This window comes from Trifolium pratense, linkage group LG7 (genome assembly GCF_020283565.1).
Source record: "Trifolium pratense cultivar HEN17-A07 linkage group LG7, ARS_RC_1.1, whole genome shotgun sequence".
In the NCBI taxonomy this organism is placed as follows: domain Eukaryota; kingdom Viridiplantae; phylum Streptophyta; class Magnoliopsida; order Fabales; family Fabaceae; genus Trifolium; species Trifolium pratense.
The window spans coordinates 42,374,230-42,502,335 of NC_060065.1; the positions used below are offsets into that span (position 1 = coordinate 42,374,230).

Below are 128,106 nucleotides of genomic sequence, written 5' to 3' on the forward strand. Positions count from 1 at the left end.
ATGCTCTTTTGTAATAAAAATACCTAATGGATTTCATTTGAAAATGCATTGATTTCTTTTTATGTTTTTTTTACAATAGATGGTCAATATTTTTAAGTATTGATCATATTTGGCAAGTGATATTATGTATTTCTTTAACATTTAATTTCCTATTCTATTAATGGCTATTTTGGAAGAATGTTTTTGTTGACATGAATTGAGACAAAAAATTAAAAACGAAGAAACATGATAACTTTTGTACCAAATTTGAGTGAATTAACTAGTTTTGATTTTTTTCTAAAAGTCGGTATCCCTATTTTGTTTTTTTTTTTTAAACCAGTTTTGATTTGGTTTATGTATTTTTAATTAGTAAAAGGAATAAGCATATTTAGCCATTAATTCCCTTTATGCATTTGATTTTTATTTTGGTTTATGCAATTCATTTCAAATAACATCATGAAATCCATGAATTACACAAAGCGTAATCGATAAAAGCTGATTACCAACTCATGGATTAACTTAAAATCAGAAATTTAGGAATCTGTTTGTTCAACTCAGGGATAGGGATGGCAATGGGCGCCCATGGGTGCGGGTTTGATAATTACCAAACTCACACCCGAAATCATCACCCAAACCCAAACTCAAACCCAAGGCTGTTCGGGTGGCAAAACAACACCCACGCCCACACCCATTGGGTTCGGGTTTTTTCCACCCAAACCCAAACCCGCAACACATTTGAAAATAATTTGCAAATTTAAGAAAATTAAATTCCAACATAGACTTTGAATTAAATTACAACTAAAATCAAGGTCTTCCAAGGAAATTCAAACATAGACTTTCAAGAAATTACAACATAGACTTTCAAGAAATTAAATTACAACTAAAATTTAAGGTCTTCCAAGGAAATTGAGGGGAACTATGAGGGTAATTAGGTAATTATAAAATATTTCGGGTGGGTGTATGGGTTTCGGGTGTGGGTTTGACCGATACCAAACCCACACCCATATTATCGGGTGTCACCCGAACCCAAACCCAAACCCAGTCAAATCGGGTTTCGCCCGTTGACTTGGGTTTGGGTTCGGGTGGGTCTCTCGGGTTTGGGTTTTTTTGCCATCCCTACTCACGGATGCATCGGTGCAAGTTCAACTTTGTAGTCATAAGGGATCACTTTGTAGTTGATCCAGTACAAAGTGTTATAAAATCAAAAGTGTTGATCTTAATTAAAAAGTGTTAGTGTGTTACATTAAATTAGACTAGGTTTTGCAAATTGTATCTATTGAAAAATTTATAGATTTTTAAAGTACATAGATTTTTTTGACTTTTAAAGTACATAATTATCGCTCTTCAATAACTAGATACATATTAAATTTTCTTGTTTCTATATCAATTTTTACATTCATCAGTTTTATCTAGACATTTCAAATCAAATGATGATCACACAATTTTCATTCAAATATTATAGATATATTTTTTTATTGTATATTTTATATCTTGCAGATTTCTTATGTTTTATTTTTATATAATGGAAATAAAAATGGCCAAAGGTGAACTCTCATCATTTTTAGTAATATTAAAAATTACTTGGTAGGATGGAGTTCGATTATTGGTTTGGGCATGTAGCTAGGCATGACAACTGGGCGGAGCGGAAAAAAACTTATAAAGTCCGGGTATCCTATATCTGTCCCAATTCCTAACAATGAAAAGTAGAATTCTAAACTCATACCATATGGTGTTCTGGTATCCCCATGAGTATCGATATCCCCGCCAAGCCACCACACTCCCACAAAAACTTGAGTGACATTTTGGTATTTTTCTAAGAAAAAGTTAAAAGCGCAAATCTATTTTGGCAAGCTTAGGTTCTCCAAGGTTGAAAGTTCTCAAAAGAGGGTGAGTATGGTAGTTTAAAGGCTTTCTTTGGTTGTCGTGGATTTCTTTCAAGACTTATTGAATGAAATTAAAGATGTGTGTGCACTAAACTCTCACTCCATAATACACTTTGTATTGATTTTCCTTTTTCAGTATGCACTCGTTAGCATGAACCTATGATTTACCTTGTCTGTTACATAGAGAGTAGACTTGCAGAACGTTTTTCCCTCAGATCAGAGAAATGCTATCTTATATTATGTTTATGCTGTTTTGTACAGTATGTGCCCCATGCAGAGGATTCGGTTCTTGGAATGGTCGTCGACTCCAGATCAGATGTAAGAAAGTTTATATTATGACATTAACAATTATCATGGCTAGCTGTTGATGGATCTGGGAAGACATTAATGAATTAGGTGTTCGTAAATGTTATACCAAGGATAAGAAGATTGAGGTTAAAACTTGTGCCTTTGAGTAGTATGTTATTGTCAAAAACAAAGATTGACACCAGTTATGCACCTTCAATTCAAGTCATGAAGGAAGATACAAACGATGATAACTAGTCACAAGCAGTTAGTGCCAGCTCACGACAGTTAGCAACTGTTATTCAGTTAGTTAGAGCTCTTACTTGTACTATAAGTAATCATTGTGTGAATAATGCAAGGGAAATTTACTCTTTGCTTCTTATCTTCTATGCTTTTCCTATGATACGAGAAATTGTATGTTATTTGTAGGCTTCTCAGTTCACCTACATGTCTAGTACTTGATACTTTAGGGAAGAAACTCTCTTTCGAGATAGCAAAGTACAATACACAATCAGGACACAAATCAGGACTTGCCAAAATACAGAAGTAGCACAAGGCACAACAAAAGAAAACCAAAGAGCAGTGTTTCTTGAGTACAAAAAACTAAAGTGATAGCTTGTAGAATGGTGGCCAACCTCTGAGAACTTAATATATATATATATAAAAAAATAATAATAATAATAATAATAATAAAAAGAAAAGAGAAAGAGATATAAAGGAGGGGAGAATAAACAAAGCTTCCCCAAGATTTGTATAAAAGTAATTAAATATTTGAATTTTCGTATTGAATTGTGTAACTTAATTAATCCATAAAACTACGAATAGACAGCCGGAGTTGGTAACAGTTTAATTTGTATGAAATAGTTTCAAGTAAGATTCAGATACAGTTTCAAAAACGCAAATTGCAACATTAAAATCACACACAATACAGCTGAAGTTGTCATGTCTAGTCCCCATATATTTTGCATTTCATAGTTTGTGAACCATCATAGCCTAAAAATATATAATTTAAATTTATTTATAAACATTTAATAAAATATATTAAGTACTTATATTATACTTTTATTCATTAAACTTAATTCAACCACCCCTCCTTTTTTTTTTGGTCAAATTTACACTCTCTAGAACTTAATATAAGGAAAATTAAAAAATTTAGTCAAACTATTTTTAGATAATAAAATAAATTAAAAAACAAAGTAAACAGTAAAAAATAATAAATATGTAAAATATTAATCCATTTTTTGACCAATTATTAATTCTTATAAGTTATTATTTGACTGATTTAATGATATATTAATATAGTAATCATTTTTAAATAAAAAAAGTAATCATTTTTATTTTTTTACTGAAAAAAAAAGTAATCACGAACTTTTAACCAACCATATTAAACTTTTTGTCATAGTATATAACATGATAATTTTAATATTGTTACAATTATTTGCCTTTACAATGAGGGCTCACGTTTTACGCACGAATATCCTGGTTAAATAAAAAAAATATTTTATCTAAGGTATCCTTCAAATTTCAATTTTCATCGTCATTGCTGACTCAGCTGATATATCTTATACAGCGTCATATTTTTTTTTTTTTTTCACTTATGTCATTTTTCCTTGATTTCTGTAATATCCTTCAAAGTCTTCATAGACACTCGAGTTAAGTTTCAAGCTTTTTCTCAATTTCTCTTTTATTTTTTGAGATGTTCTTTGTTCTTTGACTAGTGGGTACATGAACATGATGCTCAAGAATGGTATGTTTCTTCTTATTTATTTTCTCCCTTTTGCTATTTTTTTATTGTGATCAACGATTGCAAATTTCGAATTTGAATTGGGTTTGAGTGTTGGAATAATTTAAGTTTATTTCTTAAAATTAAAGTGTTTTAATTTGGGTTCTTTTTGTGTTTAGGGTTTCATTATTAATTTGCAAATTGGGAGATTTTTATTGTACAAAAAAGTGGGGGATTTTTATTGGTGAATTTCTAGGTTTTCAAAAATGAAGAACATGGAAAAGCAAAATGTGAATTTGGTTGTAAACAAATCAGGGAAGAACATGAAAAAGAATCATTTGGAAAAGCAAAATGTGAATTTGGTTGTAAACAAATTAGGGAAGAACATGAAAAAGAATCATTTACAACATACAATTCATGTTCGCAACAATATTATACTTAGAAATAGATATCCTTATCCCCATCCAGAAGAATTTCACTTTGTTCACAAAGATGATTTCAAGGATTTTGTTCAACACATGACTAGTGGAACAAAAGTCAATCATTCAAAACCTCTAGTTGAGAATACAAGGTTGCAGAAAAATAGGCCTCAATCATTGTCCATAGTGAGGCCACAAGTTCCAGTCCAGGTTCCAGCTTGGGCGCCAGTAGCTCCACCATTGTCCATAATGAGGCCACATGTTCCAGTTCAGGTTCCATCTTTGGCGCCAATAGCTCCTCCATTAGCTTCAAAGAATGCACTGCCTACATATCCTTTGCAGCCTGATTCAGAACCTTCTTTTGCTGAAAATTCACAGACCAGTGTTGTGGAATCTTCGACTTCTGCTTTCTTGAGAAATTTCAAAGACTCGATGATGGAATTTGGTAATTCAAGTGGTAACCAGTTAAATCCTCTCGCATGTCAAACCCAAGTGGTTAACAATATTGAGCCTTATCAACTTTCGTCTTCTTTGTCTCTTGGTCCTGTATTGCCTATGATTGCTACCAACCAAAATTTGCCTATGAATAATGGTAACCAATCTATGAATGATTTCTCTTCCCCACAAACAAATGGTCCTCAATCACCAAGTTCTGAATTTTCCATACCATGGCCAACAAGTAACATGAATTTGGTATCCCCTCAATCGCCTTATAGCCCTCTATTGTCACCAAGCCTTTTTTCGCCACCATCACCTGAATTCCCTTTCCAACCATATCTACAAAATAATGGAATTTCAAGCTCTTATCCCGGGTCTCCAGTTTCTACAGAAAATTTTCCTTTCTAAAGTTCGAAGAAGCCAAATGATCAATAGCCTTCTCATGCTTCATTGAGGGATTCCGTTTAATTATGTTTATCTTAGTTCAGTATTTAAGAGTATTTTTGTTTTGTTATGTAGAGATACTCTTTTGAAATAAAAATATCTAATGGATTTCATTTCAAAATGCATTGAAGTGTTGATCTTATTCGGCAAGATGATATTACAATGATATTATGTATTTATTTAACATTTTATTTCTTATTTTATTAATGGTGTAATTCCTAAAGACAACCTAAGAGTGGGTGGGGTGGGGGTGGGGGTGGGGTGGGGTGGGGTGAATTAAGATTGTATGATTTTTTTGACTTTCTTGTAATATTTAATTTTATGGAAGCGAGGTTATGAATTGTTATGGAAGTTTAAAACTAGTGCACAAAATTAAAGAGAGTATGGAAAGAAAAATGACACAAATTTTTTTATATTTGTTCCCATTCTGATTTAAGGATAAATTCAGTCTCTCTGACTGCTTCAGAGAATTTTACTATGTTAATTTTTTTGTTATAAGAGAGTCTCTCCCCATAGTTTCCCTAACAACCTTCCTATACAAACAAGATATCATCTCATTATCTTTAACTGACCCCCAAATCAGATTATACTCATGATGAAGGCAAAAAAAAATCCTATCAAACAATGATGAGAATTTTACAAACAAACAATGAAGAAATATTGTATGGCCGTAATCAAGTCAATATCACTAATACCTACCAAAAAAATAAATCAATATTACTTTAACGATTGTATATGACTTAGTGCTCAGAAACTTCTCATGCTTCATTAAGCGATCCCTTTTTAGTTGTGTTGATCTTAGATCACAATTTAAGAGTTTTTTTTTTTTTTTTTACTTTCACCACCAGTTTAATCTGGTTCGGAGTTTAGTTCTGACATCAAGTGGTTCCAGCCTCTTCCCGATCGCAGTCATGGGGATCGAACCGTGGTCTCTCATACCAAGTTCAGCACCAATCACCACAAAACCAACAAACGATTGGTCAAAATGCATTGATTTCTTTTTATGTTTTTTGTACTATACATGGCCAATATTTTTAAGTATTGATCATATTTGGCAAGTGATATTACAATGGAAGATTTTTTGTATTTCTTTAACATTTTATTTTCTATTTTATTAATGGCTGTTTTGGAAGAATTTTTTTGTTGACATGAATTGAGACAAAAAAATAAAAACGAAGAAACATGATAACTTTTGTACCAAATTTGAGTGAATTAACTAGTTTTGATTTTTTTCTAAAACTCGGTATCCCTATTTTTTTTTTTTAAACCAGTTTTGATTTTATCTCGTAGTTTTGTGTGAAAAAACATTTGTAAACTATTTATCTTGTACATTTTTCTTTTTTATTATCTGCATCTCTATTATATTATCTCTATCTCTATTATATACATAGTGAGATTCCCACGAAGCTCTCTCGTGCATTCTCATATAAATTGCTTATGTGTCATTTAATTAAAAATATTGTTTACGTGACATTAAATTGAATCTTCTGTAACCCATTATTTATAAAAAGGATCTCGTATCTCACTTATTTGTTTGATTAATTGTTGGATTTTGGATATATACAAATTAATCCGTAAAAAAAACAATTAAATTAATCGGATATATACATGCTTTAATCGGATATTAATTAATTGGATATATACAAGCTTATACAAATTTATGTTCTATTATATATACGGAATTCATTCATTGTGTAGCCTCGGTGCACACCACAATTTTTAAATTTATTCCTTATAATCGTGCTTCAAAATCCGTTTCTCCTATTTTTCTATAATTTATGGTTTTGTGCTTATCTTTATTTGTTTTTGTTGGGTTTTTGTATGATTGGCTACATTTTGCAAAAACATATCTTAGCCAAGTGTTGAGACAAATGTGCTGACTCCAAGTGTTGTGACAAATGTTGTTACACTTTGGAACAACACCTGACTCTGTTCTGCGCGTGCCAGCTAGATGTTATTATTTTCTACTCAATCTTTTGAAGATCTGTTTGAAGAATTGTTTCAAGGTTTCTTACAGAGGAAGGCGCACGTGTTTAATGTGTTTCATGAGGCAGCCAAACCCTAGTTTTATTTTCCAAAGGAATTATATTTTTGGAAAATATATTTTTGCGTTTTCAAAAATATAACTATTGTTTTCAAAAATATATCATTGCTGCCGCAATTCTATAAGCCCTAATTTTGTCTTGAAGCCCAAGTCCACTAGTAAAAATATGACATATTACTTAAGAAGTTTACATCTGTGGAACATATGTCAGATGTAATAAGCTATATGGAGTAGGGTTTTCATCTGGTTTCAATATCCACAGAAGTGAAAAATACATAGACACAACTTTTTACATCTGGTCATAATATAACCAGAAGCAAAGCTGAATGCGGTGGCAATCCTGTAATTATGGTGAGAATTGTGTAACTCGCAGTACTATCATGATCTCACTCATCTCTCTCACGCACTGCTCACTCGATTTCTCTCACTTCTCACTCGAACCCTAGCGGCCTTATCTCTCTCACGATCGATCTCGTCTTCTCTCTCACTAATCTCACTCGAACTCGGCGGCGTCATCTCTCTCACCGACCTCACGTACTCGCTCATCTTTGTCGTCTCTCTGTCTCACTGAAACACGAATTGATGGCTGAATCGGAAATTCCAAAACCCAGTGAAACATGAATTGAAGGTTGAAGCACTCATATCTGTCTTCTCTCTCGTTTCATCTTCTCTAGCCCTAAACCCAGAGAAAAGGTCAAACCCTAATTTACTCATGGTTTTTTTGAGTTAATTACTTTGTTTGGTTTTTGATTTCAATGGTATTGAGGAGTGATATATTATGAATTATGAATAATTTTTTGTTTGATTATGAATAATTTTTTTAGTTGGGTTTTTGAATTTAGTGGTATTGTGTTCAAATTAGCTTCAATTTTATGGTTTTCATAATTAAATTAGGTCATTTGAGTGATTCAGTTTGTGTTCAACTTATTGTTCAATTGTTTTACTCTATAATCCTCTTATTGATAGTGTGTATGGAAAACATGGAAGATCAATCCCTTGAATCTACAGTTTTTATTCAGGAGGAAAATCATAATCACATGGCTGTATTTAAATTGCAGAAAGCATACAAGAGTTTTCGCACACGAAGAAAGCTACCTGAGTAAAAACTTCAAATTTGGAGCAGTTTCTCTCGGGTTCATTTTGTTATTGTACTAGTAAGCATTCTGCTTAGGTAAGATGACCTACATTCTATCAAAATATTTTGACAGATTCGGCAGTTTCGTGACTCTTATAACTTTTACAGTTGAATGATTGAAGAAGGGATCCAGACTATAAGAAACAATTGGGATATTGATGGAAGCAATTTGTTGGATATCTATGCAGGTATGTAGTGTAGGTTCTGATATTCAAAAAAAAAAGATGTAGTGCAGATTCTGGCCACAACCTATCATATAAACATGATCCAATTATGTATTGTATGTTTTGTTATTAAAATTATTTTAGCCTCTGATGTGACTTTTATTTTTGTTGGACTGCTTTGATATCCATGTGTGATGTCTTTCCATCTGCTGACCGTGATAATTTTTGCTCTCGGACAACGCTTTGGTGGTGGTCCTCTTGATCTAATCTCCGGATTCACCGTCATCATCAATGTTAGTCCATTGTGAGTCTTGAATAAGATTGAGATGGTTCTCTTTTCTAACACAGTCTTGAATAAATATCACTTTGTATTAATTTCATGTCCTGTTGGTAACTTAATTTAACATGTTAGCTATTACCATGTTCTTGATGTCACATGTAGGGAGTTATTATGCATGTATAAATATTCAATATGAATGTATTTATTTTGCAATAATACTTGATCATTATCCCTTACATTCCAATAATACAATTTATGCTTTTGAAAGTGAACTAAAATTTCACTTTGACTTTATTACATTTGTGTTTTAACTCATTTGATTGAAGTATTGAATTTGTAGAGTATAGAGAAGTATAGTTAAAAATAACATGATCCAGTCATTGACTAAGCATCTCTTCAACAAGGTTTGTCTTCTAAGTTTACTCTGGTATAATCAGCCACCATGACTCTTTTTTTCAGGTAGTAGTTTGATTTTGTTATGTCTCTTTGATTTCAGCTTGTAGGACTAGGTTTTGATGCAATTTTGGCTTTCATATTCACTAATGTATAACACTAAGGCTCTGCAGCTTTTTTCTATTTTTTTAGTTAGTTTTAGACTCTCTTTGTTTTTTTTTACAAAAGAGTTAGTTTTAGACTTTTAGTAGTCACAATTTGTTGAATTCTGTTTTTGGTGAGTTTATCATGAAATTCTGTTTGCATGTTCTTTGTTGAATTCATATGAGAATTCCATTCCAATATCAATTTCTACAGCTTCCTCATTGCTTATATTTTTCCTCTTTGATTGCTTCCTAGACAGTATATGGACTATGTAAATCTTAAATGATGTTTCAGGCAACTACAAGATACTGTGTTTTTATTTTACAAAATGAATTTATATGGACTTTCATTGATGTTGTTTTCAGGATTTTTAAACCTTGTTGAAGGAGAAAGACAAATTCAAACCTGGATGTTTTCAAGAAGGAGAAAGACAAATTCAAACCTGGATCTAAGGTAGAAGAAAATTAAGGGAGTGGCAGCAAAAGCTGCGTTTCTGTTACTGAACAGCTCGTCTAGCGAGAAGCATCATCGCCTAGCGAGGACAGCAGCGTGCTCTGCCTGTGTGTGTTGTTCTTTCCCCTATCCAACCATTCTTGATCATAGGTAAGCAAACTCAAGCTCTTTTCCTTCTCTCCAGGATTATTCTATTCTTTTGGTGTTAGAAATATCACTAATCTCATTCACTAATTTGTCTCTTTTGTCTGCAGCTTCACATTGAGTAGGGTACTGTGCTCCCCCCCCCCCCCCCCCAAAAAAAAGAGACTGCAGCTATTTAGGAGCGAGGCCGGGTTTCTCTCTTATTTGACGTTGTACATTGTTTAGCTTAAGTTTTGGTAAGTTGCTATATAGGAGCTCTTAGATCTTGCGAACTGTCTTGATTTTGATGACAATATTAGTGATGCAATTTAGGAAAGGGATGTATAGTATGGTGCTATTGTACATATGTGATTTGAATTTAATAAGTATTAGGCTTTGGCATTTTAGTGTGGTGAACTATCTTGATTTAGGAAGGGATCTAGGTATGTGTGAAGTTATTGTATGGTGAATTGTTTTGATATTAATTTTGGATGTTGAATGGTACATATTAGCATTGTTAACATTACTATTTGCCTTAATTCGAATGTAGTGTCATGTTCTTGATTTTTAATTTTGGATGTTTGTTGTGAAATTATGTTTATATATGCAAGTTATGTTATATATATATATATATATATATATATATATATATATATATAGTCTTGCTGGCTTGTGGGTTAGATTTTAAAAAAATCAGGATTTAAAATTAAAAAAAAAAGGTGAGGTTTTCACATCTGGTGGAAAGCTTGGCCAGATGTAAAAAGTCCAATTTAATTTAAAAAAATAATAATTGAAAAAATGGTCAACTGAAGCACGAGAACAGAGGTAAAAAGTGTTGATTTTACATCTGGCTAAGTCAGATGTAAAACGCGTAAACTTATTATATCTTGTGCGTCTACATCTGACAGGCTGCAGATGTAAAATGGGTTTTTGGCCAGATGTAAAAAGTGTTTTCTGTACTAGTGGTCGTTCAACTACTATAAATACGAAGGCAAGCATATGGTTTCAAGTATCTAAAATCGTGTATTACAAAGCGTGTGTTTTTAGGGATTTTAGAGTGTTAATTGTGAGCCTTTCTTGTATCTCATTGATGCATGCTTAGGACCTGAGTGTTATTGAGTTGTAAGTGTGAACTTCTCCTAAGCTTTGAAGTACGGAGATTGTTCTATTGTGTTGTGTGGTTTACTCGCAAGCTTTTAAGCAAGAGTGAATCCTAGTTTCTTAGGAGTGTGTCTCCACCTGTTGTGATTGTTGAATTGAATAACAACGCTGTCTGTGTTGTTAAGGTGGGAATTGAGACGGGGTCTCATATCTAGGAGTTCCTAGGTAGAAGTGTCATTGGGTAGTGATTAAGTGAGAAGTTGTAAACGGGTGAGTTTAGCTTCGAAGTAATACTGCTGATAGTGGACTTCATTCCTGGATTGGTATCCCCCAGAGTAGGCTTTAGGCTGAACTGGGTTAACAACTCTTGTGTGTTATTTACTTTACTGTTTGTATTGTTTTATGTTATTTGCTCTGTTTATAGACAAATTTTGGCGCACCAGTAACAACATCTGTCTACAACAGACAAGTGTTGCTACACCTTGAGCAACACCTGTCCACTGTGTGCCAGGAATTTCAGTTTTTTTTATTTCGATAGGATGAATATCACGGTGGATGTAGAGGTAGAGCGAATGACAAATAATTTTGTTGGCTAAGGTGAATGTTTATAGAACATTTTTTTTTACTCGTATGATGTTTAAATTATAGTTAAAATACTTTATATTGTTCAAAAACTGAGCTCATTCATAATAATTTTATGTTTCTTGATGACGTTAGTCATTACATGGAAATAAAGACCATTTTCAAGTGATTTTAGAGGTTTTTGACCTAAATCATGAAGAATAAGACATTGATTTGAAGCTACATGCGAAGGAAGAGAGCAAATGAAAATTGTTGGATTTTATAGCATTTTTACGCCTGGGGCGGAATTCTTTACGCCTGGGGCGGAAATTTCACTGAAGAACCAAGATTGCTCACTGTTTTGCCGTTTCAGGCGGAAAAAGCTGTGCCTGAAACGTAATTCTTTACGCCTGAGGCGGAAATTCTGTGCCTCAGGCGGAAAACGTTACTTTTGATCATTTTTATAAAAAGGAAACATCAGATCTGGATCATTATCGAATTTTTGAGACTGAGAACAACATTTGGAGCTATTTTGGAGGATCAAGAGCGACCAAGCAAGGATTCAAGTGTGGAAACACATCAAGATTCTTCTTGTAATTATGCTTTCTTTCATTTTATTTGATGTAATTTCTGAATTTGCAATGTCTAGCTAAATTCTCATGATTGGTCCTTAGGTGATTCTAATTACTTTTGATCTTGAACTATGTGATTGTCATATGATATGATTAATGAATTACGAAGTTAGTTTCTATTGATTGTTCTTTGTGCTTAATGCTTTGTATGAATTCGCGACTTATATGATGATTGCAATGATTTGTTTTACTATGACGATAGGAATAACTCATCGATCTAGGAACAATTGATCAATTAATTTTCACTTAAGAAATTTTGGATTGTTAATTGAGATTAAAAGATTAAAGGTTGTAAACCTCAATTGATCATAGATTACCTAAGACATTAGGAATCGATGATCAAGGGAGAGGATTATGTTACCAAGACATTGGGCATAATCATTTTTGATTTAATCTAATCATGAAACTAATTTGAATAATTCGTTATCATACATGGCGTTACCAAGAGAAATAGTAATTAGATGACCCAAAAAGGACCAATCGCTTTTCTTACATCAATCTAAACACCAAAGAAATTCTAAAGTTTTAAAATTTAAACTTGAAACCAAACAAGAACCCCCTTTTTACAATTTATGTCAATTTACATGAGTATGTCTTCAATTTACAATTGATTTACAACAATCCCTGCGGAGAGAACGATTTTATTATACTACTTGACGGCTATTTAGTACACTTGCTAAATTTCCATCAAGTTTTTGGCGCCGTTGCCGGGGATTGTTGATTAAATCAACAAGGCAATTGAGTCATACTTTTAAATTTTATTGTTTTATTGATTAAGTTTTTGTTTATTTTAATTATAAATATATATAAAAAAAAAATATAAGTTCTGAATTTTATTTTCATTTTCATTCTTGTGTAGTGCAGTTGCTTCTTAAGGTATTTTCTGGTTGTTTATGCAAGGTAGGAAAGTAGCAAGAGAACTTGTCTTTGATCCTGAAATAGAGAAAACAGCTAAAGCAAACAGGAAAGCAGTTCGGTTAGCCCGAGAGGCTGCCCGGTTAGCAGGTGTTGCACAAGAAAGTAGTGAAGAAGCGGTTTCTAGTCCAAACACAACGGACAACGAAGCCAACATCATGGCTGAAAATCCACCACCACCTCCACCAGTTGTGCCTGAGAGGATGTTAGGTGACTATGGGCAAAGAAACAATGGAGAGCTTGCCAATCTGGGTTTCCAACCGAGAAATCATGTGTCATTTGATATCAAGAATTCAGTGCTCAGCGCCCTCAAGGAGAATCAATACTCAGGGGCAGAAACACAATGTCCAAATCTCCACCTGGAGCATTTCTATGAAGCTTGTGACTATACAGACCCACCAGGAGTATCTGAATCAGATAAAAGATTAAGGCTTTTCAAGTACTCGTTAACTGGAAGAGCTAAAGACTGGCTGGACACAATACCACCTAACACCATCAATACTTGGCAAGAGCTAGAGATGAAGTTCATGGATAGGTACTTCCCAATTCATAAGTATCTTGAAAGAAGAGCTGACATTACAAGTTTTGAGCAAGGAGACTCCGAAACATTGTATGATGCCTGGGAAAGATTCAAACTGAGCCTGAAGAAGTGTCCTAAGCATGGGCTTGATAGTCATACTCAAATGCAGCATTTCACACAAGGATTGAGAGCTCAAACTAGAATGTTTCTAGATGCATCGGCAGGTGGATCTTTGAAAAATAAAAATCAAACTCAAGCTAGAGAGTTGGTGGAATCCATGGCTCAAAATGAGTACAGAGTTGAAAATGATCGTGGTGCAAAGAAGAAGGCAGGCATGATAGAGCTTGATACTCAAACTGCTCTTTTGGCCCAATCTACATTGATGAATTCTCAAATGGCAGCTGTGTTGAAACACCTCACTAGCACTCCTAATGCCCAAATGCCAGTCATGGCAGCTAATGAAGTGAAATGTGATTTTTGTGGACAAGGGCATGCTAATGGCCAATGTTTTCCTGAAGGGTCAGAAGAGGCAAAGTACCTAGCCAACTTCAAAAGAAACAACCCAAAGTATGATCCATATTCAAACACTTATAACCCAGGTTGGAGAGACCATCCAAACTTTGGTTGGGGAGGAAATCAAAACTCAAATCAATCTCAACAACAATCTTCTTCACAAAACTCTCAACAAAGGAGACCTTCTCAATTAGAGGATACACTTACTCAATTCATAAAGGTGACTCAAGGGAACTTCGAAGCTATGAAGGTTAGCCAAGATCAAATGAAAGCCAACCAAGATGTTGCCAACAAGAATCATGAAGCTTCAATTAAGAACTTGGAAACTCAAGTTGGGCAATTGTCAAGGCAATTCGCGGCTACTCAAAATAATGGTTTTGAAGGTTCTACAAAGGATAATCCGAGGAATGAAAGTTGCAAGGCGATTAATTTGAGAAATAGAGTGGTTCCTTCACCTGAGATTGTAACGAAGAAAAAGAGTGAGCCTAGTGTTGAGGGAGTGAAAGAAAAAAATAATGTTGAGGGAGAAGTTGAACATGAGAATGAGGGAGAAGTTGAGAATGATTTAGAGAAAATGATTGAGAGTGAGAAAGAGGAGTTAGTTGAAGATGAGAAAGAGAAAAAAATTGAAAAAGAGAATGATGAGAAGTTAGTTGAAAAGAAAGGCAAGGGTGTAGAGGAGAAAGAAAGTTCTGTCCATGCTAAATTGCCATATCCGCGCAAGAAGAAGGCAAAGGCTAATGATCATCAACAATTCAAAAAGTTTATGAAGATGCTTCATGATCTCCAAATTAACATTCCTTTTGCTGAAGTGTTGGAACAAATGCCTGTCTATGCCAAATTCATGAAAGATCTCTTGACAAAGAAAAGGAAACCTCTTGATGATGACACAGTTGATATGACAGAGGAATGTAGCGCCATAATTCAAAAGAAGCTTCCTCAAAAGAAGAAAGATCCGGGAAGTTTTACTATCCCATGTTCTATTGGCAACATTTCCGTTGGTCGAGCTCTATGTGATTTGGGAGCAAGCATAAATCTCATGCCATTGTCAATGATGAAAAAGATTCCGGGAGCCGTTGCTAAACCTACAAAAATGCAACTCTCTTTGGCTGATCGATCAATAGTACATCCATATGGCATACTACATGATGTTTTGGTAAGAGTTGCTGAATTTGTTTTTCCGGCTGATTTTGTAATTCTTGATATGGAAGATGATGCCGAGGTAGAGCCGTTGTTATTGGGTAGGCCATTCTTAGCTACCGGAAGAGCATTGATTGATGTTGAGATGGGAGAACTTATGTTGAGAACACATGGGGAACAAGTCATGTTTAACGTGTTCAAAGCTATGAAACACCATGAGGATGAGCCACAATGTTACAAGGTTGACGTGATTGAGGAAGTGGTAGAAGATGTCTTAGTGGAAGAAACACCATCCTTACCTTTAGAAAGAGTAATTGTTAATTCCATCGATGATTTGGAAGAGGAATGGGACAAGGAGATTGAAATTTGTCTCCGTCAGCTTGAATCATGTAAAGAAGAAGAAGCACAAAAAGATTTTGAAAATGTGTATGATGTGGAAGAGAAAGCTAGTGGTAAGGAGGACCTAAAAGTTACTATTCCGGAGTTGAAAGAGCTCCCACCTCACTTAAAATATGTTTTCTTAGGAGAAGATGCTTCACAACCGGCAATCATAAGCAGCAGGTTGAGTTCTTTGGAAGCAGAGAAGCTAACTAGAGTCTTGCGAGAAAATAAAGAAGCCATGGGTTGGAGCATCTCTGATTTGAAAGGGATTAGTCCCGGATTCTGTATGCATAAGATAAAAATGGAAGATGAATACAAACCTGTGGTGCAACCTCAAAGAAGACTAAATCCAACCATGAAAGAAGTGGTGAAGAAAGAGGTTCTTAAACTCCTAGAAGCTGGTATGATTTATCCAATCTCGGATAGTGCGTGGGTTAGTCCTGTCCATGTGGTCCCGAAAAAAGGTGGTATGACAGTTGTGAGAAATGAAAAAAATGAACTGATACCCACTCGAACCGTCACTGGGTGGCGGATGTGTATAGACTACAGGCGGTTGAACTCAGCAACAAGGAAGGACCATTTTCCTCTTCCATTCATGGACCAAATGTTGGAAAGGCTTGCAGGGCAGGCCTATTATTGCTTTTTGGATGGATATTCTGGGTACAATCAGATTGTGGTAGACCCAGAGGATCAGGAGAAAACAGCTTTTACTTGTCCTTTTGGAGTATTTGCTTACCGGAAGATGCCTTTCGGGTTGTGCAACGCACCGGCCACATTCCAGCGGTGTATGCTATCTATTTTTGCTGATATGATGGAGGACACAATCGAGGTATTTATGGATGATTTTTCTGTATTTGGTAAGTCTTTTGATAAATGTTTAGCCAATTTGAATGCCGTATTGAAGAGATGCATAAGTACCAATTTAGTTTTAAATTGGGAAAAATGTCATTTTATGGTTAAAGAAGGTATTGTGCTTGGACACAAAATCTCTTCAAAGGGCATTCAAGTTGACCAAGCAAAGATAGAGGTTATTAAGGAATTGCCCCCTCCCGTTAATGTTAAGGGAGTGAGAAGTTTTTTGGGTCATGCCGGTTTCTATCGGCGTTTCATCAAAGACTTTTCGAAAATAGCTAAGCCCTTAAGTAACCTCCTTGTGAAGGAAAATGAATTCAAATTTGATGATGAATGTTTGAATGCTTTTGTTGTGATTAAAGAAAAGTTGGTCACCGCGCCCATAATCGTTGCACCTAATTGGGATCTCCCTTTTGAATTAATGTGTGATGCAAGTGATTATGCGGTTGGAGCGGTGCTTGGTCAACGACATGCGAAATTTTTCCATGCTATATATTACGCAAGCAAGGTTTTGAATGAAAATCAAATCAATTATACAACTACTGAAAAAGAGTTGCTTGCAATAGTATTTGCTTTGGAAAAATTTCGCTCTTATCTGATTGGATCGAAAGTTGTTGTTTTTTCAGATCACTCGGCACTTAAGTACCTCCTCACAAAAGGCGACTCAAAGCCTAGACTCTTGAGGTGGGTACTACTTTTGCAGGAATTTGATTTGGAGATAAAAGACAAGAAAGGTGTGGAGAATGTGGTCGCTGACCATTTGTCAAGGTTAGAAAATCCAATGGTGACCACAAAAGAGAAGTGCATTAACGAAGAGTTCCCGGATGAAAAATTGCTGATGGTTTCTAAAAGGCCTTGGTTTGCTGACATGGCTAATTTCAAAGCAGGAAATGAAATTCCGGAGGACTATTCCTATCAACAAAAGAAGAAATTCTTTAGAGATGCTAACTTCTATTTTTGGGATGATCCATACCTATTTAAGGTGGGGCAAGATGGCTTGATCCGTAGATGTGTTGATGAAGAAGAGGCGCAAAGCATAATGTGGCATTGCCACAGTTCTCCATATGGTGGTCATCACAGTGGTCCACGAACAGCAGCAAAGGTGCTTCAAAGTGGTTTCTTTTGGCCGACACTGTTTGCAGATTGTGTAGAGTTTGCTAGAAGATGTGATAATTGCCAGAGGACCGGCAATGTTTCAAAGCGGGATGAGATGCCTCTAAACCAAATGCTCGAAGTAGAACCTTTTGATTGTTGGGGGATTGATTTTATGGGACCTTTTCCATCTTCACGGTCTAATCTTCATATATTGGTGTGTGTAGATTATGTTACAAAATGGGTGGAAGCTATTCCTTGCCAAGCGAATGATTCCCATACCGTGGTGAAGTTCCTTAAAGAAAATATTTTTACTCGGTTTGGGGTTCCTAGAATTCTCATTAGTGATGGAGGCAAACATTTTTGTAACAAATACTTGGAGAATGTCTTGGAGAAATACAATGTCAAGCACAAGGTGGCCACTCCATACCATCCTCAGACAAGTGGACAAGTTGAAGTATCTAACCGGCAATTGAAACAAATTCTGGAGAAAACGGTTTCTACTTCAAGGAAAGACTGGTCAATGAAGCTTAATGATACACTTTGGGCTTATAGAACCGCATTCAAGACACACTTGGGGTTCTCTCCATACCAACTAGTTTATGGCAAATCATGTCACCTACCGGTTGAGCTAGAACACAAGGCATATTGGGCTGTGAAATTTTTAAATTTTGATGCAGGTCTTGCGGGTGAGAAAAGATTGCTTAAGCTGAATGAACTTGAAGAATGGCGGATGCAAGCATATGAAAATGCCGTGATTTTTAAAGCAAGAACAAAGAAGTATCATGATAAAGGGCTGGTAAGAAAGGAGTTTAAGAAAGGACAGCAAGTCTTGTTATTCAATTCTCGTTTAAGGTTGTTCCCGGGTAAGCTGATGTCTCGGTGGTCTGGTCCGTTTGTCATTAAGGAAGTTTTTCCACACGGGGCTGTGGAAATTTTTACACCAGGAGAGGAGGAGAAATCTTTCAAAGTAAATGGACAAAGACTCAAGTTTTATAAGGGAGGAGATTTTAACCGCCACAAGGTGGCAGTACTTTTCGAAGACCCTTGAGGTTCCGAGACCGTCGAGCTAATGACGCTAAAAGTAGCGCTGCTTGGGAGGCAACCCAAGGTTTTATTTAATCGTAATAGTTTTTCTTGTGATTTTTTTTGTGTTGTGCAGGTCAAATTGAAAAAAAAAAAAAAGAGGAGTGTGAAAAGGGTCACAATCAGGAATTTACGCTTGGGACACAAAAATTGCACCTAAGGCGTAAGAAAGGAGCAGAAAAATTCAAATCCTGAGTGATTTACGTTTGGGGCGGAAGAAATTGCGCCTAAGGCGTAAAAATAATGATGAAAAATGGGTGCCCACTGTTTTGCCGTTTGGGGCGGAATAAATTACGTTTGGGGCGTAAAAATCCTGAAGAAATTGGGTTGTTCAATATTTTGCCGTTTGGGGCGGAATCCTTGCCGTTTGGGGCGGAAAATCATGCTGAAAAAGATGGTGCTCTCTGTTTTGCCGTTTCAGGCGTAAAAACTCACGTTCTAGGCGGAAAAATCACGTTTTAGGCGTAGAAACACATGAAACCCTCATTCTTTCTCTCAAATTTCATCTTCTTCAACAAACCTTATCCTTTCTCTCAAACTTCATCTCCTTCCTCACACAAATCCTCCATTAACAACCATCCAAACCTTCAAACCCAACACAAATCCTTCATTAAAACAACAACCACAACAAATTCACCCATTATCTTTCACCAATTCTTCCCTCAAATCCCAAACCCTTCTTGAACCAAAACTTTCCAAATCCTTCAAAACCCCATTAAAACAACAACCTCTCTCACACCCATAACACCAAACCCACGAAAATTTCTTCCATCCAACTCTATCCTTCAAAACCCATCATCAACAACAACCAATTCTTCAAATTTTTCCAAAACCCAAAATCAAAAACCCTTCAAAACCCTACACGAAAATTCATCCAAAAAAAAAAAAACCACCATAAATCTTCATCTTTTCCATCAATCACCCATAAACCATTACCCTTCTCAATCTTTACCTTTCTCACCATGAAGAACATATTCAAAAAATCCTCAAAAGACAAGGAAGTTGAAGTTGGGTCTTCAAAATCAAGGTCAAAAGTGGTGAAGAAAAGGAGAGTAGTCCGAACTCCTACACCGTCACCTTCGCCTTCTCCTCCACCATCACCGCCTAGAGAGCAATCACCACCTCCTCCACCACCGGTTGTGACTGAAATTCCTCGGTCACGTTTTGTTCGACAAACGGCCTACAATCGGTACCAGACTCTCAAAAGTAAGGACTTCAAACCTGAAAGGCGTCTCACGGATGAAGTATTAGCATTTCCCTTAATTGAAGCAGAATTCCGCAACAGGCATTGGTATGAGTTTAATTTCTGTCTTCGGTCTGGAAATCGTACTTTAGCATTAGAATTTTTGAGTAATGCATGGCGAGTGAAAAATTCGTCACCACGGATTGCTAAAGTACGCGGGGTAGATGTAGACTACTCCCCGGAAACTATAAATAGGATATTTCATTTTAATGTTCCTGAATTCTGTGTTCTGAATCATCGACGTGAGAATAGGGCAACCATGGCATCAGATAAGCGTGAGGCTTTAAAATCTCAGTTGACTGCACCCGGAAGTGTGTGGGTGAGACCTTCTAGGCAGCTCCCACCCCAGCGGTTTAAAACCGCTCATTTGTTGGATATTCCACGGATTTGGGCTGAATTTTGGATAAATAACGTGGAGCCAAGTGGGAACAATTCTGAGATTCCTATGGATGTAGGGCTAGCACTTCAAGCTATTTTGTTAGGTGAAGACATAGACTTGGGCACAATTCTGAGTGATGATTTGTCTGCAATTATCCAGAAAGATCCCGGGTCATATAGTCTAACACACCTCTGTTTGATCACTAAACTGTGTCTGGATCAAAATGTTGCTACTTTTGATGATGATCAAATGGAAGAGTCTAGAAAAGTCACTACGACTTTTGTGAGAGATGTGAGAAGAAAAACTTTCGGGAAGACATTCATTCCATTTGCTGATGTGGATGATGTGATGGATTACACGGTTGAGGGAGGAGGTGAAGAAAGGGAGGAGAATGTTGAAAATGTGATGCACCATGAAGTGCCACAGGCCCCGGAAATGGAGGGTTTTCCAGCTCCGCAATTTGATGTGAATGTTCTTGCTGACATGGTGTGGAAAATGGACATGAGCACCCAACAGGGCATTGATATGGCGGACCACTATGACACTTCATCCGCCTTATGGCAAGCATCCATGCGTTACCGGGAGCAAGTCCCGGCATATTTCTATCCGAGATATCCAACGATGCATGATTTTGATGAAGCTCACAATCAAAGAGTTAGGAGCATGGCGGCTACACATGAAATGAACCGTGCTACCTACATTCGCCAGAGGAGGGCAGCTGGCCTTCCAGATGAAGGAGGGTCCTCATCAATGCAATTTCCTGGAAATCTGCCTCGTTTTGATCATGATCATAACATGCCCGAGCAGGATTGAGGTTTTGTGCCATTCACCTTTACTGTCCTTCTCCTCTATAGATTCTTTTTGGCCTGTGTATTATGATTCCTTTGTTTAATTTGTTGCATGCTTGATGTTGGTCTATAATAAGTACTTGAGCTAGTCGTTTTGTTTTCTTTGAATGTCTTAGTCTTTTTGAAAACCTCACACTATTGAAATTTGTTTGGCTATCATTTTAGATTCAAAATTGTTGACCAAATGTGTGATATGAATTTGTGATGTTTTTGATTGTTTCGGATGCATCATAGTGATGATTTAGGCAAGGCTTAGGGACTCTCACAAATATTGACCATAGTCTAATTCAGCAAAAACTGTGAGATTTTGAGCCCAAACACTGATTTCTTTTGATGATTATGAGAATTCCACACTTAGCTATGTCTCTAGAATTTGCGCATGTTCTCTTTAATTGATTTATTGTTGTGATGTACACACGAGGCAAGTTGTTTGGTACCTTGAGCCTGTTCTAGCCACCCTTATCATTGCTTATCCGTTGTTTAACCCCTTTTGAGCTTAAAGAAAAATGTTTTGTTTGTATCTGACCCAAGTTATCAAAATAATATATAAAAAAAAAAAAAATGATTTTCTTGGAAAATTAGATACCTTTAGTGGTTTTTGCACAATGCATTTCACTAAGTTTGGGGTTGCTTTTGGAACTAGCAACAACTTAAGTTTGGGGTGGATATACTATACTAGAGAACTAAAAAAATTATGAAAGAAAAATTCCAAATTATGAAAGAAAAATTCAAAAGTTCACCAAGAAAAGAAGTATCGAAAAAAAAAAAAAACAAAAGAAAAATAATAATCATGGTGATCTTTTTGAAAACAAAAAGGAATTTTGTGAATTGTTCTCTAAGTATAAATTCTTACAAAGTAGGGTGGGGTGTTGTATCTATTCGACTCAGTGGTATCTAATTTCAAGTTTTTTTTTACTCACTTACCAGAAAAGCCACCATCCACCTTTTAACCAGGCCACGTTATAACCTTTAAAAGTCCTCTAATGTGTGTGCTCATGACATGGTGATTGATTTTTGAGAATGTCTGCAAATTTATAGTAGTCTAGTTATGATGTGTTGATTGAGTGATTATATTACCCTTAAACAGGAGAGTCGGTGAGGGTGTGAAGAAATTAAGTATGGTCAATCTTTGTTTGATGCTCTTTGTTTTGCCTAAATTTGAAACTGTGTGTACTTGAATCATGACGAAATTGATCATTGAAATATCATGCAAATTACGTCTAACTTGATTGGGTTTGAGTTTGTTTAGCCAGATGAATCGAGGTAGTGTTTTGTTTTCCTAGAGATTGAGATATTCCTTGAGGACAAGGAAAAGTTCAAGTTTGGGGTTGTGATGACGTTAGTCATTACATGGAAATAAAGACCATTTTCAAGTGATTTTAGAGGTTTTTGACCTAAATCATGAAGAATAAGACATTGATTTGAAGCTACATGCGAAGGAAGAGAGCAAATGAAAATTGTTGGATTTTATAGCATTTTTACGCCTGGGGCGGAATTCTTTACGCCTGGGGCGGAAATTTCACTGAAGAACCAAGATTGCTCACTGTTTTGCCGTTTCAGGCGGAAAAAGCTGTGCCTGAAACGTAATTCTTTACGCCTGAGGCGGAAATTCTGTGCCTCAGGCGGAAAACGTTACTTTTGATCATTTTTATAAAAAGGAAACATCAGATCTGGATCATTATCGAATTTTTGAGACTGAGAACAACATTTGGAGCTATTTTGGAGGATCAAGAGCGACCAAGCAAGGATTCAAGTGTGGAAACACATCAAGATTCTTCTTGTAATTATGCTTTCTTTCATTTTATTTGATGTAATTTCTGAATTTGCAATGTCTAGCTAAATTCTCATGATTGGTCCTTAGGTGATTCTAATTACTTTTGATCTTGAACTATGTGATTGTCATATGATATGATTAATGAATTACGAAGTTAGTTTCTATTGATTGTTCTTTGTGCTTAATGCTTTGTATGAATTCGCGACTTATATGATGATTGCAATGATTTGTTTTACTATGACGATAGGAATAACTCATCGATCTAGGAACAATTGATCAATTAATTTTCACTTAAGAAATTTTGGATTGTTAATTGAGATTAAAAGATTAAAGGTTGTAAACCTCAATTGATCATAGATTACCTAAGACATTAGGAATCGATGATCAAGGGAGAGGATTATGTTACCAAGACATTGGGCATAATCATTTTTGATTTAATCTAATCATGAAACTAATTTGAATAATTCGTTATCATACATGGCGTTACCAAGAGAAATAGTAATTAGATGACCCAAAAAGGACCAATCGCTTTTCTTACATCAATCTAAACACCAAAGAAATTCTAAAGTTTTAAAATTTAAACTTGAAACCAAACAAGAACCCCCTTTTTACAATTTATGTCAATTTACATGAGTATGTCTTCAATTTACAATTGATTTACAACAATCCCTGCGGAGAGAACGATTTTATTATACTACTTGACGGCTATTTAGTACACTTGCTAAATTTCTATCATTTCTCTCATATTTGCTTTACATGACATATTAATATTGATATGTTTTTGAATCTTCTCATTCATTATTTTTTATTGATGGAGTCCCTAAAGAATCCTAGGAAATAGAGATGAGAGAGAGAGGGGGGAGGTTGAGAGAATCTCTTCATTTGAAAAATAGTATAAAATTTACAATTATTTTTTATTGATGGAATCCCTAAAGAATCCTAAGAGATAGAGATGTGTGTGTGTGTGGAACAAGGAACGAGGGAGTACTTCCCACCCCACTATGCCTTTGTAACATTCTTAGACATATATCGTATTTTCATATTCAAGTAAATTAAATAAAAGCAATCTCATAAATAATTGAAAGAAAAATATATACAACATTCAAAATAAAATATAAAATGAAATAGACAACCATAAAAAATAAATAAATAAATATTATTAAAAAATTGAAATTATCCGATGGGAGAGATATAGAAATAGAGAGTGAGAGATAAACATAAAATTATTATGAATGAGCTCAGTGTAGAACGAGAAACGAAATAATAGTTTTCTTCTCGCTCTATCCTATAACATCGTTAAACCTATATCGTGCAAAATCTATCTTAATTTTATCGTAGAATTTTAAACCAAATTACTTAAATAATATAACAAAATAAACACATAAATAATATTAAAAAAGAAAATAATCACGTGCATGGCACGGGCTAACATACTAGTTATATACATAGCGAGATTCTCACAGAGCTCTCTCGTGCATTATCATAGAAATTGCTTATGTGTCATTTAATTAGAGAGATTGCTTACGTCGTATTCCATTGAATCTTCTTTAACTCATTATTAAGAAAATAATTCTCAAAAAAAGATTTAAATATAAAAAAAGATTAAAAAAAAAATCTTTGTATCTTGCTTATTTGTTGGATTGATTGTTGGATATATGCAAATTAATTTGTAACATAAAAAAACAAACTCAATTAATATCGGATATATATAAGCTTATACAAAGTTATGTTCTATTATATATTCAGAACTCATTCATTGTGCAGCCTCAGTGCAAACCACAGTTGTTAAATTCATTCCTTACCATTGTGCTTCAAAACACCGTTTCTCCCAATTTTCTATAATTTATGATTTTGTGCTTGTGTTTATTTGTTCTTTTTTTTCACGGAGTTCTCTCGTGCATTCTCATAGAAATTGTTTGTGTCATTTAATTAGAGAGATTGCTTATGTGACATTCAATTGAATCTTCTTTAATCCATTATTTAAAAAAAATATATATCTATCAATCGTTAGTTGGTTCGGTGGTAATTGACGCTGAACTTGGTAGGGAGGACCGCGGTTCGATCCTCTTCAACTACGATCGGGAGGGGCCTGTAACCACTTAATGTCATAACTGACCCCCGAACCAGATTCAATTTGTGGTGAAAGCAAAAAAAAAAAACTTCTCAAAAATATATTTTTTAAAAAATTTCTTCGTATCCAAAAAAAGATATTCGTATCTCGCTTATTTGTTGGATTGATTGTCGGATATATAAAAATTAATCTGTAAAAAAAAAAGACCACAAATAAGTTTGTTGGCTAAGGTGAATGTTTATAGAGCATGTTTTTTATTTTTATTTTGGTTTTTTACTCAATTATTTATTATTTTTTAATTTATTGTTGAAAGATTTTATTTGTTCAAAATCTAACCTCATTCATAATAATCTTCTCATTAATTATCGTATGTTTTAGTGTATTTTAATATATGATTTCTTTCAATCGTAAAACTTTTGCCCTGATATATATTTGGTTTAGAATCTCCTTTTGCTCTAATATATGGTTTATTTAGTGGATGACTAATTATGTGTTTAATAATAATTATGGAACCACTTGATGCCATAACTGGCCCCCAAACACACATATCTATATTACCAATTTTATCCAACTTTTATTTCTTTGCAACCTCTACGTAATACTAATCTTGACCTCCGTCTGAATGCTAAGATGCACCTGTGCAAGCACGAATTCAAGGGGAAAATTTGTGCATGGTTTTGTTTCGTTTTAAAGAAAAATTGTTCCTATTTTTATGGTTTTTTATTTTTGGCTTAATTGCATTTTGATCCCTTGCGTTTATTTTAGGTTTTAATTTTGTCTCTTACATTTAAAAAGTTTTGAATTTTTCCTTTTAGTCAAACTTTTGTTTATATCTTACACGTGAAGTCGTACTATGGTTGTGATACCACTTATTGGGGAGTTTAGGAAAAACAATAGGGACAATGCTCCAAGATCACAAGAAAACGAGACGTCACATCTCTATCCAAAACCTTAAAACATTAGGTTAATAGGTCATCTCTCTTATACATCCAACATTCTTTCTATTCATAATCGATGTGAGACTTAATCATTCACACTCGAAATTCAACATTTCCCAATATCAAAAATCCTCCTTATGGGAAATATGACATTATATCTACCACCCCGACAAAAATTGAGAGTGCTACATTGAGAGTGCTCCCTTCTAGTGAAGGAGAAACAAAAGAAAAGGGAGGTTCTACTTCTTTCTTTCTCTCTTACTATCAAAATATTTAGGGTCCGTTTGGTGCACAAGATAAGATACATGATATAATAATTGTATCATATTCTGTCTTAATCCAGTGTTTGGTGACACGGCAAGATATGATAAGTTAATTCTGATGGTTATCATATCATGTCTCTCTAGTTAAAATTATTATCCTGACTTTGAGCTGGGTTACCAGCAAGATAGGATAAGAAAATAATTTACTGATTTATTCTATAAATTATATTTTAAAATAAAAAATGGAAATTAATAAAATATAAATAATAAAATAATTTGATAGTAAATTAATACTAAAATAATTAATTTATGAGTCAGGATCCGTTGACACCAACTAGTTTGACACCAAATGTTACACCTCTCAATAACGTTTTAACCGATATAAATTTTATAAAATCCACCGTTGGATTGAAAGTTTACATCATATAGATCATTTGTGTAAAATTTCAAATAAATCCAAAATCATTTGATATGTTATTGAGATACATCAAAATTAACGGTTTTTGTATTTTTTTAAATGCCGTTAATTTTTATGTGTCTCAATAGCATATCAAATGATTTTAGATTTGTCTGAAATTTTACACAAATGATCTATATGATGTAAACTTTCAATCCAACGGTGGATTTTATAAAATTTATATCGGTTAAAACGTTATTGAGAGGTGTAACATTTGGTGTCAAACTAGTTGGTGTCAACGGATCCTGACTCTTAATTTATATATATATATATATATATATATATATATATATATATATATATATATATATATATATATATATATATATATATATATATATATATTTGATAGTAAAATAATTTTTAAAATTATATAAAGTTATTTGAATGCTTATTTATATTTTTTATTTATGAAATTCAAAGTATTGCAAAATAATTTTTAAAAAACAACAATTGTTTTCATAGTAATTTTGTCATTTATCATATTATTATTATGAGCAAGTATGTATTAAAAATATGATATAATAGTTATCATGTTTGGTATCCTATATGCACCAAACACATGATAGAATAATCGAGGATAACTATTATCCTACTGATATCATATCCTATCTTTATCCCGTTTTATATCATATCATGTTATTATCATATCGTGCGCATCAAACGGACCCTTAGGAGATTTGTAAACAGGTTGGTGTGTGCCGTATTTTTAGTGAAATGAATGAGCATATTTGGAATTATTTATGTTTTCATATAATATATTAAGAAAATAAGTGTTTTTTTTACATCAAGAAAATAAGTGTATATATATTAATATTCATGTTATAAAATCAAAAGTGTTGATATAACTGACTGAAATCACATATTTCCTTTGAATTTCAGAACAGATTAAACACATTTTTAAAGCATCATATCGATATATAACTAATGAAACTTTTTTTCTTGATTCAGTAAACCAATAAATTAAGGCATGAAATATTATCAAGTTGGATGCAGTTAACAAAATTCCAATCGTTAAGATTAAAGCTGATAAATATGAACAAAATAAGATTAAAGCTGATAAATTTGAAAAGTAGAATATTGAGAAATCAAAGTATAAGATAGTGTTGCCTGAGTAATAGTTTTTGATATAGCAATTTATATTCAAACACAACAAAAGCATATGCTTAACAAGTGTCCTAGGATACTAACTAAGAGTTGGAAATATCGGAACCGGATTTCCTGCAGTAATTTTTTCACGCAGTTTTACACTGTGTTTAAATCAGGACCGTCCGATCTAATCTGAATGGTTCAGATTGATTTGGACTGATTTTGTATAGATGCAATATGAACCGACCGATCTGAAATGGATGGATGAGATCTAAAACAGCATGTAACTTTGTGATTTACAACTGCAGGGCATCTTGATCCGGAAATATCAACCTCAAGGCAACTTGCAACTTCTAATCCAAATATCACTCCGGCATACTTTTGCACTTCATTGTTGGGGAAATATGTCTTCACCATCTTCTGAAAAGTCTGCCATGTCAACAAACTATCGGATCCAGCTTGATGAGCCTTTCCAACGACTCGATTAACATGGAGTGTATTGGCGATCCCCTCGAGACCACCAACTAATGCATTGGTGTATTGCATAATATATTTCATATCATACACATTACTTCCGAATAATTCTCTCACATTGCTCAGAAACTTTTCCAAACTAGTAGGCAGATGACTTCGTCTTAATATCTTCACTAAGTAGCCAAAATCATAAGTGCTATGAAAAGTCACCCAAGTTATCGATGAGTTGAATACAAGCCCGGACCTCAACATCAATTCAGAAAAACAGAATGAATCAACACCGTGAGAGACATTACGCTTGAAGTCAAATCCTTGACGATGAAGCATATCTATAGACTTTCTGTCATGAAGGTCACGCTCAACATCAAAGTCGCGGAAATTGAATTGCCAAATATAGCGATTGTTGGTTCCAAGATCAGGGAGGTTCCCGCTAGCATCAGATAAAGTGAGACCAAGTTGAACAAGTTTAAGAGCATCGACATTGGCCTTCATGCAATCGTAGTTGTCGGAGGGTTTAAGATGAAGGTAATCGACTTTTGGTGAATAAATAAAACCTGGAAACTCAGTGTCCATTGAGATGAAATTATACTTGCCATTGCCAATAAGTTGACGGATGAGATTGAATTCATCCTCTAAATTGTTTGCCCAAACTTCACGTATGATGATTGATTTTGAACTACGATCTTCCTTCATTCTGTGGGTTTGTGATTTCGAATGAAACAAGAGATGAAATGATCGTTGTTGTGTGTGATGAGAATAGATAGAGTAGTAGTTTTATAGCATAGAGATACTATTTTTATTGTTACTTGGAGAAGTGAGTAACATTTATTTGAGTGAGCGTGATTATTGCTTGGACTAGATTATGATGCCAGCTAATTGGCTAAAAGATTTGTCTTTTTTATTCACGTAACAAATAAAACAAAATTTTGATTTCATTTTTCACTTCGGTAACAAACAACTCTTTTTTTTCAAACTTTTTTTTTTTCATTGGTTTGAACTTTATGCAATTTTTTAAATCTTTTTTTTTATATTAACAGATAATTTAAGCAATTTTAAAAACTACATTTTAAAGATTTTTTTTTTACCGTAACTACATTTTAAAGATAAGATATAATAAACACAAAAAATATATCAAATTTTAGTTTGTTGAGATTTTTTTTTATATTAACAGATAATTTAAGCAATTTTAAAAACTACATTTTAAAGTTTTTTTTTTTACCGTAACTACATTTTAAAGATAAGATATAATAAACACAAAAAAAGATATCATATTTTAGTTTGTTGAGATATTTATGCTGCATAAAAATAATGAATAATTTTCTTTTATTTTTTACAATGGAGCTGAGGATCGAATTCACGACATCTAGCAATAGTAGCACCTTAAAAAAATATATTTATGCAAAATTGAATAAATATTATTTAAAATTTGAAGGAAAAAAAAAACGAAAGAACCTTTAAAAATTTGAAAATTTGTGATATATTTATACCATGATATCTTGTTTTCTATTTGGTTAACTTTTACAATCTTTATTTTCTGGTGTTGCTTTTATTTTCATGTTTGTTTTTGGGTACGGTTTAATCCCCCTATTTGCAAATATTTTTTACCCTTGTTTTAATATAGATGGGCACGTGGTAGAGGATTGAGAGCTACGAGATGTGTCACTTAGTTGAGTTATACTAGTTTATTACATTATTCTCTTAATTTAGTAGAAAATATTAATAAGCTATGTTTTTTTTTTTTGAAATATAATAAGCTATGTTATTATTACTCATTTTTAGACGTTAATAAGATCCTTTCATCTAGCCGCACCTTAGGATGACATAGACTTTCTTCTGACTCACACCTTTCTTCACTCACACCTTTCTTCTTCGATTAGGTTCTAATCTTCCTCTCTCTTATTGGCTTTGTAATTCAAACTTTGCATGCTATTTCAAATGCGGTAACATCTGTCAACACAGATGTTCTACCAGATGTTGTAGCATCTGTCCAATTCCTCTGTTTTGACAATTAGCAGTTAGTTAGTTGTTAGTTGTTGAGTGCAGTTGCACGTGTGTTAGTTAGTTGTTATGTACAGTTGTAATTCAGTTATTTTGATTTGTCTTAAATAGTTATGCAGTTGCTTGCATTTGAAGCAACAAACTCTTGTATATAAACTATTAGGCCCTTTGTGGATGAATAAGAATTTTTACTCTTTACCTTTAATCAATTTTTCTGCTTATTCAATAATTCATTTTCTCTCAATTTCATTCTTCATTCAGTTCATTCTTTATTCAGAAGGGTTAAGTGAATAATGATAGAAATTTAGCAAGTGTAATAAACAGCTGTCAAGTAGTATAAAAATTGTTCTTTCCACAGGGATTGTTGTAATTCAAACACGAATTGAATTCATACTTAAACATATAATTTTAAATAAAATAAAGGGGGGGTTTGTTTGGTTCAAGTTTGACCATAAACTGACAAAATAACTTAGGTTTTAAATCAAATGAAGAAAAGCGATTGATCCTATCGGTTCATCTAATTACTGCTTCTCTTGGTAATTTCATGTATGATTACGAATTTACTCAATTTAGTTTCACGATTAGATTAAATCAAAAATGATTATGTCCAATGTCTTGGTAACATAATCTTCTCCTTTGATCATCGATCCCTAATGTCTTAGGTAATCTATGATCAATTGAGGTTTACAACCTTTAATCTTTTAATCTCAATTAACGATCCGAAATGTCTTAAGTGAAAGTTAATTGATCAATCGTTCCTAGATCGATCATTCATTCATATCGTCATAGTAAAACAAATAATTGAGAACATTACACAATTGATCAAGTTATACAAAGCATTAAGAACAAGGAATGATTGAAGAAACTAACTTCGTAATTCATTAATCATAACATATGATAATCACATAGTTCAAGAGAAATAATAATAAGAATCCCCTAAGGATCAATCATGGTAATTTAGTTACACATAGTGATAAAAGACATTACAATCAAAGAAATGAAAGAAAGCATGATTACAAGATGATCTTGATGTGTTTCCACACTTGAATCCTTGTATCCAAGCTCCTATATCTTCAAAAATTCTTCAAAATGATGTTTTTTTGGTCAAATTTCGATCCCAACACTCAGATCTGCCTTTTCCTTTTATAACCGGGGTCAATAAATGAGAATTTCACCTCAGGCACCAACAATTTCGCCCCAGGCTGCAGGATTTTCGCCCCAGGCGGCAAAACAGTAGCAGAGGAGCCTTTCTGCTGAAATTTTTGCCTGAGGCACAGAAACTTTCGCCCCATGCGTGAAAACATAATGTGAGGCACATGATTTTTCGCCATATTAGCTGATTTTTCTTCATTCTTCAGCTACTTTCTTCCTTTGCAAATATCTTCAAACTAGTGCATTATTCTTCCATGAAATGGGTTACAATTTTTCTAAAAACACTTGAAATTGATCTTATTTTCATGTAATGACGCATGTCATCACAACCCCAAACTTATTTCATTCCTTGTCCTCAAGGAATATCTCAATCTCTAAGAAAACAAAACACTACCTCAATTCATTTGGCTACATAAACTCAAACCCAATCAAGTTAGACGCAATTTGCATAGTATTTCAACGATCAATTTCGTCATGACTCAAATACACACAGTTTCAAATTTAGGCAAAACAAAGAGCATCAAACAAAGATTGACCACACTTAATCTCTTCACGCCCTCACCGACTCTCCTGTTTAAGGGTAATATTCACTCAATCAACGCATCATAACTAGACTACTATAAATTTGCAGACATTCTCAAAAATCAACACACATTAGAGGACTTTATAGGTTATAACGTGGCCTGGTTAAAAGGTGGATGGTGGTATTTTGGTAAGTGAGTAAAAAAAACTTGAAATTAGATACCACTAGATTGAATAGATATAACACCCCACCCTACTTTTCAAGAATTGATACTAGAGAACAATTTTTTTTTTTCACAACATTTTTTCTTTGGATTAGACTATCCAATTAAACATAATTTCTTTTTTTTTTCAAGAAGATCACCATGATTTTTTTTTTCTTCTTTTTCTTTTTTTTTTTCGAACTTCTTTTCTCGGTGAACTTTTGAATTTTTCTTTCATAATTTTCTATATATTTTTTTTTAGTTCTCTAGTATACCCACCCCAAACTTAAGTTGTTGCTAATTCCAAAAGTAACCCCAAACTTAGTGACATGCATTGTGCAAAAACCACTAAAGGTATCTAATTCTCCAAGAAAATCATTTTTTTTTATTTTGATAACAAAACTTGGGTCAGATAACAAACAAAACATTTTTCTTTAAGCTCAAAGGGGTTAAACAAAAGATAAGCAATGATAAAGGTGGCTAGAACAGGCTCAAGGTACCAAACAACTTGCCTCGTGTGTGCATCACAGCAATAGATCAATTAAAGAGAACATGCGCAAATTCTAGACACATAGCTAAGTGTGGAATTTTCATAATCATCAAAAGAAATTAGTGTTTGGGCTCAAAATCTCACGGTTATATCGGATTAAAATATGGTCAATATTTGTGAGAGTCCCTAAGCTTTGCCTAAATTATCACTATGATGCATCAGAAACAATCAAAAACATCACACATTTATATCATGCATTTGGTCAACAATTTTGAATCTAACATGGTAGCCAAACAAATTTCAAATAGTGTGAGGTTTTCAAAAAGACTAAAACATTCAATGAAAACAACAAATAAAACAAGTATTTATTCATGACCAATAACAAGCAATTACAACGTAAAAAAAAAAAAAAAAAAAACTAAATAAGCAGGTCAACAAATTAACATAGAGGGGAGGATAAATAAGAGAAAAGAGGGATACAAAACCTCAATCCCGGTCTGGCCGAACATGATCATCATCAAATCTGGGCATACCTTCGGGGAATGGCACATAAGAGGGTCCTTCATCAGGAAGGCCAGCTGCCCTCCTTTGACGGATATAAGTTGCACGGTTTACTTCGTGCGTGGCATTCATCCTATCTATCCGTCGAATGTATGCCTCATCAAAGTCTTGCATAGTCTGGTACCGCGGAAAGAAATATGCAGGCCTTATCGAGCGATACGCCATAGTTTGTTGCCACAGTGCTGAGGAAGTATCATAGTTATCCTCCATATTGATGCCTGCTTGATTGCATAAGTCCATTCTGCATAGCATCTCCGAGAAGACATTCTCATCATATTGCGGTGCCGGGAATCCTTCCATATCGGGAGCATGTGGCAAATCTTCATTCACCACATTATGAACCGGTTCTTCGCCCGGTATCCCAGCATCCTCTTGTCCTTCCTCCATCATATCATTTATATCGACAAACGGAACAAACACCCGCCCCATGGTCTTCCGTCTCACTTCAGCTACAAAGGCTAGACTCTTTCTACTCGGTCCTTCCATCTGATCTTCTGGTTGTTCTGGCACTCTTCGAGCTTCACATAGAGCTGTGATTAAATTACAATGTGCCAGACTATAGGAACCTAGGTCTTTCTGTAGTAGTTCATCCAAGTCTTTACTCAGAAAATAACCCAAGTTAATTCCTTCACCTAGGAGAATAGCTTATATTGCTAAGGCTATATCAACAGTGATCTCAGAGTTGTTTCCGCAAGGTTCCACATTATTTATCCAGAATTTCGCCCAGATACGCGGAAGGTCTAATAATCTTGCTGTCTTGAAACGGACCGGTAAACTATTCTTTGCTAACTTTACCCATTCACTTCCTGGTAAAGAAAGCTGAGATTTTAAAGCCTCCCTTTTTGCCAAAGACATTGTAGTCCGACATGCTCTTCTTTCCTTCACCACACACACTTCAGGTACTTCAAAACCGAATATGCTATTGATTGCTTCCGGAGAATAATCTACATCAACTCCACCAACCTTTACCACTAATGGTAAATTACGGTTTTGAAGTGTTTTTACTCTCCAGCCATTACACAAAAATTACAACGCCACAGTTCTATTTCCAGTATTAAGAGAAGAATTAAACTTATACCAATTTCTGCGGTCGAATTCTTCCTTGATGATTGGAAATGCTAGCACCTCCTCAGTAAGGTACCTCTCCGGCTTAAATGTCTTTCCTCCTAATTGTTGATACCTTCTATAGGCCACGTTATGGATGAACCTATTCCTTGGAATCTCAGTGACGGCAACCGGTGGCGGAGGTGGTGGTGAGTCCTCTCTAGGTGGCGATGGTGTAGGAGAATGTGGCGGTGACGGTGTGGCGGCCCGTGTTGTTCTTTGCCTCTTCGACCCCTTTCCTCTCGAGCTTGATTCTCCAACTTCCTTTCCTTTCTTCTTTGAAAAAGGGTTTTTCATGGTGATGAGGGTGAATTTCGTGTAAGGTTAAGGGTGGTTTAGTGTTGTTTTATGGAGAAGAAGGTGGAAAGTGGTGGTTTTTGGGTGAAATTCGTATGGGTATGGTGGTGAAAATTGGGTTTTGGGTTTTGGGAAAAAGGTGAAGATTTGGTTGTTGTTGATGATGGGTTTTGGAAAATAATGAATGATGGAAAGAATTTTCGTTGGTTTGGTGTTATGGGTGGGGAAGGTTGTTGTTTCAATGGAGTTTTTGAGGGATTTGGAAGGTTTGAGTTCAAGAGAGGTTTGAGATTTGAGAGTGAGATTTGTGAAGAAAAGGGGTGAATTTGATGTGGTTGTTGTTTAAATGAAGGATTGGTATTGGGTTTGAAGGTTTTGTTGGTTGTTAATGGAGGAATTGGTGAGGAAGGAGATGAAGTTTTTGTGAGAAAGGATAAGGTTTGTTGAAGGAGATGATGTTTGAGAGAAAGGAAAAAGGGTTTCACGTTTTTTTAACACAATTTCGCCGAAAACGAAATTTTTCACGCCCCAAACGTGAAAACAGCAACTTGGACCCCCTTAACCTTACACGAAATTCACCCTCATCACCATGAAAAACCCTTTTTCAAAGAAGAAAGGAAAGGAAGTTGGAGAATCAAGCTCGAGAGGAAAGGGGTCGAAGAGGCAAAGAACAACACAGGCCGCCACACCGTCACCGCCACATCCTCCTACACCATCGCCACCTAGAGAGGACTCACCACCACCTCCGCCACCGGTTGTCGTCACTGAGATTCCAAGGAATAGGTTCATCCATAACGTGGCCTATAGAAGGTATCAACAATTAGGAGGAAATGCATTTAAGCCGGAGAGGTACCTTACTGAGGAGGTGCTAGCATTTCCAATCATCAAGGAAGAATTCGACCGCAGAAATTGGTATAAGTTTAATTCTTCTCTTAATACTGAAAATAGAACTGTGGCGTTGGAATTTTTGTGTAATGGCTGGAGAGTAAAAACACTTCAAAACCGTAATTTACCATTAGTGGTAAAGGTTGGTGGAGTTGATGTAGATTATTCTCCAGAAGCAATCAATAGCATATTCGATTTTGAAGTACCTGAAGTGTGTGTGGTGAAGGAAAGAAGAGCATGTCGGACTACAATGTCTTTGGCAAAAAGGGAGGCTTTAAAATCTCAGCTTTCTTTACCAGGAAGTGAATGGGTAAAGTTAGCAAAGAATAGTTTACCGGTCCGTTTCAAGACAGCAAGATTATTAGACCTTCCGCGTATCTGGGCGAAATTCTGGATAAATAATGTGGAACCTTGCGGAAACAACTCTGAGATCACTGTTGATATAGCCTTAGCAATATAAGCTATTCTCCTAGGTGAAGGAATTAACTTGGGTTATTTTCTGAGTAAAGACTTGGATGAACTACTACAGAAAGACCTAGGTTCCTATAGTCTGGCACATTATAATTTAATCACAGCTCTATGTGAAGCTCGAAGAGTGCCAGAACAACCAGAAGATCAGATGGAAGGACCGAGTAGAAAGAGTCTAGCCTTTGTAGCTGAAGTGAGACGAAAGACCATGGGGCGGGTGTTTGTTCCGTTTGTCGATATAAATGATATGATGGAGGAAGGACAAGAGGATGCTGGGATACCGGGCGAAGAACCGGTTCATAATGTGGTGAATGAAGATTTGCCACATGCTCCCGATATGGAAGGATTCCCGGCACCGCAATATGATGAGAATGTCCTCTTGGAGATGCTATGTAGAATGGACTTATGCAATCAAGCAGGCATCGATATGGAGGATAACTATGATACTTCCTTAGCACTGTGGCAACAAACCATGGCGTATCGCGCGATAAGGCCTGCATATTTCTTTTCGCGGTACCAGACTATGCAAGACTTTGATGAGGCATACATTCGACGGATAGATAGGATGAATGCCACGCACGAAGTAAATCGTGCAACTTATATCCGTCAAAGGAGGGCAGTTGGCCTTCCTGATGAAGGACCCTCTTATGTGCCATTCCTCGGAGGTATGCCCAGATTTGATGATGATCATGTTCGGCCAGACCGGGATTGAGGTTTTGTATCCCTCTTTTCTCTTATTTCTAGAGCAAAGTGGTATCTAGAGCAAGCACGATCCAAGGGATTTTTATTCAATCATTTCACCAAGAGAATCAAAGGTTGTAGTGATTCACCATGGCTGGGAAGAGCAATTTCCATCCAAATTTGCCCATTCTTGATGGAAAGAATTGGGATACATGGGTCAAACAGATGAAGGTGATATTCATTGTTCAAGAAGTGGATGAACAAGTGAATACGATTCTTGATCCATTACTAGCCAATCCAACAAATCAACAGAGAACAACATTCAAAGAGGCACAGAAGAAAGATAACAAGGCTCTATTTCTCATTCATCAATGTGTTGATACCAAGGTGTTTGAGAAGATTGCATATTCCACAACATCCAAGGAAGCTTGGGACATTTTGCAGAAGAGTTATGGTGGTGATGCAAAGGTCAAGAAAGTGAAATTGCAAACCTTGAAAATACAATATGAACTGTTGCAGATGAAGAATGATGAGGCAATTGCATATTACTTCACAAGATTGGCAACTCTCACAAATCAGATGAAGAATTGTGGAAGTAATCTTGCTGAACAAGAAACTGTAGAAAAGCTTAGAACTTTAACTCCAAAATTTGATCACATTATGGTGACAATTAAGGACACAAAGAACTTAAGTGAAGTCAAGATTGAAGACTTGCAGAGTACACTTGAGGCTCATGAGTTGAAGCATGGTGATCTAATCCATTGAAAGAAATAATACATGGACGTTAATATCACTGCCAGCTAAGAAGAAGCCAATAGCAGTAAAATGGGTGCATAAAGTGAAGCACTTACCTGATGGCTCAATTGCAAAGGCAAGACATGTGGCCAGAGGACTCTCACAAAAGTCTGGCATTGATTCCAAGGAAATGTTCAATCGATCAGGTGTAGCGACAAGTGTTGAAACAAGGTGTGGATCATCTATCCACAGTGTGCCAGAGTGTCAATTGGTAAGCTTAGCACCAGTTGCAAGATTGAAAACAATAAGACCTGTGGTGGCAATAGCAGACCAAGTTAACAAAGGCAAATTGAGTTTGGAATATTGTCCCACTGACAATCAACAAACTGATATACTAACTAAAGTTGTGAAGAGAGATAAGTTTCTCAAGCTAAGAAGGAAAATGGGAGTTGTCAGCTTTGACAGTTTGATTTAAGGAGGAGTATTGGTTCAGGAAGAGTTTGAATTAAGGAGGAGTATTGGTTTTGTAATTCAAACTCTGCATATTATGCCAGATGCGGTAACATCTGTCAATACAGATGTTGTAGCATCCGTCCAATTCCTCTGTTTTGACAGTTAGCGGTTAGTTAGTTGTTAGTTGTCAAGTGCAGTTGCGGTTGTAATTCAGTTAGTTTGATTTGTATTGGGTAGTTATGTAGTTGCTTGCATTTGAAGCAACAAACTCTTGTATATAAACTACTAGGCCCTTTGTGGATGAATAAGATTTTTTACTCTTTTCCTTTAATCAATTTTTCTGCTTATTCAATAATTCATTTTCTCTCGGTTTCATTCTTCATTCAGTTCATTCTTTGTTCAGAAGGGTTGAGTGATCAACCCCAACATCTCTCCGTTAGTGTCACCTGTGATGGGTGCTGAAGATTTCTCTTTTTACTCTCAAGTGGTTCCTTCAGCTTTCTTCTACATAGGGATAATGAATGAAACACTTAGGCTCTATTCACACGGCACACTCTCTGCATTTCATGATTGATGAAGATGCTCTACCAATCGGAGCTGCTGTTCATGCCACTGTTGCAGAGAGGTACCTCATCGAACATGGTTAATATTGGAAACAATGTCCATTCCATTTTGTACAAAACTGGTACACTAGTTTATCCGTCCGCCTCATGTTCTCTGTTTATTCGTTGGATTCATCTGATAGCTTTTGTTCATACAGTACTAATTATTCTGCAGATGAATAAATTACACCGTTTATAAGATAATGGGTTGAAAAAAACTACAATAACACATTGGGGAAAATCATCTCAGCATTTTATTTGAACCCTGCATACTGGCAAATGCTTTGAGCTCATCGGCCTTCTAGGATGAAAACTGCCCTATATATTTAAAGAATCTCACCTCTTCTCTCCAAACAAACATCTAGCAGCTTGTAGAGCAAAATATGTAAGGATGATGTCAGCACCTGCTCGCCGGAGGCACAATAATGACTCCATCATAACCTTTTCTTCATCAATCATTTTCAGAGCACCGCCAGCTTTTATCATTGAGTATTCACCAGAAACCTGTTCCATGAATTCAAAATTATTATATGAATAAAGGGGAGTTAAATTAATAAAGCAAAACAACACGTTTTCAAACTATGCAGAAATGATTATGTCAAGGTTTTTTCTGAAATTGACAGCTTTAAACTTAAGGGTAGGGTAGAGAGCATCATGTATCCATAATATCTACAATGAAAAACATTTGTATGTTTTATACTTGTTCCCATTCTTTACCAGCTGATTTTAAAAAGAAAGTTGACCAATCTTTCTAGAACACACAGATTGCTAAAACTTATTACAATAAAAGTGTTTCAAATAAATCACTAAATTAGAATATCAAACAAGCTTCTTCAAGTTGAGCAGCTTTATACTAAATATTGTTAATTTGTTATGGCAGTTAAAAATGTTATAAACAGCATATGCTGTGTATATTCCCAAACTAGAAGAATCACACTACACAAACAAAATCCCAATCTATAACTTTTGGAAAGAATTGGATTAAAATTTGATGACATGTAATAGCAGAACAACATAAGAACAATAAACTGTTAAAGCAACCATAAAAATACAAGGGTCACTTTTGCTATTATCAACAGACTTCTGTTATGGGTATGTTAATTGAATATATGATCAACTTTTCAGCGGAACTATTTTGCCTAGTGGGCCAGAGAAGAACCTGGTATGCTGCAATTGGCAGAGGAGAATTATCCCTAAGCAGCCTTATGATATCCAAATAAGGAAGACCGGGCTTCACCTGCACATCCAAATTTTCTAAAAGTCAGTATAAAAATTGAGCATAAGATGAGTTCCATTCCTAGCTATGATCATACACATAAAGAGACAATTAAAACTAAACCAACCAAGAGAATGTCAGCTCCTTCAGATTCATCTTCCCTCATCTCAGTCATAGCCTCTCTGTAATTTGCTGGATTCATCTGATAGCTTTTGTTCAGCCAGACCAAATTTATGGTAAAGTAAGAATCAATATTGTAAAATAGATTAGATATATGATACTAAGTTCAATTTCAAGATAACACATACGTCTTCTTGTCTCCGAACCGGGGGTTTGAGTCCAATGCTTCTCTAAATGGGCCGTAAAATGAACTTGCATACCTGTTGGAAACAGATAAATAGCATAATTTAGGACCGAGCTATATAATTGGCAAGAAAAAATGCATGAAACTAATAGCAACATCCACCGATCCATCTGGTTAGTCATAAATTCATAATTTCTATTTTAGTAGAACTGGTTCTCCGATGAATAAACTAATAGAGAGTAGCAGTGAGCAAAAATAGTGAGGGCCTCATGGCAGCAACAAGATGCATGATGCGTAACTAAAGGAATTTGAATGCAACAAGTATTGGCAAAAGGAAGATAAAATTGTTTATAACTTGCATAAGAAACCAGCTTGTGCATTATAATGAAATTGCTTCAGTTATAAAATCATCAATATGCTACTTATTTTTAATATCTTCGCTTATACCCAATGCTACAACCTAAAAATAATAAAGATAGCCATCCATAGTAATTCTAGATCCTTCATAAACACAATCTTGCAAGTTTATACCCAATCAATGAAAAACAGATTCCCCGTTAGCAATTATCGATTTCAATTTTCAAATAATTTTGTTTTTGTTACAGAAGTTATTTCTAAAGGTCGGGTAACTAATATAATCTTCAGTAAATTCCAATGCATGTTGGCATAAACAGAAAGCAAAGATAACGAAAAAGAAACGGCCAAGTGATAAAATTACTTTGCTGTATATGACATTATAGAAACGTGCTGAAAGCCTTCAGCATCGAGAGCTAATCGCATTGCTCCTACCCGGCCATCCATCATATCGCTGGGGCTGACAACATCTGCTCCAGCTCGGGCCTTTTATAAAATAAAATAAAAAGACAATAAATTATGTTAGTGTGTTAGTATGGATTTAGAAGTGTGTCAAGAAAAACTAGGAGGTTTGGAACATAGAAGCATATGATGATTTCACCATTTAACAATGCTCAACCATTAACCTTCCTAGGTTTTTTGAGAAGCTGTACACATGAAACATGTAGTTATGTTACCTGGGCTACAGCTTGTTTACAAAGTTGATGAACAGTCTCATCATTCATAATAACTCCTGCAAGATATTAAGGATATACATTATAATCAATACTTAAGTGACTGCAATCAAGACAGGCCATTTGCCACCTCCTTCAAGAAAAATTCAAATAACGCAGAATAGCTCCTCAGACTTTACACAGAAATTCATAAAGGAAGGAGATAAAGGTCACAACTTAATTTCTGGCAATTTCTTTTTTAATATTTTTTCCTGGAATAAGATTAAAACTCAGACTTTACACAGAAATTCATAAAGGAAGGAGATAAAGGTCACAACTTAATTTCTGGCAATTTCTTTTTTAATATTTTTTCCTGGAATAAGATTAAAACTACACACACTAACAACATATTCAGCAAGTATTAAACTAAAGCCAGAAGTCTGCGTTGGCATGACTTACAAATTCCATCATCCAAATGTAAAATGTTTAGATACTTTTGAAGTTTCAGGTTGTGTCTAAAACGTGTTCCAAGCGGAACATCCCTTTAGCCTTAGTGTCTTTTCTTCACATTCAAAGAGGCATTTCTTATGAATTATTAAGCCAGTGAATTATATGTTTGTAACAAAATAGGTTTGAATAAAAGATTTTCAACTCAAAATACAAAAGACAAATTTGTTAGCATACCATCTTCTCTGACTATGCCATCATGTCCATCTGACGAATAAGGATCTAATGCAACATCTGTATAAATAATCTGAAGAGAAATTGAACAAGAAAGGATAATAGATTAATTTTCTGACAAGCACAAAATAAAAAAGATGACATTTTCAAATCATAAGAACTATGTTCACTTACAAGATCTGGGTACTTATCCTTGAGTAACCGTATAGTCCGAGGAACTAAACCATTCTTATTGTATGCTTCATCACCGGTGGGAGACTAAAGGGGGATAGCCGTTATACTAAATTGCATTTATTCTACTAAAAACTTATGGTATGTAGGACAGAGAGTAGAACCTTCAAAGCATCTGGAATTTTGGGGAAGAGCACAACACTGTTAACACCAACATCCCGTGCTTTTGCAACCTAAATTACGAAATGCTCACTAAAATTAAACTAAAATTCAATAAGGAATAACAAGAACAATGCCACCATCACCGAGCAGTTCACAAGATAAAAAAGAAAAGGCTTCATGTCAATGTGAATCAGTGCACTTATAATAATGAGAAGATTCAGCAAGGGAAGTTAAAAAACCCAACAAGACTGCGAATTTTCCCCATCATGGCATGATTAGAAAAAGTCAAATGCTTAGGAAGAATCAAATCTGTCTAAACTCCTAGACCAAATCAGAAAAGAACCGAACTTCTAAAACGTGGCTTAAATAATACTTTAAACAGTGAAGCTAATCCATAAAGTAGATATGAATAATTTATCATGTATATCATACAATTAGCCTGAAAGCAAAAATAAATAAATTGTGAACATTGAAATAAAATTATGCAAAAGAAAAAAGTCTTCATAATCTCCCATTAAACATGTTTGTTTAACAGCAATAGACACCCTTTACCCTGATTCAATACCACTTTTGAATGGTTTGAGTTGTTATTAATCCTGCTACATTTTCAAAATCCCACTTCACATCAACAATTTTCTTAGCTAGAATTTAAGATTCAAAACATAAAAACGACATGTGAGATAACAAAGGGCATGCATTGGAGTATGAGACACAGAGAGAGTAGCAGATAAAAACCTCTTCCACAAGTCCATGTCTCCAACCAAGCCTGTAGCATCCAGGCATAGCCCCAATTGGGGTGTCCTCCTCACCTGCAAGAAGGATTCAAATGTCTTATAGCATAATCACTTATGTATACGCTATTCTACAACAAAAGATAAAATAAAGTTAAATTGTTTTCGTATAAACTATAAGTTGTTTTCATAAGCTATTTTAACAGGCTTATGAAAATAAGCCAAAAACACTAACATGTCATAAGCTGTTTTCATAAGTTCACCAAAACAGTCTCACAAGTGTTTACGCCGGTAGTACATAAAAGCTCAAATAAATCAATCCAAACAAGTCATAATCACAAACAGACTACTACACAGCCTAAAAGCTCATCATTTTAAAAGCTTCACAAGCAATAAAAAACAAACCTTCATGTATAAAAAGTGGATACACAAAATTGGCAGGTGATAAACTTGTTTCCTGAAACGCCGATCGAAGTACGACGGACCTTCGATTCCGACGAGGACGCCTTTGAATTGGCTGACACAAAAACAAAAAATCAAAACTCAATTAATTAATTACTTAACAATGCACTGACAATGAACAACACAAGATAAATAAATTTTGCAGTAATACTCACAAGAGAAGGAATCACCGGTGTTCCCGCAGGTGGAGCAGGTATAGGCGGTACAGGAGGCGCCTCCGGCACATTACCAGCAACAACGGCGGCCTCGAAATCCGAGTCGCTTGCTCTAACAGTGAAAAGATATGGAGGTCGTCGACGCTTCGAAGAAGAGAAGCTCAAATAGTTCGGTAATGGCGGTTTGAAATCAATGTAGGTTTGACAATTCAATGTTAAGGATAGGTTTGGAATTGTTGAAGAAGATGCCATGATGGTGAATTGATTTTTTTGGTGGTGGAAGAATTAGGGCTGAGCAAATAAATACAACCCGACCGAATAGGTAACATATAGTCATATTTCAATGGTATCTCTAGTTCTGTCTTATCCAATCACAGCTTCTTAGCCTACACATAGTCACATGCCTACAAAAAATTTCTGAAAAAAATAGCTACATGTACTTGAGTCCACAAAAGCACTCAAAATGACACTATTTTCAAGAACAAGACATGTCCAACTTCACACACGTCTAATTTAAACATCACACATATCATAATAATAATTAATTATTTATTTTCACATACCAAATAAATACTCCTCTTCAAAAGAAGCTAAAAAACATCTCATAGCTTCTTCAAAAGTTCAAGATCTCTCTCTACTACTCTTATGGTGAAAACTCTTTCATGCCTCCACCATCAAAATTTGTGTCTCTCACGAAAGAACCATCATCACTGGTTGACATCTCTATTCTTTAAAACTATGAAACCCAAAGGTCTTCTTCTCTAGTTTGTTTCAAGTTTTTATAAATTATGCCTTCGAATCTTTTATTTCTTGGAATAAAATTTTTGTATGACTTTCTTACTTTCTATTCTCATGTTAAAGGGTGAGAATCTTACATTCTCATAGGAATAAGAAGTAACCACACGTAACTTCCAACTCCCCCATTATTTTCAACTCTTTTTTTTTAATTTAATATTTTTAAATTTTAATTGAATTTATTTTAAAAATGTTCCAAAGAAATTTATTTGTTTACCAAACACATTGATTGGAATAATATTCCTAGTAATAATGTTCCTGGGAATAATATTACTAGGATTATAATTTTAATCTCCGAAACAAACACACCCTGAGTTTTTGGGATAATCGGTTATTTGACATGGTATCAGAGTCTCTATGACTAAGTAGTCTAGAGTTCGATTCTCGCTCCCTCACTTTATAATTAAAAAGTGAAATTTAAGCATATGGTAGGTGGGCCGATGCATTATCCACGCTTCAAGCCCAATTGGGCTCTTGCGTGAGGGGGCGTGTTAGAAATAATATAAAACAATTGATGTGACTCAATCCTAATAGCTTAAACTTTTGGGATAATCGGTTATTTGACATGATGATCGGTGATAGGATGTCATGTCACATGGGGCAATTTGACTAAAGGTAATTGACAATAAGTTATAAATTTCAGGGGACATTTGACTATTAAAATTTCATAACAACATTAAATATGACTGTTATAATGGTATATTTGTTACAAATTTCGATCAAATACCCCCACTCAAATCAATCCTAGTGATGTGGACTCTGATTGACAAGTGTCACGTATGTAGTTAACAGCCACGTCATCAAAATAGACGGAGTAAACGGAGCCGAGGGCAATTTGATTGACGTTTTACAATTTCGGGAGTATTTGCCTATTTCCAAATTTCACTGGATATTTGACGAATTTTTAAATTTAAGGAGGATATTTGGCATTTTACTCATTAGTAAATATAAAAAATGAGTAACATGGCATTTTATTGAAGTGTGTGGTTAATAGCGTGTGTCCAAACGACCGAACGAGTAGAGGTGAGAATAGGCTAGGCCGAGCTAGGTTTTGCCAAGCCTGAGCCCAGCATGTCAAAAAATCAAAGCCCTGGCATGTGGCCTATCGTAGGCTTAATTTTTATGCCTGAGTCTGACCTTTTGAAAGTCTGATGTGACATGTTAGCCTGTTTAAAAGTCTATTTCATATGAACATATTTAAATAAATAATTATATTTATTTTTAAATATACTTATGAACTAATAAATTAATCTTCTTTTAATATTTAACATGATAATTTTAGACAATTTAACTATGTATCTCATCATATTTCAATTATAGTTTATAATAATACATGCATATGACTTTGGCTAACATGGAAGTCTTCACCAAGTCTTTCATGTTGCACAAGTTGCTCATATTATTATAACGAATACAAATTTTACAAAATCGACCGTTGGATTGAAAGTTTATATCATACATAATTTAAACAAAAAAAAACAAAAATGATTTGATATGTTATTGAGACCAATCAAGATTAAAAGAAATCAATAAAACTCCATAAACCGTTAATCTTGATTAGTTTCAATAACATATCAAATGATTTCTGATTTTTAATTTAAAAATTATGGATGATCTATACGATATAAACTTTCAATCCAACTATCAATTTTATAAAATTCATATTCGTTATAATAATATTAACAATTTGTATACCATGGAAGACTTGATGAAGTCTTCCATGTTAGAATTGGCATAAAATTTATATATGTTAAAAATAATGTAGATTAATAAACTTAAACTACTCAAAAAATTTATAATTTAATCAAAATACAAATTTTAATATATTTTAAATAATAATAAAAATATTATTCGTATCGACGTATGCCTCAAAATAATTTTTAAAATGTTTGAAGCATAACTTTTTTAGCTAAATAGCCTTATATATAAAAGTTTGACCCGCTAAATAGGTTTGTCTGGCTTCCCCCACCTCTACAAACGAGTGACGGTAGCATTACTCGTCTATCACTATTCAGTTCACTACCACCACCTGCTTGCTTACACCTCCGCTCACTCGCACCTTCCTTCAGGTTCTTATCTTCCCTCTCTCTCTGCTCCTCCTTGTTCTCATATAATTATGTAAATTTACTCTTCGAATTGTTGCTTAGTTTGTTTTTTTTTTGGTGATTTATTTATTTTTCTTGAGCATGCGCAAGATTCGGGTTTCTGTTAGGGTTTAGAGATTCTTTCTTACGGGATTGTTACTAGTTAACTAGGGTTTAATATGAGTACTTTGATTTGATTACTTTACAAGACACTATATACCGTAATGCGTTTGAAATCCATGAATTTTTCTGAAGCAATTGCTGAAAAGCCTTGATCTTTTAGGGTTAGGTGCTTTAATTATTACGATTTTGGAAGAATGTGGATTGTTGAATGCCCAATTTAGTTCCAATTTTTTTTTATTTTAAATCTTTTTTAAATTTGCAAAATACTTATATGTTTTGAATCTTTTGATTTTGATTGATGATACTGTATAAGATAATACAGTCACTGATATGTCTTAATTTGAGCTACCTCGCCACCGTGCTCACTAGTCACTTCACTTGCTACTCATCTTTTCTTGTTATTTCAAAAAAAAATAAAAAAATCATACCACTAGAATGATTATTGTTGTATGAGGGGTTAGTTATAAGATACTGCTTCTAATTGACTTGATATCCATAAGCTCCGATGTTTTGGCTTGTACGAAAAGGACTTAGGTAGCATTAGTTTTGGGAGCAACTTTACTCACTCCCTAGATTTCTAAAAATCCATACATCATTCCAGAAGGACGCATCCGGACAGCGCAAAAACTCTTAATTTTTCCGGAAGTACCCATCCGGACGACACAATAACTGTGTTTTTCTGGATGTGTACATCCTAAGTGCTTTGGTGGATGGGAAAAGTTTATCCCTAAGTTTTCGTTGAAAATTTGGGCTTATTGTGCCAAGTACGATTTTTGGATGAAAGGGAAAAGGGTATTACTTTTTTTTTTTTTTCTTACTAAAAGGGAAAAGGGTGTTACTTGTTGCAAAGTCATTTGGTCAAAAGATTATTATCCAACAGTTTGTATTGATTATATGTATTTTTTTTCTCCTAGTGTGCATAATTCACAATGGTAGCACTTCATAAGCTATGGTTGAAGCCCAATTTCATTAACCTTCTTTTTTTGGGTGGCTCATTTTTTTACTTTATATAACGGGAGTTGGAATGGATGTGAGTGAGATTAAGAATACAATAACATCCTTTTCTGTCGCCAAAATCAACTCACGTGCCTCTCACATGCTTTGCCATGTAAACAAGATCTTATTTCACCACCCTATAACATTGTCTTCACGATTTCTCCGGGCTTGATTTTCTACATCCCTCCTTTGATATCAATTATCATGCAAAGTAATTGTGCACCTAGCTGTGGGGGTCATGCATAATAAATACATATATATATATATAAAATAATCTCAATAGCTGGGAAGTGGAGAAAAACTGTGTTAAGGAAGAGAATTATCAATTTTAATTTTTTTGAAAAGGGCGGTCGGAACTGTGTTAAATGAACAAGTATATTTTCAACATGGAAATGATGGATATACTTTTTGCACCAAAGATGTAATTGTGGAGCAATCTTATTTTTTTCTTCTCTCTTCCATTTTTTTGTCTCCCGTGTTATGTGAGAAATAGTCAACTAGTATTGCGTTTATGAATTACATGAAAACTAGGGATTATTTTAATTTATCAAGTTGACTACCTCTATGTTAGATGCTAGTTGACACATTGATTTTATCAAAAGTTACAAGTAATTATCACCTTTTGTTGTTGCTCAATTCGTTAATTTGTTGTTGAAATTGAAAATTTGAAAACGGGGGGAAACACATTGGTTCCCTCAACTTTGAAAGACTCAGAATTTTAATTATTAAATTCATCTTTACTATAAAAAACCTGTCTCATGATTCCTGCACAAAAACTGTCTGGAGAAACACGAGTACCGGTGCTTTATCCATGCACAAAGTTACTACAGTTATAGGGTTTCACTATCGATGGAAAGTTGATGAATCTATTTGTAACTTATAAGTGTCACAAATGAAATCTGAAGTGTTTGTAAAAAAAAAAAAACAAAATCTGAAGTGGTATTTGAAATTTTCTTTATTTAAGAAAATATCAGGAAATCAACCGATAATCAATTTTTTTTTAGACATTGTGGAAATATTTCTCTTTCATTTGTAAAAGAATGAAACTATACTTCTGCATTAATTACAATTACTTTACTTAATAGTTGCTCATGGTAGGATAAAATGTAAAATAATTAGGTTCTGTGTCATACATATATTCATAAACAGATTTTATGAAAAGGCAAATGTAGACTTTGATGCTGATTTCTTGTCATGTGATAAGTACATGCAGATAGTTTAGCATCAAACAGTGTTGGGTCATAACTTCATTCCGTCACGCAATTGAAGTTTTCATTGGAAGCAGCCAAAATGTCGCGGAAGGGTTTGATGGAACAAGACTTGAGTAAATTGGATGTGACAAAATTGCATCCACTTTCTCCCGAAGTCATATCTCGGCAGGCTACTATTAATATTGGTAATATTTTCTCCCTTTTTTGGGATTCAATTATATTCCATTATTGAATCTGTTACAGCAATATTAGAACAAGAACATAATCCTCATTAAATAATTAAGTAAGCTTCTTTTCCATTGATGCCTGTTACTGTTAGATGATTGATGAATAATAAATTATATCCTGGTAGGCACCATCGGTCATGTGGCACACGGCAAATCAACAGTTGTGAAAGCAATATCGGGTGTTCAGGTATTCCTTTTGTCTAATTATATTCTTTGTGCATTTCCCTCTTTCTTTTTATAATAATGCTCTTGACCTCCGTGGTTTCCCATGAATGTTGTGCAGACCGTGCGTTTCAAAAATGAGTTGGAGCGCAACATTACAATCAAGCTCGGTTATGCAAATGCAAAAATATACAAGTGTGAAGATGAACGATGTCCAAGGCCTATGTCCTACAAGTGGGTATTTATATTCCATTTGCCGTTATATTATCAGGTTATTTCAACTATTAGTTATGTGATATTTTTTTTGCTACAGGGCTTATGGAAGTGGAAAGGAAGACAATCCTATGTGTGAGGTGCCAGGGTTTGAAAACTGCAAGATGAAACTGCTGAGACACGTTTCTTTTGTCGATTGCCCAGTAAAGTTCTGAACTTTCATTTGTTTATGGCTGTTTTATGGAAATTTTCATTAGATTTTTAATTTAGTGTAGGATTACTTTCATAAATGTGCATATTTGATTTTACAATTCTTTTGTCCTTCCAATATTTTTCTCTCCTTAACATTATATAGTCTTCCACCAGTTCTTTTAATCTCAAGAAGAGATGGGTATTGCAGTGTATGTATGTACATATATATGTATGTTAAACCAAAAAAAAAAAAAAAAAATATATATATATATATATATATATATATATATATATATATATATATATATATATATATGTATGTTAGAAGATATGAACAAATCTTATAATAGCTTAGACAATCTCTTGAAGATTTGTTTCCATATATCTTAGACCATATAAGAGCTGGCATGTTATACCATGATACCCCATTTAACGACACTGCTTAATGCTTATACATTTATGTGATATTTATTTTTATTTTTCCAATTGCTACATATAGGGTCATGATATTCTCATGGCTACGATGCTTAATGGAGCAGCAATCATGGATGGAGCTTTGCTACTCATAGCTGCTAATGAAAGCTGTCCACAACCACAAACCTCTGAGCATTTAGCTGCTGTGGAAATTATGCGTCTTCAGCACATCATAATCCTTCAGAACAAGGTTGATCTAATTCAAGAGAATGTGGCTATCAATCAGCATGAAGCAATTCAGAAGTTTATAGAAGTAAGTTTTCTGTGAAGAGGTTTCTGCTATGCAAGAGAATAACTTTTTGCTAACTGGCAATACACTCTCTCCTTACTTGGTGGCTTACCAGGGAACGGTTGCTGATGGTGCACCAGTCGTACCTATTTCAGCACAATTGAAGTATAATATTGATGTTGTGTGCGAGTATATCGTGAAAAAGATCCCAATCCCTGAAAGGAACTTTATTTCTCCACCTAATATGATAGTAATTCGGTCCTTTGATGTTAATAAACCTGGTTTTGAGGTTGATGAAATAAAAGGAGGTGTAGCTGGTGGAAGCATTCTGAGGGTAAGTCTTTTGGTGAATATTTCAATTTTTTCTTGATTTGCACATATACAACATTGTCTGCAGCAAATGCAGATGTTAGTTTTCCTAATAAGTTTAAATTTTGGAATGTTGTATGTCTTAACATGTATGATGAGTATATTTGATTTATTTTTTAATAAGTGTCTTTAAAATGTTTAATCTATCCTAGAATTTCAACTGCTTTGAAAATAATGCCGAGGGAAAGCACTCTGAAACATGAACACCCAACATATGAAAAACAAGTTGCCTTCTAATTTGTTGCAAATTTTGATTTTGTAAATTATTTTGTTCTTGCAATCCAAAATACCTTGAAAAACTGTCCATTCTATTTCCAAACCAGAACGAAGGAATGAACTTAATATTCTGTTTTTATCTAAAACCAATTTGTTATGAAGAATTTTCAAGTGGCAGAGGCCACAGATCCAGTTATTCTGGGCTTAGTCTTGAATCAGACATATTGACATGTTCGTTTGAAACACGGTTGACAACTTCTTTGCAGGGTGTTTTGAAGGTTAACCAATTCATTGAAGTTCGACCTGGGATAGTTGTTAAAGACGAGAGCGGAAATATTAAATGCACACCTATATACTCTAGAATAGTTTCATTGTTTGCTGAACAAAATGAGCTTCAATTTGCTGTGCCTGGAGGCCTAATTGGTGTTGGAACAACAATGGATCCCACTTTGACGCGTGCTGACAGGTTGGTAGGGCAAGTTCTCGGAGAGGTTGGATCACTGCCCGAGGTTTACGTTGAGCTTGAGGTAGGTGGCTAAGACTAATAATTTATCATTTTATGCATCCCTGCCTGCCATCAATTTGCTTAGTTTCCCTATTCATAGGACTTTTGGTGATAAAGAGCTTTACTTAAAAATATCTTCATTTGTCACTTTTGCCAATCTGGTGGGATAAGGTGGCTACTGGGTAGTCAAAATTTAGTCTGTTCTAAAGTAAGATTTATCAACCACCGATCAATAAATCTAAGATTGGTATGATATTACACATATCCGTAAAAAACCATAGTTTACTTGACTCTATCCTCACTTTAGAATAGTCAAATCCTTTACATTTACTCAACTTCCCTTCTGTGCTTGGAATATCCTTATTTACAGATGAGTTTTGCATTTGGTGTTGCAGGTAAACTTTTTCTTGCTTCGGCGGCTACTTGGTGTCCGGACAAAAGGATCCGAAAGACAGGGAAAGGTATCTAAGCTGGTCAAAGCAGAAATGCTAATGTTGAACATAGGATCAATGTCAACAGGGGCGAGAGTAATTGCTGTGAGGAATGACTTGGCAAAATTGCAACTTACATCTCCTGTGTGCACTAGTAGAGGTGAGAAGATTGCACTCAGTCGACGTGTTGAGAAGCATTGGCGTCTTATTGGGTGGGGTCAAATCCAAGCTGGAATCACTCTCGAAGTCCCTACTGCACCCATCTTGAGTTGAAGACAGACACGAAAGAGAAGAGACAGTACAAGAAAGCGCCTTTTTTTAAAAAACGTGAGAGATGAATTTAGATATGTGGGAAGGTAGACAATTTTTGGGAACCATTTTTGTGAGATGGAGAAGAAAACATTTGGATTGTCAATTTTTGTTTTTGCAATGTGATTTGTTTCTTGTTTTCTTTACTGTCAACATATTTTTAAAGTTGTATCTAATGTTGATTGTTTTTAGACTGAGAGCAAGTGTGTTCACTGTTAAGCAAGCACTTTTTCATACCACAGGTACCCTACCATTATTAGGGTATCTTAGGATTGGTGGTATAGTATTCCATGTCTTTTCAGCAAGCACTTTTTTTCATACCTCAAATTTTCATATATATATATATATATATATATATATATATATATATATATATATATATATATATATATATATATATATATATATATATAGAGGATGTATATTATGAGAATGATAAAGATATATGAGAATGAATATGAATCATTAAGATTTAAATGAAAGGCTGAGATTAAAAAGTGACTCTTGTACCTAATTACACACTAACCATCTTTCTATCTTCTTCTTCCTCGTTCTCAGGTGTCACACTTTTGCTTTTCTCAACCTCTCGCGTTATTCATCTCCTCTCCGCCATCCACCGACAGATCCGGCCAACCTCCTTTTACCATAAATTTCGTTCGCGTTCTCTCTCTGTTCCGGCCAACCTCCTCCGACTGTGAATCACTATGTTCCGGCCTATTTCTGCCGTCCTCTGGCGATCAACTCTCTGTTCCAACTCACTCCTCCGTCGATCAACTCTCTCTCCTGGCGAAGCCACTCACGCTTCATGTTCATCCACTTTTTGTAACATGAATTGATTTCAAACATCATCTTTTTTTTTGTGGGGCAAAGTTGATTTTTTTTTTTTCATTCATTGTTCTGGGTTTTAGATTTCATATATTGTTGTAAATTGTAAACTTATCTTAAACAAAAAAAATGTTGAATTTGAGAGTCAAGGGATTAGCACTATACAAAAATTCTATTATCCCAAATTCTCCTTTTGATTTTAAAGCCATCGTTTTACCTAAAAAAAAAAAAACAAAGGAATAGATTTAAAGACTGGCACAACAAAAGAGATGTGGAACACAATATGGTCAGCGGTGGCGACCGGGGTGGAGGTGGTTCAACGGCCACAGATCTGGTCGTGAAAGGATTTTTGTTGCAGGCTATGTGGAAGGAGAAGAGATGAGGCACACATTAAAGTTTTGTGGAACATTTTAATCTAAGCCATTAATTTTAATCCAAAGGCTAAAAATTCATTCTCATATTCTCATATAAAGATATCATTCTCATGTGATACATCCTCTATATATATATATATATATATATATATATATATAAAAACAAGATTATATTTTAAAAAAAATATAAAAAATATTTCTAATATAAAATTTACTCGATTTTATTTATTTTTTAAAAAAATTAATAATAAAAATATATTTGTTTTAAGTTTTTTTATTAAATAAAAACATTTTTTATTAAAAAATATATAATTACACAATTAGCAATGAGTTGGCATTTAAAAATGAATAAAAAATAAATTATTTCCACATGTCATGTCACGAAGATTCTGTCCACGTCATATGTCTACTTGTGCAGCCGGAGGGTAAAAACAAAGCTTGCGTATTTTGTAGGGGGTATAACCCTATTTACCCTATATAATAGTATGACAATGGCTCTTATTCGTTTCAATATATAATAGTATAATTTTTTTTTACAGGGAAAAAACAAAACCATATGATATTTTATAAAAAATTAATACATCTTTTTACGAAAATTTTCTTTAAATTAATAAAATTTTTTACGATTTTTTTTACCTAATTCGTTTGATTAAAAAAGTCTGGGGTCTGGCGTATTAAAAGACAACTGTCGTATTAATTTAAAATACAAACGTGTCAATAATAGAAAATATTAATTTAAACGTGACAAATAATAATTAAACGTGCCAACCAAACTACTTTGGTTCATGAAATTCTGAAATTCTTCTCAAAAAAAAAAAAAAAAAAACAAAAATTAATTGGAATAGTTTAAATTATTTTGAATACAATATTCATTCTATATTATAGCTTAACGTATTCGTTTCATAATGTCCACTCTAATTTTTTGCTAATATTTTGAACAATTCTAAATTATTTTGAATTATGTGAGCATTGCATCTTCAGCTTGTTGTTCTCGTTCTCCAATGATGCGACAATAATGTAAACATTGCAAATTATTTTATTATATTTTTTACTAACGTGACAATAATGTTCATTCTAGCTTTTTATTATATATTTTTTAATAATGATGTGTTGTAAAAATCAAATAATGGTGGAAGTAATAAATTAAAAATATATGGACATGATTTATTTCGTTAACCGGTTATAAAAAAAAAAATTAAACTTATATCTTTATTATATATTTTTGAGCTAGTATTTGTTGTACAAAACAATTTTTTTTGTTTACAATGAACTAGAGATCGAACCCAGGACCTACAACATACTATTCATACCCCTCATCACTAGACAAAACCTAGTGGCTTAGATAATAAAAGATTTTTATTATATTTTTTTTTCATAATGATATGTTTCGTTAAACGGTTGAAATTAGAAGAAGATTAACGGACCACATAAAAAAAAGGAATGAAATTAAATTGTTGAGATTAGAAGAAGATTAAGAGGACCATATAAAAAATGAATGAAATTAAACGGTTGAGATTAAAAGAAGAGTAAGGGGACCATGTAGAAAAAGAGAGGAAAAATGAAATTAGGATAAAGATAACTTTTTGGAACAAACTTAGAATATAAGAGCTATCTTAGCAAAATATTTGAAAATGTTAATAGTCTGTTCAATTAAATTTCAAACTCAAATTGGAGTTGGCAAAAATGGATTTTTTGAAAAGTGATTGACAAATTTGAGGTTAAAAATATTGAATAGAGTTGAGAGAGGAGTGTAATTAAGATTCTCTTAAGATGTACATAAGTTTAATTATATTTTTCTTAAGTTTTGTTTACAAAAATGTGTGGAAGTAGGGTTTTTTAATCTTTGATGACAAAAATCAACATATTGTAAAAAGAAAAAAGTCAAAACTTATAATTTTATCATCTACAGAAAGTGATGCATTTTCAGTTGCAGGGTAATCCCAAATAATATCAAGAAATGAAAAAAAAAATCTCCTCTTATTGCATGAACCAAAGTAGTTTGGTTGGCCACTCTCCAATTGATTTCTATCATTTCTACCATCTTCTATTTAAAGTGTATTCTATCTGAAATATCAAATTTCTTAGTTAAGTGTGTGGTATCTCAAAGTTCTCTTTGAAAATCTTACAATACGTTTTAAGTATAGGACAACCCAAAGCAATTAAACTATGTTCACGGGACTATATAAATTTGATTCTTATTCATTCATTTTGTTTGAATAGGATGGATCAAATTTGATTTCGTAAGTATATTTATCAAAATAAATTATAGATCCTGAATTCGATCCCCAACTCATTGTAAAAAAAAAAAGTATATTAAGAACTAATGCATATTGTACCTCAATTTTTTTCTCAATATATAATATAGATTCAGTTTTTTAGAATGGATCTTTAAAATTTAAATACAAACTAATAATTTATGCTTTACATAATCAAAATATTAGATTTAGTTATTGATCAGCTGCTAATTATAATTATGTAGTGGCTTTGCTCTCTATATATATAAATATATATAGGGGCTGCTAATTTAGACCCAGTTCCAGTTGGGTCTAAATTAGCAAGGTGCACCTTTTGAGTTGGACAAAAATACCCTTTCTTTTTATAAAAAAAAAAAAAACATATTGGCGCTGATCCAGTGTCGCGCGCCTACCGCAGGACCACCGTTACAGACCGTTGATTTCCATCAGACGGCCAAGAGATGATCTCATCATGGCTGTCGGATCAATCAGACAGTCTAGATCATCCAGATCCATGATAATCCAGCGCGTGCACCACACTAGATCTGCGCCTGGAGAGAGAAAATTTTATTTTAAAAAAAGCAGGACACGTGTCAACTGCTGGGTGGTTGGCGTGTTTTTTTTTCATTTAATACTTTAAACTCAATTATTTCGTTGTAAATTAATTTTTTATTTTTTTATTTTTATACCAAAATTCATAATTTTTTTTTGTCTACAAATAGAGACTTGGTTCGTTTGATTTGGACACAAAAAAAAAAAACTCAATTTTTCACTACCTTTAATTATCTTTATATAATACTGTGAAACCATTTAGCTGGTAGAATGGTTTCACAGTATAACTCTCTGAAACCATTTTACTGGTAGAATGGTTTCAGTGAGTAATTTCTTAATTGTTTGCTTCTGAAACCATTCTGAAACCATTTAGCTGGTACAATGGTTTCAGAGCGTTGTACTTTGAAACCATTTCACTGATAGAATGGTTTCAGGGGAGTTGATTCTTAATTGTTTGCTTCTGAAACCATTTTACTGCTAGAATGGTTTCACAGTATAACTCTCTGAAACCATTCTTCCAGCTAAATGGTTTCATAGTAATATATAAACATAATTTTTCACTTCCTTAATCTCGTTATTTATATGTTCTATTGCATTTTAAATTATGTGTATCGTACTAAGTACGTTACTTGTGTGTTGTAATTTAACACGCACCACTCAATCAACTCACTGAAACCATTATACCAGCAAAATGGTTTCAGAATATAACTCTCTAAAACCATTCTACCGGCTAAATGGTTTCATAAGCAAATAACTAAGAATCAACTCAATGAAACCATTCTACCAGTAAAATGGTTTCAAAGTACAACTCTCTGAAACCATAGTACCAGCTAAATGGTTTCAGAAGCAAACAATATTTTTTAATTACCGTTTTATCTCATTTAATTAACGAAAAATAGTTTCAGGTCTCCAAAATTTTCATAAAATATACCAAAAGTTCCAGAATATTATCTAATATTTTATTAGAAACAAATAAAAAAACAATTGGTTTCAGAGTACAAATCTATGAAATTATTATTATTATTTGTTAAATGGTTTTAAATAATCAGCGGAATTTGTGAAAATAATTTCATGACTTGAACTAGGGAGAGTGAGGTACACAAGAGGGTTCTAAATAATTCATAGTACTTTACATAAAATTTTGGAAATTTTTTATGGAATTATAATATTTTTAATTACCTTTTTAATTATTTAATTAACTAAAAATAGTTTCAGGTCTCCAAAAATTTCATACAATATACCAAAATTTCCAGAATATTCTCTACTATTTTATTATGAAAAAATTAAAAAAAAATAGAGCCTCCCTGAGGCCGCACGCGCCCCCACGCGCCTCCGGTGAGAGTGGGCGTGGGTGACGCGCACTGTTCATCGTCCCCCACACCCGTTTTATGCAGAAACGGGTCGCGCGACCCGGTTTTGGACCCGGTTCGATCTCCCTCAATACTCAACGAAACTCGACGTTCCTTATATGGATTTTGATCGTTTTTCAATTTTACAAAGGTTTCCGGTATTAGTTTTTGAAATCGGCGTTCAATTCGCACGTAAAATGAGGTCGAAATTTGGAAGAAATTTAAAAAATGTAATAGTTGTTGTTGTTGCTGCATGGGGGGCGCGCTATTTTGGGGGGCGCGCTATTTTATGATGCAAATTACATACATGCCCCAGTTGCTCTATTATTTCAAAAAAAAAAATGGGTATTTTTGTCCAACTCAAAAGGTGCACCTTGAAAGGGTAACATAATTTGCATGGTATAATTATTATGCTTCTGAGACCTAACAAGAATTTGAAAGCTAAGATAATATATATCACAAAATGCAAGAGAAATCATATAAGTAACAACATTACAACATGAAATACAATTATTATAGTTGAAGTAAGTTACACTAGGCGCAAACCATTAGGTTTGATTTATGGTAAAAAGTTTGAACAATATATTAGAGCTCATGAGTTTGGTATGCAAGCTCCACTATAAACAAAAGAAAATGTTACCCTAAAGTGCAACCACAAATATTTCCAATGCATGTCGAATTTTTAGGAGGATCACATTCCATATATGGACAATCTTTTTTATTAATACAAAATCGAAATGCTGCAATGTAAAACAATAATAAAATATTGTTATTAAAAGGTGTCATATATTGTGTATAAGTTCAAGAGAAATTTTTGAAAATGATCAGAAAAGACCTTACCATCAATTAAAACAAGAAACGATGAAAGAAAGAGGATCGTAACATAAACAACCTTGAAAACTTTGGCCATATTTTTCTTTCTTTGCATTAAACAAACATAAGTTTGATTACTTTATAATGTAGAAAACCAATGTATTTAACACTTATAGAATAGCAAAAAACTTTAAAATAATTTGAATAATTATTGAATGTCTTTTATGAAGATCGATATGTTGTAGTTGTCTTTTAGCTTGGTGATTTCATTACTTGACTTTAGTAAGGATCATTAAAAAAATTGGTCACCAAAGTTCATTTTTATAACCTTTCTCTATTAACCTTTCACGATATTTAAAAGGAAAGCATATTTGTTTGTTGTATTTTCTTTTTATCGAATTGTCCCAATTTTTTTTTTTTAAGGTGAATAAGTGAGAGTAATAGGATTCAGATTTATTAGTATATAACACACTAACTAATGAGCTCAACCAAATTAAGAGGAGTGTATTGGATTAAGATTTTAAAGAGTTTAAAACAATCTAAAAAAACTATTGAGGTATTTCAATCAGGATAATTAAGATTTTTTATTCGAGGCATCAAAATTTGCTAGTAACCGGTTGAGATTTATCAGGACTTATGAAATGTCTCTTTATGAAACCAATCATAAAGAAAAATATAAACCAAAAAATAGAAGGAAAAAAAAAAGGAAAAATCCAAAGAAAATGAACAAAACTACTGTGAGCAATATTAAAATTAAAAAAAACATTTTTGTAACCACTTCATTTTTTTTTTTGAAATTCATTAATTTTAAAATTCCATAAAGTATCGTGAAATCCTAAAAATTTGTATTAGAAACCTATTAGAATCTTGTGTTAAAGATCCTGATTGAAAAATTCTTTTAAAAAAAATCTTACAAATTTTTTTAAAATCTTCAACATTTTTTTTTTGTCAAAATAGTCTTTCAAAATTTCAATACAATAGACATCCTAATTCATTTTATTAGACTAACTCAACTGTGTCAAAAAATTAGACTAACCCAACCGACTAAACTGAGCTGGGTTGGGCCAACTCATTTAAGATTTTTGTCGCGAGGTCTAATAAAAAAATATTTTTATCAGTTATCGAATTCATATTCTGATTCATTCAAATCGTTAGTTGATTCAATAGTTATTGACGCTGGATTTGATAGGGAGGACCACAGTCTGATCCCCTGCAACTGCAATCAGAAGAGAACTAAAAACCATTGATATCATAAATTCATAATTGATCCCCGAACCATATTAGACAGTCAAGTGAGCCGGATACTATGTTGAAAATTTTAAAAAATATTTAGAAGTCAAAATATAAGCAAAAGTTTGTCAATATAAATAAATGTATTTGATCTAATTCTTTAACTAAATACATAAAATTTCTTTGACTTACTTTTGCTTATATTTTGGTATCGGTAGTAACTAATTTATGCAACGGTAGTAACTCGAGACGTTTTAAATTTCCAAAGCCAAACGCAACACAAGTTAGGTTCGTTCGGACAGCTTTCAAAGCGTGTCTTTTTTCGTCATTCCAACTCTCTCTCTCTCTCTCTCTCTCTGCCATTATTTCTGCTGATTCTGCAAAGTGCAAACCAAAGGGTAAAACCAAAAACCCCACTTTCTCTCTATTCTTCACAACACTCTCAGAACTGAACACACCATTCAAGACTCTTCAATACTCATTGATTTTTTCCCATTCATTCCTGCAACTTTTTCAACATACAGGTATATTAACTTTTCCTTTATCTTTTCTCTCTTTCACAATTTAAATTTTTTTCCCATATACTAATTTTAATGAAGATGATCAAGTATTTTTTTTTTATTGTTACAAGGGTTTTCTGTTCCGGGTTCAAGGTGAAAGTTGTTTTTTTTTTTTTTTTGGTATTAAGTTTTGTTTTTATTAATATTTTCTAAAGGGAAAGTTTTCATTTTTAGAAATATAAAAACTTCCTTTTTATTTTTTTTCTTATTTTCTTGAAATATAAAAACTTCATTTTTATTTTCTTGAAATTTGTGTTTTTTTGAAATTTTTGTTTGTTGTAATTTTTAGATACGCGTTTTGATGATTCTTATGAAGGTGGCGGTGGTTTATTATTTGTTTGTTAACGTTGTTGCTGTTTGTTGGTGGCGGTGTTCACTGTTTTTCCTCTTTAGGGTGTTGTGTTGTTTTTCATGTTTGGAGAAATGTCTTTTCTTTTCATAGTAGTACTTTTTTTTTTTATGGCTTATTTTCCTATTATTTTTATCAAAATAATCTTCTTTGTGAATATTTAGTACAGTAATATTTATTTAACATAATGATTTTTATTTTTTTTACAATTAATATTTGGTGTTGATGGTTTTTTATTTCTTTGGCCATTGGTTGTTACAGGAGGGTCACATTTGAAGTTAATTTTTTGTCTGTTTTCTTGAAATTTACGTTTCACAATGACAACTTGACCCTTCAAATTCATCTTCAATTTCTCCTCATTTTTTCTCAAGGTATGTTTCATTCCTTATTGGTGTGTTACCCTTTGAATTTGATTTTGGGTTTTTTATACAATTAAAAAAATAATTATTAAAATCTAGTATTTTTTTTTTTAAATAACTACTTATGATAATCAAATCTTGTATATTTTAGGTAGTATATCTGTCTAAAAAAGTGTTGTTTGCAAATTTGCAATGTTTATTTTTGGTAGTATAGTATCTCTGATAAAATACTTTGTTTATTGGGAATATTAGTGTGGATTTTTTTGTAATTTTGCAAAGGACAGAGAATCTCAAGTTGTATGATTTTGACCTTAATAATATATAAAATAATAAAGAGCCATGTGAACTTCTGACATAATGGATGTTGAAATGACATAAACCTTGGAAGATGTTCATATGATACAGTCACTTACATAAATAAAATATTCCTACATATTTTTTATTTTAAAAAATGCTAAAAACAATTATTTCAATTTTTGCCAATCTTGCCCCTATATATATAAGGGAAAATGCTAAACAGTGTCCCCGGGGCACTAATTAAGGATACAAATATAGAAGTTTTATCTCGTAAACTGTGCATTCAATGTTTTAATGATGTGAAAAGTTATTCTCTCTCATCATTAACTTTATCATTTGTTTCCTTTTTTAGTATGCTTAACTAGTGCCCCAGGGGCACTGTTTAGCATGACCCATATATAAGTACCTTTTTGGTGCTGTGTTTTATATTGCACTTTATGATATATCCGTTACAACTAATTTTCATTAGTGTGCATTAGTGAGATTTATATACTATATTTTTTCATATAAAATGTGCTAGAAAAAACATTATGTAACTTTAGATTAGTCTCATTAAATAATAATAATATTGGGTTAATTGGTTCACATTAGATTGAGTAAGAATAAGAATTTAAAATGAGAACTAATTCGTCCTCGACCTTAACTCAGTTGGTAGAAATATTAGTATACAAGACCAAATTTTGAATTCAGAATTTTCCACTTATTCACCTCACCTTCAGGGTGAAACTAGGTTACTTTTCCTATTCCTTTTATTTTTCTAAATCTTTCTCTCTTTAAGTAATTTTCTCATTCCAATATTTTTCTAATTTTGAAGTGTAGTATGTGTTTTTATGTGCACCAACCATTTTTCCTTCTTAGCTTTCTGTAGTCATACAAGTATTTAATTTTAGGAAAAACGTTACAATCATGACAATGTATATTTGCCTAAACCCATCATTATACCTAACTTTAGTTGTCTTTATTTGATTCATACAATAAAACATAAGTGTTATTTATGAACCATGTACTAATAGTACTATTAAACCGATATATGTACCTTAAAATGATGAATTTTGAAACGGCTTTTACGCTCATACAAAATGTTATAGGGTACTCCCTTTGGTCTATGAGAAAATTTATTTTTTAGATACATTCAGTAACTGATGTATCTAATCTATAACATAATACATTAGTCACCGATCAATGTATCTAAAAAGTAAATTTTATCTTATATTAAGGAATGCGATTTCAATTATACTTAATTTTTACATCTCACTAATTACCGGTTAGTTACATAAACCAACTTTATGTTTGAATTCATGGTGAGATCGTAAGAATCAAGGTGGGCCGTTGTTACTTTAGTAAAAGATACGTGTTAAATTCACTGTGATTTTGTAAAACTCACTCACTACTGATCGAAACGTACCCGTCTTTTGTGTTTTTTTGGGGAACATTTCTCATTTGTCATGATTAATAAAGTTGGAAGTTCTCTGTCAGAATTTTTCACTTTAAAAATATGGGTTTTGTTGCCTACACTGTTTGCTAGATCTTCAAAGATGCTTGTTGGATATGCAAAAATTCAGGGAATCCTAAGGATATGAGTCAGGAAACATGTGGTGAAAGAAATTGTTAGTTTATCATTTAGGAAAACTCCACTTAAACTCGCACAAAAGTGGAGGGGTTGGGGTTTGAACCTGGTCATGGCGTCCGACCTAACAGTTTCGGTATTTTTTGCCAGTTGACCTAAACTAGTTTTTAAAATTACTAAATCAATTTTTTACCAACATGTGATCATTACTCTACAAAGTTTGTGTTTTTAACTGATTTTTAGTTGGAATTCACCATACTTTTGTCAAACATACAAAGGGAATGGAATAATCATGTTGTTGGTCAAATCTTTAATCATTATATTCATGATTAATTTACACAATAATTCTTGCTTCTTCAAAAAAACTTGCACAATAATTCATTCTAAAGAAACTAATTGATCTATTTCATATTAGTACAAATTAGATATGATTAATTGATTGAGAATTTGAGATGGCCTATTGCTTCAAGGCTCCTTCTAGCACAAATAAGCTAAACAATACATTAATCAATTTGTTAAATCATGGTGAAGTATTTAAGTATGTAGAAATGATTACCTTACATATAATATAATATCAGGTGTGTTATTTGAACATCAAAATTAAGACGTTACATGAATTAATATAATATCAGTTGTATTATTTGAACATCAAAAGTAGGATGGTACATAAATTTTGAAAATATCTCACAAAAATAAAGGACACATGGATTTGATGTTTAAAAAATCATTTTTTTTTCTATATAATATATATACTTTTATAGATAAAGAACAAAAGAAAAATTCCATTCACTACTAAAGTCCTCGATCTATGTGTCAAATCAATTTACTTTATTTAAATAATTTTTTTTATCTAAACATGCTCATCATGATTCACCATTTTATTACTTTATTGTTTTTGTGATTGTGAATCCTTTTAAAAGATATTGTCTTCACTAGAATACATAACATTATAAATCTCAATTTCATAATTATCATTTTCATTAAATAATATTTGTGATATACTTTTGCAGATGGAATCAGTGAAACCTTCAGCAGTGACACCAAGCATGAAATTAGCTAGAAATTTTGCCAAAGTTCTTCATCTTAGAGCATTTTTGAAGAATGTTACTATAGCTGATGCAAATCCAAAAGATGAAACCAACATGGATCATCATAAGACTGTGATAAATTGGTCTGAATCATTCAACAAAGTTGATGAAGATGAAGAAATTGAAGAACAAAGAGTTGCAACAGAAGCACTTCTTGCAAAGCTATTTGCTAGCATTGCAACAGTTAAAGGTGCTTATGCTGAACTTCAACATTTTCAATCACCTTTTGACCCTGATGGAATTGAAGCTTCTGATAAGCTACTAGTTTCCGAGTTGAAGCATTTATCTGAGCTAAAACAATGTTACTTGAAGAAACAAGTTGATCCTTCGCCTGAGAAAGCGATACTCCTAGCTGAATCGAAGGAGATAAAGGGTGTCATAAAAACTTATGAGATTACGGCGAAGAAGTTGGAATCACAGGTAAGGCTTAAAGATTCCGAGATTATGTTTCTTAAAGAGAAATTAGTGGAAGCTAATAGTCATAACAAGTTAATTGAGAAGAGATTGAATCAAAGTGGATCGTTATCTGGTCTACTTGAAAATAATAAACTTCACATATCAGGGTTAAGTCCTAGCCATTTTGCTAGTGTTCTTCGTCACGCGGTTAAGTCGATTCGTAACTTTGTGAGGCTAATTGTTGATGAAATGAGATCTGCAAAATGGGATATTGATGCTGCTGTTGATGCTATTGAACACAATGTTGTTTACATCATAGAAGATCACAAGTGTTTCGCAATCGAATCATTTGTTTGCAAAGAAATGTTCGATGCATTTCACTTCCCTAACTTTAATCTTCCGAATGAGTCACTTCCAAGTGATAGAAAAAATCAACAAAATTGGTTCTTTCAAAACTTCAATGAGCTGAAATCAACTAAAGTTAAAGACTTTCTTGCTGAGAAACCGAGATCATTGTTTGCAAAATTCTGCAGGAGCAAGTATTTGAGGCTTGTTCATCCGAAAATGGAGACATCGTTTTTCGGTAACATGCTTCATAGGAACCTTTTGAGTGGTGGAGAGTTTCCAAAATCCGATTTTTTTGCATCATTTGCTGAAATGGCGAAGAGGGTTTATCTCTTACATTGTTTAGCTTTCTCTTTTGAGAATCAAGCTGAAATTTTTCAAGTTGGGAAAGGGTGTAGATTTTCTGATGTGTACATGGAAAGTGTGAATGATGAAATGTTTGTGTTTTCAGACAAGACAACAACATTTGATGAATCAGAAGAAGAAACAGTTGTTGGTTTCACTGTTGTTCCTGGTTTTAGGATTGGTAAAACTATTTTACAGTGTCAAGTTTACCTCACTAAGAAGAAGAATCAAACCAAGGTGAAAGGATCGGTGAAAGGATCGCGATCACATTTACGTAGCAGTTAATCTCGGCCGTTGAGATCAGACGATTTAGATCACAACAAAACTATTTCATCTGTTGATCTAAATTGAACGGCCGAGAGCTGTAACTGCGTCACAGAAGCTAAAAGGGGATTCAAGGGCCGGTAATGAGCCCACAACACAAGGGAAAGGCATGGCATGGAGTGAACACTTGCTTGCTAGGATTGATAGGGCAATTTTGTCCATTTGTGTTTTTGGCTATTTTAGTAAAAAAAGAAAAGCTAGTGGACCACATAGCATTGGGAACAACCTTTTTCTTTTTAGAATTTGTTTTTGTTTTTGTTTTTAATTTAATTATGCATATTTATTTATCAAAAAACATCCCCCCAAAATTTTGTTGATATAAGGCCGGTGACAGGGATGGTCTAGCTGTTATGCATCTTTATGAGACATTGCATGATATAATATGTATATAATAATGATATAATATAAGGTAGGAGTTTTATAATCATCTTTTGCTTTTTTATTATTATAATCTTTATTTTGATAGAGAAATTATTATTATTATTATTATTATTATTATTATTATTATTATTATTATTATTATTATTATTATTATTATTATAATCTTTGTTATGCCTTATTCCTCCTCTTTTGTTGAACTTTTTTAAGGTTATTTTAGTGTCATCTTTGTCGGTTGATGACTCTATAGTTTATGTAGTGTAGGGGTAGATGTTGACTGCTTCTAAGTCTAATGCTTGTTACTCTACTCCATTCAAAAAATTTGCTTGGTTTTAGTTGCATTTTAATATTTTTTAATTAAAGTACATGTGTTTACAATTTCTAGATATATAATAAATAAATTTTAGAATTTAATTATGTATATGGAGAAAATTCAGTTAAGAGGAGAGAATTCACTTTATGTGTTTCACATATTTTTCAATGGAGATTAGTCATTATTAACGGTGGAAATTTCGAAACAACGACTAATTTAAACAGGACATTGCTCATAAACAATCAAATCACACCACCATCATAACAACCCAAATTTGTTAAAGCATCTGCACAAACATTTATTTCTCCATACGTAAGACAAATTTTGACCTCCCAATCTAAACCTAGAAATCAACTGCTCCTTTTGTCCCTAATTATAAGCACTCTTTCAAACATAAAATTTGTCTCTAAATATAAATCAATTATCAATTCTCTAGACACATTTATTATTTCTTTTTCAAATAAAATCCTACTTTGAATTGGAATCCGTAAAGTCAACTACAAATACATTTTTTCACTAAAGATATTGGAAATGACACTTTTTATACTTTACAAACATTGACTACACAAGTTTCAATGTAATTTTACAAACATTGACTACACTAGTTAGCATGACCCTTTAGTAATTGTAAGATCTAAAAAGTACACATTAATTACACTACCAATTTTTCTTAATATGCGTGAAAACACCAAGAGGTGCTTATAATAAGGGACGGAAGGAGTATATATCCCTTTGTTAAAGTATTATATGTATGTAGTTTCCATTTATTAGTTTGTGGTCCTTGTGCAAGATTAATGTTTTATCGTGTTACAATTTGTATTTAAATACTACGGTTTAAATTATAACAATATCTTTTTTTTTATAAGCAAAATAGTATTATAAGGAAGTACAAGGGATACTCAATCCCTTATAATATCTCAAGTATACCTAACATTCTTAGTGGTCAGTGGTGTTGCCATAAACCTAGGTCACAAGTTCAAAGTTTTGAATTTTTTGGAAGTCTTGGATATTTGATCTAAAAATTGACTAATTTAAGGGACACTAATTTCACCGTTCACTTTCGAAGATGGCATCTCATTCAAAGATTTGAATTTTAATTAATATACACACACATGTCATTAGAGCCTCATTTTTCTAACTTTTTCAGTTTATTTTGAAGTGTGGTCAGGGGGACATATCTTCACTGTGATCCCTTGATGGTTCTTGTTAGATACTTAATATAATAGGATAGACCTCGTTGGCGTGATCAAAATCTGAGCTGAGAATCATAGTTTTGTGTCCCGAAGGAATGTTGGCTTAATTACACTTTTAGTTTCTTATCTTTATTTTAAGTTTTAAGTTGGTCTATTATTTTAAAAGTTTTAAGTTAGTCCCTTATCTTTTCTGCAGGTTTCAAGTTGGTCCCTCCCGTCAAATTTTTCACTATTACCATTAAGTTTGGACACGTGTCATCTTTCCAAGTGTGGTTTCTGTTTGCCACGTGTCCAAATTTAACGGTAATAGTGAAAAATTTGACCGGAGGGACCAACGTGAAACCTGCAGAAAAAATAAGGGACTAATTTGAAACTTTTAAAAGATAAGATACCAACTTTTTTTTTTTATCAAAGATAAGGTACCAACTTAAAACCTAAAATAAAGATAAGATATCAAAAGTGCAATTAAGCCATGAATGTTGATCCCAAAAATCTTCACAGCATCACTTTAACACTTCATGTCAAACTCCTTTTGCCAACATAATTTTCGGTTCATTTATGTTATGTAAATGATTAAAAGCAATTAATATATCTCACTTGCTCTACTTGTCCGTCCATGTCCACTTGCTAGAAAATGGAACTGGATCCTCTCCGGTGACAAGAGAGGTCCAGTTAAATCACCATCTTTAAAAATAAATTTTTAGAATTTGAAATAAGAGATAAACTGTGAATTTTCACGAGAAAAATTCATGGGACATAATTTGTGCCCCTAGAAAACAAATGTTTTAAAATTTGAATTAGAGCAAAGACACCTCTCTCTCTATTATGATTTAATTTTTTTTATTCGAGACAAAATTACAATTGAACTATTCAAATAACTGACTCGTCGACATTTTATTTATGGAAAATGCTAAACAGTGCTCCTGGGGTACTAGTTAAGCTTATTAAAAAAGAAATTATGTCTTGGAACTTGTGCATTCAACACCTTAAAAATATAAAAAGTTATTTTGTCGATATTAATTTTAAATTTTATTTCCTTTTTTGATATGTTTAAAAAGTGTCAGGGACACTATTTAGCATGACCCTTTATTTATAGTTTAATTGATTGAATTGTCTAGTTTAATTTATGATTTAAATTTGAAAACCCTTTAATCCCCGTGAGTCATTGTCACAAAAGAATGCATTACACAATGAACGAATATATATACTTGAGTCATTGTCACCAAATATTACTAATTTCACTATTGTGATTTGGTTAAGAAAAACAAAGATAAACAAGTAAAATTACAATTTTGCCGTTGTAGAAATGATATCATAAATGGATTGGCAAATTTATTGTACTATTTGAATGTACTATGCACAATGGTTAGTAAATGAATTGAATGCAAGTTATTAGGCCCACATTGATACAAATTTCATGAACTAAGGTCGGAAATTAAGGGAGCACGTGATGACAATATTTACACACCCTTATTGTCCCATAAATATTATGTGATCCTTCATGTATATGCATGTTCATGTAATGCTTTATGTGTTCCAATAAGTGATTGTGACTAATGCAATGCAACAAGTGATTGAAAGCACATTGGTCTGTGCCTCACATGGTTGAAAAGGAAAGTTGTATGGACCATTTAGATCTTTGTATAGTGCTAGTCACTAGTCAAATATTATTATTGTTGTCCTCTTTTTCTAAAAAAAATATTATCATGTGACATAAAAGATTAATATTTAAATCTCTTAATTATTTGATTCACATATCAATCACTGCCTGTAAAAAAATTGTTACTAAAAGAAATTAATCTTTCTAATAGATTTCATTTATTTTAAAAATTAATGTTTGTAGTCTCGTAGGAATGACAAACGGAGACAATAATCTAGATTAAGTGGGTGTTTAAAAATATAATTTAGTAAAAAGAATAACTTTTGAAAGCATGATATATGCACTTCTTTCTAGTAGTATGGAACGAAAAACGTTCTAGTTTTCACATGCAATTATCCCCAACAGTGGAAATGCCGTTATTCTTGAGTAGTCTTAGTTAGCCGGAATAAAAGAATGAATTATAAGATAAATTTAAAGTTAATATTGTGAATCTGTATATTTTATTTTTAGGTCAAACTTTTTTACAACTCTATTTTCATATTTATTGTTATTTTGGTCTTAATTTATGCCGTTTGTCATAAAAATTGCAGCATTTTATATAAAAATAAAATTGTGACGTTTCGCATAAAAAAAAGGAACCCTGATCTCAAAAGAGATGTTTTGTCACTAAATTTTATTTTATTTTTGAAATAATTTTGTCACTAAATTCAATATTCAATATTAACTATTGAGACCGGAAATCACATTTTTTGGGTACCCAAAACAAAATACCATTTTTAGTTGGAAAAAACATATGGGATAAAATTTATACCAAATAAAAAGGGAGAGCCAAGAAGTTGAATTTAAAACGGGGACAATTTTAATGAGTTTAATAAAATAGAAATATTAAAAAAAATTAAACTAATAATGTAAAAATTTAATTTACATACACTGTTAGTGTAATTCGTTCATAATATAATACTCCCTCCGGTTTTATATATAAGGAACACTTTGGGAAAATTTTTTGGTCATTTTTTTATAAGAAACACTCTTTAAATTTATTCTTTATTAAATAGATAATCTCTTGTATACCCTTATTAAATTGTATAAAATGCAACTTATTCCAATGTTATGCATTAATTACACATATATATTCCCAAAGTTAGTTTTGGAATAACACATAACATTTTAAAATTTTTAATAAAAAAAGGTTCATGCTAAACAGTGCTCCAGACACTTGTTAAGCATGCCAAAAAAAAGAAATAAAAAATAAAATTAATATTAAAAAATAACTTTTTAATACTTTTGAGATATTGAATGCACACATTTCGATACAAAATTTCTATTTTTAAATGCTTAACCAGTGTCCCGAAGTCACTGTTTAACATTTTCCTAAAAAAAATAAGCCTTCTTAATACAATATATGTATTTTTCTCAATGTGTTACTTATATATAGAATCAGAGGAAGTATATTTTTTTAAGCAAATATAATACTCCCTAGTTGTCCCTTTCTAACTCCGTCCATGTTGGGATGATACTTTAATTTAATTTTGGTTATTATTGTTGTCTTTAAAATCTTGGAAAGGGGTCAATTTTTCCGGTCCATTGCTAACGTTTAGTCCATGTGGCAATGGGAAAGGGTAGATTCAAGTTATTTTCTAGAGGGAGTGGTCTTCATTTTTTCTTAGTGTACTATTAACATAGCACCGTTTTGATCGGATTGGGGGGCCAAAGAGCATTGAATTGTGGCTATAATTTTGGTGTGACAGGACAAGCTCTTAATACTTTTGTAATAGCAAAGCAACTACTACTGACAAAAAAGTTGGCAGATAGGTGATAAAAGATAGAGGGTTAAGTTTACATAAATAATGTTAGCATTATGGACTTGAAATTTCAGTAAATGTGAACAAATGTGATCAAAGAGATGCCTAAGAATTTTTTGACCGAATCACATGAGGGGATAAACACCTAAGCTAACAACGGGTGAGTAGAGGGAATAAGGGAAACATACATAAACATAAACTTAACGAGGTTTCCTCACCTGTGAGATTGACTCGGGTGGCAAAGCAGGCGGCCCGTTCCGCCTAAAGTCCGTCTAAGAATAGGGCGGGGCGGACCAACTTGGGCTTCATGAGGAAGATATCATGTTGAGAATCATGAAATCATAGGGATGAAGATCATACTCACAAACAAGATAGAGATCATAAGAGTATTTACGAGGAAGATACTCATAGAAATTTATATTGAATGAATACAGATTGATAAAAGGATGAGTAAAATGTACAATGGAGTAGCTTATTTATGGAGCCTATTTGGAGTAACTAGCTCCTAACTAACTTTGCAATCTCTAACTAACTTGATAACCTATCTACAAACTATAGTTGATTAACTATACTGTAATACTTATGAGATTGACGATTGAGATTTTTACTGTGGGATAAGAAGCTCTCAAAGCTTCCTCAAACAAAGTGGTCAAACATGAAAAAAATGTATTCTTACAACCAATATACATTAATACCATTTGTGGTTGACACTTGACTTCCTAGCACTAGAAACGATGAATCTTTTGCGAAGAGTTCAAAAGGGCACAACAATCTTAGGTCTCATAGATCTATGAATGAAATTTTTAATTAAGGGAACTGATTTTACCATCCAAAAAGGGTAACAACACAACTTTTTATCCGTTTGTCATTTATTTATATGTAATTAACTTGAATATATATATAATAAAAAGCTCTCATAAATATTTGGATTAAATGTTTAAAACACACAAAATAATGAATAAGCACTCTAGCTCAAAAATCTTGCCGAGAAATTATATGTACAAGAAATTATGTACAAGTGGGAGCGTTTAAAACTATAATTTAGTAAAAATTTTAAATTTTGAAAGCATAATATATACAAGAAATTATATGATAAACTTAACGTCAATATTGTGAATCTTCATTTATGAACACCACTTTTTTTTAGTTAAACTTTTTGACACCTCTATTTTCATATTTATTATTATTTTAATTTTAATTCATACATTTTGCCATAAAAATAAAATTATGCCGTTTTGTCACTAAATTTAATATTGACTATTGAGACAGTAAAAAAAAGTATTTTTTAGTTGGAAAAAACATAGTATGATGTTATCAAATAAAAAAAAAACATAGTATGTTGGAAATAAATTTACACCGAATAAAAGGAGAGCCAAGAAGTTGAATTTTGAAAAAGGGACAATTTTCATGAACTTTGGGTCATTCTCATGCGTTTGATTAATCTTGTGTATCGAATCTTGCCACGTGTCCTCCTCTGAACACAAAATCAGCACACAAAATCAGCTACCTCCAACACAACAGCGCCGTCGCCGATACCCGCCCCACCGGAGTTGAAGAACCACTGACACCGCAACTCCGACCAAAAAAAATGGTGACTTGTATCCAAACACAACTTCTCCACACAAGAACCTTTCAGTTATGCTCTTCCTCGTCGAAAAAACCAACTTCCTTAAGATGTTCCGCCGCCACCCCTTCCACCAAAAAATCCTACAAAATCACTCTTCTTCCCGGCGACGGCATAGGTCCCGAAGTTGTTTCCGTCGCTAAAGACGTTCTTCTCCTTACTGGATCCATTCATGGTATCTTTCTCTCCCAACATTGCTTCCAAATTTTCATTCTTTTTTAAACTGGGTATTCAATTCTCTCATGTTTTTTTTTTTTGTTTGTAATCAGGGATTAAATTAGAGTTCCAAGAGAAGCTTTTGGGTGGTGCTGCTCTTGATGCTACTGGAGTTCCTTTACCTGATGATACTCTTTCTGTTGCTAAGCAATCTGATGCTGTTCTTCTTGGTGCTATTGGAGGGTGATTGTCTTGTCAATAATTTTGCATTTTTTGTTACTTATGTTTTGCATTTTTTGGCGTACCGCATAAGGCGCCCTGTTATGCAGTTACTTTTATACCGGTCTCTGTTCGTCTTGTGCAGAGACCTAATTAATAATATATTTGCCGTTCAAAAAAAAAATGTTTTGTGTAATTGTTCTTGTTAATTTTTTAAAGGTATAAATGGGATAAAAATGAGAAACATTTGAAGCCCGAGACTGGATTGCTTCAGCTACGAGAAGGGCTTCGAGTTTTTGCTAATCTCAGACCGGCAACTGTGTTTCCGCAGGTAACAATTTCCTTTTACCATTCATGTTGTGGCATTGAAAGTAAACACTGTTTGGGGGTAAACATTGTTGGGGATAGAGTTAGATGGACAAAACAAACAACTTAAATAAGTGATTATAGCCAGTGGCGGAGCCACAAATATTAGAGAGCCTGAGCAAAATTTTAACCGCAAATTTTAGGTTAAGACAACAGTATAGTCCGTTCCGTTTGCATACCAAATGTTACCCAAATGTGCTGGTTTGACTGCCTTACCATACACAGTTCACACTAGACAATTCCCAACCGACAGAAGCATGTATGAAACTACAAACTATACTTGATTAGATATGCGAAACAAAGAACATTAAAACCAACTTTAATGTAGTTAAGTATATCAACTGTTGCAACTCTTGATCCACCCTCTTGCTGTCTCCAAATCCACTGGTGAAGTTTTTCCTGAAACCAAAAAAACACCAGACATTAATAAAATGCCAACAGTGTTTCAACCCCAAAACATAAGAGCAAAAAACCAAGTTAGACTATATTAGCATAAAAATAGCTTGTATGTAACCACTTATATGATTTAAGTGCTATAAGGTATAAGTGCTTTATTGAAACTGGTCTAAATGTCCAAAACTCACAAGTGTTTGTGGACATGTGAGAAAGCCAAAACCTCAAATTTCAATCCTATTGAATCAATTTGAGAAGCAGAAGGAAAAAAACGATCTTGTTTAGTTTTTTGTACCTAGAGTGAAGAGACTAACTATGAATTAATTAATGAATTAATTATTGCATAACAGTGTTTTGTCCGGAAATTAGGAAAAGCATGTCAAAGAGAAACCAAACCACATTATGCAGAGAAGAGGCTTTATGCAGCCAAGGCAACAGACAGGCACAACAAAACTGCTACCTACATTTAAACTAGTCACAACATCATATGAGATAAACATGGAGCTATATGTAAAAACCAGTTGCAGGGGCCATAAAAATAGCTGCAGCAGAAACCAAAAAACAACCCTATTATCTATATTTATTCAATGTCCAATGGATCAAAGAAACAAATCAAAATTTCCCAAATCAAAATTATCCAAAAACCTAAAACCTAGAAAAATTGTACCTGTCTGTCATGTATAGAGAAGAGAGACTGAGAGAAGGGAGAAGGAGATAGAGAAAGCTTTTGTGGTGGTGGCGGATACTGGCTTTTCCGGTGAAGGTGACTATGATTTGAAAACTCGGCCGATAAGAGAGAGAAAGGTGGTGTGGTCGAGCAGACCCCTGATTATAGCGTAAGTGTTTGAGTATTAACAAAAGATAAAATGAAGTCAAACTGTTTTTAATAAGTTATCGCGTAGAGCTTAGGGAAATAAGATGAAAACAACTTATGGGCATGTTATAAGTTGTTTTCATAAGCTCTCTCAAAGTGTCTCACAAGTGTTTATGTTAGTAAATAAGCTCAAATAAATCAATCCCAAAAGACCCTTAAGGATGGATATATTGTAGAATGGTTAGAGAGGTTTTAAGTTTCTTACCATTTTTACTAGTTTTCAATCTATCTCTAGTGTGTTTTTAATTTTTGTTTATTCTTCTGTAGTTAGTGGATGCTTCAACTTTGAAGAGAGAGATTGCTGAGGGGGTTGATCTCATGGTTGTAAGGGAACTAACTGGAGGTCTGTTGTGTTCTCATTCTAGTTTCAATACAGCGGATTATTTAAAGAAAACCACAACGTCTCATATGATCCTAATATTAATTCTTCACTCATTTCGTTTGATTGTTGATATCGGAAGTTTATTGCCTGACTATGTCATGTTGCTATTCTGTTGTTATTCAGGTATCTATTTTGGAAAACCAAGGGGTTTTGGTACCAATGAAAATGGTGAAGAGACTGGTTTTAATACTGAGATTTATGCTGCACATGAGGTATCTTGCTATTACAAAATGGTGGTGTATGTTTCCGTTAGATCTTTAGTCCCTTTTTTGTTTTTGTTATTATTTTTATGGAGTTAGCATTGTCTATGATGAGGGATAAGAGTCTACTATATGCATATTTCACTATTTTTCTTTCTCTCTTATTGAGTTTTTACTCGTTTTCTTAACTGTTGCTTTTTTGTTGTCCATAACTATTTTCTATTTGTTTCCGTATGTATGTATGATTGTCTGAGTAATGGTAGTTGCATATCAGATTGATCGCATTGCTCGTGTTGCATTTAACATTGCTCGAAAGCGTGGTGGGAAACTTTGCTCTGTTGACAAAGCCAATGTACTAGAGGTACTTATTGCTGGACTAAGCTATGAAGCTTATTCTGTAATTTTGTGAAGTTTTTTGCCACTATTTTGATATGTGTAAAAAAGTCATATCAAATTTAGTCTAAATGTGATTGGTGCTAATCTATATTTTCAACAATTAGTTGTATGCCTTGAAGTAATTAAACTTAAACTGGGAAGAATAAATAAATACTTCAATGAGAATACACCTCTTAGTTGCTTTTTCCTTGTTTGAGATTCTGATTAGATTGGGTAGTCATAGACCTTATGAGGCTACTTTTGTGTAAGATGTCACCACACTCATTCTGTTAATGTTTTCACGTCACCAAGAAATGCAAATTTTTATAGACCTATTTTTATTAGAGTTTTGCTACTTGATTTCTTTGCAATTACTCCTTAATGCAACAAGGTTCAAATTACTTTGTACCATTCCAATAGACGTTTTCCCATGTGTAGAGCTGTAGATAGTGTATATATGCTTGTAAGTATGATAGCTTATAGCTTGAATTTTTTGTTATTGTTGCTTGATAGCCACTTGGTCCTGAGATCCGGTGGCTTCTTTTCAGGAATAATGTTAGGAATAATGTGATGTGAAAATTGCACGTCCACTGATTGATTAAGACTTGTGCATGTTTTGGCTACATAAATGGACAAGAAGATACTTTTAACAGATTTAGGTCCATTTCATGCATGCTAACTGCATTTGAACTTCACCAGGCATCCATGTTTTGGAGGAAAAGAGTTATGGCGTTAGCACAAGAGTATCCTGATGTTGAGCTCTCACACATGTATGTTGATAATGCAGCAATGCAACTAGTTCGCTATCCAAAACAGGTTTGTTTATGGAATAAATTAATTTAACAACACTCATCTTTGATTTTATTTTGGCTATGCAAAGCTATATTCACAGAAAAAAACTGTCTAAAGGATGAAAATGCAAGTGCTACAATATCTGAACACTGAATTTTGCAGTTTGACACTATTGTAACAAACAACATTTTTGGCGATATATTATCTGACGAGGCTTCAATGATCACTGGAAGTATTGGGATGCTTCCTTCTGCCAGCCTTGGGGATTCGGTATGAAATGAATATTTAGAATAAGTTATAATACAAATAACGAGCATGTTTCTCAAGTTTGCTTGCAATAATTCGTTTTATGCTAGATCGTTGTAGTTGTAGTATTATTGATTTCACTAAAAAATTCACTGGATTCTTATTGGATCAGGGACCTGGACTTTTTGAACCTATACATGGTTCTGCACCTGATATTGCCGGACAGGTTGGTTTCTTCTACTCCTGTTATTATTTATTATCTTCTGGTAACATGCTAACAACATCATTGTCATTATCTATATATAAAGGACAAGGCAAACCCATTTGCTACTGTTCTTAGTGCTGCTATGCTTTTGAAATATGGCCTTGGAGAAGTAGAGGCTGCTGAAAGAATAGAGAGTGCAGTTCTCGAGACATTGAACAGGGGATTTCGAACTGCTGACATATATTCTGCTGGAACAGTAAGCATTTATATCGTTATCTTGATATTTACGTTGAAAAAATTGTTGTGGAAACATATTGTTTACTCTGCTTGTGACTTCTTTTGCTTACCATGTTTCATCAAGTTTATCCGAAGCAACTTTTCACTCCGGTCCGGTGAAACAACTCTTTAAAATCCGAAATGGGTTCCAAAACTTAAAATGGCGCAACTCTTGAAAGTTATATTTAATGTTGTGAATCACGGTTTTTAAACATGGATGCTTACTAGACTTGTTCTGATTGTGTTACTCTTTAATAACCTATTTTAAGTTTAAGAACTCTAAAAACAACTCATCAGAGATGATCTCAATCAATACTTGATGTTTGGGATTGCGTGTGAATAATGCAGAAGCTGGTAGGATGCAAACAATTAGGCGAAGAGATACTGAAGTCGGTTGAATCTCATGCTTCCGCTGCTGCAGCAGTGTGATTTTAAGACCAACTCAGCATAGAGTTTTGGGCCCTTGTTTGTAATGGAGATCGATATGAGTATCAAAGCAGAAAAGATATCCCTAGTCTTTGAGAGCTTTCGGCTTTCATCTGCGGTTTTGTATGTTGTTTCAACACCAACCTATGTACTTTCCAATCTGGCATTGAATTCGGGATTAGTAGTTACTTAGTTCACTGCATAACGCATGTTATAATAGTGTAACAATGAAATATAGAGGTTAGAATTTTTAATGCCATTCTGAAAAACTGAGCAACTACAAATCCATGGGCCATGCACACAACACCCAGACAAGGATATTCCAAGCTTTAAAATGTGTATGATTTGTATTTGTATTGGTGCATTTTGTCTTGCACAAGTATCTAGTCTAGTAGAATAGACTGCATATGAAATAATTGCATCACAATTTATGATATCAAGCTTTAAATTTGATTTTTTTATTGTTTAACTTCAATCTTGAATTAACATTTGAGCTTGTCTAAATATATCAATTTATAGGTCTTTCTTGTATGATTGAAAAAATGGCCACAAAATCTAAATATAACAATAACAACTCATATTCACCGTCTAACTAAACTAATATTGATTGCATGCAGTCCTACGGTTAGTACAAATCGTACAGGACCTAACTAAATCTAACTAAATTGTATTACAGTGTGTCTTCTCAAATCTAAATCTTCTTATATATGAAAGAGGTGTTGAAATAAAATAATTTTCTATGTACAACAAGTTTAAATCGGAAGATGATGTGGAACGATTTACATAGGTTTGCAAGTAGTGTGCAAGGATTGTGGATGTTGGCTGGAGACTTTAATGATATTGCAAGTGCGTCGGAGAAAAAGGGAGGTCAGACAGCTTCTTTGAGAAAGTGTACAACCTTTGTTGAACGGATAAATTCCCGCAAGCTTATTGATTTAGGTCCTGTGGGTTCGAAATTTACTTGGAGATAACCGGTTTATCATGGAGGAGGTAGGATTTTTTGAAAGATTGGTTATGAGTGTAAGTTATTAGCTCGGATTGGAGGAATTCAAATGCATATTCAAGAGAGAAGGGCTGGTGTTGGGCTGCGAAATTTGGAGAAGAAATTACAAATAGAGCTGGCAGAGTTGTTGAAGCAAGAAGAATTGATGTGGTTTCAAAGATCCTGGGCGAAATGGTTAGCAGATGGAGACCGTAATACTCGTTATTATCATCTGAAGGCGACTAACTGGCGAAGAAGGAACAATATTGTTATGTTGAGGAACCGAATAGTGATAAGCATAATATGGTAACTGATTTCTACAAGAATATTTTTTCTAAGCCAAATGAAGAGTGGGAGTGGTTCCAGACTAATATAACTTATCCAAGATTGGAAGTGAGCTCCTTGGCCAAGTTGGAAAATGTACCAGATAGTGAAGAAATTAAATATGCATTACTTAGTATGAGTCCTTGGAAAGCGCCGGGACCTGATGGTTATCCTGCAGGTTTCTATCAACAAGCTTGGAATATAGTTGGTGAAAGTGTTGTTGATTTTGTAAAGCTGTCCTGGATGAATCCGATGATGCTGGAGAGTGTTAATTGTACAGACATATGCCTAATTCCAAAGGTTTCTCAGCCGGAGTTTGTTAATCAATTTCGGCCTATTTCTTTATGCAAGTCTCTATATAAGGTTGTGAGTAAAGTTGTGGTTAATCAATTAAAGGAATTTATTCCTGTTATGGTGTCCCCTTACCAAACCGGATTCGTACCGGGGAAGAGTGTTCATGAGAACATAGTGGTCGCACAGAAGCTGCTGCATAGCATGAATCGTGTGTCAGGAAAACAGGCTACTTTGCTATTAAAGTGGATTTAGAAAAGGCATATGATATGTTTAGAGTATTGACTCGGTATTGGAAGAGTAAAATGCATTTAAGCTCGCCCTATTGTTTATATTGTGAAAATGTTATAGAAATTGAACTTCATGTATTACGGGATTGTCTGAAATGCACGAGAGTGTGGCTTTGTAGCGTGAATCAACAGTTGCCAGAATTATTTTTCAATTCTGATCTGCAGCAATGGATTAAGTTGAATATTAATGGAGCTATCGATGGTATTGGTATTGAATTGGTCGAGTTATTAGGAAAAAATTAGTACAAAATTATTTATCAATTTTTAGCTAATCCTATCCTATTAATTAACAATAGAAACCCCCTTCCAAAAGTACTGTGGAGTCAAAAACGGAGCACTGTAGATGTGCAAAATTGGGCGTTATTCAAAATTGAGAATCTCACTTTTTTTTTGGTACAATGAGAATCTCACTTTTGTCCTTCATCATTGTACTAATTAAATTGAATCTCCATATGTGTTGGGCGGCATTCCAGAGCTCGGAATATTATTTCATATGTGTGACTCAGTTGTTTAAACAACGTTGAGTTTGTGGAAGAAAATCAAGTTCGATTTTTATGGGAATATATTTTTAAGAATTGGGGTGAAAAATTTTAAGTTGTGAGTAAAAAATTAATCTTATAGTCGATCCAATTAATCAAAATTTGTAGAAAGTCGAAGCCTTTGGGGTGTCAAATATCCTAGTTACGGTAATTTAATTTCGTAAAATAAAGTCAAGAAGAAAATTACAAGGTATGAGTTGAAAGCTTTGGGTTGATGGGAACCATTTTTAGATAAGGTAAAATATAGTGTTGTTGAGTATGACTCATATGCATCAAGAAGAGGTCGGGGTCGGTCGAAGCTTTGCCACGGTTTAGGGATATTTGTTGTTGTTATAAATACCGTTTGTAACACTCAACGCTAATTCATTCATTCATCTAATAGAAATATATTGTAACAAATTCTACAGACGAAAACGTTCCCACCACTTGGAAAACTCTATTATCAATGTATAACCATAAAAAAAATAGAAAAATTGTATCATCAATGTTTGAATCCTTTCAATGTATGTTCCCTAAAGGGATAATAAAAAGGTGTTGGGTCATGAGGGTCCGGGAATCATCACATCGGGTCCCAAACAACTTCACAAGTGAGTTGGACATCACACTTTAACCCAAAACCTTAAGACGTTGGGTTTATGGGTCCTCTCACTTATAAACCATTCAACATTCACTGTTCCATCCGATGTGGGACTCAACTCATACTTAAAATACCAACAAAAGATATTAATAGTTTAATGGCAGGTAATCCAAATCTATATCATACGAAACAACCAAATGTTGTATTTCTTAGTTTATCAAAGAGGGGTGATTTCAGGTCAAATCTTGACCTAAAATCACCCCTCCAAATTGTTTTTTCTTTCTCGTTATTAAATAAGTGTGATTTTTCACATATTTGTTTGGTTTTGTGCTATTTGTTATCCCGTCCTTGTGCGGTGTATTCTGTTGTGCCGTCTCTGTGCGGTGTATTTTGTTTTCCCGTCTTTGTGCGGTGTTCATTTGTTTCAGGTTGAAGGATTAGATCCGATCAAGTACAAATCTATCCAATGTCGACTTTTGTGTCATCAAGGCTGCAGATCTGGAGGCATGGACATTCCAGACACTTCAATATAGTCATATATGTAGGCTTATGTAATTTACCGTTTTATGCTATTAACATGGATGTTGTGAGTTTGTTTGCAGATTCATCCTTTTTGTTTTTAGCAAATTTGAATTTGTATTACATCGATGTACTCTATCAGTTTGAATGAATGAATATCCTTTATTTTTAGTCAAAAAAAAAAAAAAACAGTGAGTTGGACACCACACTTTAACCAAAAACCTTAAGGTGTTACGTTTATGGGTCCTCTCACTTATAAACCATTCAACATTCACTGTTCCATCCGATGTGGGACTCAACTCACACTTGAAATACCAATAAAAGATATTAATAGTTTAATGGCAGGTAATCCAAATCTATATCATACGAAACAACCAAATGTTGTATTTCTACCATATGATTAAGAAGTCAAAGTATCTACGCTATACCGTTCTAATTTCATGAGATTATGATAGAACTAGAAGACCTTAATTGATTATATACATTATCACATATATTTAGCACATGAGAATCATTAACTCAATATCACTAATATGTACTGATATGAAGAGGAAAATGAAGAGGAAATTAAGCTAAAGTCACAACATATGGTTACAAAGATTGAAGATTTTGCAAGCCATTATGTTTGGTCTAGTGGTGAGGGATTTAGATAATATGCTAGAGATCGTGAGTTCAATCCTAAGCTTCAATGTAAACAAAAAAAAAAAAGATTGAAGATTTTGCAATCATGCTTGGGACTATATATCAATAATTAATATTGAAGCTAATATAACTAGTGTCCAGCACCCGGGCTAGGATTAGAAGATACAAGAACTCTTTCATTGTTAGCAAGATGAGCAACGAGCCTTCCATTTTCATAATAAATATTGGGATTATTAACAATCTTAATTGAAGGTAGGGTACCCTTTAAAGAAGGCACCTCTTGTGTCTCCATTTTGAGAATCTTTCGGGCATCTATAGAAGATGGTAATGAATACATTACCAAGAGAAGTAGAGTGATCATGAGTAAAAATGAATTCAAACGAGCCATGGATAGAGGACACTAAAGGAACAAGATAAGGTATATAATAATGTGTTTGTGTTTTTGCTATGTGTTGAAAAGAGGAATGACTTAATATGTGCTATTTATAGGATTTAGAGTCTCATGTTACTTTTCTCATGTGTTGAAAAGACAAAGAGATAACAATCAATAAGGTAGGACTTATCACACTATGTGTATGTTTTCTTTAAATTTGAGTGCTTTTTTTGAATTGTGTTAATTATTTGCCTCAAATTGTAACACCACCCGGCGGCATTCTAGAGCTCGAAATAATATTTCATAAGTGTGACTCAATTGTTTAAACGACGTTGAGTTGTGGAAGAGAATCAAGTTAAATTTCTGCAAGATATATTTTTAAGAATTGGGGCGAAGAACTTAAGTTTTAACCTAAACAATAAAGTAAAAATTAATCTTACAGCCTGTTCAATTAACCAAAATTTGTAGAAAGGCGAAGTCTTTGAAGTGTCAAATATCCTAATTACGATAATTTAATCTCATAAAATAAAGTCAAAGAGAAAAGTACATGGTATTAAAAGCTTTGGGTTGATGGGAACCATTTTTAGATAAGGTAAAAAAATAGTATTATCCATAAAAAAGTTTAAAAAATAGTATCATCAATGTTTGAATCCTTTCTATATATGTTCCCTAAAGAAATAATAAACTGTATTTTGGGTTTATTTGCCATGAGATGATGAGAAGGAATAGAATAGAGAATTAACACCATAAGATTTAACACATTTAAATGTTGTGTAAAAAAAACATATCTAAATGAAAGAGATAGAAAGAAAGACGTGAGGATTACGCTATTTAATTAATTTGCCAAATGAATGTACATGGTTGAAATTTAGAAAAAGCATAAATGGGTTCATTTCAAGGCACCATATATGAATGATATTGGGTTAGGTAGACATGAATTAGACACTAGCCTTGTTTTCTAATACGATATAGTTGAGACATTCAATTTTCTTGCTTGTTTATTCCAAACTCCTTGGAGTTTTTCTTGTAAAATTGTATATTCTAATTCTTCATAAGGCAATTTCTATGTCTTAATCTCACAAAGTATGCACTCTTTTGTAGTTCATTGGTTAATAGTTTCATACTGTGGAAGCCACTAGACATTCCATATATAGTGGTCTTATTCTTAAAGAGCCATCATGAAAATGGTTCATATGTTGGCTTCGTGAATCAATTATACATGTCGATTCCTTTGACTTAAAAACATTGAATGGCTAAAATTATTAGTTCCACTTCAATGCTTCCAAAATTGGAAGGAATTATATTGTAAAAATTTCAGTGAAATATAACATATAACATATGAGGCCACAATCGCGATCAGTTGCAATTTAGAAATAGAGTTTATTTTTAAGAAGTCTTACATCGATTGTGAGAAGGTCTGAATAAATGTTTGTAAAGTAGAGACAATCATCACTTTACAAGCCGATTTTGTAAGGATGAGTTATATCCAATACCCAATTCTAAGATGGTATCAGAGCCTCTCCACGATCCACTAGATCGCCTGTTATCAAGTTTCTTCTATTGGGCGCGCACCAAGCCCAAAAGTGCTAGGCGCGAGGGGGTCTCTTAAGAAGTCCCAACATCGGTTGTGAGCTTAACTCTTATATGGGGCTGAGTTTCAAACTCTATACACTCACTTATCCATTTTAAGGGTGAAATTTCTAGCTACTAGACTACTTGACAAAAAAATAATAATTGTGTTAGAATCAAAGATACACAAATAGGAAAAGAGAAACACTACAAGAAAACAAGCATTTACTGGCGGCCAAAAGCCCTCAGTAATGCACAAATTTCGTCTAAAATGCATGCATTACTGACGGCCTTAGGCCCTCTGCAATTAGCTCGCCAGTAATGTTTACTGACGGCCCAGGACCGTCAATAACGTTACTGACGGCCTGGAGCCGTCAATAATGCCCAACGGTCAATTCAAAAGAACTTCTCATTTACGACGGCCTGCAGCCGTCAGTAATGCTTGCCTGTTTGAAAATTGTGACGGCCTGCAGCCGTCAGTAATGTTAAACGAATTAAAAAAAAATTAATAATTTAATTATTTAAAAATCAATATTAATATATTTGTTTTATTTTTTTTTCAAAAACAATAATTTTTATACATAGTGATAAGAAAATATTAGTAACAAATTACAAAATACTAATTAATAACTATTACTTTTTTTTTTTTTTAGTAATTAATAACTATTACTAAGCATACGGTAAAAAAAAATTATCACTAAGTATTATAAATTAAAATTACGTTACTTACTTGGGTGCCGAGTAGATTCTTACTTGGCGCGCTCCTAGCCCACGAACTCCGCTCCTAACTCACAACCTCCGACGACCACGAGAATAAGACTTGCTATTAAAAATGGTAAACAACAAATATTAGAACATATACATTTAAATAACAAAGCAAAAATTTTAAATTCGTAAAAGTAAAACACAAACACTTACCACTTTTTGTATGGAGATTAAGTTGAAAGTATGAAATTTAAGAGAGAAGTTAGAGAAAATTTAGAGAGAGAATGAAAATGTAAAAATGAAGTGAAGGTGTAATAGATTTGTTGAAGAGGAAAATATATAGGAGTAATATACGTACAAGACCGTTGGAATTTAAATTTGAAATATGCATTACTGACGGCCTGGCACCGTCGTAAATGCATAACGGCTTTGTCATTACTGACGGCTTGGCACCGTCGTAATTGCCTCTGCATTACTGACGGCCCAGGACCGTCATAATTGCTCAACGGCTTTGTCATTACTGACGGCCTGGAACCGTCTTAATTGAGCATGCATTACTGACGGCCTGACACCGTCACTAATGCTTAATATTACCGTTTTAAATTTTTTCGTTCCTCAAGAAGCATTACTGACGGCTCCCAGCCTTCAATAACCCACAAATGCATTACTGAGGGCTAAAAGCCCTCAATAAGTTTGGTCAGTAATATTATGTTTTCTTGTAGTGAAAGACGGCTAGAGTTTCAATAGAATATCATTACATTGCTTAACATTACAAAAAATGTTACTAGAGAATATATAATAAAACCTAATGAACTCTAAACTAACAGACTCAATAACATAGACTATTATTCTATTATCTAACACCTACTCTCAAACTCACGATGCATCAACAAGAAGCATTGTGAGTTTGTAAAAAAAAAATACGAAAAACATACTAAATACTATAAACTTCAAACACTACCCTTCAAGCTAAAGCTTACTAAGCTTTAAGCTTGTTAGATCCAAACCAAACAGAAGATTCAACCAATGGAGGGAGAAGTGAATCAATCGGAAGAAGCTAGGAAGAAGTGCAATGCAATCAGAAGAAGCTAGGAAGAAGTGCAATCAATCAGAAGAAGCAATCAGAAGAAGCCAGGAAGAAGTGCAATCAATTAGAAGAAGCAGAGAGAAGTGCAATGCAATCAAAAGAATAAATAAACACAATCAATGGATATCTAAGATACCTAAACACTCCATCTCACTCTATCAAAACTCTTTTATTGTCTTTTTCCATGTTCTCTACGTGTACGTTTATGTTGAATCAAGTGCCCCTGCAAATCTACACAAACAATTAAAAGATTGAACATTCAAAAAGAGCTCAATTCTAAATTTATTGTGTCGACTCTGCTTATAACGTGCAAGTTAAACCTTATTTATTGATGAAAATGTTATAAGATTTCTACTTACTTGATGATTGATATTGATGCATGATTTGATTAGGTGATTAAAACAAAATGAAAAAGTCACAAGTAGTAAACTATATAGAAAGTGATGCGCATGAATGAGGGAGATTAGTGACACCTTTGCTTTTAAAGATTTGCATGTATGTAACTCCTTTGCTTTTGATGTGGAAGTTTGCTTGCATTTGGAAAAGTATATGATAGCATGATTAGTGTCCTGTGTAATTAGTACTGTAATCAGGTACATGTAGCTATCAAAAATATAAAAATTGTCAAATTTAGTTATTTAAGTAATCATGGAAGATATCACATTAACAATTTCATAATCACTTGGTCAACTTTCTTGGTTACTTTAATTCCTTTTGTTCATTTTTTTTTTTTAAAAAATAAAATATTAAGATTTGTGAAAGCACACCCTTATATAAGAAGAATCACCAAATTCAGCTAGAGAAATTCCAACAAAATTTATAAATAGTTAATCAATAGGAGAATGAGTGAAATGTGCATCTATTTTCAGTAGTCGTTGTTTTTTTTATTGAGGGCATAAGCTCTATTTTACTATTTCAGTTATATGTGGGAATAATATGCTACAAAGCATGGCCTTTTTTATGGGTGAAAAGGCTAAAACAAATAATCTACGTACATTAGTTTATGTGGGAATTTTTTTTTGAACCTCCTGCATTTTTATTTTTATCCATTTCGTTACTTAAGTAGAGGATATCATAAAAACAAAATGAAATAAACATCATTTCCTCCTTCAGTAGAGAATTGTGTTCGCTAGTTAAATAGCTAACACCCCTTATATTTGAAATTCTCATGATTTTACACATTCATTTTCTAAAAGGTGCTTGAAACCTGTTTTTAAAAAGAAAATTTCCCATTTTTAAGCTGTTTACACTTTTTTCATATAACTTGGATAATGAAATATTATAGACAAATTTGTACCAAAAAATATTTGTACAAAAGAAATTTGCACAAAAAAATAATTATGAAAAATATGTTAATTGTGAGATTTACGAAGACTGGCTAGATTACTTGAATTTCAAGTTTGTTAATTAAGTAATTAACTTTTAGTTACTAACGGTTTGATAGAATTAGTTTGTTATTTAACCGATTGTCAATTCAGCATAAAAAACCCCATTAAACGATAGTTCCGCATAAAAAACGTTAGGAGCTCTTAAATACTTCTTAGGCTTTGAAATGGCTAGATCACACGCTAAAATATTTCATGTCAAAGAAACATTACAAGAATTACATTCAGGGGCGGAGCCCCTCATGGGCTGGACAGGGCCATGGCCCGCCCCAACATTTTTAATTTTTTTTTTCATATACATGTCTTCTAGCGGCGGTTTTGATACTATTTAGTGGCGGTTGTAAACCCCGCTAAATAGTACATGTAGTTTGTTTTCCTCCAGTTGCGGGGTTTCCCAGTTTGCGGGGGTTATAAACCCCAGCTATTTGGAATTGTTAGATAATTTATATTTGTTTTAAAAAATGTGTAATTTATTATGTAATAAAGTTCTTAAATTTTTATTTAAAATAGAGTTTTAGTGTATAAAAATTCATGTTTGGTCAATCTTTTTTTAATTTTTTTTTAACGAGATTCATATAATACTATAAACATAAATACAAGAATTAATTAAAAAGAATCAATTTTACACATGAATTGACATAAAATATATTTCATAATATATTTTTAAAATTTATTTATTAAAAATTGTAATGGTTCATCTTTTGACTATTTTTAGATATTCAAATTAGATACACCCTTAAATATGATATGCTTTATATATATATATATATATATATATATATATATATATATATAAATTACACCGATGTAACATTTGAGTGATGTTACACCGCTCAATAACTCTTTAACGAATACAAATTTTACAAAATTCACCATTGGATTGAAAGTTCATATCTTATAGATCATCCATGTTAAATTTTACAAAAATCTAAAATCATTTGATATGTTATTGAGATCGATCAAAATTAACGGTATTCAATAAAAACACATAAAGCGTTAATCTTGATCGGTCTCAATAACATATCAAACGATTTTAGATTTTTGTAAAATTGAACATGGATGATCTAAATGATATAAACTTTCAATCCAACGGTGGATTTTATATAATTTGTATTCATTGAAGCGTTATTGAGCGGTGTAACATTACTCAGATGTTACACCGGCGTAATTTGATCCCTCCCCATATATATATATATACACACACACACACTGCTTTTTTAGTTTTTTTTTTTGGATATTCGATTTATATTTATAGCGGCCCGCCCCCATTTTTTAGGCTAGTTCCGCCACTGATTACATTACAAGAATTTCATGATTTAGCGGCGGTTAAATGTTTCCGGAAAGCTAAAAAAAAATCCGGGAAGGAGAATAACCGGCGGTTTTAATCCGCCGGATAATTGATGGTTGTAAACTGTTGCAAAGGCAAAAAACCTTCAGAAAGTTGCATCCACTTTTACAAGTTGTTTTAAACAGTCAGAAAGTCGTGTTTTTTTTTGCTTTGTTTTGAGTTAGCGACAGCTTGAAACGGCCAAGAAATCGGTTGAAGAATTGGCAGCGGTTATAAACCGCCAATAATTTGTTTTTAGTATGTTATTGTTTTCCTTTCAAATTTAAAATATTTTATTTTCACAAATAATATTACAATCAAATTTTGAAAATAACATATTTTCAACACAATTATATTAAATGAAACAATAATTCAAATAACTCCAAATATTACAAATATTATCAAAATAACTCCAAATATTACAAATATTATCAAATATAAGTCTTAATATTACAATTAACATAAATCTAAATAGTACAACTATTGATCATTACAACTATTACCAGCGATTTTAAACCACCGTTATAGCATTCCCGTAAGTTTGTCATATGTTTTCAACGGTTAGAAACTACCACTACACACATATAGTTGTTGGACAATATATACCGACGAATTTTTTTTTATTGATATCCGACAGTTTGGTTTTTTTTAAAAAAAAAAAAAAATTGGCGCTTAACCTTTTGGGCGGTTCCAAAACCACCGCCAAAGGTTCTGAAAATATTTTGTTTTTCCAACGGTTTAAAACTGCCACTGACTCTGCGGTTTCAATATTTTTTTCCCACCTCATCTTCTAGCGTTTCAAAACCGCTGCTAAATATTAAAAAACTGCCGGAAATATTTTATTTTAAATTAAATTTTCCGAATGCTTTTCCGGTGGCATTTTCCACCACAAATGGCTAAAAATCCGACTCACTCAAGACCAGAGATTTCTTATGGTGTAAGTAAGCTGAGTCAATTTATTGATTTACTTACCAATGAAACATCCAAAAACAAGAAATTTATAAACTTTCGAGTCTGAGATGAGATTCATTTTAAATACACTTGATAGAGGTAATCCAGCTTTGAATCTTTGATATAATTATTTGAAGTATTTTTTTTTCTTGACATTATTAGTTGCATTAACTTTCTTGTAAAATACTACTATGATACTATCTCATTAAGTTTCACATGCTTCTATGCTTAAAAAAACTAGGATGTCTCTATCCGAGTTAAAGTACCCACGTTGCAATAAATTGATATATGTGTCTCTATATGGGTTAAAGCAGTACATGATTTAGTAACAAGGACTGAAAAGTGAAAAGGAAGTCGGTGGATGATCAAGTATTGAACTGTGATTGCACTAAATAAGTGTTATGGTTAAGGCTGGAAACGAGTCGAGTCAAATTCGTCTGGGTTTGATTTGACTTGATAATGATTGGTTTAACTCAAAATTTGATTTTGGTTAAACACGAATTTATTTTTTGCTTGAGTTTGATTCGTTTAAAGTTTACGAACAATTTGATTTAATTTGTTACATTCAGTTTGTTTTTAGCTCGAAATTCAATCCGAGAGTTTGACACAATTTTTTTTTTAGCTTCAATTGTTGATGGCAAAAGTCTTAATCAGAATGATCCTAAATATCAGATGTACCATAACTAGTCAGAATCTAAACTAAGCACATCCTAAGCACTAAGCTTATCTTCCTCATTTTGTTTTCTTCTTCTTCTTCTTGACTCATTATCAACAATGTTGATTTCAGATGAATCAGAGGCATAATCACTTTTCTTTTCTGGTATCACTTCTTCAGCAACAATCTTGGTATCATCTTCACCGATGGTTTGGTTTTGTTATAGTATTGTCGGGTACACTTCTTTCATTATTTGAGAGTTTTCTTGTGCCTCTAAGAAGGGGATAACTGTGGTCTCAAAGGATTTTGTTGGTTTGGCACACGGTGATTTGGACCTTATGGCGTACGCGAAATGAAAGAATTTTTTCCGACAAAGTGGTGGTGATATAGGAAATAGTGGAGAGGGTTAAACAGTTAAACTTAAACTTGTATCTTGGAATTGGTTGTTACTTGTTAGCTAAGCAGCAATATTCTCCATGTTTATTTTACGAGTGAAGAGTTTGTCCTTCCGATTGTATAGCTAGATAGTCTGTGGAGTTGTGGTTTTGGATCTAGTACTTTCTGTATTGTTCTCGTGAGTACCTCTTATACTTTTTCCATCTCTTTTATCTATTTATCATTTCTTTGCCATTCAAAAAAAAAAAAAAGCCTTAACAACTTTGGAGTCAACGAGTCAGCATATTAGCTATAAAGTCCGCCCTACCAAAGGTCCATCAAAGAAGCTCAATTCTATTGTCTTATATCCAGTTCATCAAAGAAGCTTATTGACAACAAATATTGCTTAAATTCAGAAACATATTTGTTTTTCTTTTTTCTTTTTGGTAAAGTTCAGGAACATATTTTATAGTGGGCTAAAGGAACTCAAGTTGTCACAAACATTATAAATTAAAGAAAAATATGTTTTTCCATTCTTGACAAAATATAGACATAACATGTGATTAATTAGTTGGTAAAACTGATTAAAAAATATTTTACCTTTAAGGCGAATTTTCTAGCCACTATGTTACTTGACAAAAAAAAAAATGATTAAAAAAACTAACACGTAAAATAATCAAGTGATTAGCTCAAATTGTTAACGTGCTTCCTTGAAGATGAATCATTTAAAAAAATTTAAGTTCAATTCTGAAAAAGAATGATTTTTAGACAAATTTTATTTATATTTAAGCTAAACTTTTGATTATTTGGGATATTTCCCTAAAAATTAGAGGTTTATAAAAAAAATAAAATAAATACTATTTGATAAATTATAATCAATGAACGAAAGAAACACAAATCATGACAATATTGATTTTTTTTTTGAAGAAGTTAAATTAGTCCACCTAAATTGATGTCATAGAGAATCGAACCTGAGAGCTGAGACCTTAAGGAGGAGCACACTCTCAGGTCCCAAGTTAATACCACCAGACCAATCCAAGTGGGTTTATTATTTAGTAATATACATTATATTATAAATATTATAAATTTACAAAATCTTACCAACTAATCAACAAGATATTATATTTGATTATAAAAAAAAAAGATATTATATTTTTTGAATTGTTGAAAAGGAAATTTTTTATGGATTAAAGTGACACTAATATCTATTTTACAATATGGTCTACAAGAGATTTCAAATTCAGTACTTTAAAATTACAAGGCTAAACTCTTATTCATGAGATAATACCTTAGATGTATTAAGGATCCGTTTGATCTGCAAAATATAAATACTGGATAGAATAGTACATGACATAACAATACATGACAAAGTTTAAAAATATTGAACAAATTTTGTCTTGTAGGATATTTTGTGGACAAAATGTTATTTTGGTATTTTACACAAGTTATGCCGAGGAAAAAAATTGTATCATGGTTCAGTTGGAGACAAGAATTTCAGTTTTTGTCTCATACATTAGTTTTTCCAAGAACATTTTATAAATCAGACACAGTATAACTAAATTTGTCTTGTACAATTTTTTTATTTTTTAGTAGATCAAATACTCCCTTATAGAGGTGAGAATAGGTTAGGCCGAGCTAGGCTTTGCCAAGCTTGAGTCTGACCTGTCAAAAATTTAAAGGCCTTAGCCTGACATGTAGCCTATCATAGGCTTATCTTTTAGGACTGAGTTTGACCTTTTGAAAGCCTAATGTAGTCTGTTAGCCTGTTTAAAAGCCTATTTCACATGAACATATTTAAATAAATAATTTTATATGTATTTTTAAATATACTTTATAAACTAATAAATCAATGTCCTTTTGATATTTAACATGATATTTTATAGACTTTGACTATATATGTCATCATATATCAATTCTAAGTTTATAATAATACATTTATATACGTGACAAACTAATGTTGATTAATACTAAAAACGTTAATGAATTTATAATTTAATTAAAGCACAAGTTTTAATATATAAATAATAATAATAGTAGTAAAAATATTATTCATATTAATTTAAATAGGCCCATCTAATAAGCTAAAATGTTTTTTTAATGACCTGCATCCTGACCTATTTAACTAAATAGACTTATAAAAAAACCTTTGTTTGCTCTATTTAAAAAAATAAGTTGGCCTGCCCTAAACCTATCTATGCTAAGCCTTAAGACCCGATAGACTAGCATGTAGCATGTCTATTCTCATCTCTACTCCCTTAAGATAATATAAACAAATATTCTTTTGCATGATATAGGTAGATATTTTTCAATCATTTAATAATGATTAGTCTATTAGTCTATGTCAAAAATTTGCTTAACACTTAAGAGTTAAGATAGAGTTTTTATTTTAACCAAATTTTCTCCGTACATAAAAATTTGTGAGTATCAAAAAATTAGATGACATATTATTGCCTTATTGGTCATTTTTAAGTTTAACGGTAAGCAAATAAATCGTCACTGATTATTAATTTATTACCAAAAATATTTTAAAAAAATAACTCATCCACCAATAATAATTAATTCTCTTTTGACTCAAATCACTAATAATCCGATAAACCCACAATTTCTCCGATTTTTTTTGAAATATAAACAAATAAATACTTGCGGCGCTTTTTTGAACCATTTCAACTCTCTTTTCTCTCTTTTTCTTTTCTCTCTCTTTTCTTTGTGAGTGAGCAAAGAAAGAGCACACAGAGCAGATTCGAAGAAAACCAACAATGGCGGGTTACAGAGCTGACGACGACTACGACTACCTATTCAAGGTAGTTCTGATCGGTGACTCCGGTGTTGGTAAATCGAATCTTCTTTCTCGTTTCACGAAGAATGAGTTCAACCTTGAGTCCAAATCTACCATTGGTGTTGAATTCGCTACTCGTACTTTAAATGTTGATTCTAAAGTCATTAAGGCTCAGATCTGGGATACTGCTGGTCAAGAAAGGTTATTCTCTTCAATCTCTTCTATTTTGAGATTTGTTTTGTTTGAAAATGGAAGATCATGATTAAGTAATTGATTTGTGTTTAGTTGGAAAAATTATTAAGTAAATTTTGTTTAATGGATCTGATCTTGTGATACTTGTAGTATAGTGGATCGTGATCTGTTGTTTTTGTTGCTAAAGTAGTGATCTTAAATTGCTTAATTTGTGTGGTTTGTGTTCAATTTGAATAATAGAGCGTAATTTCCTCAATGTCTAGCTTTATCGGCAATACTGATATTGTTAGGCCGAACATTTTCACTCGAGTTCGAACTGGACATTTGAGTTGTGTGGGTTTAAGTGGTGTTTGTCATTTTTTTTTTGGTACATAAATGACAATAGCCATTGAAAATTCACACACACAAGTGGATTAGGCGAGATACGAATTCTGATCACAGTGTCTTCTGATTCTGACTTAACAATTTTGACATTTTTGTCGGTTGAGCTAAGATTTGTGGACGGATGCTTGCCACTTTATTTAGGGAAATAAATAAATAAAACCAATAGAAGAGGAAGATGAAGAAATGAATTGTGTGTGTGTGTGTGGAGTTAGTTTTGGTAATTAGTAATTAATTAATAATAATGCTGTTATTGGTAAGGAATTCAGTGTTGTGTCTTTTAGATTCAATTATTTAGACTTTTTGCGTGTACTTTGATTTTTCCAGATTAGTGGTTGAATTTGGACGGAGGTCCAATATTTTTGACTTTTTGTGTATTAGAAAAAACACAAGAGTTTAATGTTGTTTAAAAAAGACCAAGTGTTATTGTCAAAAAAAAAAGATGACCCAAGTGTTTTACTTTTATTGATATAATAATATATGCACTTGTCATCTAGTATGTGATTTTGATTTTGGGAAAGTTTAATTAAGGAACTACAAATTAAAGGTTTTTATTGACATAGCACTTGTGAATTTGTATAATAATATCTTGATTCATGTTTATTTTCATGTATAAGCCTCATTTTGACATTTAAGGATTGTTTGGTTTTAAAAAAAAAAGTTTTCTGTTTTTATATTCTAAGACGGATAAGATGGATGTCTTATTTAAGATCTGCTGGGCTACCTGTTTTCGGATCACTCATGGCCACACTCCTAATGTCCAGTTTTGGGTGTGAGGGGTCTGTGTTGTTAAGATTCCCACATTGATTAGATAAGGTGACATTGTTGTAATTACCAGTGAAAACTAAAAACATTTCTCCAAATCAAGCATGTTCTTACTTTTTGCATTTCATCTTATAGCTGGGTTTTTGCAATGTTGATATGTGCGGGTGCTTCTGTTCTTTACGCTTTGGTCATCTATGATCTCGATCAATCAAACTGTCCCATATATAAAAGCATTTAGGTGCAATTGTTGCACAATAAAGTTAAATATCAACCTCGGTTAAGCATTTTCCAATAGAAGTTGATTATATTGTTTTCATTTGATACATGTCATATGAAAGATCACCTGAAAAGATAAAAAAGTTTTGACCCCTCTCACAGGCCACCTAATCACAATGTTAAAATAGAATTTTTCAGAATGATTAATCATACTTGTTCGATGTTTACTACATATAGTCGTATACTGTTAAGTTTGATGCAAATAAATTGCTTGTATCTTAACCCTTGAGTCGTATACTGTTATTTTAACACTATAATCAATTCAAGATGGTAAAAAAGTTTACACTGATGTAATAATATATTGGCCTCTTGTTCTGTTTGCCATTAACTATTCCTTTCAAGAGTTAAACAATAATAGTCATCTTTTCGTCAAGTGTTGCCTTGAAAACTAAAATCTCCCTCCCCAAAAGGAAAAAAAAAAATCCCCATCTAGCACCTTGCTAGTAAGAGTAAATTTCTACTGTTGAAATTTTACTTCAGATATTAATGGAGAGTTTGTTTGCTTGGAAATGGGAAGTGTTAGTTTATTGGTATATGTTAGTGTTAATGTTGTGGGTGGGATAGACCCTCAATCTCCTTAACACTGCATTCCTTAACTCCCTCACCCCAACCACCAAGCCATCCTTACATTAATGGGGATTAGAAAATTGATAGTTGCACCTGATCTGAAGGATTGGAATAAATAACGTAAACATATATATACTGTGTTTTCTAATATATATTTTTGAATAAAAAATCAATATATAATATTTTTTTTTGGTAGATAAATCAATATATAATTTTGTTCCAACAAAGTTTGGATTATCTTCCCCAGTTTTTAACACGTTCCCTGAAGAATAATGGAACAACATGCTCACATTTTTATTTCATGGTTAACTGCTATTTTTGAGCAAGGGGTGATTAGAAAACCAGGAATATGGGGCTAGATTCCTGTGCAAAATCTGATGTGCCGATTATTAGTAGCAGAAATCTAATTATATGGCCAATGTCAATCTTGATGATGTTTCCTGATTGTTAGTGCTATGAATCTAAGCATATGCAATTTTCGATCTTCTTGATGTGCCCCGATAACATCGTTTTGACTCTTATCTTTGTTTAGTGGGAATGTCAAATATGTAGTTATCCAACTTACAAAGGATAGTTATGGACTTGCAGTATCACTCAAGTTCTGTAGCCCACTCTATGAATACAATAGGGTCCTGTTTTGATTTCTGTAGTTTTGCTTTTGCCCTGCAACCTCCTTAATGAACACAATGCTGCATTAATGCTTAACAATCCATTGTTTAGTAATGGTGTGTTGCAAGTAGCCAATTTTTTTTTGTTTTAAAATTTACTACCAAAATCATGTTAATAAATCACGTTTCTATCTGCAGGTATCGTGCCATCACCAGTGCTTACTACCGTGGGGCAGTTGGTGCACTTCTTGTATATGATGTCACACGCCATGCAACATTTGAGAACGTCGACAGATGGTTGAAAGAACTGCGAAACCACACAGATTCCAACATTGTTGTGATGCTTGTCGGCAACAAAGCAGATCTTCGTCACCTTGTAGCTGTATCAACTGAAGATGGGAAGTCTTATGCTGAGAAAGAATCACTTTATTTCATGGAAACCTCAGCTCTGGAGGCTACAAACGTAGAGAATGCATTCGCTGAAGTTCTGACTCAAATCTACCATATTGTTAGCAAGAAAGCAGTAGAGGGTGCTGAAAATGGAAACGCGTCTGTGCCGGCCAAAGGAGAGAAAATAGATATTAAAAATGATGTTTCTGCCTTGAAGAGAGTTGGTTGCTGCTCAAGTTAAGATTGGAAAACATAATTCAATTGGTTGATATCGGATTTGTTGTATGTGTAATATTCTAAGAGAGAGATACAAACTAGAAGAAGTCGAAAAAATGTAATTTAATTTTTCATAGCTTGTTAGACTCTTATGTAATCTTAAAAAACAAGTTTCATGTTCCAATAGGAGCTGACGGGAAACAAGGTTGTTGCTATGATAGTATGCACTCTGTAGTGTTATAGTTGTTTTTGAAAAATGTTTTCATCTGCTTAGTGGTTCAAGTTTGAAAGTAATTGAATCATTTGTTTCATTAAGGTATTTGTTATTTGTACACCATTTTGTGATAGGGGTTCAGAAGTTTCAATAGAATCATCCAAATGTTCCGGATGTATGTTTTAAAACAATTAAACGTGGATTGTGCTACTGACATTAAATTCCCATCACCTTCGCAAGCTGAGCTGTCAGGACTCTCACTATGAATTTGTAAAGGCAACCTAATCGATGCTAGTTGAAAGTCAGCTAGACAGAACGAACAACAAACCAAATTTCAGAATCAACACCAAGAAGTATGAAGAGAAGCCTCATGGGAGAGTCGAGATCATGTGAAAATGGTCAAACAATATTCTAACGTCCAAACATTATTCTAACCTCCACTTTATGTTGGAGAACAAACACACACTTTGTGTTATTGAAGAAGAGGAAGAAGATTTAGGGAGAAAAGAAAAGAGATTTATTGATTAGAGAATATGAGAAAAAGTTATAGAAAACAAAAGATAGATGGTTAACTTGATAAGCAAGTAGCCAACTAACCAACTACTAACTAACAAGTTAGTTACAACCAACTAACTTGAAATGAAACTAACTTTTTAAACTAGGTTTGAACAATTACAAAACAACATGCTCCCTTAATTTTCAAACCTATGCAACATATTCAACATCATGAATATTTTAACACTTAGTTTCAAATTCATTGATGACGTTACCTATTTAATGTCATTTTAGTCCCTACAAATACCTACGGAGGGACGAATTTGATTAAAATTATATATGTGAGGGACAGATTTAATAATTTATTTTGAATGACCAATTTGAATATTTACTCATATTTTATAATTTATTTTCATATTGGTTTGTTATTTATTGCATTCTTACACAGTAAAGTATGCTTATATTATATTATTGTTAATTATAGGGTCTTGATACTTTAAACCCAGTATTGATCATTGATGACAGATTTAAGCTGGTAAGTTACCTACTTTAAACTTCCATGGTCTTTTACAATTTGATGAATTGGAATTTTTGGTTAAGTGCTAGATGCTCATATATGAATCTTTTGGAAGATATTTTTAGATGCAGTGATGAAATCCATCCATTTGTTTAGATGTGTGTGTCCTTTAAAGCTATATATAGGATTAGGCGGATAAGTATGATACTCTATCTCAGCTAGAAATTCCAGCAAATGTAATGTAAGAAGCCGTGCCTATTAAGTACTAATAAATAAATGAGTTTCACTTAAATTTATAAGTACGGTTATTTAAGAAGCAGTGATTATTAAGTACACAAATGTAATTTGCTCCAATAAAAATACCTTTAAATACTACAATAGTATTTAAAAAATAAGGCTTAACTAAACGTGTGATCTCTTACTTTTATTTTATATTTTAATTTGGTCTTTTACTTTAAATCGTATTAATTTGGTCTCTTACATTTTTACCATCGGTATTAGTTAATCTTTTTCGTCAATTTTGTCACATGTGACAACCGGTTTGCATATGTGGACACTAGGACACACTGACACGTGTATAGTTTAAATGGTATTAGTGATAAAATTAACGGAAAAAACTAAATTAAAACCTAATGAAAACATAAAGAACCAAATTAAAATTTAAAATAAATGTAAGGGATCAAATATTTAATTAAGAAGAAAAAAAAAACCCACCGTTATTTTAAAATTTTCCTTCATTTTAATGGAGAGTCTGCAGAGAGAGGGTGGAGGCGCTGACAGGATGGGACAAAGCAAAGAGAGAGTGAAAATAGATTTTATTTGGTGTTTGAAGTCTATGATAATCATATGCACATGTTTCATCCAATGGTTATAATTGAAAAGGAAAATGTGAAAATTAGTGGTCCATCATGGACCATTTGCTTAACTAGTCCATGGAAGCATTGGCCTACTTTAGTCAAAAAAGATAATATAAAAAAGATTACTATAATCTCCTGCCAGCTTTTCCCTACTCACATCCCTCTCTTGCTAAATTCCTAATTGTTTAGATTTGTGTAATTATCACTCTTTTTCAATCACTCCAAATAATATTTTATCTTAGGCACAAACACACTAATCCAAAAATTTAAAACAAAAATAATATAATTACATCAATCATCATCATTTTATTTTATTTTTTTTTAATTTTTGTTTGTTTTGTGAGTGCGTCTAACACCTCATATTTATATTTGTGCCTATCAAAGAATTTTCCACAAAAGAACTCTTTTTCAGTTTTTGTTTTCTCAATAGAAAGTATAATATATTCTGTTATTGTAAATCTATTGCGTAGAAGGAGTCATTTGTTTAAATCTATTATCGTTAGGTGAAAGCCAATTTAATCAGCACAAATCTGTTTTGTTCCCTAACTCTCTAATAGCTTATGACATTTTGTGACCCGTCGATCTCACATTAATAATTTAAAGAAAATGATACAATAAAAGAAGAGTTTAATTGTTGTGCACCGTCGGTGTAAAAGTTTTTTACACATACATCCAATGACACGTTGCCACATCACTTAATGAATGTGACACATCATGTGTTTTTAATTACCATACATGATGTGTCGTTATATTATTGGACGAATGTGCAAAATAACTTTGCACTGACGGTGCATATAAATTAAATTCATAAAAGAATAGAGAAGCGAATAAATTGTAAATAAAATGACAAAAGTATAAACCAAGATGTACGTTGCAACAACATATTTTTCCAAGCAATTGGACAATTAAATAATGCATTGCCTTAGGTAGAAGAAATTATATAAAGTAAAGTTTAGCAGAGATTATAAAGAACACATAATCCTCTAGCATCATAGCAATGGTAAGAGAAAAGGACCCTGCTAGAGGAAGTGAAGATTACACTGAAGATGGCACAGTGGACCTTAAAGGTAGACCAGTTTTAAGATCAAATACAGAAAAATGGAGAGCTTGTTCCTTCATAGTAGGTACTGTAAAATAAATGCAGCCTCCTGGCTCCCTTAATGCCATACCGAAACGGATGCAGATTTACTGCTGTAGCTTTTAACAAAGTTTTCACGCAGTTTCAAATTATAGATCGGACGGTCCAAATTAATACAGTTATAAAATCATGTGAAACAATCTCAGTCACATGTTTTTGATCGGACTGCTGTGATGTAAAACTGCGTGAAAACTGTGTCAACACAAACTGCACTAACTCTGTTTCCGAAACGGAATGCAGATTTACTGAAACTCATTATGTGTATTAATTGATGTATGGTAAAGGTTATGACCAATAAAAGAATTTTCCTAATAGAAATCAAACACTTTTTTCTTCTCACTCAAGTAACATGGAAAATGTTTATTATAGGGTATGAAATGATTGAAAGGATGGCATACCATGGAATAGCATCAAATCTAGTGTTGTATCTAACAAAAAAGCAACATGAGGGTACTGTCAAATCTTCAAATAATGTTACCAACTGGGCTGGTACAGTTTCGATCATGCCAGTTGTTGGGGCTTACATAGCCGATGCCTATTTCGGCCGATATTGGACCTTTGTTATATCATCAGCAATTTACTTTTTGGTAAGAAGATATTCAATTCTAAGGTTTTCAATTTCCCTCCTATACCAATCTTTGATGATACTGTAAAAAACTCATAATTTAAATGTGCTTAGTAAAGTTTCATTAGTCCGTTTTTTTGAACTTAATTCCTCTCTTGAATCCATACTAATTGAAGTCATCAAACATCAAAAATCACTAATGTAATATTTTTTACGTAGGGAATGTGTTTATTGACTCTAACAGTATCACTACCAATGCTAAGGCCACCACCATGTGCTCAAGGTATAGCAGACAAAGATTGCCAAAAAGCTTCATCATTCCAAATTGGTATTTTCTTCTTTGCTCTGTACATAATTGCAGTAGGCACAGGTGGAACTAAGCCCAACATTTCCACAATTGGTGCTGACCAATTTGACGAGTTTGAGCCCAAAGAGAGGTCCCAAAAACTTTCCTTTTACAATTGGTGGGTTTTTTATATTTTACTCGGAACCATTTCAGCCGAAACAGTGTTAGTTTACATACAAGACAATGTCAGTTTTGCCTTTGGATATGGCATTCCAACCATTGGACTTGTTGTTGCCATATTGATTTTTGTGTTAGGAAAACCACTTTATAGACATAGATTACCCTCTGGAAGCCCTTTAACAAGAATGGTTCAAGTCTTTGTGGCTGCTATGAGAAAATGGAATTTAAATGTCCCAATCGATTCAAAAGAGCTACATGAGGTGAGCATTGAAGAGTATACAAGTAAAGGAAGGTATAGAATTAATCACAGCTCTTCATTAAGGTTAGTGCTTAATAGTCTTTATTAGTTTTTTCCATGTCACATAAAACACTGACTCTGACACACATATATTAGATACTATCTTGACACGTAGACGTTGGTAATATTTTTGAAAAAAATGAAAATAATTAAATGTAATCATACTTGTAAGTGTCATGTAAGTTTCAGACACCGATACATGTCAAACACTGGACACATCTATGTACTACTTATACGATAAACCATATGCATAAGTATATATATATTCTCTAGCTGTTACTACTGAACAAAATAGTCATAAAATTGATGAATACTTGTAGATTCCTTGACAAAGCTGCAGTGAAGACTGGTCAAACATCATCATGGATGCTTTGTACTGTGACACAAATTGAGGAAACAAAACAAATGACAAAAATGATCCCTATATTGATTGCAACATGTATTCCAAGCACAATTTTAGCTCAAACAAACACACTCTTCGTCAAACAAGGCACTACCCTAGATAGGAGAATGGGACCTCATTTTAAAATCCCTCCAGCAAGTCTCGTAGCATTTGTATATATCTTCATGTTGATAAGCATTGTAATCTATGATCGTGTTTTTGTTCCTGCGATCCGACGCTACACAAAGAATCCAAGAGGGATCACAATGCTACAAAGATTAGGAATTGGCCTTGTGTTTCACGTCATTGTAATGGTGGTTGCATGCCTCATCGAAAGGAAGAGACTCGCTGTTGCTAGAGAAAACAACCTCTTAGGCGCTCACGATACAATTCCTCGTACTATTTTCATTCTTCTCCCTCAATTCGCTTTGACGGGGATTGCTGATACCTTTGTGGAAGTTGCTAAGCTAGAGTTCTTCTATGACCAAGCACCTGAATCCATGAAAAGTCTTGGAACATCATAAGGGTTGGATTGAGCATTGGAAATTTTTTGAGTAGTTTTCTTCTATCAAATGTTGCTCATTACACAAGTAAACATGGTCATAAGGGTTGGATTTTGGATAATCTAAATGTCTCACGTTTAGATTATTATTATGCTTTTTTGGCCTTATTGAGTGTTGTCAACTTCTTTTGCTTCATTGTTATTGCCAAATATTTTGTATATAATGATGATGTAACACAAACCAAAATGGACTTAGAGATGAACCCTGCTTATAATACTGAAATAAGTCAAAGTAACTCACAACTAGATGCATCCTAGAGAAAACACTAAAAAAGTTTCTCTGTTCTTGTAATAAGCCTTTGAAAAGTTTAGCTATGTGAGTTGTGACTCATTTTCTATGCTTATATGTTCTTTTGAAGCTCTCAAAAGTGTGCATATGTTTGCTTAAAATCATCAATAAAATTGAGATAATTTTACATTTGTGATTAGACATCTCTTCATAAAAGACTTCCATCAATACCTTATGTTCCATGTTGTTGAGTATGACTCATAGTTACCCTGTAAGTGGACAGAGACATGTCCTTTAGGCCATACTCAAACGTTTGTTGAAGTTACAACTTAAGGGTAATATTATAAATTGGACCACAGGTATTTAAATATAAGTTTGTACTCCATAAATCATAGGCACTGTAACCACTCTGCAGTCGGATATATAGGCACAATTGGCCAAATTTTATTACCAAATATCGGGTGTTATTTGTTTGTATTTTTCTTATGTGTATTCTTTTAATCAGAGGTTGTTTTTCTAACACATAATATACAACAAAATATATGAAGATAAATAATAAGGTAGCATCTTTTTTTTTTTTTTTTTTTTAAATTCAAGCATCTTCATTCAAATGACAGAAGAGTTACAAAAAATATTAGAGTCTTTTTAAAGGAAAGACATTCAAATCTCTAAAGACATAATTAATAGAAACACTACTAAAAGTACTCGTAAGGAGTTTGCAATTTGTAAGGTAGCATCTTCTTAGTTTCTTTTAAGTACTACCAAAAACACTTTTATGCGTTAGAAGCCACCATTTTGTATTTAATCTGCTAAAAAATAAGGAACTGGACTTGACAACTTTTGTTGTATCCTGTTTGATTTGAAACTGGTTATGAGACTGGACAAATTAGGTAGAAAGGAACAGGACAAAAACAAGATTTTTTGTCCCTCACTGAACCACAATACAACTTTTTTTCCACAGTACAACAATAAAAAATATGAAAACACTCATTTTATTTTCGAATATAAAAATATTATTGCCATATATCTCTTCGATACAGTTTTTTCTTGTCCTGCATTATCTTGTTCTGTCATATATTGTTCTGTCATATATTGTTCTGTCAAGTAATTGCTATTTTACAAATCAAACGAATATGTTTACTAATACCTAAAAATTAATTTGAATAGAAAGAAAATGTTTCAAGTTAGAGATATTGACTCATAAAGAATGTAAGGAAAAATTGAATATATAACTTGATTAGATCCTTCAAAAAACAAAAAAAAAACTTCTAATTTTCATTTATCTTTCAATACAATTCATATAGTTTTCCTAGACTAATAAGCTAGCTGAAGTATTATACTTATTAGATCTTAGGTTAAATTGTATTTGATCTCCTAAGTTTCACAATCTTGTGATTTTAGTCCTCTTATTTTAAAAATAGTATTTTTGACCCGTTAACTTTAGTCAATTTTGCAAAAGTCAGGCCCCGTTTAATTTTGACTTGACCAATGCTTATGTGGATGGCTTAGCACATGCCAACTGTATATATATTGCTGATTGGACATTTTTTGAAAATGTAATGAGAGAATAATGAGTTTCTTTTTTGAGATTATATGTTGATGGATGAATATCTGGATTTAGAGTTGATTAATTTCTGGATTTGGATTTTTTTTTTGAGATACAAAATGATAATTATTTTAGTTAAATGATAAATGAATAGCTAAAAATATTTAAATAATTAAGAAATGTTCGGTCATCAATATGTATACAGTCAGCATATGTCATGTGGTGTACACATAAGCATCGACCAAATCAAAATCAAAGGGGGGCTGATGTTTGCAAAAAAGGTTAAAGTTAAGGGGCCAAAAATCCTATTTTCAAAATAAGGAGGTCAAAATTGTAAGATTATAAAATTTAGGGGGTCAAAAGTAAAATTTAGCCTAAATATTATATGCATATCCGGCCAAAGCATATTTCAATGAAGAATATGGATAACTATTAATTTTCTAATTCATGCACAATATTGTAGTTGAAATGTAAGAATACTAGTGAAGAAAGTGTGGATTACATTGTTCTTGGGTGGATTACATTGTTCTTGGGTGAGGCAAATTCTCTTTTTCATAATTTGGAGTATTTGTCAACAACCGATGATAACAAGTCACATAAATATTTTTTTTTCACCCTCTGGTTCTTAGGGGAAGGGGTCATAATATTTCAGAGTTCGGGGTGAGTTCTGGCATCAAGTAGTTCCAGTCCCCTCCCAAATGCAGTTGCGGGGATCGAACCGTCGTCCTCTCTACCAAGTTCAGCGCCAATCATCACTGAATCAGCTAATATTTGGTCTCACGTAAGTAGTTAATACTCACAAATTATGCAGTTTAATAATAACTCATCCGCAGCAGGCTTGGAAAAATGCTAATATGAGTTTGAATATCCGAGTTCGAGAGGCTGCGGAAATTCTTTTTTCACACAATATTTTACAATTGAAAGTACTATTATGCCCTCACTAACTATTGAAAATTACAACAAAACCAATCTTTATTTCCATCCTATTCCCACGACGCCATGCCACTCTTCTGTCTGTCACCCTCACGCGACACCTCCACCGCCCACCGCTAGTCACCGCCACTCTCCACCCACCGGAACGGCCATCGCTTGCTACTGCCACACTCATGCCGGTAAGTCTATCTCTCTTCTTTCCCTCTCTTGTTGTTTTTCAATTTCATTACATCCATGAAAGGAATTTTACTAGTTTTATTCCTTCGGGTAGTAACATTTTCAATTACATTGTGCTATTAGATTGTTGATCTAATTGCAATGCTATTATGTCCTAATTCTGCAGATGACAGATTAATTACTTTGTTATTTTGTAAATGCGTTTGATTTACTATTTGTTGTTCAAAATGTAAAATTTAGTGAGCAATCAATGGATTTGTTAACCAAGAGAGTCCTACTTACATGCTAGCCCAAAATAGGCAACTCTATGTGAAGGATATCTAGCAATAAGCTTTAGGCTCTGTTTGGTAAAATTAAGCTATAAGCGCTGAATTTGCAACAGCTAAATTTGCCAAACACTTTAATTTCATTCTACTAGCTTTTCAGCTATAAGCTAAGTGTTTGACAAATTTAGCTGTTGTAAATACAAAATGACATAAAAGTACATTGGTTAGTGGGTAGTTATTATATCTTTAAAAAAAATAAAGAAATAATAAATGAAAATAAAAAATGGTAAAAATGGATAAAGTGTAAAAAATTATAAGCTATAAGCTCATACGCTACTTGAAATAGCATATCAAAAAACGCTATAAACTAATTAGATAAGCTTGTTACCAAACACACCCTTAATATATAGTATATGCTACTTTATATATGTGATTGATAGATGTTATATTCACATTTAATTGTGTGAATGGAGTAAGTGTTTACTCAAATGTTAATCCCTAGTATATGATATACGTGAACATAATACATTATGTGTGAAAATAATGTAGTAAGTGAGGTATGTTAATAATTCACCTTAGCTTAGTGAATTCTCATGATCATGGGTATGGTTTGGTAGCATAGGTAGGACACTACTTGCAGGGAAATATTGTAGTTTGCAGTTTGTGTTTAAATTTTTTTTCATTTTGTTGTAGGTATCTTCTAAAGTTTATGTCAAGATTGTAAAATAAGTTTCTTTCGAAGTTATTTAAGATTTAAAAGGTTATCTTTGTTTCTTTCGCATTAAGCCGAGGAGGGAGTCACCTGAATATTTTAGTCTAACTCTGCCACTCAGTCTACAACAAACAATTGCAGGGTTGGAATTTGTTTTGGTGGTCCGTCCCGAATATTTTAGTCTAGCTCCGTCACTATTACTAGATCTGTCTTTGGCTAGATCTATATGATATGATGATTATTGATTATATAACAATTGAATCACACTTCAGTTTGAAATCGGACTGTATTTTTTAATTGATTTATTATTAATTTATAAATTACTTTCTATATTAAATCAAAGCCATTTGATTAATCCAATGATTGATACAATTGCGGCAGAAACAGCTGTAGCGGTTCTAGCTGCTAAGGATCACCACAAGAGCCTTAGGTCATCTCTCTAAACTCTGTCCCGCTCTCAACCGGAAGAATCTTCAACGGCCGTGGTCGTCTCTGGCGGTCGCGCTCTCACCGGCTCGTGTCTCAAACTCTCATCATTCACTGGTTTGCCTCATTCCTTCTACCACTTTAGATTTTCATTTTGCATGATCTGTCGGTTTTCACTTCAAAATTCCAATTATATAGGAATATGGAGGAAAATGCAACACCACATGAGGATCAAGATGAATATGTTTTGCTTGATTTAGATGGTGTTTATGGCCTAATTGATATCCCACCAAATGCAAACTATGTTCTTACTGTAAGTTCCCTCATCAATTTCTTCATATTTTTCATTGGTTTATTTTTTTAAAATTGTATTTACCAGCGTTATTAATTTTAACACATGAGTATAATTTAATGATTAATCTCTATACACGGACGTTGTAATTTATTTTACACATGTAGCCAATCAAATTACTCAATTATGTCACATTTTAAAGTTAGCGTCTTAAATATCTTTATAAATATCTTTGTATCAATATTTGATTGAATGCATGTGTAAAACAATTTTACACCGTTAGTGTATACAAATGAAGTTCTATATTTTAGTAAATACGTCCTTGAAATTGTAGTTTGTATTAACCTAGTCTAGTCCCCACATTATCAATAGTCCAAAATAGTCATAGAATTGCAAAATATTAATCAAGTCTGTTGCTATGGATGGATTCATTATCAAATGCAAAGTATGTTGACATTATTCACTTAGTTTCAAATTCATTGATGACGTTACCTATTGAATGTCATTTTAGTCCCTACAAATATCAATGGAGCGACAGATTTGATTAAAATTATGCAGTTTCAGAGATCATTTTGGAATGTCAATAATGTATGTGATGGACTTGATTCATACCGTCCTACAATTTTAATGTCCAAGTTGAATATTCACTCATATTTTATAATTTATTTTCATATTGGTGTATTATTTATTGCATCCTACACAATAAAGTATGCTTATATTATATAATTGTTAATTATAGGGTCTTGATACTTTAAACCCGGTATTAATCATTGATGACAGATTTAAGCTGGTAAGTTACCTACTTTAAACTTCCATGCTGTTTTACAATTTGATGAATTGGAATTTTTGGTTAAGTGCTAGATGCTCACATCTTAATCTTTTGGAAGTTAATTTTAGATGCAGTGATGAAATCCATCCATTTGTTTAGGATTAGGAAGATAATTATGATGCTGTATTTCAGCTAGAAATTCCAGCGCTTCGCTACAGCATTGCAGGGCTCGTATTACCGCATTTTGACAACGCTTTGTACTAAATAATGTATTTTAGACGACTAGCGGTTTGTCAAAATTATTATGGTATGCTATGGCACTATAGTGTTGCTATAGCCACTATTTGACAACACTGAAAACATCTTTAATAATTTTTGTTATTCTTCCATTTGATAGTTTAAACAAAGCTGGGGATTCAAATTACTTCTCTACTGTTTTTCCTTTCTATGAATGGATGATATGACCATTTTAGTATTGTTATGGCTCATTGTTGTCTACAGGTCGGGGAATATGAGGAGACTATCGGAACATGTATCGCCTTTTCAGAACAAGGTGAGTTACAATTCATGGATGCAGACCACTTCTATAGAAGGGATCAGGTCTTGGAAATTATGTCCCGTTTTTCATGATTCTTTGATCGCATATGGTTGTTAAAGGCTGGATATTTTAAATATACTAGTTTCCTTCCAAGAGTTGACGTAAATCTCAAAGCTGAATATTCGTACACGCTTCCATAGTTGTTTGATCAGTCTCCCGTTGTGCAGATACACGAGTGGTTCATGAAGAGACTGAACCATCTGAAACCAACCTAGTTTCTGGAACAAGACTAATTGATTCAAGTCAACCTTCGACAAAACAAGTGAAACCTGTGTGTCAGCTTCATAAGATTCTCAAGTTTAAATTATCACCTGATTCTGAAATTCGCACAGCTGAGGAAGCCAGTTGAATTTGGAAGCTGATATAACATATGTACAAAAGAACTCTTTTCAGTTTTTCTTTTTTAAATGAATTCTGATGATCTGTATATTATGTGAATTCACATTTTGCCTATTTTAAATGAATTATGATGATCTGTCAAAAAAGGAGGATGAATTGTGATGACATGTTAAGATTGGAAAACATAATTCAATTGGTTGTTATCAGCTCTGTTGCATCATAATCTTTTAAATCTTTTGTGCCATGACCTAGAAAAAAAAATTTTAGTCAGCTACCCACAACACAACTACAAAATCATAAGACAATAGGCCACAAAAACAAACATTAAACCTATGTAAAATTTGCAGCATATGCATGGCATGATTGATTGCATGCTTTTTAGGGTGTACCACATTGTAGTGTGGGGAAATAACATGGTTGTTACTTGCCAAGTGAGAATGCACATACAAGTTTTGCAGACGAAGTTAAGTACAAATAAATATAACTCATCGACCTTAGATTCAAACTTATTTCAAATCTCATCTACTGACAACCCAATCATCAGTGTTTTAAAAGGTACTTAGCCAACTACGAAGTACTAACATGTTTCTCCCGCAAACATATTATTCTCAGCGACTTTTTTATTTTTGTTGAAGAAGCCAAATAATATATTAACTGAAAAACTCAATTAGGTACCAGGAGAAAAGTACAAATTTAGTCCAACAGAAGGGCAAAAATAGCACCCCCAACAGAAAGAACGTTACGCATTTGAGCTGAACATATCAAGTAGTTTTAATCCCTAAACGAAGGTATTGTCCATTTTGTCTATCTCACTGTGTGTAACTTGGTATAAAACTTGAGGATTGAAAAGTACCAAATTTACATTATTTTCAATATATGGTTCAAGGAACTGATTAACTGAATTTGCAACAAGAAAACATGATAATAGTTACTTTGACCTATTTTCATTATCTTTTGTAGGTTTAATGATCAAAGGATGTAGGGATATGAAAATATCAAAGAATATGAGTTTGGGCAATTCGCTAAGAGAGTATTAGCAAGCCAAGGTAAAAAGTTGGAAAATTTGGATAACTGAATTCGCTAGACGAGTTGAAAGGGAGACAAATCATAAGGTTAGGGAAATTACAAGAGAAATTTTGCTAAGGGAGCATGAATTCGCTTAGCAAATTAGGGTTGTTTTTAAATAAAAATCTGAATACTTAAAATATATTAATTATAATTTATTTAAAAATGTATACGGGACAACGTTGTTTTTCAAAAATTTTGTATAGGGGCTCTACTCCCAAACGGTCGCTTCCTTTTCACACTCACTTTCTAGGAGGCGCACCGTGTTCGCATTCTAGTTAGCGAGGAGAGTATTATGGTCATTTTAGGGGGTGACTGAGGAATTTCAGGGGTGCTAAAAGTATAACTTTTTTCAAAGTATGAGTTATTTTTTGATTTGAGATACGAGGAGAATTGCCACTATTTTGTGTAAAATTTGACCAAAAATTATGGTGATTGAGGTTCATTATCAAATTAAATGTGTTGAAAAATAATTAAAAATATATAGAATAAATAGTTAAGACTAGATGAAATGAAAAATAATGAAGTGAGATATCTATTTATTTTTTTGGACAAATCGTGAGATATCTATTCACTACAAGAAATTTAATTTTTGGAGGCGCCTTTTTTTTGTTACAAGTCGTTGGCAACAACCACCTGGCGCTGCCAAAAATCAAATTTCTTGTAGTGATTTATTATAAAATGAAAACATGATTCACAAATTTTTTGTTTTTTTTTTGTGTAAACCGAGTATCCTCTATGCGCAACTGCAGAGACTAATCCCTCGAGTCTTGTGGGACCTAAATGGGTGACAAACACTCCCTAAGAGTTTTAACACTGCTGCATACTCAAACCAGTGATCGAACCCACGACCTTAGTTTAAAATTGAATGAAAAGAGTGTTGCATTCAATTTTCTAATATATTTAATTTATTTATAATTTAAAAGGTAAGAAATTAATTGTTGAAGGAAAAAAAAGTCTCATGTGCGTGGCAATTGAGAGCCGATGGTGAACAGAGGAGTGTTGTAGCAACGTTGGACATCATACAATTATCCATCTATCTGATAAGGAGCGTGTATTTGCAGTTAAGGAATGGTACCGAAAGCATCGATAATGGTGCTCTAACAACCCAATCATCATAGGCTTTTAAAAGTCACATGTTTCTCCCGCAACCATATTATTCTCTGCCGACTTTTTTTTTTTGGTTACAAGAGAGAAAAAAAGAAAAAAAAAACAAAAATCAAAAGGAAAAAACTAGTTTCTAACAAAAGCAACTCCCAAAGCATTAGCAAAAAAGAGGCTAGACAACTTAGTAGGAGGGACTTCAAATTTCACAAGACGGGGTAACAGAGTTTGCCCCCATCTTGGCCAACATATCCGCGCATGCATTCCCTCTCAGAGCGTTTGATCAACAACTACAGTCCAATGTCTATCCAGCAATTGTCGGATGCTAATGATTTCATTCGCAAATTGATGGTTAAGAGAAACATCATTCTTAACAAGAGTAACAATTTGCAAGGAGTCTGAGAAGCTAATGACATTCCTAAATCCCTTGTCCCAACAAAATTCTAAGTACCTGTTTGGTTCCAAGTTTGAAACAGCTAAACGCACGTTTTGAGGTTCAAACGCGATTTGAAGCAATTTTTTTATGTTTGGATAGCTATGAAATTAAATCTCTGAAACGTGATTCTTCTTCCAAACGCAAGTCCCGTCGAAGCCACAAATTGGAGCTTTCACGTCAAAACCAAATCACGTTCATACTTTTAATTTTTGGTGGCATCTATATTTACCTACTTACCCTTACTCATATCTTCTTCTTCACTGCACATCATTCAAACTTCCAATTTTTTTTATCAGCAACGCCTTTCTCCTATTTTTGCAGATTTTTCAGAAGAAAAAAAATGGAAGAGAAAGAGGGAAGAAAACGCCCAATTTTCACATAAAATTCAACAAGAACACAAATGAAATATTATAAATTTTGGCAAACAAGGGGAAGAAAGAATAGTTGGTGAAAGCTTTAATGTTGTTGCAGCCAGCGCAAAAACAGAACAAGAGGAAGACAGAATAGTTGGTGAAGGTCTAGAGTCTTTTGTTAAAAGAGTCTTTTGTTTTTATTTTTATTAATTAAAATTAAAAGGCTGGTTCTAGACAATTCTTCTATTATTTTTGGGTTGAGTTTTTTTTTTTTTTTTACTATTGGTTTTTTGTTTTTTAATATTGGGCTGAAGTTGCCCTTCAAAATTTTCACCTTTTAACACATGGAATGGAATATTGTGATTTTTATATAATACTATTACATTATTACTTATAGTACGATTTTATATATTTTTTGAAGGAAGTATGATTTTATATATGTTAAAAGGTCTTTTTGGTAATTTACACGTTCAAAAGTAATTTTGATTCGTATCATCCAAACAACATCAAATATTGAGAATCACTTTTATATTGATATATCCAAACATAAATCAATTCTACTCAACTCACTTTTAACCAAAATCAATTCTATCAAAATCAATTCTACCAAACTCAATTCTAGCCACCGCTAAACCAAACACACACTAAGTAATGGAGCAAAGCCATTATATTCACATTTAAATTACTACACATAAAAGTCGCCGAGGAAAGTTCCATTACTGTTAAACAAAACTAAGCAAATCCGAGAACCCATCTGCAGCTTCGGTGGGCTCTGCCGACTTAATCATAAGCTAACATTCAAAATACAATGATTAATATTAATCAAATAAAAAATGGGGCAAACAAAAGTGGCTAACAATTGCTTCAAAAAAAAAAAAAAGTGGCTAACAATGCTTATATTAATTAATTATAATTATTTCAAATTATAGAGTACACTTCATCTTATTTTAATATAACAAATTTATCGATTTAAATATTGAATAAAAGTTTATGGACACTTACATCAGCTTGTTCCAAATAGAAAAACGGGATTAGTACTATAAATACAATAAGTTGTGATCAATTAACAAATAATCCGCAGTAGTACACTTGAAATTACCATTATGCCCTCACTAACTATTGAAAATTACAACTAAACCTATCCTTGTTCCCTCCCATTCCCACGACGCCATACTTCCTCTTCTGTCAGTCACCCTCACGCGACACCTCCACCGCCCACCACCAGTCGCCGCCACTCTCCATCCACCGGAAACGCCACCGCTCTGATGCCGTAAGTCTCTCTCTCTCTCTCTCCTTTCCCTCTCTTCTTGTTTTTCAATTTCATTGCATCCATGAAAGGTACCCTAATTTCTCATATGAGTAAAAATTGGAATTTTACTAGTTTTCTTGCTTCAGGTAGTAATATTTTCAATTACATTTTGCTATTATGTTGTTGATTTGTCAAGTTTAGTTAGTAATCAATATATTTGTCAACTCTAAGTTGGAAAGAGATATCTATAATTCTGGTGGTTAATACAGTGAAACCAAATATAAATATTATAAATGCCATATTTCATCCAAAATCAAAAGCTTAATACTCCCTCCCTCGGGCCCAAAACTTTGCTACATGGATTAAAAAATGGTAAAAAATTATAAAAATCGGTATTCATCTTTGAAATTTGTATGACAAGCATTGCCTTGCCATGAAGCTATTTAAGATGGAAAACAAAAGTCATGTTCAGTGTGTTATGTTTTAAAAATGGAAAAAATCAAATGTAGGTTTGTATACAAAAATTGATGAATAAAAAATAAAGTAATTTTATATATAAATTATAATGGAAGTTTGTTACAAATATTCCATAAAGTTTTTAAAATACCTTAGAAAAAAATTTGACTATAAAAATATATTAAATTTAGAAAAATGTAGTAAAATTTTGATTTTTCCCTAAATATAAAAATAATTTATTTTCATCCTCACAATTTTTATTTTGGTTTTATTTCGGTCCATAATAACCAATTTATGTTCATGTTAATGTCAATATTATGACCATTTTATCTTCAAAATGTGTCCATATTATGTTAATCTATTATATTAATATTCTGTGTGTTCATATTATGTTAAAAAAATGTCAAAGACACATCCAAATTATATCTATTAGAGATTCAAAATGAAACAATTCGTTTTTGAAAAGACAAAAGCATGTTGTTTTTATTTTTATGAACTAAAATAATTTTTTTTAGCAAAAAACACTTATTTAACCTATAATTGTAATGTGACAAAAGAAAACACTTGTTCAGCCCTCCACTGCAGTTTTTCAGTCTGTAAATCGTGTTCCAGTTTTGAAAAAATTATCAGAAAACTTTTAATAAGTGTTCAAATTTTTAAAAAATATGGCAAGTACCCAACCTAAATGCTTTGTGGTAAATAATCATATCGAGGCCGCATCTCCTAAATGATCATACAATGTAACCAACCTAGAGAAGCCCCAACAAAATCTATAGCAAGTAAATAAACTCATATACAACAATATATATTTCGCGTCTACAAGCATGAAACTCTTTTTTTTTGGTTTATAATGAGTGGGAATCCAACCCATGACCTATTGCGTACTACCCAAACCCCTCACCACTAGACCAAACCTAGTGGCTTTACAAGCATGAAACTCTTATCAGTAAAAATGATACATCCTACCAAAACCATAATGTACCCTAGCAGCAAAGTCATATCTCCCCTATTGACAATGTGTCTGAAATACCTCATATAGCCGCTTTTTACTCTAAGCCACCCCTCTGTTTTCTTGTCTCATCCCTAGCATGGAGATAAGGCACCAGGAAGAGCAACATAGAAATTATTTGGGCTAACATGTAAGTAGGTCTCTCTTGCTAAAGAATGAGTAATCTATTAGCTTGCCTACTAATCTGCGTAAGCAGAGTTAGATGACTCTAACGGTGAGAATTAAGATGGTTATGGTTGTGATAGGCTTCAGGTACAGTGGATCATAGTCGGAAAAGTACCTGCAAAACATTAGCACTCAAACGTTCAAGTCAGTATGTGATCAAGGTGGAGCGAAAGTGAAAAATGATTAAATTGTGTTCCTTGCGCCAAAGCTTTCCTTTTTATAACCGTCTCAGTCAGCTGACAACAACTGACATTTGAGATTATGGGAGCCTTTGAGATGAATCTAATGGTCCCGCTGGCATGTGAAGAGCGTAGTAACTACTGTATCCATCACCCTTGACTTGCATGAGAAATCTCCGCATAGAAGTGAATTAAGTCACGTGTATTAGGCCTTGGCCCAGTCCGAAACATCTACTAACAAAAGCTAGCTCAAAACTAGGATGGTATATTAGAAGATCTCTACACTTATTGAATGTATTTCCTAGCTCTTAAGTAATTAGGCGGCTGCTGTGAATTGCATCTACCACTGTCTTATTGTCAGACTCAAATATTACTTGATGAAACTTCAAAGTGATGGCCAATTGGAAAGATATAAGGATGGCATAGGCCTCTCCCTTGGAAGGTGTGAGTTGGGATGGAGTCCAAGACGATTGTGCATAAATGAATCCTCCATTATCATTGCGGAAAAGAGATGCAAAACTGTTCTTTCCTTGTTCTTGGAAACATGCATGATCAGAGTTGCAATTTATAACACCCATGACTCAAATATACAGTTTCATTTTCTTCTTATTTTGTTGATCAATTATTTGGTGGTGGGTGTCATTTATGTTCTATATATATATATATATATATATATATATATATATATATATATATATATATATATATATATATATATATATTCAGTTTTTCTTTTCTCAATAGAAGGTATTTTGATATATTCTGGGTATTGTGTGAATTCACATTTTGCTTGCTTTAGATGACATGTGATATGACGTATTAAGAACAATGATAACGAAATTGTAATCTATACATTTTAATTTGCATGTTTTCCTTTTCTCTTTCTGAATGTTCAAGGAGAAATTGACCCTGAGAACTGATATACTCCCAAAATTCCATAAGATAACTATTTCCTACAAAATTTTGGGCAAAATCCACAAAAATTTCCGAAAAAAGAGCAATTTCTTTGATTTCGTTATCTTTGTACTTTGATTTCTGCAATTTCTTGTAGTGATAAAGAAACAAAACTATTATCGTATTTATTTATTGACTTCCTTGTATTTGTATAAACAATTATACAAATACAAAGAATAAGTGCAAAATTACGGAAGTACATTATTTGAAAATACACGCATTAATTTAATTATCTAAATAGTTAGCTATCTATGACAACAACAATTATTTCCCTCACAAAAGCCACCTTTAGGGTAGCCCCTTTTATCACAAAACCAGTGACATGGTGCATCTTCAGGATTTGGACATGGCCCATTGTTAAAGCACTTTTTATAAGGAATAATAACATCATCACTCGTTACTCCTGTTAATCATAAAATGTCATTAAAAATGTTACTGACATCATAATTTTGTATAATAAGTTTTACAAGAATATATAAAAGCTAAAGAAAATTAATCCCAAAGATTTTATCTAACGGTCAAAGATATATTTTCAATGAACTCTGAACAAATTATTTGAAAGAATTATAGTTCAATTCGTGAAAATAATTTTTTGTCATATTTTATTTACCTTAGGGTCAACTATAAATTACAATGTAGTCTTTTATTTTCTAAGAGCCAGAGGAAATCTAAGAAGTTTTTAAAAATTAAAATGAAATATTTAGAAAATAGGAAACCTAAAAAGCATGAAACAAAAAATCCAATTTGAGGTCGACAAGCAACACATAGCTTCTACAACAAATTTTATGAAACATTATATTTTGAGTTTAATGATTATTTAAAATACTTTCTTATATTATGTTCAAAAAAATAAAACATTTTCTTGTAAGTATAAATTACCATTGATAAAAAAAAACTTTGGCAAATCAAACAAATGCTACACGTTTTCGAATAAAGTATGATTTATAAAAATTGTGGATAATAATATGCATTTAAAAAACTACATTGACATATTATAGTACCGAATTATTCTATTTAATGTACGAAAATAAAAATGCACAAAAAATTGAGTCATGGAAATAACTTGTTACCCGAATTCATGAAGACCAAAGCAATGCATAAAATTGCAAAGATAAATTGCTGATAATTGATTCTAGTATTCATCATTGGAATTTGTATGACAAGCATTGCCTTGCCATGAAGCTATTTAAGATGAAAAACAAAAGTCATGTTCAGTGTATTAAGTTTTAAAAATGGAAAAAATCAAATGTAGGTTGAATGTATACAAAAATTGATGAATAAAAAATAAACTATTTTTTTTTTATAAATAAATTATAATGGAAGTTTGTTACAAATATTCCATAAAGTTATTAAAATACCTTAGAAAAAACTTTGACTATAAAAATATATTAAATTTAGAAAAATGTAGTAAATTTTGATTTTTCCTTAAAAATAAAAATAAAATATTTTCATCCTCACAATTTTTTTTTTTGTTTTATTTTGGTCCATAATAACCAATTTATGTTCATGTTAATGTCAATATTATGTTCCTTTTATCTTCAAAATGTGTCCATATTATTATGTTAATCTATTATATCAATTTTCTGTTAAAAAAATGTCAAAGACATGTCCAAATTATATCTATTTGAGACTCAAAATGAAACAATTCGTTTTTGAAAAGACAAAAACATGTCGTTTTTATTTTTTTGAACTAAAATATAAATTGCTATATTTTTAGCAAAAAAACACTTTTTTTTGGTATTAAAAAAAAAACACTTATTTAACCTTAAAGTATAATTGTAATGTTACAAAGAAAACACTTGTTCAGTCAGCCCTCCATTGCAGTTTTCCGATATGTAAATCGTGTTCCAGTTTTGACAAATTTATCAGAAAACTTTTAACAAGTGTTCAAATTTTTAAAAAATATGGCAAATACCCTCCTCATTGCTTTGTGGTAAATATCGAGGCCGCATCTCCTAAATGATCATACAATGTAACTAACCTAGAGCCACCCTTCTGCTTTTTTGTCTCATCCCTAGCATGGAGATAAGGCACCCCAACAGCTGCTCTGCAAGTGCCACATCTCCTTCATCATTGATACATGAGGGTGGAGTGTAGAACTTACCCAAAATAGGAAAATGAAGTAGGCAACACAATACATCATCAAGTGTAATTGTCATTTCACTCCATGACATGTGAAATGACGAGGTATCTGGGTGCCACCTCTCGACATATGTGGTTATCATATAGGGATCAAGCATCTTCAAACTAATCCTCTGAAATGGATACACATTATCCAGCAAACCACTAATAGTAATAGGAAGGTGATTAGGAATTTATTCCGCCAGCTTCTTTCCAAGAGATGCTATCAGATAACCTTGTAACATTATTCAGTGTCCTGTGTTTTGTGTGTACACCCAACCAGGCCAGATACCAACCTACTAAGTTAGTTGATACGAAGTTATTGCCTAAAGCAGAAAAAGGAGAATGAGCGTCAGTAATTGAGATCAGAGTACGCAACAAGTATGAGCTAAGGAGGTAGTTAGTAGTTTGACTTGTAACTTGATAACTCGTCAAGAGAGGAGAATTACAATTACAAGAGACTAGATGTAATTGACCATGAAGCGAATAATGCATGTGTGATGAGTAAGTACGCATGAGATCACACTTAAAGTTTGGACTAATAGTAGCGAAGTACTCTTGAGAGCAGAGATGGTGTTCGGAAAACACAGCTCAATTGCAAAGTTAAACTTTACGCACACCAAAAGAGTTGTGATATTGTACTAAAGTGAGGGTTCAACGTTATAAACTGGACAAGGACGTATATGGTTACCCTGTTGTTGATATGAAGAAGTTTACGAATTTCGAGGATGAAATTCTTTTAAGGGAGGTAGATTGCAACATCCCGACTTTAATTAATAGAAAAATATTAATTAGAGATTAATCGAAAAATATTTCTATTTAATGGAAATGAGAATTTTGATTTAAGTTGGAGAATGAAAAACTAGTAATTAAAGGAGAAATGTGTGAGAATTCAATCATATTGATACAGAGGACCACAATTATTATAAGGCAAAGGATAGAGAACAATAACAAGAATCAACTTTCATCATCTATACTTTCTCTCTCTCACGCCTAACAACAACAACAATGCCTTCTCTATTCTCTCTCCCTCACAAAACCTGAATCACCACCACTCCATAGATAAAGCACCAAGCTTTCTTTCACTCTAGTCATGAATAAAACAGCAAGTTCTTCACTTTGTTCTTCCTCTTCACGCAAACATCATCAAAAATACCATAAACCCCTCTCTAGTATTTGATTATATTTCAGCCTTAAGCCCCAAATTCTATTCTTCAATTTATTCTTGCATGCACAAGAAATTCACTCAAAATCAATCCTCTGAATATCTAAGGAAGTATGGTTATTAGTTCTAACCTCCATTTTTGTACCTCTTAAGCTTTTCATATATCAAGTTCATGTCTTTTCGTCACATTAAGACCTATGACAAGATCTAATTTCAGTTTCCTCTCCTTCTCCTTTCAAGTCCGAAAATCATACACCAAACCCCAATCTTCCAACATTTCTTCAGATTCTACTTTGCATGTGTTTGGATGCTCTCAAGATCACTCTTTTGGATTTCTATGAAATGTGGAATATTAATGACTCGAGAGATGGAACCATTCTTGGTAGAATTAGCTTGAGGAGGTTGTTAGCAGCAAAGTCTGCGTTTTGTTGTTGTTGTTGTGTTGTTCAGCCACTTTTGTTCATTGATTCCTATGAGAATTCATGGTAGGAGAAACAAGAATTTGGAATGGTTGTGCAAAACCCGTATTTTAGGACTAACCCTCACTAATAAGGTGACTGTTCACTCTCTATACATCTGTTTCGTATGGGGTTTGTTTCTATGGTTAGCTAACGAAATTTCGGTCGTTTCGACGCCAATTTCATGAATTTTGGAGCTTTAACGAATCCTAGAGACACGTTTGAAGTCCAGGGTCAGATGCAGAATTTTGGGTTTGAAGTTAGCATCACAGTCATCATCTTGAGTTATTGGAAATTCTGTGGAGTAGCTCATTTCTTAAAGCTTTTGAGATTAATCTCATTCAGGTGGGTTCCTTTAGAAGCTTAACTTTTAGATTAGTTAGCACCTTTAGTTTCCCCAAATTCAATATATGTATGATAACATTAGTATTAGTTAGGAAATTAGTCTCCCTAAAATTATGCATTATGCATGACAACAATAGGAAAACTTAGGAAATAATTGTGTGAGAAGGTTTAATCCCAAAACCATCTCTATTCTAATCATATAATAATATTTTAGTTGTTTATGACTGGACATGAATGAGATTGTACGTGGAAACTGATAAACTCTTTTAAAAGTAAAAGCTGAGAATTGAACTGGTATTCTCGCATAGCGAGCATCTTGCTTCGCTAAGCGAGCGTATCAGATTAGGACTCTGTAGAATCAACATTTTAAATAAAAATCCACTCGTTTTATATCCCTGACTATTCTGGAATATTTCGTAAGCAGCGTAATAATATTATGTGATTAGAATGTTTATCACGCTCAGGAACTTAATTTCAGGAATCAGGACAGTTAGAATTACCCCGGGAAGGTTTTCTTTCTTTTGGGTAGGATAACCATTCAGGATTAGGAATTATGTTTCAGAATTTATCAGGATGTTTGGTCATTAGTACCAATATCAGGAAGCGTGGTCATTAGTACCATGTCAGGGGATTCATTCAGAATCCAAAAATTATGTAATAAGAACCGTAAGCTCATGTTGTATTCCGACGTACATTATTATCGGTAATACCAGGCCAGGCACTCCGAGACCGGCTTACCTCGGAGTGATCCTGTTATGATAAAATTGACAAGATAATTATTATGTGTTACACCTTTATTACTTTATTATCATATTATGAAAACTTCAGGATTATGTCACGATTAGACTATTAGATATTCAGGTTCAGGTTAAAGTTAGAAACTATTAGTTTCAGTTGCCCCGGTGTAGTCACCAGTAGTTGGGTAGTAGGAGCTCACTGAGGCTTAGTAGTCTCATCCCATGACTTTCAATTTTTTTAGGTAAACAGGTTAACCGGAGCAAGGACCAAGCAGGAACTGATGATCGAGGTTGAGCTTGGATTATCGAATTAGAAGACTATCGTCTTCTTTTTTGTTTTTATGTTAATCTGTTAAGTTAGAATTTAATTCTCTTCCGCTATATTGTACCAGATTATCACGTTATTCATGTGATATCTTGTAATTCAATTATTAATATCTCGACTAAATATTCTAGACATTTTAGTTGGGGTGTTACAAATTTTTTCCTTTGCTCCGCGCTCCTGCATAAATTTAAAACAAAACATTATCGGACAAAAAAGAAAAGTGAGTTTTTTGCCAAAAAAGAAAAGGTATAGTTTGTTAATTAATATACACCTTTACAAAATCTAATGCGTGTATATTAGAAAAACCCTAAAAGTTTATATTATATAGATCATTTTTGTTAAGTTTTATAAAAATTTAAAATCGTTTGATATGTTATTGAGATCAATCATGAATAGTGGTTTATGCATTTTTATTGAATATCGTTAATTTTAATCTGGCTCAATAACATATATTAAACCATATTAGATTTTTGTAAAATTTAACATAGATGATCCATATTATATAAATTTTCAATCCAACGGTAGATTTTGTAAAATTTATATTCGCTAAAGCTTATTGAGCAGTGTAATATTACTCAAATGTTTTTTTTTGAAGAGGCCAAAATGGAATATATATATATATATATATATATATAAATAAATAAAAGATAAACAACCAAGTGGTTTCCTCAGCACAAGGTGTGCCAATAGAGACCACAAATGTTTACAAGACATTCAATGAAATACAATCAGTCGAAACCCATACAAAGCAATGGCTTTGACCACCAACAATGAAAATTTGAGACTAAAGTTACATTTGTCGACTTCAACCACCAATAAGAAAATAATTTGACCTTATCTAGCATTTGGTGCAAAGACGAAACCGTGTTCCTGAACAACATGTGATTCCTCTCGTGCCACATAATCCAGACACAAGTGAGCCAAATGAGCTGCATAAAGGACTGTCGTGCTCGCTGACCACCTACTGACTGAGTGAACTGAACATAGTGATCAGGTAAGTTGTTGGCGTCTACCGCCATAGAACCAATCCAAGCCCGAACTATCAACCAGAGAGAACCAAAAAATAAACTGCAAGAGAGAAATAAATGGTGCGTTGATTCAGCATCGCTACATCCAGATACGCAATAGCGAGTGTCCGCTGAAATGATACATCGAGTAACCAAGTTTGTCTTCGTTGGCAACCTATCCCTCAAAAGTCTCCATGCAAGAATCGAAACCTTCAAAGGAACCTGTCTGTGCCATATAAGACTGTGGCCGTCATCAAAGTGACCATATCCTAAGAAATCAATAACTGATACGCCCCACGAACAGAGTAGCCATAATCGGGATCTGGAAGCCAGTTACACATGTGTAGTTTAATTCATCATCTATAGGTAAGTGTGTGTGTGTGTGTGTAAATAATAGGTATGATAATAATAAATTTAAGATCATTGTTGTTAAAACCGCGTTTTAACTCGTATGTTCGTTTGATTTTATGTTTTTAGGTATGAAATAAGTGTTAAATCAAATGTAAAGTTGTTCGGGTAAATTAAAAAAAAAACGAGTTTACACCGAGTTAATTTTTGGTAAACTCGAATGATTTTACGAGTCGAGTTTACCTGATGAGTTTACCTAGGAAAAATGAGTTAAGGTAAAAACTCAATCCTGACGACCTTGTTTAAGATTATTTAAGCAAATCAACTTTATATTTAAACAAATCATTTAATAAATCTCTTAATGAGAATTTGATTTATTTTCAAACTTGTAAAAGTTTAATTTCCTTTTTAAAAACATTTCATAACATTTTCTTTTGACTAATTCTTTACATATTTTTGTTATGATCACTTTCACACATTCAATATCTCTTTGTAGGATAGTAAAATCTAAATATTCTTCAAAAGAAAACTCTTAATATAAAAGATGGATCAGTTAAAAAAAGAAAAAACATATTAATATTATATGCTTGGTCAAATGCATTTATTATTAACAGTTTTTTATATAAAATTATTATTGACTTTTTGAAAAGGAATTGATCATTTAACTATTATAAGAGATTATTTTTTCTTTTAATAAAAAATACAGGATCTTTTTTTTTTTCTTTCTATTTATTAATTCCTAGTAGTCTCTATAAATAGCCTCTACTAGGTGTTCCTTTCCCATATTGAAAGAGTAGATAAGATGGCTACTTTCATCAATCGTGTGCATTTCTTCATTGCATTGTTATGCATTGCATTTGTTTTGACTTCAGGTATACCATCCCCCTATTTTATTTTATTTTTTGTTATTATTTGTTAAACTTTTTAGATTTTAAATGATTTTATGAATTATACTTTGATGTCCACACATAATTTTTGAGAATATTAATTGCAGGAGGAGTAATTGATGAACCTCCATTTAGTATTTGCATTGGACAAGGTCCATGTCCAAAAGGCCCGGATAGTGCTTGTAGTTTATTTTGTTCTAAAAATCGCTTTAACAAGGGTGGAAGGTGTGAAGCATCAAAATGTTGTTGTAATGGAGGAGGTCCTCCATCCATCTAGAAAAATGTTGTAAAGAAAGCCTAATTTAAGGCCTAAATGAAAATAATTTAATAAATAAACAAATAAATTCAGTTTTAAATTTTAGCTATATTCCTTGTTACATTATTTTCTATGTTATGAATTATCAGCATCGAAAAAGAATTTCCTATAAAAAAATATATAATGGACAGTTTAATTCCTTGTTACATTATTTTCTATGTTATGAATTATCAGCATCGAAAAAGAATTTCCTATAAAAAAAATATATAATGGACAGTTTATTTTGTGAAAATATTTTCTAGTTTCACTTTATAAAATACGTGTTAATTTATCAACAACAAAAAAATACGTGTTAATTTTAATATGTTAATTAATAAGAAAATGTGGGAGTTATGAAATAATTTTTTTTTTCTTTATAAATAAAATTGAATTATAAGAAGTATAAGGTGTACTAAACCCTTAAAAAATTTGTGATAACTAGCCTGTTCATACCGTACCTTACCAAAATGTATAGCGGCACACCTTACCTGCGTGCAATTCAATTCCCCTCATTTCATTCTTTACATTTATGTTAGGGATATCATGAAAATTCAAACCCGATAAATTCATCCGAATTCAAACCCAGGCGGCCTACAGGGGCCTTCGCCCTGGCCTGTATAAGCCTGACCTGTCCTGACCTGGTTATTAAAAATGTCAGGCTTAGGCTTTGAAAACGGCCTGTTTACATATATAGGTCAGGCTTAGGCTTCTAAGAAGGCCTACGAAGCCTGATAGGCCGGCCTGTTTATAATAATTATTATTTATATCTTATAAAAACATATTATTTATATAAATACAAAATATCAGAGAAAATATATTTTTTTTTAACAAAACAGAGAAAATATTTTTTTTTTATATTTCGCGCATATAAATTAAAGGAAAATTCTAAACAGTGCCCCCGGGGCACTAGTTAAGCATGTTAAAATAGAAATTTTGTCTCGAAATGCGTGCATTCAATGTCTCAAAAGTATAAAAAGTTGTCTTTTCAATATAAATTTTATTTTTTATTTCCTTTTTAGGTAAGCTTAACAAGTGCCCCGGGGGCACTGTTTAGCATGACCCTAAATTAAAAATAGAAACTCTACCTCCATTTCATCTCTCATTCTCTCGAGCAAGTAGCAACTCATCCTATATTTTGGTTGTTGGCTTGTTGCTGACTACACTTAGCAAACAATTTGTATTATGGCGACTTTGTCGTAATCGTATTTGTTATTTTATTAGTTTTTAATTATTGTGCTAATCATATTATTAGCTTTTTCTTAATTTTGTAGAAATTATAAAAATTTAAATGTGAACTTTTTAAGACCTGTTTAGCCTATTTAAAAAAGACTATATAGAGAAGCTTTAATGTAACACAGACTTTTAAATAGGCTACAAGGCCAGACCAGACTTTTAAAAGGCTCAGGCCCGGCCAAAAAAAATAACATTTAATTTGATAGGCCGCAGGCCAGGCTCAGGCCTGAAAAAAAATCGTAGGCCAGACTCAGGCCTATCAAGGTCTGGCCTGACCTGTTCCCAACCCTAGTGGCACAAGAATATATGGGTGTGAGTTTGGATAGTACCAAACCGACACCCAAAACACATTCACTCACCCGTTTATATATTAAATTACCTATTTACTCCTATGTATTTTGCTCCTTTTTAAGTTTTTGAATGTTGTACTGGTACATGATGTAGTGATGATAACATTTGATGAATTGTTTAGTAAAAAAAAAATAAAAACTATTTTGACATTTACAAATTATATTACCAAATTTTATGTAAATCAAATAGTATATATATATTTCCAAAATATATAAAAATATTAAATGAATAAATCATCGATTTATGCATTGAATTGTTGGTGTCGACATTCACACTCCTGAAATTTTTAAATAGACAAAAATGACCTGTTTGAATGGTTTTTTTGTTAATTTAAAATGATTAGTTCGACCATAAATAAAATAACTCGAGAATAATTTGCCAATAAATAAATAATATAATTTAATGACTATTTTTTAATAAGAGATAAAACTTGCGTCAAAAATCGTTTTTTACCTATTCACAAATTTTAGGAGTGTAAAATGTCAAACTCCGTGTTTGTGTGTCTATATATATATATATATATATATATATATATATAGAGAGTTTAATTGTTGTGCACGGTCGGTGTAAATTTTTTTTACACATACATCCAATGACACGTTGCCACATCATTTAATGAATGTGACACATCATGTGTTTTTAATGACCATACATGATGTGTCGGTATATTATTTGACGCATGTGCAAAATAACCTAACATCGACGGTGCATATAAATTAAATTCATATACATATATGTATGTATGATGTATCCGGTAGTGATCTACCGTGATTTTTTTGCATAAATTACGCTCATATAGTTTATAAAAGAACGGTTGATTATCGGGATTCTGACATACTCAATATGATATCAAATATACACTTTTACGTTAATTCATACTTTCTAGCTTATGACAAATAGCTTAGACAAATAAATAACTTTTACGTTAATTCATAAGTTCTAGCTAGTAAAAATTGTATCTTCATAAATTATTATTTTATAAAATACGTTAACTTATATATTTGTATAAGTTGTTTTTCATAACAACTTTATATATACTTAGGCCTCAAAAAGCCCAGATACGTGACACGATACCGATACGATACATGAAAATTTTCAAAATTCCCGATACGATACGGCAGGGATACGTTATTTAAAAATTAAATTTAAAATAGAATATATAAATGCACAATATATAAACATAACTAAAATCGATAATAATAAAAAATTAACATTCAAATTACTCAAAATGAACAAACAAGTGACAATTACATATCTTAAGTTAAGTACTACCCAAAAAGGACAATTAACATTATCCTAAAAAAACATCATCAATACTGTCCAAAAAAGACATAGATGGTTATCCATAAATAATATCATACAGTAACATTCATTACGTAAGAGGAAACACGAATTGTATCAGTCTCCTCTCCTTCGTTTCCATCAAATGATTTTGGATTTGTCCGAAATTTTACACAAATGATCTATATGATATAAACTTTCAATCCAACGGTGGATTTTATAAAATTTATATCGGTTAAAACGTTATTGAGAGGTATTACATTTGGTGTCAAACTAGTTGGTGTCATTTGATCCTGACCCATATAATATATATATATATAAATCAAATTATGGTGTACCATTTAAATAATTAATGTTACACCGTTCAATAACGCAGCGAATACAAATTTCATTAAAAAATTCACCGTTGGATTGAAAGTTTATATCATATTGATCATATATGTTAAGTTTTATAAAAATCTAAAATCGTTTGATATGTTATTGAGATCAATCAAGAATAACGGTTTATGCAATCTTATTGAATATCGTTAATCTTGATCTGGCTCAATAACCTATCAAACCATATTAGATTTTTGTAAATTTAACATAGATAATGAATATATTATATAAATTTTCAATCCAACGATAGATTTTGTAAAATTTATATTCGTTAAAGTGTTATTAAGCAGTGTAACATTACTATAAATTTGATTCATCGTCTATAAATTTAAGATTATTTAAGCAAATCAACTTAAATGATTTAAACAAATCATTTAATAAATTACCTAAAAAAAATCATTTAATAAATCTCTTAATGAGAATTTGATTTATTTTCAAACTTGTAAAAGTTTAATTTCCTTTTTAAAAACATTTCATAACATTTTCTTTTGACTAATTCTTTACATATTTTTGTTATATATGATCACTTTCACACATTCAATATCTCTTTGCAGGATAGGAAAATCTAAATATTCTTCAAAAGACAACTCTTAAATCTTAAGATAAAAGATGGATCAGTCAAAAAACAAAAACAAAAAAAAAAAGAGATAGATTAATATTATATGCTTGGTCAAATGCATTTATTATTAACAATTTTTTTTATATATAAATTATTATTGCCTTTTTGAAAAGGAATCGATGGATTAACTAATTATAAGGGGTGAATTCCTAGTAGTCTCTATAAATAGCCTCTACTAGGTGTTCCTTTCCCATATTGAAAGAGTAGAGGAAGATGGCTACATTCATCAATCGTGTGCATTTCTTCATTGCATTGCTATGCATTGCATCTGTTTTGACTTCAGGTATACCATCCCTCCCTTTTTTGTTGTTATTATTTATTAAACTTTTTAGATTTTAAATGATTTTATGAATTATACTTTGATGTCCACACATAATTTTTGAGAATATTAATTGCAGGAGGAGTAATTGATGGACCTCCATTTATGATTTGCATTGGACAAGGTCCATGTCCAAAAGGCCCAGATAGTGCTTGTAGTTTATATTGTGCTAAAAATCACTTTAACAAGGGTGGAAGGTGTGAAGCATCAAAATGTTGTTGTTATGGAGGAGGTCCTCCATCAATCTAGAAAAATGTTGTAAAAATAGCCTAATAATTCAATAAATAAATAAATTCAGTTTTAAATTTTTGCTATGTTTTTTTTTTACATTATTTTCTATGCTAATTCTAAGAATTTTTTTTTGTTACATGCTAATTCTAAGAATTATCAGTATCGAAAAAGAATTTTGTATAGAAAAAATATTATGGACAGTTTATTCTGTGAAAATATTCTGTTTTCACTACGTGTTTTTTTTGTTGATAATACGTGTTAATTTTAATATGCTAATAAATTAGATGTGGTCCTCGTGAGCTTAACTCAGTTGGTAGAGACATTGCACTATATGAGCAGGAGCCCGGGTTCGAACTCAGAACACTCTATTTATTCACCTTTAAAGATGGATTTTTTAGCCACTAAACAACTTGAAAAAAAAACTAAACGTGAGACTCATGAAATAAAAAATTGTGATCGAAAGAAGAAGAAAAGCACGTTAGAAATGATGCATTTATAATATTAATTTTTAAAAATAAACATGATTTTGTCACAAAGAGTAATTTTGTAATTTATATAATCTAAAAAACAAAAATTCTAGTAAAAGTAAAATATTTAAAATTAAAATAATTAATAAAAATTAGGCTGAATTAAACTTTTGGCCCCCTAAGTTTCAGAAAAATTTGCGATTTTAGCCCATAATTTTTAAAATAGCACTTTTGGCCCCATATCTTTACCTTTTATTGCAAAAGTTCAATTTTGATCAAGTCAACGCTGATGTGGCAAGTTACTTAGGTGACTCAACTGCTAATTCTACCCTCTAATACGTTTTTTTAAAACAAAAAACAAAAAAGGAATGGAAGAAATCAGTTGATACTCCATCTTCATATGAGAAAGTGTCTTTGTTGTCTATATAAAATGGACTCTGTTGTCTAGCTGGAACACATGGTTTCAGGAAACCAAGGTGTTAGTGCCATGCGTGATAGAGAAGACCATTGATGAGTAGAGAGCATCTGAGTTGATTATTGTTCTGCTGATGACAGTTGGTTAGGGGAAGAAATGCATTTTAAAGAATAAAAGAGGGAGATTTAGGGTGTGTTTGAAACACTTCTCAAAATATGTTTTTAGTTTTTAAAAAATAAAAAACTAAGAATTTGTTTGACAGACTATTTTTAAATTACAAGTTTTAAAAACTGTTCTCAATTTTTCAGTTTTGGGGACTAAAAAACTGAAACTTGTAAAATATATTTTGATTTTTTATTTTCATTTTCAGTTTTTAAAATCAACCCAATTACTAAGCCCAATAGGTAAGCTAAGCCCAAATCTGTTTTTTTTTTCTTTCTTTTTTTATAATAGAATTTTTAAATAATAAATGCAGGTGGTGGAGGTGCCAGTCAATGGCAGGTCAACATCGGACCTCCGTTATTGACGCGGCGGTCTACGGAGGCGGAGTCAGATTTTCTGGAGGACCTATGGCGGTGGGAGGCGGAGCTCCGGCCATCATCTTCCGCCACTCTTTATTTTAATAAATATAATATTTAAATTATGATTATATTTTAAAATTTTAAAAAATCTGTTTTTAAATATTTAAAAAACTGTTTTTTGATTTAAAAAATTCTGCCTTTTTGTTTTTTTTTTTTATATTCTGAACTTTTTCTATAATAAAAATAAGTACTTTATTTTTTTTTAAAATAATAGAAAAGGTTTTAAAATAATCCAAAGAACAATTTATTTATTTACAAAAATAATAAAAGGCGGTACCTTTATATAAAAAAATGAATTTTTATTGTTAAGATATTTTAAAATAATTATATATAGACAATATATATATATATATATATATATATATATATATATATGTGTGTGTGTGTGTGT

General features: G+C 32.8%; 9 protein-coding genes, 2 long non-coding RNA genes and 1 pseudogene across 16 annotated transcripts; 9 read left to right on the top strand and 3 right to left on the bottom strand.

The window, feature by feature from the left end:
• Positions 1-4,136: 4,136 nt before the first annotated feature.
• LOC123896440 (protein HAIKU1-like) lies at positions 4,137-5,135 on the top strand. The gene has a single exon (XM_045946824.1). It carries the CDS (start codon positions 4,137-4,139, stop codon positions 5,133-5,135), a length of 999 nt encoding a protein of 332 aa, XP_045802780.1.
• A 4,671-nt stretch (positions 5,136-9,806) lies between these two features.
• Positions 9,807-10,428, top strand: LOC123895031. The gene is made up of 2 exons (XR_006804077.1): positions 9,807-9,934; positions 10,039-10,428. It is a non-coding gene; the product is annotated as an uncharacterized LOC123895031 (long non-coding RNA).
• Positions 10,429-13,067: 2,639 nt separating this feature from the next.
• Positions 13,068-18,665, top strand: LOC123896442. Its single transcript, XM_045946825.1, has one exon. The coding sequence runs from the start codon at positions 13,095-13,097 to the stop codon at positions 18,663-18,665; it is 5,571 nt and encodes a 1,856-aa protein (XP_045802781.1). The 5' UTR covers positions 13,068-13,094.
• Positions 18,666-27,963: 9,298 nt separating this feature from the next.
• LOC123896443 (probable CCR4-associated factor 1 homolog 11) lies at positions 27,964-28,929 on the bottom strand. The gene has a single exon (XM_045946826.1). It carries the CDS (start codon positions 28,927-28,929, stop codon positions 27,964-27,966), a length of 966 nt encoding a protein of 321 aa, XP_045802782.1.
• Positions 28,930-38,434: 9,505 nt separating this feature from the next.
• Positions 38,435-43,764, bottom strand: LOC123895032 (delta-aminolevulinic acid dehydratase, chloroplastic-like). Of its 2 annotated transcripts, XM_045945218.1 has the most exons (13): positions 43,277-43,585; positions 43,065-43,176; positions 42,664-42,737; positions 41,931-41,999; positions 41,770-41,853; positions 41,599-41,668; positions 40,939-40,994; positions 40,626-40,747; positions 39,912-39,983; positions 39,731-39,812; positions 39,547-39,624; positions 38,728-38,891; positions 38,435-38,556 (listed from the first exon to the last, which is right to left on the bottom strand). In XM_045945218.1, exons 1-13 carry the CDS (start codon positions 43,526-43,528, stop codon positions 38,538-38,540), a joined length of 1,254 nt encoding a protein of 417 aa, XP_045801174.1. In that variant the 5' UTR covers positions 43,529-43,585; the 3' UTR covers positions 38,435-38,537. The 2 variants fall into 2 exon arrangements, with proteins under 2 accessions (XP_045801174.1, XP_045801175.1); XM_045945219.1 differs by having other exon boundaries at positions 38,435-38,891; positions 43,277-43,764.
• Positions 43,765-45,980: 2,216 nt separating this feature from the next.
• LOC123895033 (eukaryotic translation initiation factor 2 subunit gamma-like) lies at positions 45,981-52,003 on the top strand. Of its 2 annotated transcripts, none has more exons than XM_045945221.1 (9): positions 45,981-46,140; positions 48,488-48,670; positions 48,838-48,899; positions 48,996-49,108; positions 49,188-49,290; positions 49,779-50,006; positions 50,098-50,316; positions 50,834-51,094; positions 51,468-52,003. In XM_045945221.1, the coding sequence occupies exons 2-9, from the start codon at positions 48,565-48,567 to the stop codon at positions 51,774-51,776; spliced, it is 1,401 nt and encodes a 466-aa protein (XP_045801177.1). In that variant the 5' UTR covers positions 45,981-46,140; positions 48,488-48,564; the 3' UTR covers positions 51,777-52,003. The 2 variants fall into 2 exon arrangements, with proteins under 2 accessions (XP_045801177.1, XP_045801176.1); XM_045945220.1 differs by having other exon boundaries at positions 46,014-46,140; positions 48,479-48,670.
• A 5,597-nt stretch (positions 52,004-57,600) lies between these two features.
• LOC123895035 lies at positions 57,601-58,231 on the bottom strand. The gene is made up of 2 exons (XR_006804078.1): positions 57,987-58,231; positions 57,601-57,886 (listed from the first exon to the last, which is right to left on the bottom strand). It is a non-coding gene; the product is annotated as an uncharacterized LOC123895035 (long non-coding RNA).
• Positions 58,232-59,453: 1,222 nt separating this feature from the next.
• On the top strand, positions 59,454-65,243 carry LOC123895036 (protein GRAVITROPIC IN THE LIGHT 1-like). The gene is made up of 3 exons (XM_045945222.1): positions 59,454-59,713; positions 60,360-60,469; positions 63,332-65,243. The coding sequence occupies exon 3, from the start codon at positions 63,332-63,334 to the stop codon at positions 64,778-64,780; it is 1,449 nt and encodes a 482-aa protein (XP_045801178.1). The 5' UTR covers positions 59,454-59,713; positions 60,360-60,469; the 3' UTR covers positions 64,781-65,243.
• A 6,220-nt stretch (positions 65,244-71,463) lies between these two features.
• LOC123895037 (3-isopropylmalate dehydrogenase, chloroplastic-like) lies at positions 71,464-77,098 on the top strand. Its single transcript, XM_045945223.1, has 11 exons — positions 71,464-71,904; positions 71,999-72,128; positions 72,324-72,435; positions 74,005-74,080; positions 74,243-74,331; positions 74,594-74,680; positions 75,394-75,510; positions 75,649-75,756; positions 75,905-75,958; positions 76,041-76,193; positions 76,562-77,098. Exons 1-11 carry the CDS (start codon positions 71,694-71,696, stop codon positions 76,640-76,642), a joined length of 1,218 nt encoding a protein of 405 aa, XP_045801179.1. The 5' UTR covers positions 71,464-71,693; the 3' UTR covers positions 76,643-77,098.
• A 14,549-nt stretch (positions 77,099-91,647) lies between these two features.
• On the top strand, positions 91,648-95,716 carry LOC123895038 (ras-related protein RABA1b). The gene is made up of 2 exons (XM_045945224.1): positions 91,648-92,207; positions 94,994-95,716. Exons 1-2 carry the CDS (start codon positions 91,987-91,989, stop codon positions 95,424-95,426), a joined length of 654 nt encoding a protein of 217 aa, XP_045801180.1. The 5' UTR covers positions 91,648-91,986; the 3' UTR covers positions 95,427-95,716.
• Positions 95,717-98,991: 3,275 nt separating this feature from the next.
• Positions 98,992-101,153, top strand: LOC123896444 (annotated as a pseudogene).
• A 2,442-nt stretch (positions 101,154-103,595) lies between these two features.
• LOC123895039 (general transcription factor 3C polypeptide 6-like) lies at positions 103,596-107,388 on the top strand. Of its 4 annotated transcripts, none has more exons than XM_045945225.1 (6): positions 103,609-103,782; positions 105,140-105,301; positions 105,383-105,497; positions 106,216-106,266; positions 106,747-106,798; positions 107,011-107,388. In XM_045945225.1, exons 3-6 carry the CDS (start codon positions 105,387-105,389, stop codon positions 107,190-107,192), a joined length of 396 nt encoding a protein of 131 aa, XP_045801181.1. In that variant the 5' UTR covers positions 103,609-103,782; positions 105,140-105,301; positions 105,383-105,386; the 3' UTR covers positions 107,193-107,388. The 4 variants fall into 4 exon arrangements, with proteins under 4 accessions (XP_045801184.1, XP_045801182.1, XP_045801181.1 ...); XM_045945227.1 differs by having other exon boundaries at positions 105,146-105,301; XM_045945228.1 differs by lacking the exon at positions 106,216-106,266 and having other exon boundaries at positions 103,596-103,782.
• Positions 107,389-128,106: the final 20,718 nt, after the last annotated feature.

Excerpts from the sequence above, each read along its gene's own strand:
- LOC123896440 (XM_045946824.1), top strand. The coding sequence starts at position 4,137 with ATGAAGAACATGGAAAAGCAAAATGTGAATTTGGTTGTAAACAAATCA.
- LOC123896442 (XM_045946825.1), top strand. The coding sequence starts at position 13,095 with ATGCAAGGTAGGAAAGTAGCAAGAGAACTTGTCTTTGATCCTGAAATA.
- LOC123896443 (XM_045946826.1), bottom strand. The coding sequence starts at position 28,929 with ATGAAGGAAGATCGTAGTTCAAAATCAATCATCATACGTGAAGTTTGG.
- LOC123895032 (XM_045945218.1), bottom strand. The coding sequence starts at position 43,528 with ATGGCATCTTCTTCAACAATTCCAAACCTATCCTTAACATTGAATTGT. Across the intron at positions 40,748-40,938 it reads GTAAACAAGCTGTAGCCCAG|GCCCGAGCTGGAGCAGATGT; the intron begins GTAACATAACTA and ends ATTTTATAAAAG. Across the intron at positions 38,892-39,546 it reads TGCCAATTGCAGCATACCAG|GTTTCTGGTGAATACTCAAT; the intron begins GTTCTTCTCTGG and ends TTCATGGAACAG.
- LOC123895033 (XM_045945221.1), top strand. The coding sequence starts at position 48,565 with ATGTCGCGGAAGGGTTTGATGGAACAAGACTTGAGTAAATTGGATGTG. Across the intron at positions 48,671-48,837 it reads GCAGGCTACTATTAATATTG|GCACCATCGGTCATGTGGCA; the intron begins GTAATATTTTCT and ends ATATCCTGGTAG. Across the intron at positions 49,109-49,187 it reads CCAAGGCCTATGTCCTACAA|GGCTTATGGAAGTGGAAAGG; the intron begins GTGGGTATTTAT and ends TTTTTGCTACAG.
- LOC123895036 (XM_045945222.1), top strand. The coding sequence starts at position 63,332 with ATGGAATCAGTGAAACCTTCAGCAGTGACACCAAGCATGAAATTAGCT.
- LOC123895037 (XM_045945223.1), top strand. The coding sequence starts at position 71,694 with ATGGTGACTTGTATCCAAACACAACTTCTCCACACAAGAACCTTTCAG. Across the intron at positions 74,681-75,393 it reads ACAAAGCCAATGTACTAGAG|GCATCCATGTTTTGGAGGAA; the intron begins GTACTTATTGCT and ends GAACTTCACCAG. Across the intron at positions 76,194-76,561 it reads ACATATATTCTGCTGGAACA|AAGCTGGTAGGATGCAAACA; the intron begins GTAAGCATTTAT and ends TGAATAATGCAG.
- LOC123895038 (XM_045945224.1), top strand. The coding sequence starts at position 91,987 with ATGGCGGGTTACAGAGCTGACGACGACTACGACTACCTATTCAAGGTA. Across the intron at positions 92,208-94,993 it reads GATACTGCTGGTCAAGAAAG|GTATCGTGCCATCACCAGTG; the intron begins GTTATTCTCTTC and ends TTCTATCTGCAG.
- LOC123895039 (XM_045945226.1), top strand. The coding sequence starts at position 105,387 with ATGGAGGAAAATGCAACACCACATGAGGATCAAGATGAATATGTTTTG. Across the intron at positions 105,498-106,215 it reads ATGCAAACTATGTTCTTACT|GGTCTTGATACTTTAAACCC; the intron begins GTAAGTTCCCTC and ends TGTTAATTATAG. Across the intron at positions 106,799-107,010 it reads TATCGCCTTTTCAGAACAAG|ATACACGAGTGGTTCATGAA; the intron begins GTGAGTTACAAT and ends CCCGTTGTGCAG.